General features: G+C 49.4%; 1 protein-coding gene, 2 long non-coding RNA genes and 2 other non-coding genes across 6 annotated transcripts in view; 3 read left to right on the top strand and 2 right to left on the bottom strand.

The window, feature by feature from the left end:
- Positions 1-312: 312 nt before the first annotated feature.
- Positions 313-54,600, bottom strand: LOC115658819 (sodium/nucleoside cotransporter 1-like). Its single transcript, XM_030578271.1, has 18 exons — positions 54,444-54,600; positions 53,704-53,789; positions 53,544-53,629; positions 47,155-47,246; positions 46,433-46,582; positions 40,712-40,887; positions 39,388-39,501; positions 38,279-38,356; positions 37,792-37,872; positions 37,159-37,239; positions 36,512-36,637; positions 34,541-34,671; positions 25,460-25,628; positions 22,051-22,248; positions 21,241-21,322; positions 5,730-5,828; positions 1,959-2,073; positions 313-689 (listed from the first exon to the last, which is right to left on the bottom strand). Exons 1-18 carry the CDS (start codon positions 54,598-54,600, stop codon positions 563-565), a joined length of 2,148 nt encoding a protein of 715 aa, XP_030434131.1. The 3' UTR covers positions 313-562.
- Positions 54,601-63,274: 8,674 nt separating this feature from the next.
- On the bottom strand, positions 63,275-75,508 carry LOC115658954. The gene is made up of 3 exons (XR_004002411.1): positions 75,499-75,508; positions 63,503-63,508; positions 63,275-63,358 (listed from the first exon to the last, which is right to left on the bottom strand). It is a non-coding gene; the product is annotated as an uncharacterized LOC115658954 (long non-coding RNA).
- Positions 75,509-101,593: 26,085 nt separating this feature from the next.
- TRNAH-GUG lies at positions 101,594-101,665 on the top strand. The gene has a single exon. It is a non-coding gene; the product is annotated as a tRNA-His (tRNA).
- A 15,597-nt stretch (positions 101,666-117,262) lies between these two features.
- The window catches only part of LOC115659143, an 8,323-nt gene continuing 3,689 nt past the window's right edge, over positions 117,263-121,896 (top strand). Inside the window, exons 1-2 of one of the 2 annotated variants that reach the window (XR_004002454.1) lie at positions 117,263-117,437; positions 119,684-119,834. This is a non-coding gene — a long non-coding RNA (uncharacterized LOC115659143). The other variant, XR_004002453.1, reaches the window with a different exon arrangement.
- TRNAH-GUG lies at positions 117,421-117,492 on the top strand. The gene has a single exon. It is a non-coding gene; the product is annotated as a tRNA-His (tRNA).

Raw genomic sequence — 121,896 nt, 5'->3', positions numbered from 1 at the left:
CATAAATTAAGCCTCCTTGAATGTGTGGGACAAGGCCCCTAGCCCAGCAGCTGGGCAGGAAGGGAGCCTGCAGGGCATTAACCACCATGGCAGTCACCGGAACCACAAAGACACAGCAAGTCCCACAGGGTCTGGTCAGATAAGGCCTGGATTGTCAACAGGGCCCAGCCTGGGGAGCCACCCAGGAACCTGCTGGTGCTCCCTGGTTCTGGGGCCAGCCCCAGAGCGGTTGCTGTAAGCCGCACAGCCCCAGGAGACTGGCAGAGGAAATCCCCAGCTGGAGCCATCTGGCTGTTTTCTGTCCTGTGTCGTCTGGGAAGTTCATGGGGCTAGAGGGAGGTAGAGAGTCGAGCCAAAAATACAGCATCTCCCAGTTTCTGGGCAGTGCAGCAAAAGGGAGTAGAGGAGGAAAGGCCAATGGGGCTGTGCCCGTTGTGCTCTGGAGAGGGTTAGCCATGGACCAGCAGTGTCTGGCAAATGCCCTGCTCTCACACAGGCTGTAACTGGGCTTTGGGAGCTGGCACCGAGGACGAGTGCTGGTTTGGGTGGCTGCCCATCTCCTCTAGGGCAGCCCAGCGCAGACTGTGTTGTTGTAGTGCCCGCAGCACTGTGTCAGAGAGGCCATGCTGAACTCGAGTCCCACCCAGCTGCCAGTGAAGGACAAGGTCTTATTGTTGCTGAGCACAGTGCTGGAAGGGAGAGTGCAGTCAGGGTCAGTTGCACCAGACAAACATTTTGCCATGGAATCAATCCCTGGGAACGCCATGGCCTGACACCGCCCGCAGGACAGCACTCCCTCCCCACTCCCACCAATCCACCCACTTCCACAGGGTCTCCTCTCCCCAAGGCCCTGCCTCTCTGGCTGGGATGGCTTGGCTCCCCTTAATGCCCACCCCACCTCAGTGCTGCCCAGCCAAGAGAGTTTATCATTAGCCCAATGATAGTGGGGGGTTTCCTTACAGCCCCAGCTCCTGGAATCAGGTGATTACGAGAAATTCTGGGATTTCACTGGGAAAAAGGCAGTGTCTAGCTCTCCCAGTTGTGATCACCAATGGCTCTGCCAGCAGAAGGCAAACACAGACCCAATTGTATTAGTTGAAAACTCTCATGATAGTTTGGGGCCTGAATCATGATTTCTGAATGGCTGGGGTTGATGACACTGTCTTCTAGTCTGAACCTCTCCCACATCCATCCAGCTGTACCCCTCCACTGCTCATATGCCCAATGAACACCACAGCCTCTTGCACCCAACCCTTACCTGTCTCACCACTTCCCCGGGCTGTGAACCCCTCTTTGCCCTATGCAGCCTCTCCACAGCTCAGCACTCCCCTTTGCTGAGAGCCCTCTCCCCCTCAGACACCCACTACAAGAGTCAGGCCCCACCCCTGCATTCCCTGCAACAGGCCTCGCTGCTGCTGCATTTTTTGTCTATGGCTAGGTGACATTTTTTGCACATTTTTTTCATTCAAAGCCACCAGCCTTTTTTCAAAACCAAAAAGTTTCAGGAGGAACCGTCACTGCGCTGCCTGCAAAATGGTCAGTGATCACTGTGATGCCAATGCCTGGAATTGGTTTCAAAAATCTCCTCTTTGTCCCACCTGGGCTCTTGGGTCAGGCTACAGCGTGAAGGGCCTTCTGAGAACTAGTTCAATACGTGCCACCGCAGCCCCTCAAGCTGGGCCCATTCTGAGCCCTGCCATCCGGAGCCGCTGGCCCTCGTTTGGGACACTGACGGCAACCCTGCGTTTTTCCCTGCGCCCTTTAGGTGAGGGTCACGCCCCCAGTGGCAACAGGGGGTACTGCACCATGCCACACTGCAGTGGTGTGGGTGGGTCTAAGCCCCATTAGCTCCCAAAGGACCAGCTCCCCCCCCCCCCCCCCAGATGCAAACCCAGGCCAGGCAACAGCTCCACCCAGCCAGTGCGGCCAGTCCACACAAACAAAGACAAAAATCTCACTTAGCAAACAGCTGCCGGCAGCACATGTAGATGTCGTAGCTGGTGATGTTAAAGGTTGCCGTGCTCAGGAACGAAGAGCAGTTGGCCACTTCCCCTCGGGGCACATACAGGATGCCTGGGGGCAGGGAGAAGGAGTTTGTTAGCCGAGGTGTTACTGGTCTCAGACATGGCCAGCATTTGTTAGCAGTGCCTTGTGTTCACACCAGCGACACAGTGGCCTGGAGTGGGAAGCAGCACAACACCTTCTGAGGGAGCCTCTCCAAGCCTGCAGGACCTGCAGCAGTTGGGACCCTGCCTGGCTTTGAGCCAATCCCAGCCGTACGTGGCTCGCTTGGCCTCCTTGCATTTCTGATCTCCTGGGTGTGCTCTGCCTAAGCAGACGGTGCCTCGGCGATGTGGCCCTTGGGGGAGGCAGAGAAAAGCCCCTGGGCCTGTCTTTGAAATGGTTCCAAGGTTCATCCCGGGAGGCTGCACAAGCCGACAACAGCAGCTCTGCAAGCAGGTGTTATGGGGCCAGCCAGGCTCTGGGCCCCACCCCAAATGTGCCAGGTTTCCAGGAGATCCTGCCAGACAGCAGGCAGATGGGAGAGCCGGGGTCTGTGGGCCAGTGCTGTCAGCCAGAGCACAGCCAGCACCAGCATGACATTTGCCCAGAACCAGCCGCAGAGGAGCAAAGGTGGCATAAAGCTGTGTTCGGCCCAAGCCCTCCTGGAGGTTCAGCACCATCCCAGGGAGCTGGAAAGCAGGGAATGTACCTCCCACAACCACAGGGCTCCAGTGGGGAGTGAGTCTTTGCGGGGGGAGGTGCGCTTTGGGACTGTGTGGGGAAGTGGGCTGGGGTGCACCACATGCACAGGGCAAGGTGCAAGCACACACGGAGCCAGGAGTATGGGGGGTGGCAGATGTGGGCTATTCCCCCTGGCTGCGGCTGTGGAGTGGGGCACTCCAGTGGGCCCCAGGCCAGACTATTTTTCCCCCAGCACAACCCCTCTCTGTGCAAGGAGCACTCAAGGGCCCAGCACCCCTATGGAGCATCCAGCTCAGCCTGAGTCTCCCCCAGGCCTCTGCATACCCATTCAGTGAGCATGCTTGGCAATCAGTATAGTCCCGCCCACACAGTGACATCGGCCCTCCCCTTACACCTGGGCAGTCACAATGCCACCTATGGGCCCGCTGGCCACGGTGACCAGATGTCCTGATAAAATCGGACCTGTCCTGATATTTAACCCTGCGTCCCGATCAATGTATGATCGGGATGCCATTTGTCCCAATATTTAGGTAAGGAGGCAAGCAGGAAGAAGGCGCCGACTCTGTAAAATTGCAGCCAAGCTCCCCTCTCTCGGAGGGGCCCTGAGGCCGAATTGCCACTGAAGAATGAAGCGGCCGTGGTAGAGCAGTGCTTTTTTTATTTTATTTTTTTTCCGCCACTTGCGGCGCTTGTACTCACCGGAAGGCAATTCAGCGGCGGGTCCTTCACTCGCTCCGAGTCTTCCGCTGCACTGAAGGGCCCACCGCCGAAGTGCCACAGAAAACTCGGAGCAGCTCACGAGGCCCCTGCAGGGCTGGGGCCTGGGGCAAATTGCCCCACTTTCCCCCCTCTGGGCGGCCCTGAGCAGAGCAGCAACATGTCTAGCTCCAGCTGCGTGGCGTGGCTGCCAGACATGCTGCTCTGAGCAGCATGGTAAGGAGGCTGGGGCTGGGGGGTTAGATAAGGGCCGGGGGTCCCGATGGGTGGACAGGGAGCAGAGGCAGTTGGATGGGGCGGAGGTTCTGGGGTGGTCAGAGGCTGGGGAACAGGTGGAGTTGGATAAGCATGGGAGTCCTGGGGGGGGCCTGTCAGGGGACGAGGGTGTGGATAGGGGTGAGAAGGCGGGAACTGGGGATTTGGATAAGTGTGGGAGTCCCAGCGGGCCTGTCAGGGGGCGGGGGTGTGGATAGGGGTCGGGGCAATCAGAGGACAAGGAGCAGGGGGAAGTTGGATAGGGGGTGGGGTCCCAGAGGAGCGGTTAGGGATGGGGGTCCCAGGAGGGGGCGGTCAGAGGACAAGAAGCGGGGGAAGTTGGATGGGTTGGGGGTTCTGAGGGGGGCAGTCAGGAGGCAGAAAGTGGGAGGGGTCAGATAGCGGGTGGGGCCAGGCTGTTTGGGGAGGCACAGCCTTCCCCACCCAGCCATCCATACAGTTTTGCAGCCCCAGTGTGGCCCTCGGGCCAAAAAGTTGGCCGAGCTGAGCCAAGCAGCTGGGCTGCCTGCCCTTGCTGCTCCTGTGCAGGGCACAGATGTCCCAGAACAACCAGGACTCTCCAACTGGCCCTTTGCACAGGCCTCTGCCAGGACCTTGGCAAGATGTCACCCAAGGGCTGTGCCCTGAGCTGCATCTCCCACTGCTGTGTGGGGAGGGGATGCTGCGGGTCATATATCCCACTGGAGGGGTGAGGAGGGCTGGCCAGAGGCAGGGGGGCCAGCAGCAGGCTTCATTTCGCCTCCTGCCCCACACTGCTTGGGTCTGGGCAGAATGCATGCTGCAGAGAGAGCTCAAAGCCTCTACCAGAAGGGCTTAATCCTCCAGCCCCCCCGCCATGAAGCACCGTTCCCCAGGTCCTCAGGGGCAAGGGCCAGACAGAAAGCAGCCCAGAGCAGGGCCTGACTCTGAGCACAGCCGTGGATCTGGAAAGGGAGGAGAGGACAGACACTGAATCTGCCTGTGCAGAGCCACGCCCAGCCAGCTGCACCCCTCAGCAAGCCAGCAGCCAGCACAGATCCCACCAGGGAGCACTTCGTGGTCAAGCTAGGTCGCTGGTCGGCACTGGGGCAGCTGCACCTGGGGCTGACCCCGCTGTTGCTTTGCCTAGCACAGACAAGGTTTGATCTGAGGTCAGAGGCCAATGGCAGTGGGTTAACACTTGGGCCTTTCTGCTCTGTTGACAGGGGGGACCAATCCTGGCTCAGGTAGGGTTGCCAACTTTCTAATTTCTAAAAACCAGACTCTCCCTGCCCCACCTCTTCCCCCTGAGGCTCTGCCCCTGCCCCGTCTTTTCGCCCAAAGGTCCTGCCCCTAGGGTGACCAGATGTCCCGATTTTATAGGGACAGTCCCGATTTTGGGGGATTTTTCTTATATAGGCTCCTATTACCCCGCACCCTCTGTCCTGATTTTTAACACTTGCCCTCTGGTCACCCTGCCTGCCCCTGCTCTGCCTCTTCCCCAGGTCGCGCCCCCAGCCCCGCCTCTTCCCTCAAGGCCTGTCGCCCACTCATTCCTCTTTCCCCCACCCGTTACTTGAACTTCTCACCCCTCCCTCCCTCCTCGTTGCTCAATCCTCCTCATTCCACAGCTGGGCTCCCTCTGCTTCAGGGCCTGCCCCTGAGGTGCAGGTAGGAGGCAGCCCAGCAGAGCAGGGGCTGGCACGGGTTGATGACCTAGACAGAGCCTCCCCCCCGACCTGTGGCAACCTGACTTTTGGTATCTGCTCAGTACATCTGACTGGACACTGCCAGGTCGCCTTTTCGACTGGAATTTCCGGTTGAAAAACCAGACACCCGATAACCCCACGCTTAGGTCACAAGTGAAAATGAGTTTGATGGGTTTCAGCCTAGTCCTTGTTGAAGATTCCCAGGGAGGCTGCATGTTGAGAGAGAGAGACATCAGCCAGTGGAGAGCGCATACCACTGTGAGCCTAACAGCCATCTCTCTCCCTCCCTCCCTTCATTCCCACCACCCTTCAGGGGCCCATCCCAGCAGGCGCCCGGGACAGTGAAACTAGCTGGGGCCGTACCTGCGACACAAGCGTTGAGCATGGAGACACAGGCCCCGGTGAGCAGCGCTCGCAGCACGATGCTAGCAAACTCACTCTTCCGCTGGGGAACCATGGACGCTGCAGGGAGCAGAGGACAGAATGTGGTGAGAAAGGCCCTGTGCTCAAGAAGGCAAAGGCTCATCTGCCTGTTGTGCCCTGGATGGGCTTGTGCAGGTGGCAGGCAGCCACCAAGGGACTTCTAGCCCCTGCCCAGCACTAGCCTGGGATGACCCCTCAGCCTGGTGCCAGGCATGCCCTTCGATCTCCCATGTAACCCAGGATGCCCAACTGGTGGGGCTAGTTCTTCTTCGAGTGATTGCTCATATCCATTCCAGTTAGGTGTACGCGCCGCGCGTGCACATTCGTCGGAAAACTTTTACCCTAGCAACTCAGTGGGCCGGCAGGTCGCCCCCTAGAGTGGCGCCACCATGGCGCTCCATATATACTCCTGCCGGCCCACCCGCTCCTCAGTTCCTTCTTACCGCCCGTGTCGGTCGTTGGAACAGTGGAGCGCGGCTTAGCTGACCTCCACTTCCCTAGCTACTCGTTTTCTCGTATATAATTATGCAGTTATAACACTTTTATATATATATTTGTATGGTATACGTGTTTTCCTTGCTAACATGGTTAGTTTAGTTAGCGGGGTTCAGGAAGTAGCCCCTTCCATGAGCCCAGTGCCGGAGCCATGCATGGCTCACCGGGTTTTCAAAAGGGGCCCGGCTTGCCAGAAGCCGCGGCCGGAGAGAGATCTACATGACTCCTGTTTGAAGTGCCTCAGGGAATCACGCTTGACAGATAAGTGCCCCATTTGCAAGGCTTTTAAGCCGAGAACAAAAAGGTGCGGGACTTTCACTTGCCCCTCCACCTTGGGCGCGGAGCGATGTTCAAGCGGCGGGCAGAAGCGCCTCCTCGGCACCGGACCCCGCCGGTACCACCAAGGCCTTCCGGCACCGACCGTCGCCGGCACCGATGTCGACTCGGCACCGTTCCCTTCTTCCGAGGTCGAGAGAGTCTACGATTCCTGCTGGTGCCTGGCGGCTCCCCGGCACGCGCCGTGGTTGAGCCCCCTGCTCCCGCTACTTCCGTGCCACCTGCATCGCAGCCAGAGAGCTCGCCTCAGTTGCGTTATCCGGCCTGCAGAGGCACCGATGACTTCGGCTCCGTCGATTCCAGTCCCCCAGGACCAGGGAATCCGGTGCCTGGCAGCTCCCCGGCTCGCGCCGTGGTAGAGCTTACTGCTCCTGCTGCTTCTGTGCCAGCTGCACCACAGCTAGACAGCTCGTCTAAGATGGCTCGCCCGGCACCGACGACGTCGGCACCGTCGATCCCGGTCCCACGAGGGCCGTAGAATCCGGTGCCTGACGGCTCCCCGGCACGCGCCGTGGTTGAGCGTATTGCTCCTGCTGCTTCCGTGCCAGCGGCACCGCAGCCAGAGAGCTCGTCTAGTCGGATCGCCCGGTGCTGACACCTACTACGGCACCGATGACGTCGTCACCGTCGATCCCGGTCCCATAAGGGCCGTAGAATCCGGTGCCTGACGGCTCCCCGGCACGCGCCGTGGTTGAGCGTATTGCTCCTGCTGCTTCCGTGCCAGCGGCACCGCAGCCAGAGGGCTCGTCTACGTCGGATCGCCCGGCACCGACACCTGCTGCGGCACCGATGGCGTCGGCACCGTCGATCCCGGTCCCACACGGGCCGTAGAATCCGGTGCCTGACGGCTCCCCGGCACGCGCCGTGGTTGAGCGTATTGCTCCGGCTGCTTCCGTGCCAACGGCACCGCAGCCAGAGGGCTCGTCTACGTCGGATCGCCCGGCACCGACACCTGCTGCGGCACCGATGGCGTCGGCACCGTCGATCCCGGTCCCACACGGGCCGTAGAATCCGGTGCCTGACGGCTCCCCGGCACGCGCCGTGGTTGAGCGTATTTCTCCGGCTGCTTCCGTGCCAACGGCACCGCAGCCAGAGAGCTCGTCTACGTCGGATCGCCCGGCACCGACACCTGCTGCGGCACCGATGACGTCGGCACCGTCGATCCCGGTCCCGCAAGGGCCGTAGTATCCGGTGCCTGACGGCTCCCCGGCACGCGCCGTGGTCGAGCTAATTCTCCGGCTGCTTCCGTGCCCACGGCACCGCGGCCAGAGGGCTAGTCTAAGTCGGATCGCCCGGCACCGACACCTGCTGCGGCACCGATGACGTCGGCACCGTCGATCCCGGTCCCGCAAGGGCCGTAGAATCCGGTGCCCGACGGCTCCCCGGCACGCGCCGTGGTTGAGCGTATTACTCCCGCTGCTTCAGTGCTGACGGCACCCCAGCCAGACGGCTTATCTAACTCGGTTCTCCCGGCACCGGCACCTACCGAAGCTCTGATGACCTCGGTACCATGGATCCCGGCCCCACGAGGGCCGTCGAATCCGGTGCCTGACAGCTCCCCAGTACGCACTGTGGTTGAGCCTGCTGTTCCCTGCGCGCCGGAGATGTTACCAACGGCGAGGGCTCTCAGTGCCATGACGGAGTCAGTGCTGCCTGACCCGGGCACCGCCGGTACGGGTAATACAGTCTCTTCAAGGGACTGTCCCCTGTCAGTACAGCAGAGCGGCACCGTCTATGATCACGGTCCCGCAGACGCTCCAAGTCCTGTCGGCACGCCGGACACCACTGGCAGTCCCGGTACTGTTTTCCTCGGTACTGGTCACACTCACTGCACCGGTCGGTATCCCGTTCACTGACCCGCTATCGGCACCGTTCCGACATCTGGCACCGGGGCAGGTACCTTGCCTCCTGTAGCTCTTCTCCGAGCCTCGAGATCTCGGTCGACCTCCCGACACTGTTCTGGTTGCGGGTCTGGATCTCGTTCCAGGTACCGATACGCCTCCCGATGCCGGTCCCCGGTGCCGAGTTGGGCAAGGTCCGAGTGAGTCAGAGACTCGGCCCGTGCCCTCTTTTAGTACCTCCATGGCCGTCCGGACACGCATCCGTGTCACCCCATATGCGCGGATTTTATGCTCAGGACCACGATCCTGATATCATGGCCAGCGGGCGCCAGCCCCGAAGCAGAAAGAGCCTTGGCGAATGCAAGGTGTACTCTGCAGGGGCCCTGCACCTCTGGGTAGCAAAGCAACAAGCCTTGCTTAGCTGCGATAATTATAGCACCTGGGTGGAGGAGTTTCTCCCTCGAACCTCCCACCTAGAGTTCGCTGCCGTCTTGGAGGACGGGGGAAAGAATTTACCCTTTGTTGGTAAAGGCATCTTCGCGGCAGAGACAGCCCCAGACTGCGAAGCCTGCTGGACAATAGGGTCCTAATGCGTCTCAGCATGTATACGCCTGCGACCAAACGCAGGCCTTTATGGCCCCAGCCGCCATACTCTGTGCCTAGCCAGAGGCAGAACTCTGGAAAACGGCAAGGCCAAGGTGGTCGCAGACAAACGTCAGGCCCCCTAAAAAGCCAAAGTCAAGGTCCCTCGCAATTACCACTGAGACCAAAGACGGACCTTCCAAGGTTCGCCGGAGGGCGGTGTACCAGTCGCAGGACGGGATCCTGATCCCGCTTTCTCCTGGCATGGCCCCAGTTACTTTTAGATCGCTGGGTCCTGCGCACGATGGAGCATAGGTACCACCTTAAAATTGCTCCAGCCCTGTTCCCCTTCAGCGGACGAAAGGGGCTAGGGGTTTTACTCCCGTTATGCCCTAGTCCCCCACTCGACCACAGGTCAGACCTCCCTGGTCCTGCATGGACTCAACCGGTTTGGGATAAGGTTGAAGTTCTGCATGGTATCCCTGGGAACCATTATTCCATCCTTGCCTCCGGGGGGCTACTATGCCGCCCTGGATAGGAAGGACGCGTACTTTTGCAATGCCATCTTCCCTCCGCATGGGAGATGCCTCCGCTTTATAGCCAGCGGTGAATACTCCCGGTTTACGGCCATAGTCGCCGCCTACCGTAGCTATGTCGGATATGCGTTTTTCCGTATTGGGACGATTCGCTTATCCGAGGAGACTCTGACACACAAACCACTCAGCCCGTGGGCATCGTCACGGTCTTATTCACAGATCAAGGCCTGATGATTACTAATAGAGCAATCCGCTCTGGTTCCCACGCAGAGGTTGGGCTTCCTAGGGGCTATCTTGGTCTCCTACCTAGCCGGAGCCTGCTTATCGCAACTGCGGTTTTAGGCGATGGCATCAATCATCTGAGGTCTGAAGGCTTTCCCAACGACCTCAGCTCGTTCTTGTCTCAGTCTCCTGGGTCCATGGTTGCCCGCAAGTTTGTAACCAAACGCGCCAAGCTCCGCCTCCGTCCTCTCCAAGTCCGGCCCACCTCGGCGTACCGCTTGGACAGGGAGCCAATGGTCATGGTAGTCACCGTTCCCTCGAACGCCTTAGGCTCCCTAGAGTGGTGGCTAACTCCCTCCTTGGTGTGGACAGGATGCGGTTTCATCCGCCCCAGCCCTCACTGCCCCTGACGGCGGACGCATCATCTCTCTGCTCGAGTGCTCATGGTCACCTCCGAGCTTAAGGCCTTCGGTCTTCTAGGGAGCTGGCATTCCTCATTAATGCCCCAAAAATGAGAGTAGTCCGCCTGGCATGCCAGGGGTTCCATCGGCAGCTGCGAGGCCGTTGTATCTCGGTGTTTACAGCCAACACAATGGCCAGGTGCTTCATAAGCATTCAGGGGGGACATAGTCCTCCCCCCTTTTTTGTCAGGAGGCCATCCATTTCCGGGTCTTTTGCATGGCCCACTCGATGGAGCTGGCGACGTCCTTTCTCCCAGGCGTTCGGAACGTCTTATCTCTTTGACTCAGCAGGTCTTTCCTGTCTTACGAGTCATCACTCTGCCCCATGTGAGGCGTCCCGCTTTCCGGAAGTGGAAATGGTTCCTCACACAGACCTGTTCGCTCACCGCGAGTGCAGGAAATGCCAGGTGTTCTGCTCCTTCCAAGGTCTCTCCTCGGAATCGATCTTGGACGCATTCCTGATGCCGTGGAACGGCCAACTGCATTATGCCTTCCCGCTGTTCCCACTGGTTCGTTACGTCCTGCTCAAATTCCGCAGGGGCGGAGCGTGCATCATCATGATCACTCCAGAGTGGTCCAGGCAGCACTGACATACCACGTTGCTCGGCCTGTCAGCCCAGACCTCATCACTCAGGGCAATGACAGGCTTCGTCACTTGGACCTGCAGCCTCTTCGCCTCACGTACCTGAGTCGGGGTGACAGGCAGCCTTCCGCCTGGTCAACGTACCGAGCCAGGTGGAAGCGTTTCCTTTACAGCTGCAGTACGCTCGATCTTGCTCCTGCTGAGGTCTCGATCCCCTCTATTTGGCCTGCCTCTGGCCTTCAGCGGCAGGATCTGGCGGTATCATCGCTGAGGATACTCTCAGCAGCCATCCCTACCTTCCAGCAGGCTAAGATGGACGTTCAGTGTCCCACTATGGGTTCGAGGTCCCTCAAGGGCTTGGAGCGCTTGCACCCTCGGGTGCGCCGCCCAGCCCCGCCCTGGGGCCTCAACCTAGTCTTGGCCAGACGGGTCTCTGATATCAGAGCTCTTACGAAGGTTCCACAAAGACAAGGTGCAGTTATGACCGCACCCGGCTTTCCTCCCTAAGGTGTTTTGGCCTTTCATGTTACCCACAGCTCAACACAATGGGCATAACCGTTGCACTCCTTGGACATCTGTGGAGTGCTCGCATTATGTTGTGCTGACAGAATCATTTCCTAAGGTGCCCCAGCTCTGCCCCGGTAGCGGGCCAAAGGGAGGGCTTGCTTGTTTTCCTCTCAGAGGATCTCATCTTGGGTGATGGCGGACATCCCCACTTGTTATGATTTGGCTCATATTTCCCCAAGCCACATCACCGTGCATTCTACCAGGGCTCAGGCTTCATCTGCCGCCTTGCTGGCTCCTGTTTCTACCCACGAGACCTGTCGCGAAGCTCCATTGGTCCTCGGTCCTTACCTTTGCTTCGCAGTATGCCCTGGTTCAGCAGTCAAGAGAGGCTGTAGCCTCTGGCTCGGCAGTTTTATTCTGCCACATTTCACTCCGACCCCACCGCCTTTGTGAGGCTTGGGATTCACCTAACTGGAATGGATATGAGCAATCACTCGAAGAAGAAAAGACGGTTACTCACCTTTGTAACTGTTGTTCTTCGAGATGTGTTGCTCATATCCATTCCGCACCCGCCCTCCTTCCCCACTGTCGGAGTTGCCGGCAAGAAGGAACTGAGGAGCGGGTGGGCCGGCAGGAGTATATATGGAGCGCCATGGTGGCGCCACTCTAGGGGGCGACCTGCCGGCCCACTGAGTTGCTAGGGTAAAAGTTTTCCGACGAATGTGCACGCGCGGCGCGTACACCTAACTGGAATGGATATGAGCAACACATCTCGAAGAACAACAGTTACAAAGGTGAGTAACCGTCTTTTCTACAGTGTTATGGTGTCTCCAAAATCTACTATAACATGATGGAAGCAGAAAGTCCCTGCAAAAAATGTTTCCTTGTGCCATGGAAAGTAGTTCCTGCATGGGAGAAATCTAGACGTATACGTGGGACAGTATGGCTGTGGCAAGGGGTGGGCACTGCCCCCCAGCCTCTGCCCTCCATGCAGGAGAAACGTCAATATTGATGCAAAAATGGGTAGAATTAAATTATTATTACTAGGGTTGTCAATTAATCACAGTTAACTCATGCGATTAACTCAAAAAAATTAATCACGATTAAAAAAATTAATCACGATTAATCACACTTATAGCTATAGAATACCACTTGACATTTACTCAATATTTTTGATTTTTTTCTGCATTTTCAATATTGATTTCAATTACAATACAAAGTGCACAGTGCTCACTTTATTTTTTTTTATTACAAATATATGCATGGTAAAAATGATAAACGAAATAGTATTTTTTCAATTCACCTCATGCAAGTACTGAAGTGCAATCTCTATTGTGAAAGTGTAACTTACAAATGCAGATTTTCTTTTTGGTTACATAACTGCACTCTAAAACAGAACAATGTAAAACTTTAGAGCCTACAAGTCCACTCAGTCCTACTTCTTATTCTGCCAATTGTTAAGACAAACAAGTTTGTTTACATTGATGGGAGATACTGCTGCCTGCTTCTTATTTACAATGTCACCTGAAAGTGAGAACAAGCATTCACATGGCACTTTTGTAGCTGGCATGGCAAGGTATTTACTTGCCAGATATGCTAAATGTTCGTATGTCCATTTATGCTTCGGCCACCATTCCAGAGAACATGCTTCCATGGTGTTGATGCTCGTTAAAATAATAATGCATCAATTAAACTTGTGACTGAACTCCTTGGGCGGAGAACTGTATGTCTCCTGCTCTGTTTTACCTGCATTCTGCATATATTTCATGTTATAGCAGTCTCGGATGATGACCCAGCACATGTTCGTTTTAAGAATACTTTCACAGCAGATTTGACAAAATGCCAAGAAGGTACCGATGTGAGATTTCTAAAAATAGCTACAACACTCGACCCAAGGTTTAAGAATCTGAAGTGCCGTCCAAAATCTGAGAGGGATGAGGGGTGGAGCATGTTTTTGGAAGTCTTAAAAGAGCAATACTCTGATGCAAAAACTACAGAACCCAAACCACCAAAAAAGAAAATCAATCTTCTGCTGATGGCATCTGACTCAGATGATGAAAATGAACATGCGTCAGTTCACACTGCTTTGGATCCTTATCAAGCAGAACCCATCATCAGCATAGAAGCATGGCCTCTGGAATGGTGGTTGAAGCATGAAGGGACATATGAATCTTTAGCAAATCTGGCATGTAAATATCTTGCAATGCCAGCTAAAATAGTGTCTTGCAAACACCTGTTCTCACTTTCAGGTAACGTAAAAAAGAAGCAGGCAGCATTATCTCTTGCAAATTGTAACCAACCTTGTTTGTCTGAGTGATTGGCTGACCAAGAAGTAGGACTGAGTGGACTTGTAGGCACTAAAGTTTTACATTGTTTTATTTTTGAATACAGGGGGTTTTTTTGTACATAATTCTACATTTTTAAGTTCATCTTTCATGATAAAGGGATTGCACTACAGTACTTGTATGAGGTGAATTGAAAAACAGTTTTTTTTGTTTTTTACAGTGCAAATATTTGTAATAAAAATAACTATAAAGTAAGCACTATACACTTTGTATTCTGTGTTGTAATTTAAATTAATATATTTGAAAATGTAGTAAACATCCAAAAATATTTAAAATAAATGGTATTCTATTGTTAACAGTGCAATTAATTTTTTAATCGCACGATTAATTGCGATAAATTTTTTTAATCGCTTGACAGCCCGAATTATTTCACTACATGCTTATATTGTTAGTTAGTTGTGTTGTGAGATGTTCAAACCAATCAAAGTAATTCCAGGAGGCTCCTGCTTTCTGCCCCTCAGAGACAAGCCAAGTGTCAAGGGAGAGAGCATCATGTTTATGAGCCTTGGACTGCAGCTTGATATTCGATGTGATTTGCTCTTGGCCTGCGATCTGCAGGATGGGGCTGTGGGTCTATTGGTGACTGATGCGTTCTTTGGAGCATTCCACAGGCCTCTCTGAATGCAAACTGTAAAAATATAATTTATTCTGAAACAACAGATTTTGCAGCTATTTAGGTCCTGACATCAAAGAGGTGTTGAGACCGAAAAAGGGATGTCATGTGTAGGCATGTCTTGTCAGAACCATAAACCAGGAGTAAAGTGGGTTTCTTTTATAAACACTCTAAAATCTTAATTCTTCAAATGTGAAGGAGAACTGTAGCGTTTCAAGTGTGCACAATACCTACGCCAACTGGAAGGGCTCACCTGTGGGCATAGGCGCCAACTCTGTGGGTGCTCTGGGGCTGGAGCACCCACAAGGAAAAGTGGTGGGTGCTGAGCACACACAAGCAAACCCCTATCACTCCCCTCTTCCTCCCGGCACCTCCTGCCTGCCAGCAGACTCCACCAATCAGCGCTTCCCCCTTTCTCCCTGCACCTCCTGCCCGCTGCAATCATCTGTTTTGCAGCATGCGGGAGGCTCAGGGGGAGGAGTGAGGACGCTGCACGCTCAGGGGAGGGGGCGGAATGGGGTGGGAAGAGCCGTGGCGGAGCAGGGGCAGGAAGAGGCAGGGGGGGCTTAGGAGAAGGGGTGGGGTGTGGACGGGAAGAGGCAGAGCAGGGGTGGAGCCTTGGGGTGGAGCGGTGGTGGGGCCTGGGCAGAGCCAGGGGCCGATCCCTCCCCAGCACATTGGAAAGTCGACGCCTAGGCCTGTGGCCATAGGTAATCCACCTCCATGAAAGGCAGTAGCTAGGTTGATGGAAGAATTCTTCTGTTGATGTAGCACTGTCTACAGAGGGACTTAGATCGGCTTCACAACACCACTCAGGGGTGTGGATTTTCCAGTGTAGACCTCAATTTCTAGTGTAGACCAGGCCTTAAGGTTACGTGAGACTTTTCTGCCACAAAAGAACAAAGGCAACTAAACTTGTGTTGTATATTCATTAAACAGACACATATTCAGGAGCTGACAGAATCACCAAAAGCAACCCATGAGGTGCTGAACCAGTGCAAGGACAGCAGAGAATATTGAAAGCCAATCCGGCTCTAAGGTGTGTCTGGTCATTCCTGTAAACTTATGAGAGAAAAAGGGAACCAAACTCTCTGCTCTCACCTCCAAACACACACTCAGAACAGCAAAAAAACTGCAGCTGAAATAAGACAGATAAGAACTGGGACGATTCAAGAAGGCACCAGCCTGATGACAACCAAAACTTCAACATGATGAGATGGAAGTAGCCAAAAGTCTTGCCAAGGGGTTAGAGTTAAACTGTCCGGTAATGATTTTATTGGGATATGGAAATGCTGCAGTAACTTACAAAGTTCACAGTTTCTCCTGTTAATCACCAAATAGTAAGATCACGCAATCCTGGAGAGGAGAGAGGCCATGTCTACACCACAAACTTATACTGACTCATGCTACATTGGCATGCAGCAGCTGCAGTCAGTACATCACTTGTGCACGTGTATACTTGGCTGCTTGTGTCCATGATGCGCATACTCACCAGGAGTGCTTGCATCGATGCAGAGTGCAGTGCACCATGGATAGGCATCCCAATGTGCACCTCACCACTGTCCAGCATACTGTCTTTTGGGAAGATTTGGCAGTGCACGACGGAGCCAAAACGAGTTTCACAGGGGTGACTGGGAGCATGGGGTCAACTGACCAGTTTGCAACTGTTTCCATCCCATAATTTCTGCGCCTTTTTTCAAAATCCTACAAACCCTCATGGCCCTCCTCGCTGTCTGCCACCTGTGACAGAAGCCTGGAGCCTATATACATCTGCATTGTTGTCGTGAGCGTTGTAAGCACAGGACGAATGATTCTGGAGTATTTGCAGAGCTGCAAGAAGAACCGAATGAGTGGGGAATGTGATGATTCCTTGGAGGACAGATTGCTGTGCGACATAGCGAGAACCAATTCAAGGTCTTTGGCAGTGGTCACGGAGCAGCTTCAGATAGTGAAGCACCAGTTCTGGGCCCAAGAAACAAGCACTGGCTGGTGGGTGCAGGTTTGGGGTGATGAGCAGTGACTGCAGAACTTCTGGATGCGCAAGGCCACATTCCTGAATCTGTGTGCTGAGTTCGCCCCAGCCCTCCAGCGCAGGGACACCAAACAGAACTGCACTGACAGTGAAAAAGCAAGCAGCAATCGCACTGTGGAAATCTGCACCATCAGATTGCTACCAGTCAGTCAGAAATCAATTTGGAGTCGTGAAAACCACTGCAGGGGCCGTTGTGATGCAAGTGTGCAGGGCCATTAATCGCCGCCTGCTGCACAGGACTCTGACTCTGGACAACGTTCAGGACATAGTGGATGGATTTGCAGCAATGGGGTTCCCGAACTGCAGGGGCACCATAGATGGCATGCATATCCCTACTTTAGCACCAAAGCACCTTGCCACAGAGTACATCAACAGAAAGGTCTACTCTTCTATGGTTATGCAAACGCTGGTGGATCACCAGGGACGCTTCACCAACTTCAGTGTGAACTGGTCAGGGAAGGTGCATGACACTAGCATCCATAAGAACACAGGACTGTTTGGAAAGCTGCAAGCCAGGACTTTCTTTCCTGACTGACGGATTACCATTGGCAATGTTGAAATGCGAATAGCGATCCTACCCCTTGCTCCCCTGCCTCATGAAGTCATACACTGGCCACCTGACAGCACCATGGAACGATTCAACTACTGGCTCAGCAGGTGCAGAATGACAGTGGAATATGCTTTTGGTCATTTGAAGGGTTGCTGGCATTGTTTACTCACGAGACTGGACCTTAATGAGAAAAATATCCCAATTGTTATAGCTGCCTGCTGTGTCTTGCATAATATCTGTGAAGCAAAGTGGGGAACGTTTTGGCTGGGGGCGGAGGCGGAGCAGCTCTCTGCTGAATTTGAACAGCCAGATTCAAAGGCTATTACAAGAGCTCAGCGCAGAGCTATATACCGCTCAGGGAGGCTTTGAAAGACCATTTTAACAGTGAGCCAGAGTAGTGCTGTGGTGTTGTAATGTGCTCTACCTGGCCCTGCTCTTTTGTGGCCTGGTAGGAATCATTGCTGTACATGTAGGAATATAACATTGTCAACGCACTAATTTTGTTTCTGAATGAGTTGTATGACACTGTGCAATAACAAGTAATGGGGCTCTTTCAGAACTTCTGAGCAGTCAGCAGCATATGTTGTGAACTAATAGAGATGAATTATGTTCGAACTAATATAATTTTACTCTGTAACAAAATCAATGCAAAAACAAAACTACATTCAATTTTAAAACAAATCTCATTGAAAGCTTAATAAATTAATTAAGAGAGTAGAACTTATGAAGGGGAAAGAACATTCATGTCCATTTCAGCTACACCTGCGCCTACCGTGGCTTTCACAGGTCAGCGTATGAGAAGCTATGACTTTCTTTAATGTGCCTGGGTTGGAATGGGAGGGATAGTGCAGTGACCCCTGGTGCTACGTGGAATGTTGAGAGGGGTATAGGGAGGTCTCAATATCGAGTTCTCAGTGAGCTGCAGAAGGAGGCAACCAATGGGATGGTTGAATCTGCAGGTCCACCAGAGTGTTCAGCTTCTGTGTTTTTTGCCTGAGAAGCCCCATTATGTCTTGGTGCATCTCCCTCTTCTTTTCTGGCTGGGACTCCTGGGCTTCTTTCCTCTCCACTTTCTCCTTCTCCAGGCTGTCCACAATGTTCCTTCTCCAGGTCCTGTGCTCATGGTCCGATGCAGCACTGGCTTACAGGATCTTCTGTAATGTATCATCCCGAGTCATCTTCTTTCTCCTCCTTATCTGGGCTATGGGTGTGGAGGAGGTGACCCTGAAGGCCTCAAGGGCAGCAGCTGCAGATACAACACACACAGGTACCATTGTCAGCATATTCACTACAAAAAGCAAAACTTAAGATGCAGACCTCACTCCCCTTGGTCCCTGAAAGTTGTGAGCACTACATTCTTACTTCGGCTTGGGATGGCTTGTGCATGGCACCTGTCGCAGCACCAGCCACACAGTGAGTGTGGCCTGCTGGGGGTTGGGGACATGAGGAGCGAATTGCTCAGACACATGATTCTAGTAGTGCAGGGCAACTGCACTGAATACTGACACCGTGTTCCACAGGCGGGGGTGATTTTAGCTGATATCTCACTCCTGAGAGTGACAAAGGCATAAAGCTCACAGCTGCTGCTGGCATCCCGAAGCCATCCAGCCTCATATGCTGCTAGCCTGCATACTGCAAAGGTAGCTGCTGAAGTTATTGCTGAGTGGCATGGCAAAGTGTCCTACCACGGAGGAAGAAATAAGGCAGTCCTCCCCTAGAAACCTTTGGCAGAGGATTGCAGAGGACCTCCATGGAAATGTCATTGAGATTTCAGAAGGATTCAAGGGACATCCCTGTGTACATAAACAAACAGCTCCACATGGCTCCCCTGCCTAACTCTAGAGAGGACTGAAAAGCAGTTAGCTACTAACAAAAAGTCAAAAGATGGTGTCCTGCTATATTGGGAGGCATCCCTTTAATTGAAAATGTATCTACACGGGGTGCTTACCTGAGGTTCCTTCTCCTGCATTGGACTTGCCCATGCTCAACTGGTGGGACTGGCTGGACTGTAGTGGAGTCAAATCAGGTCCTGGCTTGCTGTGCAGTTGGATCTCCCAGCTGCCTGTCCCCCATTTTCCTTGTCCACCACCTCCTGTCACAGCAGGGGCCTGGAATTCAGGCTCCTCAGAGGTATCCATGGTGCTGTTGTGGGTGGTGGGGTGTCCGCCAATGCTGGCATGCAGCTCTTTGTAAAAGCAGCAAGTCTGCAGCTCAGCACTGGATTGATTGATGGTCTGCCTGGCCTTCTGGTATGCTTCCTGCAGCTCCTTGGCTTTCATGCAGCACTTCTGCTGGTCCCTGTCCTACCCCTTCTCCTGTATCCCCTGCCAATCTGCTCATAGACGTTGTCATAAATATAAAGGGAAGGGTAACAACCTTTATGTATGCAGTAACATCAAATCCCTCCTAGCCAGAGGTACAGAATCACTTACCTGTAAGGAGTCAATCAGTTCAATTAACCTAGTTGCCCCCCATCCCTTCTTTAGTGGCACAACTCCTGCTCGTCTCTCTCTGTGTCAATGCAATACTCATATGCACTGTTACAGCTATGTAACTATTGTAAACATGAAACTAACAAAGGTTAGGAAATCAATATACTGTAGTTGGAGCAAGCTTAATGTTAGGAATACATTTTCAGCACCAATAGGTTGTTCTGGAATTCCTTTTATAGATTTACTTGGTGATTGGTCCTGCTTTGAGCAGGGGGTTGGACTAGATGACCTCCTGAGGTCCCTTCCAATCCTGATATTCTATGATTCTATGAACAATGAGGAAAGAAGATACTTTCAAACCTTGGGGGGAGGGTTTGTTTGTGCTCTTTGTTTTGTTCCCTTCTGGGACAAAGAGTGAGACCAAGTAGGTAACCCAGTTCCTACTGAAATGATACATCTAAAATTACAGAAATTGTAAGGAATAGCAAGGAAATGCGTTAGATTATCTTTTGGTTTAGCTTGTGAATTTTTCCTTTGCTAAGAAGGAGGTTTACTTCTGTTTTGTAACTTTGAAATTGAGTCTAGAGGGGAATCCTCTGTGTTTTAAATCTTTTTATTAACCTGTAAAATTACCTTCCATCCTGATTTTACCAAGGTACTTCTTTTACTTTTTTCTTTATAATAAAGTTCTTTTTTTGAGAACCTGATTGGTTTTTAGTGTCCTAAAAACCCAAGGGTCTGGTCTGTGCTCACCTTGTTAACCTGTTGGTTGGGATATTATTCTCAAGCCTCCCCAGGAAAGGGGGTGAAAGGGTTTGGGGGGATATTTTGGGGGGGAATATGGCTCCAAGTGGCCCCTCCCTAAATGTTTGTTTAAATCACTTGATGGTGGCAGCAATAACATCCAAGGACAAAGAAAGGAATTTGTGCCTTGGGGAAGTTTTTAACCTAAGCTGGTGGAATATAAATTAGGGGGTCTTTCATGTGGGTCCCCACATCTGTACTCCAGAGTTCAGAGTGGGAGGGAAACTTGACAGATGTCAATCATTTCTGCAGCTGGTTCAGAGCTGTGTCTGCACAGCCTCCTCTTCCCACAGACCCAGGAGACCCAATATCTCCTGTTTACTCCAGGCTGGAGCATGTCTGGAGCATGCAGCCGGCACTATCATGATCATTTATGTTCTGTTTTGCACTGTTTAATGTTTTCTTTTCCTTTCTTAAGTAATAGAATGACCCTGGTTAATAAATGGGATGTTTATGCTTTGTTTTAACTGTGGTATCACCTAGAGTATGTAAAAGAGCCCCCGGGACTAGGTTTTAGTTGTCAGAGCCCTGGACTGGCCGTGAGAACAGTGGGAAAGGGCTGGCCTCCCATTTCTTTTTTCTCAGTTAGATGGTTTTAGTGATTTTAGGATACAATTACTTGGTGCTCAACAATCTAAACCTCACCCTTTCCATCCCTACCCCCACTGGGCTGAGGTGCAGAGCTCCTCCAGCAGGACAGAAAGGCACTGTGTGGCCTGTCCAGTATAAACACAAAGGGGAGGAGTGGGGCCTGGGTGCAGGGTGTCAGGAGATCTTGGTAAATTCCAGTTCTGCAGCTGGGTGACCTTAGGTAAGTCACTGCCCCTCGCGACATCTCTTTCTCCTCCCACCAGTCTGTCTTGTTCATGCAGATTGTGAGCTCTTTGAGGCAGGAACATGCTGGGTCTATGCCACACCAGAATGACAGGGCCCCCCAATCTCAGTCGGGGTCTGTGCAGTGCCTGGCACAATGGGGCCCTGATTCTTGGTACGGAGCAGTGAAGCATGTGGCACAATGGGGCCCGATCTCAGTCAGGGATCTTCCCCCAGGAATACCACTGCAGCCTTCACCCCTGCTCTCAATTCCCTGTCCCATCGTGCGCCAAACTCACTCAGTCCTCCCAGCATGATCCCAATGGAGCTGAGATTGGCGAATCCACAGAGGGCAAAGGTCGTAATGGTTTCAGCTCGCATCTAAACAACACAACAGCAGGTGAGAGGCACCGTGGAGATGTGTCCCCAGGGGAGCTACTCCCAGTGACCCCCTCCCCCCACTCCCCACACTGACCCTGCTGGCCTCAGCTTGTGTGAAACAGTCAACAGCCCCTCGCGGGGCAATAGCATAGAGAAGCCAAGGCCCCAGAGCTGACCCTGAGCAAACCCATGGTGCCGAATGGCCCTTCCCTCTCCTTTGGGCATGGATGAACAGCACAGTGTGTGGCAGCACTCACCCTGGGCCAGGGGCTTGCTCTCTTTGGCCATTCAGGCCCTGACCTGTCTGCCAAGGCAAGTGCAGCTCAGCGAGTCCAGAGGCAGCTTTTGTGCTGTCTGTGTGGCCCCTGGACCTGCCAAGCCAGATGTGGGGACTTGTATTGGGAGCAATCAGAGACACCTGTCCCTGCTTGCTGGCAGCTGGCCCTCCCAAGGAGCCTGCAGCCCTCGCTGGGAAGCCCTGGCTCTCTTTCTGCCTCAAGCCTGATGCAGGGCCAGGCTTGCCCTGTCTGGGCAAGGAAGTCTGAGATGCTTGGCAGATTATTTCTGAGCCGTGCTCTGAGCCCCCCATCCCCTCCTCCCTACAGGCTACCCCAATATTTCCCTCTGCCCAGACAGAGTCCCCCAGCTCAGCTTGCTGCCCTTCACGCCTGGTGCGGCCATGCGAGCTGCTTGGCCCATTCCCCAGCATGGCAGCTCATGGCTCTCACCGAAATCCACTGCTTGCGACCCCCACTCCATTCCTCCAGCCCCGACAGCCGGTTCTTCTTGTACGTCGACAGCTGCTCATATGCCACAAACTCGTTCAGGAAGATTTTGATGCCTAACAGCTCGGCCACCAGAGGTGAGTCTGCCCAGTCTGCCCCCATGAGGAAGGCCACAGGCATCAGGATGTAGGAGCAGATTATCTGGGACAGAGCCCCCCAGAGATGGTTAACACACATGTGTTTGAGCTAGAACCCGCCCCTAGCTGCTCCATTGCATACCACCCTCCTGCCCAGGGTCAGCCTGCGCTGGGCTTCTGGTGGTGCTGTGCTGCAGCAGACCCCTAATGGGAGCAGAAGAAAGAGCCAAACAGGGGTGATGCTATCTTAGGCAACTCATGGCTTAGGGGGCAACAGCCTCTCTGTGCTCACCTGGCAGGACTAGGCTTGCCAGGTGTCTGGTTTTCAACTGGAACACCTGGTCAAAAAGGGACTTTGGTGGCTCCGGTCAGCACAGCTGACCAGGCTGTTAAAAGTAGGTTGGTGGCATAGGCAGGCTCTGTGCCCGGCTCCTGGGAAGCAGCCACATGTCTCTCCTGCTCCTAGGCAGAGGCACGACCGGGAGGGCTCCACACGCTGCCCCTGCCCTGAACGCTGCCAGGAACCACAGCCAATGGGAGCTGTGGGGATGGCACCTGTGGGCACACAGAGCCCCCTGGCTGCGCCTTCACCTAGGAGCCAAAGAACCAAAGAGAAATGTGACCACTTCCCAGGAGCTGCCTGAGAAAAACGCCATCTGGAGCCCACACCCCCTCCTGTGACCCAACCCCTCTACCCCAGCCCTGAGCCCCCTCCGGCACCCAAATTCCCCCGCCCCCGTAGCCTGCACTCCGTATCCCAACCCCCTGCCCCAGCCAGGACCCCCCTCCCAAACCCTGAACCCCTAATTTCAGGCCCCACCCCAGAGCCCATACCCCTAGCCCAGAGCCTGTACCCCTCTCACACTCCAACCCCCTGCATCAGCCCAGATCACTCTCCCACAAATTCAACCCCTCAGCCCCGCCCCCCAGCCTGGAGTCCCATCCTGCACCCCAAACTCCGCATTCCTGGCCCCACCCCAGCGCCCGCACCCCCAGCCACAGCCCTCATCCCTTCCCACAATCCCAACCCCCTGCTCCAGCTTGGTGAAAGTGAGCAAAGGTGAGGCCTTTGACAAGGGGTGGAGCAAGTGCAGAGCCTCAGGGAAGGGGCATGGCAGGGCAAGGGTGTTCGGTTTTCTGCAATTAGAAAGTTGGCAACCCTAGGCAGGACTGGGGAAGGCTCAGGTTCCTAACCCCATCTTTTCTCTGCACCCCGCTCTGCCTCTCGGCCAGAGCCCCCCCAATAGCTGACCAAGTGCCCACTGGGAGAACACAGCTGTCACAAATTTGGCACCTTTTCTGCTGGGCCTAGAGCTGTCCTGAGGCCTGTTTTGAAATGGGCAGGGTGGATAAGGTGGTGAGCACTCTCAGGCTTCCTGGCACTAGCAGGACTCAGACTGAGCCAGGAGAGTTGGGAGGCAGGCTCATCCCATGTCCAGTGGCTGCATGTGGCATAAGACAAGCTCCAGCACACTGGATGGGAGTTGTCTGGCTGTGTGGAGATCACAGTGCAGTGAGATCTGGCACTGCCAGGAGGCTGGATTGGGGCATGTATCTGAGGGGAGTGGGTCATTCTCAGGGGTATGCAGGTTTTCAGAGGACAGAGCCTCTGAGATGGACTTTGGAGGGAGAAGGGAGATACTGGACACAATGCAAAGTCCCCTCCCCGGCAGATGCTCTCAGCCAGGAGCTTAGAATGGGGCAGCAGGAGGAGCTTGGGAGATGGGCCCAGATGTGGCCTTGGGGGAGCCAGGCTGGAGAGAAGAGGTGGAGTCCTTAGTATGGAAGTGGAGGCGAGCCAGGGCAGGCTGAATGGGGAGCAACATGTCTGGGGGGCAGGACTGTTGCTGTCAGGAGGTTTGAGGAGGCAGGCAGAGCAGAAGACCTGAGATCTGTCCAGGTGGAGGTGGTGACAGCTGTGAGAGTGGGGCCATGGTGGAGATCCCAGCACAGGCCTGACCAGTGAGGGCAAAGTCTGGGTGGCAGGGCTGGGCGGCTTCCTAGCTGGCTTCACGCGGCTCCCCAGAAGCAGTGACATGTCCCTGTGGCGCCAAGGTGCAGGGGCAGCCAGGCAGGCTCCACGTACTGCTCCGGCCCCGTGTGGGGCCCCTCAGCTCCCATTGGCCATGAACAGCAGCCAATGGAAGATGCAGGGGTGGTGTCTGTGGGTAGAGGCTGCACACAGAGCCACCCTTCTGCCCCTATGCCTAGGAGCCGAAGGACATGTCACTGCTTCCGGGGAGCCCTCTTATATAAGCACCACCTGGAGCCCCTTCCCCTCAGCCCCCCACCCCAGTCTGCAGCCCATCCTGCACCCAAACTCTCTCCCATGCCTGCACCCCCTCCCAATGCCCTGCCCAAACCCTGAGCCTCCTCCCACACCCAAACTCCCTCCCAGAGCCCACACCCCTCCCACACCCCAACCCCCTGCCCCAGTCTGGAGCCCCTCTCACACCCAAACTCCCTCCCTGAGCCTGTACCCCGGACTCCCTCACACACCCAAAATCCCTCCTGGAGCCTGCATCCCCACACACATGCCTGCCCCATGCCAGAACCCTCTCCTGCACCCTGAACCCTTATTTCTGGCCCCACCCCACAACCAGCGCCCCCAGCCCAGAGCCCATACTTGCTTCCATACCCCAACCGCAATGCCTCAGCCTAGAGGCCCCTCCCACATGCCAAACCCCTCAGCTCCACCACCTCCCATTCTGGAGCCCCCTCCTGCAGCCCAAACCCCTAATCATCATTCCCACTCCAAAGCCTGCACCCCAGTCCCCTGCCCCAGTCTGGAGCCTCCTCCTGCACCCTGAACCCCTCATTTCTGGCCCCATCCCAGAGCCCAAACCCCTCCTGGACCCCAACTCTCTGCCCTAGCCCAGTAAAAATGAGCGAGTGAGTGAGGGTGGGGGAGAGCAAGTGACAGGAGGGGGGTGGGGATGGAGTGAGTGGGGGTGAGACCTCAGAGGAGGAGTAAGGCCTCAGAGAAGGGGAGGGGCTAGGGCGTTCAGTTTTGTGCAATTAGAAAGTTGGCAACTCTAGGTAGGAGGGGAGGATGAGCAGCTTCTTGCTCTGCTTTGAGCTGGGGGGCGGGGCGCATGCAGAATGCAGACTGGGTGTTTTCAAGGGGAAGTGAAGGCTGTGGGAGAAAGGGGCACAGTGGCTGTGGTGCAGGGGAAGCACTGTAGTGGGCAAGGGAGAGGACAGAACCAGGAGCACAGAATAGGGCGAGTCCATGTGGGTGTGGGGCTGCCCCCAGGTGCCCGGCATGACAGTACCTGGAACGAAAGCTCCTTGATGTTCACCATCTCCCCGAACCAGGACAGGGCAACATTGATGAACTTCAGCACAGCCAGGAAGGCAATCAGGTTGGCTGCAATGTTAGCGACCAGCCCCACGGAGGCAGCGGCACCATTGCTGGCAGCTTCCAGGATATTCTGCTCAGCCCTGGTGGTACAAGGAGAGTGGTCAGCGTGAGGGACCCCTGTGGTGCCAGCTGGCAAAGAGCTCAATCTTCTTTAAAAGCAGCTCATGTCAGACCTGACAAACTCACTATTCCTAATAATACACCATTATCATGGGACTAATCCATAAAAAGCAGCATGTGAGGTCACTTCTCGGCACTCAGAATCACTATGAGATCTGTGTACAGGTAATAGAGAAGGACAAATGTAACTATACTGAAAATTACATCCCTATGGTCTTGCAGTGAAAGAGAGTCACCAAGAACTCTCATTTCTTGTGATGGCCTCTCCCTGGCTAGCTGATTACGTCAGATGTGTCTCAGCTTTGCACCATTGAAACAACCCAGGCAAGTCAATGGAAAACCATCAAACTACAAACATCGCAACCACATGGCAGTGACCAGGAATGGCAGGGAAGCAAGGGGCTGGGCCTGTCTGGGAACAGAGACAAAGGACTGAGTCAGTGTATTACAGGGTGAGGAAAGACTTTGCATCCATTCACTGAGACGGTACCTTGATTAGCGGGATGCTTCCTGTATTGAGCCCTGCCTCCTTGGGGCCAGCAAGTGCTGTACAAGACCGAACTCTGGGATGGGAACCTAGGAAAGGGAGCTCTTCGCAAGTGTAGGCCCGAGTCACAGTTATGATTTTGTTCTTTGTAACCACTAGTTTCTATCACTCACACTTATTTCTATTTGAATCTCTATTCTCTCTCAGTTACATTTCCTTTTGTTTTACTATAATTGTCCTCAAGTGCTGTGTGTGGTACAGGACTGGTAGGCTGACTAGGGGATACTGCTCCTTTGGGACCAGAGGGTCTGGAATTTCTGTGAGTATCCTGTGATCAGGGACTGGACACCACAGGGGGACACTTTGAAAGGAGGTGGGGGCTGGGATGCATCGATTGTTGACCTGCAGGGCAAAGGCAGGGCTGGTTTAGTCCAGAGGAGAGTGTTTGAGTCAGAACCCAGTGTTCATGGTATAGTGCAGGCTGAAGGGGCAGATGAGGTGGCTGTGACATTGCACCCCTTAAGGCTTTATGGAAATATGCTTATGAATGTATATATGACATAACTGGAATATGTTTTTTGCTACATATGCCATGTAACTTACCTCGGTAAAGGTAATGATCTACTGAATCTATTCGTCCTATTTGTATGCATGTGCCATTTTTGTGTTCGAAGTTATGAATATTGGCTGTGTACTTGCTTGATTTCTAAGTAGTCTTAGTAAAGCATTTGGTCAGCTTCTTGAGAAAGGAATGTGCAAGTTAACTGCCCAATCAAGAAGCACTTGATGGACAATGGATCTTGGAAGGCTCCAATCCACATAAGAAGTCTACTTGAAGACGTTCAAGGTAGCATGTGAACCATGGCTGCTCCCTGTAAGTTCTGAGTCATGCATGGACATATGACTTGCCCATGTGACTCCAAAACTCCATCTTGTAGCTGGGATTCTACACAGAGGGAGGGAGGGGTGTTCACCCACAAGAGAAAGTCTATTTAAACCCCTGGGACACCCCTCCATTTTGTCTTCAGCTGGCTAAAGAGAGAACCTCTCCACCCCCAAAGAAATTGGAACAAAGGACAGTAACTACAGGGGATGTTAGTAATTGCTGGACCCAGACTAGAAGGTGTCATAAACAGATAGTTAAGGGTTAATGTCTCTTTTACCTGTAAAGGGTTACAAGCAGTGAACCTGGACCACCTGACCAGAGGACCAATCAAAAGACAAAATACTTTCAAATCTCAGTGGAGGGAAGTCTTTGTTTGGCGTTGTTTGTTTGTCGGTTGTTCTCTCTGGGTTCTGAGAGGGTAACCAGACGTACCTACAGGTTCTCTAATTTTCTATTCAAATAGTAAGTAACAGTAGAAGGCGGTTTAGTCTTTCTGATTGTTTTTTTATTTGCAAAGGTGTATTTTGCTGGAATGATTTTAATGTGTATTTGTGCTGGGGGGAAGGCTCCTCTCTAGTGTCTATAAGCTGAAAGACCCTGTAATATTTACCATCTAAATTACAGAGACAACTTTTACTTTTTTTCTTTCTTTTTATTAAAAGTTTTTCTTTTTAAGACCTGATTTTTTCCCCTTGTTGAGGCTCAAGGGAATTGAGTCTGTACTCACCAGGGAATTGGTGGGAGACAGGGAGAAAGAAGGGAGGGGGGAAAGGTGGAATCTGTTTTAGATTCACGGAGCTTGAATCTGTCTATCTCTCCAGGATAGCCAAGGGAGGGAAAGCCTGGGAGGAGGAGAAAAAACCTGATTTCTCTGTGTTGTGATTCAAGAAGTTTGAATCATGGTGATCTCCTAGTGTATCCAGGGTGGGAAAGATCTGGGAGGAAGAAAGGAGGGGGAGGGGAAATAGTTTATTCCCCTTTGTTGTGAGACTCAAGGAATTTGGGTCTTGGGGTCCCCAGGGAAGGTTTTTGGGGGACCAGAGTGCCCCAAAACACTATATTTTTGGGTGGTGGCAGCCTATCAGATCTAAGCTGGTAATTAAGCTTAGAGGAATTCATGCTGGTACCCCATCTTTTGGACTCTAAGGTTCAGATTGGGGAATTACATCATGACATGGTGTGCAGCGTTGGGATCAGAATCCAAAAGCCAGTGAGTTAAAAGCAAAAGCCAGTAAGATTATTATTTTTCTTTTTTCTCTGCTAGCTGCTTATAAGCAGAGAGAAGGGGTTTTTTGAAACTACAGCCAGAACATTTTTTTTTCTTTTCTCCTTTCTGGTTGTGCACAGAGACTGCCTGAAGGCACAGACATTAAGTTTAACAAGAGTCTTTTGTTAAACAAAAGGACTCCAGCTGTGAGTCAGCTACACCAACAAAACACATTTGCAAATGAAAGGGTTATTTCTTTTTTTCTAACTTAATGGGAAAAACTAGTTAGGCAGTGTTAAAAAGTCTGTTGCCAAGCAACCCTAAAAAGGCAACAAAGAAGCAGCATTTCAGGCAGTAAACACCAGAGGGCAGGAACCATGACTACCAAGGACACACTGAAACAGGAACGGGCAAAACTGGAGGCAGAGGCACAAATCAAAGACGCAGAACACAAGCAAGACATGGAAAAGAAACTACAAGAACTACAAATAAAACAAAAAGAGATGGAATTAAAAGAAAAAAAATGAAGCTAAAAAAAAGAGAAAGAAAGGCAGCCCACAGAAGACAGATAGAACTCCAGAGGGAGGCCCACCAGCAAAGGTGGTGGCTGAAATGCCTAAGGAAAACATGAACAATTAAAAACTTTTTCAAACCAAGGCCAGACTCAGAATGGGGATAATACCTGAGCATGCCCATCGGCGGTTCAGAGCCCTAAGATGGAAACCAGATGTATCATTCCCCCGACACGCCTACCACATTGGAAAAAATTATGAGGCCTGGATATCTGGAACCAAGGTTAACAATATGGATGAGCTGCACCTCCTAATACAAATGGAGCAGTTCTTAGAGGGTGTCCCTGAGGAAATAAAAAGGTACATCCTAGATGAAAAACCCAAAACTGTAACCGAGGCGGGGGAGATTGAAGCCAAATGGGTGGAAGTGACAAAAAAAAAAAAGCTACTGTCAAGGGGAGTGAATACCACAGGGGGCACACCGACAATAAACCCTACAACCGAGGACAACCCAAGACCCCACCTACAACCCAAGGAAAGCCGCAGATGCCCTATTCTCCCATCTCACCAGTCTCCAGTAACCCACCTCGGCCCAGTGACCAGTCAACTAGGCGATGCTTTAAGTGTAATGAACTGGGACATATAAAGGCCAACTGCCCCAAGAACCCCAACCGATTGCAGTTCATTACACCACCATCACACCAATGATCCCCAGGTCCAGATACCTCTCAAATACCCTTGGAGCGAAGGGAAATTTTAAAAGTGGGCAGAAAAAAGGTTATCACGTGGAGAGACACGGGGGCACAAGTGTCAGCTATCCACCAATCCTTGGTGGGCCCCAAATTCATCAACCCAAAGGCCCAAGTGACAATTTACCCATTCATGTCACAAGCTGTAGACTTGCCTACAGCTGAACTGCCTGTCCAGTACAAAGGCTGGTCAGGAATGTGGACTTTTGCAGTCTATGACAATTATTCCATCCCCATGCTACTGGGGGAAGATTTGGCCAACCAGGTAAAGCGGGCCAAGAGGGTGGGAATGGTTACACGTAGCCAAACCAGGCAAGCTTCCAGACCTATCCCTGTTCCTGAGCCGTCCACAGGGGTCCCGTCTGTGTTACCCGAGACCCAGACAGAGATAGTGGACCCGGATCCCCTACCAACGACTGAAACAGCCACAGTGCCTCCACTCCCAAACCAGGAACTTGAAAAGCAACCAGCACCAGAACTATTGCCAGCACTAATGCCAGCACTTGCAAACCCATCTTCGACCCCAATGCCAGAGGGCGCCAGCGAGCCTAAACTGGCAGAAGCTGCAAACAACCATACCCAAGAGGCTCAGCCAGAGCCTGAAATACCACCTGGTGCACCAGCGGAGAGCGGTTCACCAGCAACGAAAACAACCCCATCACATACATCTCTTCCAGAGGGACCAAGCCCAAGTCCACAGTCTAAGGAAGAACTGGTGTCTCCAGCCTCAAGGGAACAGTTCCAGACTGAGCAGGAAGCAGATAACAGCCTTCAAAAAGCTTGGGCGGCGGCACGGAGCACCCCACTGCCTCTCAGCTCTTCTAATCAATTCCAGTTTGTTGTAGAACAAGGATTTTTATATAAGGAAACTCTTTCTGGTGAACACCAGGAAAACTGGCACCCACAAAAACAGTTGGTGGTTCCAACTAAGTACTGGGGGAAGCTCTTAAGCTTAGCCCATGATCATCCCAGTGGCCATGCTGGGGTGAACAGAACCAAAAACAGGTTGGGGAAGTCCTTCCACTGGGAGGGGATGGGCAAGAACGTTGCCAAATATGTCCAGTCTTGTGAGGTGTGCCAAACAGTGGAAAAACCCCAAGACCAGGTCAAGGCCCCTCTCCAGCCACTCCCCATAATTAAAGTCCCATTTCAGCAAGTAACTGTGGATATTCTGGGTCCTTTCCCGAAAAAGATTCCCAGAGGAAAGTAGTACATACTGACTTTCGTGGACTTTGCTACTCGGTGGCCAGAAGCAGTGGCTCTAAGCAACAGCAGGGCTAACACTGTGTGCCAGGCCCTAACAAACATTTTTGCCAGGGTAGGTTGGCCCTCCGACATCCTTACAAATTCAGGATCTAATTTCCTGGCAGGAACCATGAAAGAACTGTGGGAAACTCATGGGGTGAATCACTTGGTTGCCACCCCTTACCACCATCAAACCAATGGCCTGGTCAAAAGGTTTAATGGAACTTTGGGGGCCATGATACGTAAATTTGTCAATAAACACTCCAATGACTGGGACCTAGTGTTGCAGCAGTGCTTTTTGCCTACAGGGCTGTGCCACATCCCAGTTTAGAGTTTTCACCATTTGAACTTGTGTATGGCCACGAGGTTAAGGGGCCATTACAGTTGGTGAAGCAGCAATGGGAGGGGTTTACGCCTTCTCCAGGAACTAACATTCTGGACTTTGTAAGCAACCTACAAAGCACTCTCCTACACTCTTTAGCCCTTGCTAGAGAAAACCTAAAGAATGCTCAAAAAGAACAAAAGGCCTGGTATGATAGACATACCAGAGAGCGTTCCTTCAAGGTAGGAGACCAGGTTATGGTCTTAAAGGTGCAACAGGCCCATAAAATGGAAGCATCATGGGAAGGGCCATTCACAGTCCAAGAGTGCCTGGGAGCTGTTAACTACCTCATAGCATTTCCCAATTCCTCCCTAAAGCCCAGAGTTTACAATGTTAATTCTCTCAAGCCCTTTTATTCCAGAGACTTACAGGTTTGCCAGTTTACAGCCCAGGGAGGAGATGACGCTGAGTGGCCTAAAGGTGTCTACTACAAAGAAAACAGTAACGGTGGCGTGGAAGAGGTGAACCTCTCCACAACCCTGAAATGTCTGCAGCGACAACAAATCAAGGAGCTGTGCACTAGCTTCGCCCCATTGTTCTCAGCCACCCCTGGACTGACTGAACGGGCATACCACTCCATTAACACAGGTAATGCTCACCCAATTAGAACCCCACCCTACCGGGTGTCTCCTCATGCCCAAGCTGCTATAGAACAGGAGATCCAAAACATGCTACAGTTGAATATAATCCGCTCATCTACCAGTGCATGGGCTTCTCCAGTGATTCTGGTACCCAAACCAGATGGGGAAATACACTTTTGCGTGGACTACTGTAAGCTAAATGCAGTAACTCGTCCAGACAACTATCCAATGCCATGCACCAATAAGCTATTGGAAAAGTTGGGACGTGCCCAGTTCATCTCTACAATAAACTTAACCAAGAGGTACTGGCAAGTACCGCTAAATAAACCTGCCAAGGAAAGATCAGCATTCATCACTCATGCGGGGGTGTATGAATTTAATGTGCTTCCTTTCGGGCTGCAAAATGCACCCGCCACCTTCCAAAGGCTGGTAGATGGTCTACTAGCAAAATTTAAAAAATATGCAGTTGCCTACCTCAATGATGTGGCCATTTTTTCTGACTCCTGGCCTGAACACCTAAAACACCTGAAAAAGGTCTTTGAGCGCATCAGGCAGGCAAAACTAACTGTTAAGGCCCAAAAGTGTCAAATAGGCCAAAACAAAATGACATACCTGGAACACCAGGTGGGTCAAGAAACCATAAGCCCCCTACAGGCCAAGGTGGATGCTATCCAAAAGTGGTCTGCCCCAAAGTAAAAAAAACAGGTCCAATCCTTCTTAGGCTTGGCCAGGTATTACAGGCGATTTGTACCACACTACAGCCAAATCGCTGCCCCACTGACCGACCTGACCAAAAAGACCCAGCCGAATGCAGTTAAGTGAACTGATGAGTGTCTGAAGGCCTTTACCCAGCTTAAGGTGGCACTCATGTCTGACCCTGTGCTCAGGGCCCTGAACTTCGACAAACCATTCCTAGTAACCACAAATGCATCTGAGCATGGTGTAGGAGCAGTTCTCATGCAGAAAGGACCAGATCACAACTTCCATCCTGTCGTGTTTCTCAGCAAAAAACTGTCTAAGAGGAAAAGCCACTGGTCAATCAGTAAAAAGAAATGCTACGCCATTGTGTACGCCCTGGAAAAGCTATGCCCATACGTTTGGGGACGGCGGTTCCAACTACAAACCGACCATGCTGCGGTAAAGTGGCTTAATTCCCTTGAGCCTCAACAAGGGGAAAAAATTAATCAGGTCTTAAAAAGAAAAACTTTTAATAAAAAGAAAAAGTAAAAGTTGTCTCTGTAATTTAGATGGTAAATATTACAGGGTCTTTCAGCTTATAGACACTAGAGAGGAGCCTTCCCCCCAGCACAAATACACATTAAAATCATTCCAGCAAAATACACCTTTGCAAATAAAAAAAACAATCAGAAAGACTAAACAGCCTTCTACTGTTACTTACTATTTGAATAGAAAATTAGAAAGCCAGTAGGTATGTCTGGTTACCCTCTCAGAACCCAGAGAGAACAACTGACAAACAAACAATGCCAAACAAAGACTTCCCTCCACTGAGATTTGAAAGTATTTTGTCTTTTGATTGGTCCTCTGGTCAGGTGGTCCAGGTTCACTGCTTGTAACCCTTTACAGGTAAAAGAGACATTAGCCCTTAACTATCTGTTTATGACTGAAGGAGATTAGTCTGTAAAAGGAAGCTTATTGGAATTCCTCTGAGGGTGAGGAACCTGTATTCAGTTTTCTTACTGTATTAGACATAGACTTGCATGTTCTATTTTATTTTACTTTACTTGGTAATTCACTTTGTTCTGTCTGCTACTACTTGGAGCCACTTAAATCCTACTTTCTGTATTTAATAAAATCACTTTTTACTTATTAATTAACCCAGAGTATGTATTAATACCTTGGGGGGGGGCAAACAGCTGTGCATCTCTCTCTGTCAGTGTTATAGAGGATGAACAATTTATGAGTTTACCCTGTATATGCTTTATACAGGGTAAAATTTATTTATTTGGGGTTTGGACTCCATTGGGAGTTGGGCATCTGAGTGTTAAAGACAGGAACACTTCTTAAGCTGTTTTCAATTAAGCCTACAGCTGTTAGGGGACATGGTTCAGACCTGGGTCTGGGTTTGCAGCAGGCTAAGGGGTCGGGCTCAAATCAGGCAGGGCACTGAAGTCCCAAGCTGCCAGAGCAAGAAAGCAGGGGCAGAAGTAATCTTGGCACATCAGTTGGCAGCCCCAAAGGGGTTTCTGTGATCCAGCCCGTCACAGTGATTATCTGGTGCGTTGGGAGGGAGCATTTGCAGGCACGCATGCTGCAGGGCTTGAGGCAGAGCTAAGCAGAGCATGGGAGTGGCATGTCTGCAGGGTGGGGAGAGCCAGGCTGGCTGGGTTGGTCAAGGTTAGTCATGCCAGGGTAGGACAGTTTCTGGGCATGGCGGTGCGGGGCAAGACAAGGTAGGGCATGGCCGGATTCAGGATATGGCAGGCAGTGCAGGGTGGGGCAGGAAATATGGGGCAGGGTAGGAAGCACAGGGAAGGGTTGGGCAGAGCAGGTCAAGGCAGTGCAGGGAAGGGCAGGGCAGGGAAGGGAGGGAAGGGGTGGGACAGGGCAGGAAAAGGCGGGCTAGGTAAGGCAGGGCCAGGCAGAGCAGGGAAGGACAGCATGGGGTGGGGAAGGGCAGGGAAGGGCTGGGGGCAAGGTCAGGCTGGGAGGGGCAGGGCCAGGCAGTGTAGTGTGGGGCTGTGACACTTCTCAGGGCACCCAGGGTTGTGAGTCACCTTGTTGCAACCTGCCCCTACAGCAAGGGAGTCTTGCCTGTGCCAGCTGCGTGTTAGCTCCCCCTGACCCAAGCACCACACCACTCACCCTCTAGCGAGCTTCACGCCTTCCTTGCTCTTGAATTTGGACTCTTCCACTTCTGGGTAGACCAGCTTGGCCATGGCGAGAGCACAGGGCGCAGCCATCACAGAGGCAGCGATCAGCGAGGAGGGGTCGATCTGTAGCACACACGATGGGGACATTCCCAGTGGTCAGCCCTCTGTCCCATCCCAGGGCTGAGCTCACACTGAGAGGAACCAAAGAAATCCATGGAATGCCCCTGTGGGATGGGCTTGCTGGCTCTCATGGCAGGGCAGGCAGGGCTGTGGATGGGTGCCGTTCGGGTGCATCCTGGGGAACTTTACATCTGGCTGAGGGCAGGTCTGTCTCCTACCTGCCCCCTCAGCCCCTTTGCCTCCCCATGGCAATCCTTGTGCCAGTCCCCCTACGTGCTAAGACCCCTGCACAGACCTTATGGCAGGGGTGGGCAAACTACAGCCCGGGGACCTCATCCAGCCCACCAGACATTTTAATCCAGCCCTCAAGCTGCTGGGGAGTGGGGTCCAGGGCTTGCCACGGTCCGGCACTGCAGCTGGGGAGTGGGGTTGAGGGTTTGCCCCCCTCAGCGCGGCTCCCAGAAGCAGCGCGGAGTGGGGCAATTTCCTAAGCATAGGTGCATCAAATGGACTCCGCTCGCTGCCCCTACCCCAAGCGTCGCCCCCACAGCTTTCATTGTCCGGGAACCGCGGTGAATGGGAGCAGCAAGGAGCAGCACCTGCGGACAGGGCAGCGGGCAGATCTGCCTGGCTGCGCCTCCACGTAGGAGCCAGAGGGATGACACGCCGCTGCTTCTGGGAGCTGCTTGAGGTAAATGCCTCCTGGAGCCTGCATCCCTGACCCATTCCTACATCTCAACCCCTTCTCCAGCCCTGAAACCCTCCTACCCTCTGAACCTCTCGGTCCCAGCCAGGAGCAACCTCTTGCACCCCCAACCCCTCATCTCCAGCCCCATCCCAGAGCCCACACCCCCAACCCCTCATCTCCAGCCCCATCCCAGAGCCCACACCCCCAGCTGGAGCCCTCACTGCGCCCCACACACCCCAATCTCCTGCCCTAGCCCAGAGCCCCCTCCTGCACCAGGAACTCATTTCTGGCCCCACCCTAGACCCTGCACCTCCAGACCAAGCCCTCACCCTCTCCCGCACCCCAACCCCCAATTTCGTGAATAATCATGGCCCGCCATACAATTTCCATACCCAGATATGGCCCTCGGGCCAAAAAGTTTGCCCACCCCTGCCCCATGGCATATATGCTGCAAGAAGCCTAGGTACAGATATTGTGTTGCCACCTTTCTAATTGCTGGTAACCGGACCCCCAAGGCCTCATCCCTGTCCCACCTCTTCCCCCAAGGCCTCGCCCCGGACTTTTGGTTCAGGTGCCATTTACCAGGCACCTGGCCACCCTAAATGGTGTCCAGACACAGAAGCCAAAAGCCAGCCTGTCTGGCTAAAGCCCAGCCGGGATATCGCTTCCTGCACTGAGGCAAGGGAGTCTGGGAGTCTGGCAATTGATCTTTGATATCAGCAGATAAGTAGGCCCAGTGTTCTGTGATGGGATGTTGGATGGGATGGGATCTGAGTTACTGCAGAGAATTCTTTCCTGAGTGCTGGCTGGTGAGTCTTGCCCACATGCTCAGGGTTTAGCTGATTGCCATATTTGGGGTCGGGAAGGAATTTTCCTCCGGGGCAGATTGGCAGAGGCCCTGGGGGTTTTTCGACTTCCTCTGCAGCATGGGGCACGGGTCACTTGCTGGTGGATTCTCTACAGCTTGAGGTCTTCAAACCACAATTTGAAGACTTCAATAACTCAAACATAGGTTAGGGGGTTGTTATAGAAGTGGAGGGGTAAGGTTCTGTGGCCTGCTTTGTGCAGGAGGTCAGACTAGATGTTCACGTTGGTCCCTTCTGTCTTTAAAGTCTATGAATCTATGAGTCTATGGGTGCTGACTGCTGCGCTCACCCCAAATGACATGTAGGCTCCCATCACACTGCCGGCAATGGTGGCGAAGCCCCCGGTCATCACTGTATGGACTTCTGAGAGTGTCATGTCTGCCAGGTAGGGGAGGACCAGCAGCGGGGCCTCTGTCTGCACCAGAGTAAAAGACAATGAGGGTCCAGCCGATTCACAGAACAAGAGATGCCTCCCTGGCCAGCTGTGCCCTGGGCAGAGGGGGGTCACCCCACAGCATTACCCCTCGGGCTCATGTCTCCCCAGGGATCTGGGGGAAGTTTGAGCACATCCTCTGGAGCAGTGAGCAGGCTAGATTGGTCCATAGCACACACGGCAGCATGGCTTCCCAGGAGCCTGCCCTCTGACAAGGGAAATAGGACCAGGGGCCTGGTCTCCATCATGGGGCTGAGACATGCACCTCCAAAGGGACTAGGAGGGACCCAGAGGCTGTGGAGAGGACCCTGACATCTCTACATTTCCTGGCTGTGAGGGCTCAGGAGAAACACCACACGGCAGCTGCTCCCTGCTGCAGGGCATGGCTCTGTATGGAGAGCAGGGGACACTCTGCCCCTTGTGTGGGGTGTGAGGTGCTTGGTGATCATGTCCTGGTGCTGCCCAGCCTGAGGGATGCTAGGTTGCCTCCCAGAAGCTCTTACCTGTCCTACAAAGATGTTTCCTGCCACACTGAGAGTCTCGGTGGGCGTAGTACCCATGGTGATTTGCAGCAGCCAGGAGATCTGCAGGGAAGCAGGCAGGGCTTAGTATCAGGACAAATCCAGAACATTTCTCAAAGGCTTTGACCCCAGAGGTCAGACCTTGCCTGGGTGTGGGCCCAGATCCAAGACATATGGCTGAGGCAGAGATCCAGGGATGAGTGCTCTGGTACCAGGGATTTTCACAGCCCCACGGGAGCTCCTGAGATCTCGGGACAGCCCTTCTGGGGCTGAGTCCTATGTTAATATAAAGCTTCCAGCCATGTGTTCCCCTTTCTTAAGGATTCCTGCTGCCCCAACCTGCCAGTGCCAGGAGCTTCTGGGACTTGTGTGGGTGCCATACTGCGAGCTGGGGCTCCCAGCAAGCTGGCTAACCCGAGTACCCTGGCAGGGGCTCCATCTGCCAAAGTCTAGGTTATTTCAAGGCGGGACAGGGGGACAGACGGGGTAGTGACATGAACACTGGGGCACAAAGACTTGTACAGCACCAGGCAACATGCAGGAGGAGCAGGTCCTGCCATCAATCCCCCCTTGTACCAGAGCTACAATCCCCCGAGACACCGGGCTTGGCCTTACCTTCAGGATGAGCCACTGCATGAGGCCAACGTAGTAGAGAATGGACATCACACAGCTGAAGAACACGACAATCGGTAAAGCCTGCAGGCAGAACAGCAGTGCACAGGGTCAGCACAGGGGCCGAGCAGGGCTTGCTGGGAGCCTGTGGCAGAGAACAGGCTGAAGCCCCACATCTCGCCCCAGTGCCTGCAGCTGGGCATGACGTGGCGCAGAGTCAGAGAGCACAGAATAGTCCACAGGATGGCCCATGAGAACTGGGGTTCCAGCAGTGCCAGGGCTGCATGGCAGGTAGAAGGAAGATGTCACAGTATCAGCTCTCGCTGCAGGCACAGAATAACAGAATGAGAGCCAGGGCTGCTCAACACCTCATGTTCCCCCTTCCCGGGCTGTGCCAGTGGCCTCCCCTCATAGGCCTGGCAGGATGACCCAGGCCAAAGGAAAGCTAGCTCCTAACACCCACTATCCTCCCTGTGACCCACGTGCTGACCTGAAAGGCAAAGGCCTCCGTGATCAGTCTGTCCCCAAAGATGAAGCTGGAGCCAGCAGTGGTGTAACTCAGAAAGATCTGTGTGGGGAGATGGTACATGTTGGGGAACAGTGCTACGGAGAATATGCCACAAGGCCTCTTCAGTCATGACCGTCATGGGAAAAAAACCCAAGCCCCCTCCCTCACACAGCTCTCTAGCCCTGCCTGGGGATCACAGCAACAATCCTTCCTGCCCCAGTGTGCACTGCATGGCATGGGGAAGCCTCTAGAGCCCCTGCCGTGGACAGAGTGGAGGAGGGGGAACTGGAGGAGATCCAGGAATGTAAGGGAGGTGTTAGCGGCCTGACAAATGATCTGGAGGCAAGGGCTGCAGCAGCCACCAGGGACTTCATGGCAGCATCGGGGTCTCTGTGGCAAGGAGTCAGGCCCAGATAAGGGAACGAGGTGGTAGGCTGCCTCCTGGTTGCCAGGACACTGAGGGCCACTGGAGTTGAGGAGCCACCACTTACTGACAAGTTTATGGGAACCAACAACATGAGAGAAGGGCCAGAGCCTGTGGGGCCAGAGGACAGAGGGAGCCATTTTCAGCTAACACCGAACAAGGAACTTTACTAGTCCTAGCCCTAGAACTGTTCAGCCTCCCTCTGCTTCTCTGCACTGCTCCTGCCCAATGCCAGGCCCACTCCTTGCCCAGCTTCCTGCTACAGATAAGGAACAGCTTGTCACACCAGGTCCCCGTGATGGCCTGGCCTGCAGGCTATTGGCCAACACCAGCTTAAGCTTCAATCTCCTGAGCAATAAAGAATAGTTAGAACCTAGCCCCATGCCCGCCCACCTGGCCCCACCTCCACGCCACTCCTCCAGCCCCACCCCCATTCTCCACCCCAACCCCAGCCCTACCTTGATCTTCCACCCCACCACCCTCTCAGCCCCACCTCCATATGCAACTTCACCCCAGCCTCACCTCCAACCCCAACCATACCCACCCCATTCCCACCTCCAAACCCATCTCCACTGACTCCAAATACGCCCATCCCACCTCACCTCCGTGCCCTCTCCCCGCTCCACCTCAAACATCCCCTACCGTCTGGCAGCAGCGCACTCAGTACCTGGATCTGATTGCCAAGCCATTGGAATGCTTCAAATCCAGGATCCGTTCTGATTATAAAGAGCCCAAGAACGAACTCCAGGCCAAGGCCCCAGAAGACAGCTCTCCAGGGCACCTGGGACCAAGACCAAAGCAGTGCTCTATGTATTGAGTCCCATCGTCTTCCCACTCCAGCTTCTAGACTCTGTTAGTCATATAAGACTCTAAGCCCCACTGTCGTTTCATGGGAGGAGCCAACAGGCACTCAGCTGCCATGGTGATGGGTGTCATAGAAACACCCAGACAGACAGCAGGTAGGACCAGGTGAGGGATCTGAGCACTGACCCCACCGTGCTGGGCTGAGGGAGCCTCTTGCAAGATGCACTTCCCCCCTTCTCTGAAGGGATCCCTCCAGTTCAGAGTGAGCCTCCACCTCTGCTTGGCTGACCAGGCCCCTGCCAGTGAGAGGCAAGGTTTTCTGAATATCCCATGGGCTCCAGTGCACTCTGAAAAAGCGGGATAAGGAGGTGGAATGGGAGGAAACCAAGGAGAAAACAGAGAGAGAGCAGAGGAAGGGGCCAGGGAGACAGACAATGAGATGGTGCCAATGGGGGAATGGGTGCCAGGTGAACAATCCCTCCATGTAAGGACACATCACCCTTTGCACACATGCCAGGCTCACTCTCAGATGCGCTTTGCTGTCAATGGCCTTGCATCACTGTGACCCAGAGTACAGCCTGACCCACTGAACAAGAAATGGGTGGGGGGAGGGGCAGAATTACAAAGGTATTTAGGCACCTAATGTTTCAGCTAGGCACCCAGTGGGATTTTCAAGATTACCCACGCAGGTGAGGTTAAAAGACAATGGGAGTTGGGTGCTGAACTCACTTGGGTGCTTTGTAAACCCCACTAGGTGCCTATCTGCATCTAGAGGTGCCTGAACCTCCTTGTAACTCTGGCCCTAGGTCAATATTTCTGTCCCCACTGCAGGTGGAGGTCAATGGGGAACTTATTGCCCAAGCTCAGAGGCGTTGGTGGCCTATGCTCTGTTCTCTGGCCATGCTGCCTTTCTGATCTCTGCCAGTGAGCTCTGCTGGCTGCATGCCCTCCCTGTTTTCCGCTGGTGCCCCAGAGGCTTCTTCTATGGGGCACCAGGAGATAACAAATGCAAACAGTACAAGGGTGTGCATGCTCCCAGAGACAGCTTCTGCCTTCAGCCCCGAGGACAAGCCAGAGCTGAGCTGGTCAGGGAGACCTTCCCTTGGAGAAACAGCATCTGCAGCATTGGACCACGCCAGTCCTTCCTGCATGGAAGTGCAGCACCCAAAGGAAACACATCCACTTACTGCAGCATGGTGCTTGGAGCAGGCAAAGAGGAACAGAACAAACACGCAGAGGCCAGCAAATGAAATCAGCTGCTCTGGCCTTTTGGAGGTGTCCAGAACCAGCCACGTGACCAGACCAACCAGAACGGCCAGCCAGAACATCCTGCAAGGGAAGAACCAGACAGCAAGTTGGCCAGCTGACTTGGCTGCAGGAACTCCTGGGAGCATGAGGATCAGCTCTCTTCCTCCAGTGAGATGACACGAGCTCACTGCCAGCAATATGCCGCTGACACTCTACTTGTCCCTCACCACACACAATCACATCCTGTCCCCAAGCTGGCCCAGTGGCAGTGGCTGGTTGAAGTTAGCCCCAAGGAGGAGGGAGGTCATGCTGAATGGCTGAGGAATATTCCTACAGGAGCCTGCCATCTCCTCTCGTTGGAGACAAGCCCCCCAGTTGGTCAGTCTGCAGTGTAGAAGACTCCTGGGTTTCTCGCTATCACCGAGCTCTCACAGCAGAATCAGTAGGTGACACTTTCTACCATTTATGGCTGGTAAGGAGACTCCTTCCCAACCTGGCAGATGATGACTTGGCCTCAGCAATATAAGATCCTGCTCAGGTCAGCGTCAAGTCATGCTAGAATACTGTCCTGGCACTTTCCTAAGATTTGGAACAGCATTGTGATACTTCTGCTGGACCCAGTCCAAGTGGGTCCTTTCCCTCCATCGCTGTGGAGCATCCTCCAAGATGTCAGGTGTGGGTGCCAGGCCCAGGTAGAGGCTGCTCAGTGGTGGGTTAGCACAGAGGGAGCCAGGATGCTGCACCAGGACCAGGCGTTCACTGTAGTACTGGACAACTTCGGGAGCTGGGTAGTGGGGACACCTGAACCCCTCACAGGGAGCAGGAGTCACGCAAAGGTAGGGGGGATGCGGGGATGGGATGTTCTCTGTGGGGAGTCACCCTGCTCCTTTGGGCTTCTCCCAGCACCCTGCATTGTCCTTATTTCCACCTCTGCCCAGCTCCCCCACTACAATCCAGCTTCTGTTCCCTACCGGGGCCTCCCACTGACTTGCGTTCCAGCACTTGTGTTTTTAGGACTCCAACACTGGCTCAGGTACCTATTGTCTGGTTAGCCTGACATAGACCTTACGCAAAATCATGGATAGGTTGATATGGGATGAACTCAGTAAAAAAGTTAATGGTGGCAGTATAATTAAGTCATAGATTCACAGATTCCAAGGGCAGAAGGGACCAGAGCTCATCGAGTCTGACCTCTGGTACAGCAGAGCCCAGAGAACTTCCCCAAAATAATCCCTAGAGCAGATCTCTTAGAAAAACATCCAGTCTTGAGTTAAAACATGTTAGTGATGGGGAATCCACCATGACCCTTGGTAAGTTGTTCCAATGGTTAATTAATCTCATTATTAAAAATTTACAACTTATTTTCAGTCTGAATTTGTCCAGCTTCAACTTCCAGCCATTGGATGGTGTTAGACCTTTGTCTGCTAGATTGAAGAGCCCATTATTAAATATTATTCCCATGTAGGTACTTATAGACTGTGATCGAGTCACCCCTTAACCTTCTCTTTGATAAACTGAATAGATTGAGCTCCTTGTGGCTCTCGCTATAGGGCAGGTTTTCTAATCCTTTAACAAGTGTTATGACTCTTCTCTGAACTCTCTCAAATTTATCAACATCCTTCTTGAGTTGTGGAACTAGTATTCCAGCAGTTGTCATATCAGTGCCAAAGACAAAAGTAAAATAATCTCTCTACTCCTACTCAAGATTCCCTTGTTTATGCATCCAGGGATGATATTAGCCCTTTTGGCCACAGCGTCGCACCGGGAGCTCATGTTCAGCTGATTAACCACCACACCTCCCAGATCTTTTTCAGAGTCACTGCTTCCCAGGCTAGAGTCTCCCGTACTATAAGTATGGCCTGCATTCTTTATTCCTAGATGTATTCATTCATATTTAGCTACATTAAAAAACACATTGTTTGCTTGTGCCCAGTTTACCAAGCAATCCAGATCGCTCTTGTATTAGTGACCTGTCCTCTTTGTTATTTACCACTCCCTCAGTTTATGTATCATCTGCCAACTTTATCAGTGATGATTTTATGTTTACTTCCAAGACATTCTCTGTTTACATTTACATTGAGACCTAACAGTTAGCCATCTTTTAATCCATTTAATGAGTGCCATTTGAATTTCATCTCTCTAGGTTTTTTAATCAAAATGTCATGTGGTACCAAGTCAAATGCCTTAAAAAAGTCTGTTGTATCAACACTATTACCTTTGTCAACCAAAATTGTAATCTCAGCAAATAAATAAATAAATAAATAAATAAATAAATAAAATCAAGTTAGTTTAACAGGATCTATTTTCCATAAGCCAATGCTGATTGGCATTAATTTCCATTACCCTCCTTTAATTCTTCATTAATCAAGTCTCGTTTCAGCTACTCCATTATCTTGCCCAGGATCAACATCAGGCTGACAGGGCTATAATTATGGGAATCATCCTGTTTATCCTGTTAAAATATTGGCACAGAATTAGCTTTCTTCCAGTCTTCTTGCACTTCCCCGATATTCCAAGACTTACTGAAAATCAACACTAGTGGTCCAACAAGTGCGTCAGCCAGCTCTTCTCAAACTCTTGGATACAAGTTATCTGGACCTGCTTATTTAAAAATGTCCAACTTTAGTAGTGCTGTTTAACATCCTCCTCAAATAGTAGTGGACTGGAAAAAGTGTTATCATCATCATCCTCATATGTTAGACCTATCTCATCTGTTTTTTCCCAAATACAGAATAGAAATATCTAGTTAACACTTCTGCCTTTTCTGCATTATTATCGATAATGATACATTTCTATGTAGTAATGGATCAATGCCATTGTGAGGATTCTTTTTGTTCCTGATATACTTTAAAAACTCATTATCCTTAATTCTGCTGACCATAGATTTCATCTTGTGTCCCTTTGATTCCCTTATCAATTTCCTACATTTCCTAGCTTCTGATTTATATTTATTATCATCAACTTTCCCTTTCTTTCTTTCTTTCTTTCTATCTATCTAGCTATATTATTTTTTAGCTGCCTTCATTACCCTTCTAAACTACATCCATTTTTTAACCAGTATGGCCTTCTTCAGTGATGGCATTGTGGGGTTTTTGGATCTCTAGTAAGGTGTTCTTAAACAATTCCCAATAAGCATTTACCTTTTTCTGGTTAAATTTAAATTTCTCCCAACTGATTTGGCTCATAATTGTTTCATCAGCATTGTGAAATTGGCCCCTTTAAAGCACCAGGTATATATAGTACTCATTTGGACTTTATTCTGCTTGCACATTATAAATGTGATCAAGTCATGATCACTTGTCTAAAGTACCATTAATTTTCAGTCCTGTGATCAGTTCCTCTTTACCTGTCAAGACAAGATTGAATAAAGAATTCCCCCGTGTTGGCTGCAACACTTTTTGAGTTAGGAAACTGGCATCTATAATGTTTAAAAATTCCAAAGGTGTTTTAGTACTGGTAGCATGAGACCTCCAGCATATTTCACTCAGACTGAAGTCTCCATGATCACATGGCTTTTCTTCCTACACATTGAAGATAGGTCCATAAAGAGCTAGTCATTCTATTCCCTAGTCATTTGGTGGTCTGTAGCAGACACCAACTAATATCCCATCTTGTGTTTTATCTATTAGGATATTCATCCATATATATTCAAAATAAATTTCTTCTGAGTTATCAGTGACTTGGAAACAAGTAATGCCATTTTTGACATAGAAGGCCACTTACTCTCCCTTTTGGCCCACCCCATAATCATTGCTTTTCACATTCCAACCATGGGAATCATCCCACTAGGTTTGACCAATACCAACAAAATAAAATTTATGATCATAAATGAGCAATTCCAGCTCCTCTTGTTAGTTACCCAGGCTCCTAGCATTGGTATTTGGGTAATCTAATAATGTCTTCTCTTCATGTTCTTTGATCCTTGACTAATTTTGCTCTCAACATCTTGATTCTGTGCTAAGTAACTTCTCTACCCTCTATTTTAATACCAGTTAACATGTCTTTATGGATAATAGATCTGGTCAAACAAACTAGCAAAGAATCCTGTGGCACCTTATAGACTAACAGACGTTTTGGAGCATGAGCTTTCGTGGATACCCACGAAAGCTCATGCTCCAAAACGTCTGTTAGTCTACAAGGTGCCACAGGATTCTTTGCTGCTTTTACAGATCCAGACTAACACGGCTACCCCTCTGATACTCAAACAAACTAGTCATTTTTTGATGAGATCACAAATTTAGCTCATAAAGGTAAGTGGGCTGACATAATAGACTAGGGTGACCAGATGTCCCGATTTTATTGGGACAGTCCCAATATTTGGGGCTTTTTCTTATATAGGCTCCTATTACCCCCCACCCCCATCCCGATTTTTCACACATGCTATCTGGTCAGCCTATAATAGACTTAGATTTCTGTAAGACATTTGACCAAGTCCTGTATGAAATACTGAATAAAAAAGCCTAGCACATATTAAATGGATTAAAAAACTGGTTAAAGAGTAGATCTCAAAATGTAACTGTAGTAAAAAGGAAATTGTTATCCAGTGAGAGTATTTTTATTGTTTTTAGCGTAGTGCTACTCAATATTTTATCAATGATTTGGAAGAAAATATAAAATCATTGCCGGTGAAATCTGCAGATGACACAAGAATTGGTGGAGTGGCAAATAATGATGGGGACAGGTCAGTTCTCCTGAGTGACCTGGATCACATGGTAAGGTGAACTTATTTGCACAGTCAGCGTTGTAACACAACCAAATGCAAAGTCGTACATATTAGCTCAAAGAACTTATAACACCTTTAAAGTCCTGGAAAGCAGGGACTCAGAAAAGGATGTAGGGGCACAGAGGAAACCAACTGAACATGAGCTCCCAGTGCAATACTGTGGCTAAGAGAGTTAATGTGATTCTTAGATGGACAAACAAGGTAATGTCAAATGGGATGTGGTATGACATCTGTATACAGCATGGAGGAGGCCATTGCTGGACACTGGGTCCTGTTCTGGTGTCCACACTTCAAAAAGGATATTGAAAAATTTGAAAGACTTTTAAAAAGAACCAAAGGAATGATCTGAGGTCTGGAAAATCAGCCTTACAGTGAGAGACTAAAGAAACAATCTATTTAGTTCATCGAAAAGAAGGTTAAGAGGTGACTTGATCACAGTCTGTAAGTGTCTACATGGGGACAAGTAGCCTGACCACAACCAATGAGACCACTAGGGTGAGTCAGGGCCACTTGTGTGAGCGTGTTTCACAGCAAGGCAGGAAAGTCCAGAAATTAGCCATACTGCCCCAGGCACAGGGACCAAGGTGGGATGTTTGCTCTTTGAATGGCTGTCTGATCCCTCCCCAAAGAGGCCTCTAGGGCCATGTCTGTGTGGGAGTGTGTGCCAGCATGTGTCTGCTGGCTTCAGCACAGCCCCCAGCCCTGGAGTCCAGCGCAAGCCCAGTTAGTGCGTGCTCACAGAGAACCTCTGTGTGTGCACACCAGCCCAGCTGTCCCATGCCCATTGGAGGAGGAAGGGGTGTGCACTGACATGATGGAGACCCAATGCACCTGGAGAAACATGCAGCCCAGCAGAAAGCTGCTTTTGGTGGATAACGTGTCTATTGCCAGACTCACCATTTTAGCCATGGCCAGGACTTCAGGCAACATTTCCGACAGGGGCTCAGAAGCTTCATCAGCTTTGCTCCACAGTGTTTCTGAATGAGCCCCCAGCCCACAAAGAAGATGACCAGACCAGTAATAACGACCAAGGCAATGGCTCGCTGGAAGTCCAGCCAACAGGCCGCAATGAAATAGGCCAAGTATGCTGAGGAGAAGCAGGGCAGAGGCAGTGAGCCGCTTCAGGGGCCTGTGGGCAGACTCAGCTCTCACAAACCCTCCCTTGCCTCCAGCTATTCCTCCCTCATCCCTCACTACACAACCCCTACCACTGCAGAGCAATCTCACTGCAGTCAAGCGAGCTGGCTCATGAGCGTGTAGTGACCAACCATTCCTGGGGGCTGGAGGGACTGACAGGAAGGCAGAAGTAGAGGTCTCTGCATGTTCACTAGGCAGGGTAGGGGGGGACAGGGTCATGCTATTCCAGGACTAGAGATGCCTAAATCCCCATAAGGAGAAGGTCTGACTGGGATCAACAGGGCGAGAATGACACAGGCCCACTGCCGCAGGAAAGATGGGAGATGGACTGGGCTGAGGTGCAACCTTCGTGACAAGGGGTGGACCCCTCCTTGCTTGGGACATGGAAATCCAGACTAGCCAAGGCCTGGACAACATGCTGAGGGGGTGAGTTCACTTGGCTGAGGAGGGGTTCTTGGTTCTAGAGTCTCTGATTCCCAGGGAGGATCACCCACATGTTGTGAGAGGGCCTGACAGTCTCACCTGCACACAGGAGGCCCAGGAAGACCTTCCGGAGCACCTTGGCATGAGCCTTACACACTCTTCTGGCCCACGACCCGGGCTGTGCTGCACGTCTGGGGAGATGCAAACAGAGACACCGACGCACAAGCAAAGCTCCTTGCCAAGCAAAGCTCCCCTGCTGCAAGAGCCACTTGTGCCCAGCAGGAACTGCAGGATCTGGTGCCACCTATTCACACCCATTTATCCTAACTAGCCTCCCAGCTTTCCTGGGATTTTGGGAAAGATGCCTCCCCACTACTGCCCTGCAGTCCAGGGAACGTGCCCGACTCCTTGGGGTTTCTGGGGCTGGAACACCCACAGGAAAAAAAAATAGTGGGTTTTCAGATCCCACCAGCCACCCCCTGATCAGGAGGCCCCACCAATCAGCTGTTCGGTGGCATGTGAGAGGGGCTAGAGAGGAGACAGTAAGAGCCGGAGCGAGGGTGGGGCCTTGGGGGAAGGCATGGAGTACAGACGGGGCCTTGTGGTGGAGCACCCCCCCCGCCCCGGAAAAATGAAAGTCAGCGCCTGTGATGCCCTTCACTGCAAGCTCAGCAGAGCTCTTCCGCTGACTGAGGTTAATACAGCTCTTCACATCCCTTATGGCAAGCCAAGCCCTTGTACCGTGGGTGGGGGACAGCTATCATCCATCTGTGTTACTGATAAGATAACTGGGAGCCTGTACAAGGCCACTGCAGGCAGAGCTCCCTAAAAGAACAAAGTCCCAGCAGCTTTGCCATACAGCCCCTTGGAAGGAACACGCCAAATCAGCTGCTTCTGTGACAGGCATCAACCTGTTGCTGATAGACCACATTTAGAGATCCATGAGTGCTGCTGCCCCCAGAACAAAGAGAGATGGCTTTTTAGCTCACATGGTAGAGGCTCATGCTTTTATATCGAGAGACCCCCAATTCCAACCCCACAGATGACCTAGACATGGATGCTGTGCTATCTGTTATCCTGGACCACAATCTACTCCTAGAGCCAGGAAGAGAAGCCAGTATTCTTGATGCAGCTGTAATGTTTCAAGCATAGACAAGCCCTTAGTGTGAGGTGATGGCTGGAGTGATGCTATGTTGCAAAGCAGTGTGTGCAGAAGACCATGGGGATGTCTACACTGCAATAGAAGCCCAGGGTTAGTGCGACTTGAGTCAGTGGACTCTGAGTTTGAGAACCCGAGGCTTGAGCATCTACATTGATTGCCAACCCTCGGTTAAGAATTTTTTAACCTAGGCCCGACCTGGGGATCCAGCATCCACACTGCAGTATGCAGCCCCAAGTCCACCCAACCGTATTCCAGACTTCCTAGCACCCTTCTGAAATGTGGCCACCCTAGTCCTTTGTTCGTGGTACAGCATGGGAAAACTTAATGGTCCACACCGCACATACAGGAAGTTTTAACAGCCTTCCAGCAAATCCCACCAAGTTGTCATTTTGGTCCGCGTGCTCCCTGCAAGCAGAGCCAGCAACATGGAGGAGTTGGCACTTTAAAAACTTCTCTTGTGTGGCCTTTCATTCACGCTCCAGGGCACAGGTAGAGCTTCTGTGAGCTGCTGCTGGGCAGTTCAGTGGTGTTTTCTGTCTGATAGAGCTAGTGACAGACCAGGAGGAGGAGGAGGACACAGACATGGCGGACTCAAACTGACTGATGCTGCTCATGACACTTGGTACAGCCTATGGTCCCTACATAGACCAGAAAAGAGCCACAAGCACAGACTGGTGGTCCCACTGCGTGACCACATCATCACGCAGACCTGGGATGACCAGCAATGGGTCTAGAACTTTTGCATAAAGAAAGCTACATTTCTGGAGCATTGGGAGTATCTTGTCTCAACTCTCACATGCAAAGACACATGCCAGTCCAGAAGCAGGTTGCTGTACCCACATGGAAGCAGACTACCTCAAGTGGCTACAAGTCCATTGCCAAACAGCTTGGTGCTGAAAAGTTGACTGTGGATAAAGTGGTGGCAGAGGTTTCCTAGGCAGTCAGGTGTGTGGTTTATCCCAAGGTGATGGGCATGAAAGATATTCCTGAGGGAAGCTCTGGCTTTGAGAGAATGGGGATTCCAAATTGTGCCAGAACATTGATGGAACCCACATGCCCATAGTTTGCCCTCCTCTAGGAGCACATGAGAACCTAAACGGCAAAGGGTGCTACTCCATAGTTATTCAGGCCCTCATGGACTATGGAGGCCAATTTAAGAACATCAGTGTTGGCTGCACTGCAAATGTTGGATGCTAGGGTTTTCCGCTGACCAGGAGTCTACATTCATAGACCGGCTGGGACACTATTCCCACCACATGATGTTGTCATAAATGGAGTTACTGTCCCCATTGTTATTTGGAGAGCCCACGCGCATCCACTTTTTGCCTTGACTTATGAAACTATACCCTTATCTCCAAGGCCCTGACCAAATAAAGTTGAATTACACCCTCAGCAGGTGTAGAGCGGTGGATGAATGTGTGTTTGGCTGATTGAAATCCCACTGGTGATGTTTACAGACCTGTTTGGATGCCAGTGTCCTCAATGCTGCCTGCATTAGTCTGGCTTGCTGTGCTCTTCATAACCTTTGTGAAGTCATTTCCCCCTGAATGGACCTATGACAGTAAGTGCAGCTGAACCAGCACACTCAGCCAGAGAGGGCACCTACCACAGCTGCAGCTGGGTGCACCCAGGCAACAGAAATCAGGGATGGACTTGCATGGCCCAGTGGAAGAGGCAGGACAGTATCTTTACGAATGTGCTTGAAGGGTGGGGGTCATTGATTGCTTCTGGGCAGGATTGTTATGCATTTTTGACTGGAATGACTGCATATAAAATGGAGCCGGGAGGAGAAACAGTATGGATTGATGTAAATAACTGATGTATGGATTGATGCAAATAGCTGTATTGAGACATGGATTTTGCATAAAGCCTCTTAGCTGTCCCTGACCACGTGTTCACCGTTATTATTTGATATACACGTTATCTGATGTATTGCAGTGATGGCTGTAACATTTCTTTATAAAAAAAAAACCCTTTACTTTTACACATCTATTGGAAAAGTACAATATGAAACCATTGCCTGCCAGGCCAGCTGCCATTAGCTCCCCAAAACATCAGCAACACCAAAAGCTTTAGAAGTAACCAAGACCAAAGTGCATCAACAAATGCAATCAGTTGAACTATGTACGAGACACACCTCCCACACTATTGCATGTCCCCTGCCTTCCCTCCCCCATTCTTCTTTCCCTTCCTTCCATGTTTGCTGGGCGCTTGGCACTGAGATGGGAGTGGAGGCGTACACAGAGAAGGGATTCAGCGCTGAGGACTGCATGGGACACACTAGCCATGTCCGACCTCTCATACGATCTGATTGTATGAGCCACCCAGCCGTGGAGTTGTCCAAGCTGTTCCTGTTCCAGGAGCTGCGAATCAAGTGCTTGTTCCTGTGCTACTACTCTGTCCCCAGCTATGCAGCCAGCTCGAGATTTTCTGCTCACCTCTCCACATGTCTTTTCTCTGGTCGCAAGCCCCTTTCCCCTTGGTACTCGACCTGCTTGTTGGCCTGTCCAGAACTTCAACCATAAGTTCTTCACAGAAATGCTTCCTCTTGGAACAGTGCATGAAGGTATGTTGGTCCAGGCTTCTGCAGTATGGGCAAGCTGTGGAGATACTGCAGTTTGTAGAGGTCGAGGGGCCTGGAATAGGACAAGACACAGAGGATTACTGTCTCCAATAGCTTGCTGCAGGAGAACAAAAATTCATTTTGGAATTTCAAGGACAGAAAACGTTACTTTTTGAAACTGAACTGCAATATATTGACAGAAGGCTGCTTCAGCCCACAGAAGCTCCCTAGACACAGCCGAGTTAATCACAGTGCAAGAAGTGCTTGGGAATGAGCGACAGGGGATGGATCACTTGATGATGACCTATTCTATTCATTCCCTCTGGGTCACCTGGCACTGGCCACTGTCGAAAGACAGGATACTGGGCTAGATGGACCTTTGGTCTGACCCAGTAGGGCCATTCTTACGTTCTTATAATCTTATGCTGAGAGCATGGTAAGTTACAAATCACAACATTTTAAAAGAATATTTTTTTAATGGAATTTGGGAGGAGGTTGGTGGCCAGGCTGTTGGTGGGAAACCAGGTGTGCATGCCTCTGAAGCATTCAAATGTATGGTGAATGAACAGCACATCTATGAGTGGAGTGGGCTGGTGAGCTACCAAGGTAGCCCTGAAAAATACACTCTTCCCCGCAATGTGACTACAGACGTGGAGTTCCAGCCACATGTAAAGTTTGCAGCTATGAGCCCCTAGGATTGGATAAGAAGTCATGAGTGAATCAACATGGTGCTGTATTAGCATATGCATGGTTTAGCTCCTCCCCAAGGCTTCTGATGCAGCCTGGTAGGATGGCGTGCAAACACCTGGAATAGAGCTCCACAGCCATCCCCCTGGGAAATTTCTGAACTGACTTCAAATGCTTAGTCATATTTGGGATTAATGATTTCCTCACCCATGAAATACATGGACTACATTTAACAGAAATGGACTACATGTGAAAACAGACATTTAGATCACTTCCCCCTCCCTCCAACCATACAATTCAGTCTTTTTTTCAGGCAGCTCATTACACCATGGTGTTGGTACCGAGTGGTGTACATATGGGAAAGATAATATACAGTTCTTATTTTAACAAACTAGAAAATACTAGCAAAAATGTGCACCTCCCCAGGAGAGAGTCACTTTGACATGCCTGTTATACTGCTGGCAGTTGCTGGTCTCCATTTGGAATTCCTTGGTGGGGGTAGAGGGCAGGAACAATGCGCTACTAGTAGCTGCATGCTGCTACCCAGGGCTTATAATCTTTTGGCACTGGTTCATGGAGCAGAAATCCCTCCCGTTCCCATAATAATAAACAGAAAAATGAACCCAGAAACTTACCAGACTCTGGGGCAGTTATCCCTCTTCTGTTTCTGCTGCCAGCTCCATGGTGGGCTATTCCCCAGGGAGCATCAAAAAGCGCCTCTGAGTATGACCCCAGTATGTGCTGCAGCTGCTCCAGTGGCAAAGCCTCCTCTAGGACCAGTTTCATCAGCAGAGTCGCTTCATTTGCCTCATTCAACGATTCCTCTTGCTGGCTTCTGAGGCCATGGGGCCTCCTCCCAGATGACCAGGTTGTCGAGCACCATTGGTGGCTCAGTGCTCAGAACAGTCCCCATCATACTCAAATTCATCATAAGAAGGGCATGATGCCGGCGAGTTGCCAGAGACTCATAGATTCTAGGACTGGAAGGGACCTCGAGAGGTCATCGAGTCCAGTCTTCTGCCCTCACGACAGGACCAAATACTGTCTAGACCATCCCAGATAGACATTTATCTAACCTACTTTTAAATATCTCTAGAGATGGAGATTCCACAACCTCCCTAGGCAATCTATTCCAGTGTTTAACTACCATGACGGTTAGGAACTTTTTCCTAATGTCCAAGCTAAACCTCCCTTGCTGCAGTTTAAGCCCATTGCTTCTTGTTCTATCTTTACAGGCTAAGGTGAACAAGTTTTCTCCCTCCTCTTGATGACACCCTTTTAGATACCTGAAAACTGCTATCATGTCCCCTCTCAGTCTTCTCTTTTCCAAACTAAACAAACAGCTGTAGTCCTGTACTCATGAGCCCCTTCATCTGTTTCCAACACTGGTCGCTGGTCGGTAAATTTCCAGCACTACCAGCTTCTTTGCTATTTGCTACTATATGTGGGCATTCTAGAACTCTTACTAAAATCAGTTGCTTTGCAGGCCTAGCACTAGAGACTAACCAAGATCTGGCTCTGGCTGTCTCCTGCGACCGTGTTGCAGTGCACTCACTTTTTGGTATCCGTTGCAAACACAGACTGCTCTGTGCTCTCCTAAGGTGTGTTTGCAGTTTGTCAGTCAGAATAAAACAAAAGGGTTAACCACAAAGCTGCTGCACTAGAACAAGGGGAGGTGCTTCCATTTCCGTGGAGTCAATTAATGATTCTTGGGAGAGAGAGGACAAAGGAAGTCAGCCCATAGCATTGTGGGATACTTTTGGCGGACTCAAAGAAGCGAAGTCCAAGGAGTGTTGCATCTACACTGCAAAACGACAGGCCTTGAACCCTGCGCCCCATCTTGACTCTGGCTCAGACCTTCCATCTTCATGGGGTCATAGGACCATGGCCCTGAGGCCAAGAGATTTGTGTGTAGATAGAAGAGGGGTTAGGGTCTGAGCCTGGGCTTACCTTGCAGTGTAGACATACCCAAAGTGGTTGTGTGCTAATCTCTGGTTTACTGTTGCGTTTGTAGTGTGTGTTTTTTGGTTAATGGGAGCTGTTGGGGAAAAGTGACACTTCCTGGGGTTACTATACCTCCAGAAGGTGGAGCGTTCAGCTCTCTCCTGTCTATTGTTCTCAGGAGGCGGATTCTGTGCTCCCTCAGGGAGTTCCTCTTCTTCCTGTCAAACATCCTGTTAGTCAGTGTTCTCAAAGCAGGTCCAAAGGCCAGTGCAGAAGAGAAGGGAAGATTTACCATGGAGTCGAAAGCCGTGTTCTCCAAGCCCTTCTCCAGGTCACCGAGTGAAATTCTGACATCCTCCATATCTAGATGTGCTCCCACTACAACACAAACTCAGGAATTAGCTAGATGGCCCCGCAACAATGCATCTTGTGAAGGAATGATGCCATGAGCACCATCTGGTTCCCAAGCTGGGAGGCAATAGCCATTTGCTTCCCGAGAATGGGGAAACCCTGAGCTGCTTCCTTGTTTTGGACCCAAGGGACAGAAGCCCAGAGCTCATAGATTTAAGATCAGAAAGGACCATTTTGATCATCTAGTGTGACCTCCTGTATAGCACAGGCCAGAAAACTTCCTGAAATTATTCCTAGATCAATCTTTTAGAAAAACATCCCATCTTGAGTTAAAAATTGTCAGTGATGGAGAATCCACCATGACTCTTGGTAAGTTGTTCCAATGGTTAATGACTCTCACTGTTAAAAATGTATGCCTTATTTCAGTCTGAATTTGTCTAGCTTCAGCTTCCAGCCATTGGCACATTTAGACCTTTGTGTGCTGGATTGAAGAGCTGATTATTAAACATTTGTTCCCCATGTAGGTACTTATGGACTGTGATTAACTCACCCCTTAACCCAGAGGTTGGCAACCTGCGGCACGCGCGGCAAAGGCAGCACGCAAGCTGATTTTTACTGCTGCCAGCTGGTGTCCTGTCCCCCATCCCCGCTGAGCCCACTGCCAGCCTGAGTGAACGGAACCCCTGGCCAGCAGTGACTGAGCGGGGCTGGCAGCTGGGACCCCGGCTGGTAGGAGCCGGTGGATGGAATCCTGGACTGGCAGCGGGCTGAGCTGCTCAGCCTGCTGCCGGTCTGTGGTTCCAGCCACCGGCCCCTGGCCAGCTGGGGTCTCAGCCATCAACCCCGCTCAGCCTGCTGCCGGCCTGGGATACCAGCTGCCAAACCCGCTCACCTCACTGCTGGTCTGAGGTCCCAGCCGCCCAGTCCTCTGCCCGCCGGGGTCCAGGCCTCCGTCCCTGCTCAGCCCTTCTGCCAGCCTAGGGTACTGGAAGCCAGCCCAGGGCTCTGCTCCGGGCCTGGTCCCAGAACTCTGCAGCCCTTATAAAAAATTACACTACAATTAGCTTAAAAACTTGAAAACTTAAAAACTCTGTTTGTACCTTACAGTTTGTATCTTGCATGCACCCCAGATTAAGAACCACTGCACTAAACTGATAAGATCTGCTTTTTAATTTAATTTTAAATGAAGCTTCTTAAACTTTTTAAAAACTTTGTTTACTTTACATACAACAATAGTTTAGTTATATATTATGGTCTTATAGAAAGATCTTCTAAAAACGTTAAAATGTATCACTGGCACACGAAACCTTAAATCAGAGTGAATAAATGAAGACTAGGCACACCACTTCTGAAAGAAGGGGCGGCTCTATGTTTTTTGCCATGCCGAGCACGGCAGTCAGGCAGCCTTCAGCAGCGGTTCTGCAGGAGGTCCACCCCGGTCACGTGGATTCAGCGGCGGTTCTGCGGGAGGTCCGCCAGTCCCGTGCCTTTAATGTACTTGCTGCTGAATTACCGCCAAAACCATGGGACTGGCGGACCTTCCTCAGAAACACCACTGAAGGATACCTGACTGCTGCCGCAGGCACGCACTTGCTGAGCTGGTGCCTGGAGCTGCCCGTCTGAAAGGCTGCCAACCCATGCCTTAACCTTTTCTTTGTTAAGCTAAATAGATTGACCTCTTTGAGTCTATCACTAGAAGGCAGGTTTTCCAATCCTTTAATCATTCTTGTGGCTCTTTTCTGAACCCCTCTCCATTTTATCCACCTCCTCCTGGAATTGTGGGCACCAAACCTGGACACAGGATCCTAGCACAAGTAGCACCAGTACCAAATACAGAAGTAAAATAATCTACTACTTGACATTCTCCTGTTTATGCACCCTAAGATCCCATTGGCTCTTTTGGCAACATCATCACACTAAGAGCTCATGTTCAGCTGATTATCCACCATGACCCCCAAATCTGTTTCAGGGTCTCTGCTTCCCAGGGTAGAGTCCCCATCCTGCAAGTATGGCCTATATTCTGTGTCCCTAGATGTGTTCATTTATATTTAGGCATCTGGTTCCTGAGCTGGGAAAGTGTGACCCTCGTCCCCCTTTATTCACACCCTACACACTACTGTAATGATAACTGTAAAAAATACACCTTGTGAGCTATCATTTGAAAACTATTAACACACTGGTGAATAACATCATTGTAAACTATGTGTAACAACATTTAGCCACAACAAATCTTGCATCATGGCGGGGACCAGACTAGATGATCCTTGTAGTTCCTTCTAACCTTATGGTTCTATATGTGAAGTTATACATTCTCTCTGTGTGATGTAACCTTCCTTAGAGGTTTTTCCTTCCTTAGAGGTGTTTAAGATCAGACTTGACAAAGCCCTGGCTGGGATGATTTAGTTGGGGATTAGTCCTGCTTTGAGCAGGGGGTTGGACTAGATGACCTCCTGAAGTCCCTTCCAACCCTGATATTTTATGAGTCTATGATATCTAAAGCCAGATAGCCCAGCCTAGGTAAAGGGTATAAACAGGTTTATCCTAGACAAAGAAAATGTGGGTTTACCCTAATGTACATTTTAACATTAAGCAAAGCTTACATCAAGCTAAACCAGTGGGGATATTCTGAGTTTGAAGTTGAGAGACAGAGAATTAATATGGCGCCTGCACCCCAGAAAGACAGAGGAGACTGAATCCCCAGGAGGCCTTCCTGACTTTTAGGACAAAGACAATTCCTTTGGGGATATAAGGGACAGAGAGAGGCTCCATCTTTAGCCTACAGCTGCGGAGACAAAGGAACCAAGCACTTTGTGATCCGTGTATTGGGTCCTGGCCAGAGGGTCTGGTCAGCCATGCTAGACAAAGACCGATGGTGAGAAAATTACCTAGAGCAAAATCTGTAGCTTGTTAAGTTAGGTCTTAGTCATCAGAAAGCGTATTTTTACTTGTGTTTTTTTGTAACCCGTTCTACCTTCAGTCCCTCCTGCATGGTATCAATTAACCTATATCCTTCTGTTAATAAACGGGCTCTATTTTGACTATAAACCAACTCCGTGCTGTGTTTGAACTGAAATGATTGTTCACTCCAGTTAAAGAAGACTAGGGAGGGGCTGCTGTGTTCTAGGCAAGCTGTTGGGGTCAGAGCACTGAGCGAGGGCTGCACAGCACATAGACACTCAGGGAACTACATGCTTGTCTGCTGGCTGTTGGTGTTCAGGCTGTAAGCCACAGCGGCAGAGCATTTACAGTACCCAGGGTTACAGGGCAGGGGGTGACACAAGCTCACACTGGTCTGGGTTGAATCCCAAAGTGTTACAGAGGGGAAGCTGGGAGCTCTTTCCTGGTTCTGTATCAGCCTCCAGGAGATGCCAGGAGCAGCTTTGTGATTCTAGGCCTGAGAGAGGATTTGTCCTGAATTTCTGTCCTGTCCAGAGAAGCAGTGAGTTTGTTCCTGAACCAATAAGATGAATGAAGAGCTTCAATGAGCTCAGGGGTGCAAGGCTGGCTCATTTGCTCTCCTCCTCTTCTTTGCCCAAGAGCTTCTCTTTCCTCTCTACCCCTGACAAGGGAGGATCCCTGAGCAGCCTTCTTGTTTCCAACTGGAGTGGGGGAAAGCCCCACATTTCTGCCTGCCCCAGAACTTCCTCACAAGGGGCCAGGAGGCAAACAGACAGTCACTGTTTATAAGGTACGTTCAACCCATTTCCTGAGCTCATTTCCTGGGCCCTACCCCTCGATAGAAATGATATTCAACTGGTTGAGAGTAAAAATAAGTGCTGGGCTAATCCTCAAAACAAGCATTGCAAACCTTGGAAATTCAGAGCCAGGGTTACACTTAGAAGAAACCAAAGCATGTCAAAGTGTGGAAATGCACAACTAAGGCTCCCAAACATCCATAACTCTGCCCTGCAGTGACTCCATGCTGTAACAATGCCGTTATGACTGGTGCAGAACAGAATTTGTGGTCCTCGATTAGATTAAATTTGAACAGCTCCTTTCCCTGGAAAATGAGTCACTTCCTAGGGCTCTGACATTGGTGTTGTTAGCCAAGGGCTCAACGGTGGGCTCAACGGTGACCAGGGCCCACACAATAGGCTGGGGCAGGTGCCTCCCCCTCCACAGCACTCACACAGTGCAGTCAACCTCAAAAGCTCAGATATCATTAGTCAGTCCCAGCAATCCTAGAGCTGGCCCCCAAACAGTGAGATTTTTCTACAAGGTTATAACATGGGCTTGGTCTGCTTTAGAATACTGACCTCCTCCTGTGCCCGCCCCCAGCCCAGTGCATGTGGGGCAGCTGCAGCGCACCAACAGCCCCAACATACAGATAGAGGGATCTGACCCCACTGCATGGGCTCTGGCTCAGCCTCCAGCTTCCCCAGCCCAGCCTTGTAAACAATGCATGCTGTGTCGAACCCAGCCCTGCCCCCTGCCATCCATTGTCACCCCATCCCTGCCCCTCCCTACTCACCCATCCATTGTCACCCCAGCCCCATCCTGCCCCTCCATGCCCCACACCACCTCTCCCCTCAGCCATCTGTTGTCATTCCATCCTTACCTCTCCTTACTCACCCATCCATTGTCACCCCAGCCCCATCCTGTGCCTCAATGCCCCACACCTGCCCCTTCCCTCCAGCCATCCAGTGTCACCCCATCCCTGCCTCTCCCTACTCACCCATCCATTATCACCCCAGTCCCATCCTGCCCCTCCATGCCCCACATCCGCCCCTCCCCACCAGCCATCCATTGTCACCACATCCCTGTCCCTTCCCACCCAGCCATCCAATCACCCCAGACCTGTCCTTCCCCTGCAGGTCCCACACTCTCCCCTCTCCTCCAACCATCCAGTGTCACCCCATCCCTACCCTTTCCCACCTAGCCATCCAATCACCCTAGACCTGTCCCACCACTCCATGTCCCACACCCACTCCTCTCCCCAGCCGTCCATTGCCACCCCATCCCTGCCCCACCCTGCCCAGCCCCACACCTGGTCCCTCCCCACACAGCCATCCATTGTGCCTCCCTGAATCTCCCAGGGATCTTCACACCCCAACACAGGATCCAGGGAGGGGGCACTTGCAGCAAGGTCTTCTTCTCCCACCTGGCAGACCACAGGGATAGCTCTTCCTCCATCCTGGGTGCTGCAGCCAGGAAAAGGAGAGGGCAGCAGCATGAAGCAGATAGACCCATGGCTTACAGGAGGGAGGGGAGAGCGGGGATCAGACTGACTCATGACTCACAGAAGGAGAGGGGGGAGCAGGGAGCAGACTGGCCCATGGCTCACTGGAGGGAGTGGGAGCAGGGAGCAGACTGGCCCATGGCTCACTGGAGCAGAGGAGGAGCAAGGAGCAGACTGGCCCATGGCTCACTGGAGGGAGCGGGAGCAGGGAGCAGATTGGCCCATGGCTCACTGGAGCAGAGGAGGAGCAAGGAGCAGACTGGCCCATGGCTCACTGGAGGGAGGGGGAGCAGGGAGCAGATTGGCCCATGGCTCACTGGAGGGGAGGGGGAGCAAGGAGCAGACTGACTAGTGCATACGCTATCTCCCTGCCATGTCAGCTGAACGTTGATCCCCAGCAAGATAATGGAGTGGCTGGTACGGGACTCAGTTAATAATGACGTAAAGAAGGTAACGTAGTTATTTCAAATCAACATGGGTTTATGGAAGATAGAGCCTGTCAAACTAACCTGATATCTTTTTTTCACGAGATTACAGGTTTGGTTGCTAAGGATAATAGTATGGATGTAATAGACTTCTGCCAGGCATTTGACTGCATGGTATTTTGATAAAAAAACTAGACAATATAAAATTAACATGGCACACATAAAATGGAAAAAACTGGCTAACTGATAGTCTCAAAAATGTAATTTAAATGGGGAAACGTCATTGAGCATGTGTGTTTCCAGTGAGGCCCTGCAGGGATCAGTTTCTGGCCCTACACTATGTAACATTTTTATCAATGACTTGAAAGAAAACAAAATTATCACAAATTGGGGGAGTGGTAAATAATGAAGAGGCAGGTCAACGATACAGAACAATCTGGATCACTAAGTAAATTGGGCACAAGCAAACAATAAATGTTTTAATACAGTTACATGTAAGTGTATACACCCGGGAACAAAGAATACAGGCACAGGGCCGGCTTTAAGCCGACTCCCCCAATTCCCCGGAACTGGGCCCTGCGTCTAAGTGGGTCCCACGCCTAAGAGGGTCCCGTGCTGTAGGCATCTTTTTATTTATTTATTTACTCCCCTGGCAGGGGCGGGGGTCTGCTCGGGGACTTTGGCAGCATTTCAGCAGCGGGGGAGTCCGTTCTGGGGCTTTGGCGGCATTTTGGCAATGGAGGGTCCTTCAGTGCCATGGAAGACCCAGAGTGGACCCCGTGCCGCCAAAGTGCCGCCGAAGCCCCGGACCGCCACCGGGTATTCAAATCTGGCCCTGCCGTTCATGAAGCTGGCCCTGTACAGGCAACACTTACAGGCAGTGGCGTATTATCACCTAGGCCAACAAGGCCTAGGCCTAGGGTGGCAAATTTGCAGGGGCAGCAGATTTGCTCACCCCCCCCAACTCCGCCCCTTTCCCAAATCCCTGGCCCGCCTCCTCCCCCAGGCGCACCACACTTCTCTCCTTCCACCTACCTCAAGGGAGGGAGAAGCAAGTAGCGGCGCACTCGGAGGAGGCGGAGTAGAGGTGAGCTGGGGCTCGCGGGTGCAGGGAGTAACCGGGGGGGCTGGGAACCGCTCCCCGCCCCAGCTCATCTCCACTCCACTGCCACCATCCCCCAAGCACCACAACTCCCCTTCTCCCTCCTCTGTCCCAGGCTTGCCGTGGGGGAGCGGAGGTGAGCTGGCGCCGGGTGGAGGGGGGGCAATTTTTTGAGGGCCTAGGGGCGGCAAATCTGTTAATCTGCCACTACTTACAGGATGAGGGACTCTATGAGGAAGCAGTGACTGAAAAAGATTTGGGCTTGTGGTGGATAATCAGCTGAACAGTATGACGTTGTGGCCAAAAGAGTTAATATGCTCCTAGGATGCATAAACAGGGGAACCTCCAGTAGGAGTAGAGAGTTTATTTTCTCTCTCTTTTTGGCACTCAGATGTCCAGTGCTGGAATCCTGTGTCCAGTTCTGGGGCCCTCAGTTCAAGAAGGATGTTGATAAAATGGAGAGAGTTCAGAGAAGAGCCACAAGAATGATTAATGGATTAGAAACCCTCTTCTATAGTTATAGAATAAAAGAGAACAATCTATTTAATTTAACAAAGAGAAAGTTAAGGAGTGACTAGATTACAGGCTATAAGTACCTAAATGGGGAACAAATATTTCCTGATGGGCTCTTCAGTCTAGAAATAAAAGATCTAAAACCATCCAGTGGCTTGAAGTTGAAGATAGACCAATTCAGACTGCAAATAAGATATACATTTTTAACAGTGAGGGTAATTAACCACTGGATCAGCTTACGAAGTGTCATTGTGCATTCTCCATCACTGGAAATTTTTAAATCAACACTGGACTTTTTCTAAAAGCTCTGCTCTAGGGATTATTTTGAGGAAGTTCTTTGGCTGCGTTACACAGGAGATCCGTGGTCCCCAAACTGTGTGTGCACCCTGCTAGGGCGTCATGGAGGAATGTTTGAGGGGGTTCACAGTGGGGGCAAGGCCAGCCCCCACAGGGGGAAGGGAGGGAGTGCCACACTTCCAACTTTGCTCCACGCCCAGACCAGCTCCAACCCTCAACCCTGTTCAGCCCCAAGTCGTGCTCTGCCTTCAGACCAGATCCACCTCCAGCTCCACTCTACCCCCTGCTCTGCCCCCAGCTCAGCTCTGCCCTCATTCCCTCCCTGCCCTCAGCCCAGCTCTGCCTCTAGCCCCAACTCCTCTCCCATCCCTGGTTCCTCCACCAACTCTGCTGCTGAGGAAGCCTTGACTGTGCAGTATTGGAGGAGAAGCGCAGACAGATTCTGTCACTGGGGGGTGGGGGTGTGACTGGAAAAGTTTGCACACCACTGGACCAGATGATTACAATGGTCCCTTGTGGCCTTGGAATCTATGAAATGGCAAAAGCTAGCAACCCTGCCGACAAATGCACATGTGCACTCACTTACGCTTTGCCCATGGATTCGTGAATGGCTGGTGACTCTGTCCACTGGGCTGCCCAGAGCCCTGCCAGACACAATGTGTGCAGTCCCTGACAGGCTGCTAAGTGCTTTTATCCCCACTGCATAGAACAGCATGACAAAGGGACTGTCCCAGGGTCATCCAGGGGAAAAACAGGAATAGAGCCAGATCCCTGAACCCAGCTCTTTGCCTTCTCCTGCACGCCATCCCAATGCCACCATGCACAGAAGATGCAGCCTCGCCTACCCCACTATGCAATGACACCTTCTGAATTTGAGTGAATGAGCTTCCAAAGCAGAGGTGTCAATATAGAATGAGACACCAGATAATTCAGAAAATGTGGGTTCTTACTGAGGTTTATCAGTGCTGTTTGTCCTGAAAAACCTCAAGTTCATCCAAAATTCCTTTCAAATGTCAGCAAACCCAGAGAATGGCACATTCTGTACTGTCAACCTAACCCAGAAGAGTCCACTAAATTCAAACTAAGCACTGTCCTCAAAACACCACCAACCCAGAGCCTCCACATCTTCTGTCCCCTGCCCTGGTGCTGACCTTTCCTATAGTCCCTTCAGCCTGGCCATCTGCTCTAATCCTCACCCTTCCATTCTCTCCCATTTTCCTCCCCGTCCCTCTAGCAGAGGTGGAGCCCTGCCCCATGACAGTAAGCCCTGGTGGCCCCGTTCACCATTGGCTCCAGCCCCATGCAGACCCCATTAGCAAGTGACTCACCACAGACACCTGGTCCTTCTTGTGAGGGTTGAATACCGATTCCCTGGCTCTCTTGTGCTCACAGAAATCTTCCCATTTCTTTGTGCCACAGGCTGGCAAGGGAGCAGGTTATCAATTAACAGAAAAGTCCAAGGAATTGGACTCCGTCTTCCCAGGTCATTAGGTACCATACATGTCTGCGCCTCCCTGCACACTCCTCTTAATTACTTCGGCTAACAGTAAACACGAGAAGCTAAAGCTCAGACCCAAGAATCTTAGTGGGTAGCCCTGTCCCTTCCACCTTGCCCTGTGAAAGACTATTGTTAGTAAATAGTAACCCTCTTAGTCCCCTTTTCCTTTTTGTATGTTAAATTCATTCACATAGTAATAATTCTCCAAAAAATCTTCATGGAGCTGAGCTGTATCTAATTATCCTCAGCATCTTCAGGTCCGTGGGAATCCAGGTGTCCAGGGAAAAGACACCCTCAAACTACTAAAAAGGTCTACAGAAGTATGTAATAAACAAAACTAGGTGATTGATAAGGGATAATTGTTATCAGATGTTTTCCGTAATGGATGAAAATAATGACCCATTTCTAACTCATTAAAAACCATCAGTTTCTACAGTGTTTGAAACCAAATTAGTGATTCCTTTTTACTCATTAATCAGGCAAACTGAACACCATAAAAGAAATTCCATCAGTAATGTCAAAAACAGAACACATGGTAAAATTAATCATGGGAAACAATTTTCCCTCCAAAAAGGAGTTTCTCTGTGTCACACCCTATAAAAAAGACAAAAGGCATGAAAATTAGGTTGGGGAGTAAAAACTGGAAAAGACACAGAGGCCAGCTCTTTACCTGACACCAAAGGTGGTAATGTATCTATTCCTTCTGTATTCTGTATAGTGCTGTACTGATCTCTGATTGACAATATTTGATTAAATAATTCTACTGGAGCCTATTTGCCAGACTTGAATCATTATTAAATTCAAACATGCAACACAGCCCTGACCTGCTGATTCAGCGCTGTCTATCTGTCCCTGTGGGATGCTTTCTTAGAACCAGGAGCCACAATTTTACCCCTCTGCCTCAGCCAGAGACAGTTCTGCTGGAGCTTAAACAGCCTGTCAACTCCCTGCCACACCAGTCTGTCCACCTCCCCACTACACTTCTAGAGACTCTGCCAGTCTTAACTTTGCCTTGCAGGTTACAGTCGGTGCATCCCAGTTCCTGACCCCCTGGAAGACCATTCCTCTGCAGCATCCAGCCTCCTCACTGGATGCACACAGAAATACCAAGTCCATTGTCTCCCAAGAGACAGTGCAGACACCAGCCTATCAGTTCAGCTGAAGACCCACACATTACTTCAATACACAGCAAAACCAAAAATAAGTTTATTAATCAAGAACAGAGCTGGAAGTTATTCTAAGCAAGGATAATAGAAATAGGAAGTGGTCACAAATAAAACAAAAATAAAACCTGATTTCCAGTGTCTAAAACTTAGCAAATCACAATCCTGATCTCAGGCAATTTCTCACCTGCAGTTAGTTGTCAGTGTCCCTAACCAACATGGCTGAGGGATCCACCTTTCACAGATTCTAGGAGCTCTGGTCCCTTTGTCCCTTAAGTGATGAGTAACTAAAAGGGATTCTCGCTCTTGTTTCTTATAGTCCAGTAATATAATGAAAAAATATATTTTGAAGTGCATCCCCAAATAAGGTTTTTCTCCCCTGCTGTTTGTGCTTCAGGAAGCTGATGCCATGTTGTTTGTTCATCCTCCTGATACCTTGTTCTTCTGTTGACCTGAAATGCAAATGAAGCATCCTTTGTGCTGGTTTAACAATGTTTGATGCAAACCGGTTTCCAGGGCAGACAGGTACGTCAACATTCCTTCGTCTAGGGCAAACTTGTTAATCAATTCCACCTCCAACGAATATTTTAGGAACATATTCCCAGAAAGGGGCGTGCCACTGCAGAAAAAACTGGGGGCCTGCGGGCAGATTCCATCCAGCCCCTGAAAGAGCATGGAGGATACCATTTTAAAATGATGTCCTCTGAACAGCATGACCCCACACGCACCATATGGAGGAAGCCATTTTGTGGAATGTCAGGCATGCAAATGTGTAATTGAATACACAAGGCAGGGGATAATTACACACAATTAATTTGAAACTGGACATTTTCTAAAATAAGAAATCATTTTAAATAGTTAAGGTACTTAAAAATAAAATGTCCCCTCTACAGTTTCTGCTTCATTAATACTCCTGACTCTTTCTGTTTTGAAGTGTATCCTTGAAAATTGTCTTTTTTATATGCTTCTCTTTCATATGTTCTTCTGTTCTGTCCTTCTGCCATATACTCTCTCACCAGCCACTGTTTTGCAAAACAATATTGTTTGGTAAGAGCTTCAGGCAGAGATTAAAGTGTACGTATGGGTTGCTCTATAAAGCTCAGTTTGGAATAATGAATGTCTCAATAATGGCAAAACGAAAGTGTGGAAAAGCAAAGAGAATATTCAGTATGGTGAGGCAGGAGACGGTGGTAATCACTGTTACCTGTGTTTTCATCACCAGTGCTGTCCTACAGCTGAGACCAAGCTAAAGAGAACTCCCATTACAAGTGTAGAATTGAATATACCAGGCATTCACGTGTACAATTAGATGGTCCCTGGTAGAACAGAGCAAGGTCTAATTTGTATGGTAAGTCGTGTCAAAGAACAAGAGCTGGTGTTTCATAGGTATTAACAAGTCAGATGATGATTCCTGAACTGGGACAATTATGTAGATACCTTAGAATTAGTCAGTGAGTTTGATCTTTTATTTGGAAGCATTTGGAAACCACTATCTTTTTATTCTGGCACACAGAATAGAATTCAGAATGACCTCACTGAAGCAGTAAGTACTGTGACAAAGGTCCTCCTCTACCTTGGTGGGTCCTGCACTTATTGGCAGATTTGCTCACCTCAGTGATCTTCCCCACAGTCTGGATCAACTCCTCCTGTGTCTGATCAGGAGTTGGGAGGTTTAGGGGAAAACCCAGGCCTGCCCTCTACTCCGGGTTCCAGCCCAGGGCCCTGTGGATTGCAGCTGTCTGTAGTACCTCCTGTAATAGCTGCATGACAGCTACAACTCCCTGGGCTACTTCCCCATGGCCTCCTCCAAACACCTTCTTTATCCTCACCACAGGACCTTCCTCGTGGTGTCTAATAATGCTTGTACTCCTTACTCCTCCAGCAGCACACCCTCTCACTCTCAGCTCCTCACACACACTTCCTCTCCTCTGGCTCCTCCTCACCTGACTGGAGTGAGCTCCTTTTTAAACCCAGGTGCCCTGATTAGCCTGCCTTGATTGGCTGCAAGTGATCTAATCAGCCTGTCTGCCTTAATTGGTTCTAGCAGGTTCCTGATTACTCTAGTGCAGCCCCTGCTTTGGTCACTCAGGGAACAGAAAACTACTCATTCAGTCACCAGTATATTTGCCCTCTACAGACTCCTGTACCCCACTGGCCTGGGTCTGTCACAGTACTTTCCAGCTTAATGCCATTACCAAAGAAATTGAGGAAGCATTGTTTGTTGCTATTTTACTTGACAAAACCTCAGATATTCAATTAGTCTCAGCTTTCAACTGTACTGCATTACATGACCAAGAATGGTGCTGGCACAGAATGCTTCACTGGTTTTACTGATGTTAGTAACAAACAAACTGCAGCTGACCTTTACCCAGAATGCTGAAACATTGTGCCAGAAGTTCAAATTCGGTGACAAGTTCGTAGCTCAGACATACAATTGTGCAGCAGTAATAGCAGGCAACATGAGTGGGCTTCAGAAATGTGTTAGTGAAAAGTTCCCCCTTGCACTTTTTGTTTATTGCTATGCTTGTGTTTTAAATCTTGTCATCAGTTTTGCAGCACAGTTAAATGACTTCTCGTACCACAAGGGGGGAATTTTCATTCGAGGCTTGTACAAACTGTGAAGCAGAGCAGAGAAGCTCTGATCAAACTCTTCAAAAGTGTGATACAAAACTCAGCAGATTAAGGTGCTCGGTCTTTCTCCTCTGCCAAGGGTTTTCTGACCATGCTTGATGTGTTTCAGTTTGTGCTTCTCTTTTGCCTCTACAGTGACATATTTGAAGTGACAGAAGCATTGTTTGATGTTCTTCAAACCAAGATGTATAATATTGGGTTTTTTATTCAGCAGATTGGTGAGACATTATAGCAAACTCACCAAACGTGACAAACATTTGATGAGTTTTGGAAAGAGGTGGTAGAGGTAGGTGCACATGAACCTCAGAAAAAAAGAGCAAGAGAAGGTCAAGCAATATTAAAATGTCTCCTTTTTGAGGTTATTGACACTATCAGCTGTCAGTAAAGTTTGAAAGTGGAGAGAAACTTGAATTTGTCCAGTTGCTGAATCCAAAAAGATTCAAGGACTTCTAGATGCATTGTCTAGATGCTCTCAAATCTCTGGAAGCATATTGTCCAAATATTTTTGACATTAATTGGTTGTGTTCTGAACTGTGTGCTGTGTACAACTCAGAACAGCTGCAAGGGAAGGTGCATTTGCCTTGTATAGAACTATTCACGTTAGATTTATATTCTTGAGGGTCTAAGGTCAACAAGTCAGCTGGTTCAATTCTGACTATTCCCCCTGCTCCAGCCATGGTGGAAAAGTCTTTTTCAACTGTAAAGTGCATTAAGACATTCACACACACCAGCATGGCCAATGCCTGTCCAACTTGGCTTTAGTGACCAGCAAAAAGGAACCGCTAAGGTATCTCTTCAGCTTCCAAGATTTTGACAACTTGGTCACCAGGGAGTTTCTTAAAAATGGATTTTCAGTTTCAGTAGAAAAGTGAGGTAACCATGTATGTGTGCAGTCTCAGCTTTCATTATATTTGACTACAAGTATTTGCCAAAATGAATGTATTTGGTTTATTAATTGCAATGGGTACATTTAGAAAAAAAATCTTTTCATCTATCTATAAAGGTCACCACATGCCAATGTTTCCGGCGCACTGTGATAGGGCTTTACACACCATCCGTAAGTGCATCATGCAATGATATTAATGATCAGTTTGTCGCCAGCTTGGATTTGACACTTCACATGATGGGCTTTACAGATAAATACTGTAACAGCAATGTGTTAGGTGTAGTGATTGTGTCAGGCCTGCTAGAGGCTGCTGATACATGGCAATGACCCCTTTGTCAATGGGCATTAAGGGGGTTTTAGGATCACATCATGTCATCCCGATCACTCTAGTGCCTGAGTTCAAGTTTCCACAAATCTAAATTTCCTTTCCTACCCCTCATTTAGCTGGGGCGAGGCGATTTTACATTCATTTACTATTTTTTCTTCTTTCCCCTGTTTTCCCCACATCCTTCTCTCCTACTCATCCATCCCCACTCCCTTTTGCTTTCACCTCTTTCTCCCTGGCCACCACCTCTCTTTTGTCATGGCTGTAGGGCTGTGCTTAGTCAAAGAAGTGGGAAGAACTAGGTTTGAGGTGTCTCCTTAGATGTCTGGAGCCAGTGCCTGATGAGTGCTGGGGCTGGTCTACACCCAGCTTTTGTATCGCATTAACTTTATTGGTTTGAAACCAATATAGCTATATTGGTACAACCTCTAGTCTGGATGCAGTTATGCTGCTATAGAGGGGCTTATATTAGTATAGCTTATGCCTGATTATTAAGGCACTTTTATACAAGTACAACTGTGTCCACACTGGGCTTGCACTGATTAAACTACTTCGATTTTTAAAAACCCAGACCCCTAGCTGAAGTAGTTAAATCAGTACAAAACTTGTGTGGATGGCTGGCACTGGTGATTCAGGCTGAGACTTTAATTCTGAGCTGGTGTTCTATGAGGAACCTTTGAAATGAGGACTGTGAACCTAAACGTGAGAGGGAGAGTGGAATGGGAGGGGCCTTTTCTGAGAGCTGAATGAGATTCAGTAAACTAGAGCCCAGGAAAGGGGGAATATTGTTTAAAAGAGCTTGGCGGTGAGTGGATGATTTATCATAGAATTGTAGGACTAGAACGGACCTCGAGAAGTCATCTAGTCCAGCCCCCTGCACTGCTGGCAGGACTAAGTATTATCTAGACCATCCCTGACAGGTATTTGTCAGTCCTGCTAATACATCCCAGAATGATGTTTGCTTTTTTTGCAACAGTGTTACACTGTTCAGTCCCATTTAGCATCTATCTGCAGGAACCTGAAGGTGAACCGAGGCAGGGGACTGCAGTGGCATGCTACACCACAGGGGGATGTGCTTGGAGGCTGCATAGTGGCTCACGAATAGCAACAAACAAAGCTGATAGCGAGAGCCTGCACTGCTGCACATGCACCAGTTCAAGGGAATGTGCTTGTGAAACATCATGCCCATGCAATGTGGCACTGATCTGATAAAAGCGCCTTGTGCTCTGGGTAGGCTTGGCTTTCCAGATAGAATGAAATCTCGGAGGTGGGCAATAAAGGTATTTTCTTGGTAGCTCCTAGAATGTAGGGGATTGGCCTATGAAAATCAGTTTCATAGCAGTAACTCCAAACAAGGCCAAAACAGGATGTGTGTGTGTAGCAGTGATAGCAGAAACAACAGATCTAACCTTTAATCCCTGTGACATTACCAGGAAAAAAGAAATGGATTTTTTCTAACGTGCCTCCAGACTGTTTTCCATACTGTAGCGCCAAGCTGCCTCTGCAGACAGCCAGGAGACCTTGGAGTGCAAAGATACCATCGAGGTTATATTGGGTAATAGTTTCCGTGGCAATATGAAACCTGGGCCTCAAATGCTAGTTCTACAGTTTTTTTTTATAACAGTCATTTAAAATGATTAAATGTTCTTTACCAAAGGGAGGAGTTAGCGATAGGGAGGCCCAGCACTTTCCCATTTGGCTAAGGCGCAGTTCTGCAGAAAAGGACCTGGGGTTTACAGTGGACAAGAAGCTGGATATGAGTCAGCAGTGTGTCCTGGTTGCCGAGAAGGCTTACGGCATATTGGGCTGCATTAGTAGGAGCATTGCCAGCAGATCAAGGGATGTGATTATTCTCCTCTATTCAGCACTGATGAGGTCACATATGGAGTACTGCGTCCAGTTTTGGTCCCCCCAGTACAGAAGAGATGTGGACAAATTGTTGAGGTCAGCGGAGGGCAATGAAAATGATTAGAGGGCTGCGGCACATGATTTATGAGGCAAGGCTGAGGGAACTGGGCTTATTTAATCGGCAGAAAAGAAGCAAGAGGGGGGATTTGATAGCAGCTTTCAACTACCTGAAGGGGGGTTCCAAAGAGGATGGAACTAGGCTGTTCTCATGTGTGGAAGATGACAGAACAAGGAGCAATGGTCTCAAGGAGCAATGGTGGGGGAGGTCTAGGTTGGATATTAGGAAAAACTATTTCACTAGGAGTGTGGTGAAGCACTGGAATGGGTACCTAGGGAGGTGTTGGTGGAATCTGCATTCTTAGAGGTTTTTAAGGCCTGGTTTGACAAAGCCCTGGCTGCGATGATTTAGTTTGCTTTGATCGGGGGTTGGACTAGATGACCTCCTGTGGTCTCTTCCAATCCTAATCTTCTATAATTCTACATGGTGCTAATTACAGGCATAGTTGTAAAGTAATTCATTCTATTGACTCATGATTCCTTATGTTTACTGAGAATCAGTTAGTGTTTGCAAGAGATTCTTCTGGCCCCAGGCTCCCTTTTGATGTGAGTTTGTTCAAAGGAGCTAGTGGTGAACTGCCTCAGTCTCAGAACAGAAACCCAGCTGGAGAGAAAGTTCCCTCCTTCATATAGTTCCCTCTGGCCAGGTGCTATGTGATAATTCTGCATGGGTGAGGGATAATGTAGAAAGTGGTGGAAGGATGGCCAGACAGCAGGGGGAGCAGATGTTCCCTCTTCAGTCTGTTGCAAGTGAAACTGAGGCAGGGAAAGTGATGCCATGGCGGGCCACGAGAAGGTGCTGTGGAGACAGAATACTTCTTAGAACAGTTAGTCGTGAAACCCACAAGGGGAGAGGCAATTCTTGATTTAGTCCTAAGTGGAACACGGGGTCTGGTCCAAGAGATGCATATAGCTGAATGCTTGGTAATAGTGACCATAATATAATTAAATTTAACATTCTTGTAGCGAGGAAAATACCAATGATGTCTGTCACAGTAGCATTTAACTTCAGAAAGAGGTACTATACAAAAATGAGGAAGTTAGTTAAATGGAAATTAAAAGGAACAGGCACAAGAGTAAAATGCCTGCAAACTGTATGGAAACTTTTAAAAAACACTATAATACAGGCTCAAATTAGATGTAAGCAGAGTCAGGATGAGCTCTGTCCTGACATCTGGTGGTGAATTATGGTGAGTGTGGAAAAGAATTTCAGGGGCTGATCGTGTTTGCATAGGCACACCCACCCCGCCTAGCATAGCCTACGGCAGCCTAAAATGGTTACTTTGACAGCTATGGGGTCCTCAATTTCTCTGTTATTGGGGCAGGAGGAATAAAGTGGTGTTACCTTGATTATGTGAATGAGGGATTATGAACCTGTTTTATGAAAGAGGACCTCACCATCAACTAAGTAGCACCCGCTAGACGAGGGACACAGGTTCCAAAACCCAGTGAATTGAGAGATGTTGGGGACTGGGGTGTACCTGATGATATGGGCCCCTTTTGAAGGCCTGGAACACCAATTGCCCCTCCTTCTCATAGACTTTAGGGTCAGAAGGGACCAATATGATCATCTAGTCTGACCTACTGCACAAAGCAGCCACAAAACCCTACCTATCCATTTCTATAACAAACCCCTAACCTATGTCTGAGTTACTGAAGTCTTCAAATTGTGGTTTGAAGACTTCAAGCTGCAGAGAATCCACCAGCAAGTGACCCATGCCCCACGCTGCAGAGGAAGGCGAAAAACCTCCAGGGCTTCTGCCAATCTGCACCGGAGGAAAATTCCTTCCTGACCCCAAATATGGCAATCAGCTAAACCCTGATCATGTGGGCAAGACTCACCAGCCAGCACTCAGGAAAGAATTCTCTGCAGTAACTCAGATCCCATTCCATCTAACATCCCATCACAGACCACTGGGCATACTTATCTGCTGATAATCAAAGATCAATTGCCAAAATTAAGCTATCCCATCATACCACCCCTTCCATAAACTTATCAAGCTTAGTTTTAAAGCCAGATATATCTTTTGCCCCCACTACTCCCCTTGGAAGGCTGTTCCAGAACTTCACTCCTCTAATGGTTAGAAACCTTCGTCTAATTTCAAGTCTAAACTTCCTAGTGTCCAGTTTATACCCATTAGTTCTTGTGTCTACATTGGTACTAAGCTTAAATAATTCCTCTCCCTCCCTAATATTAATCCCTCTGATATATTTATAAAGAGCAAGCATATCCCCCCTCAGCCTTCTTTTGGCTAGGCTAAACAAGCCAACCTCTTTGAGTCTCCTTTCATAAGGCAGGTTTTCCGTTCCTCAGATCATCCTAGTAGCCTGTCTCTGAACCTGTTCCAGTTTGAATTCATCTTTCTTAAACATAGGAGACCAGAACTGCACATAGTATTCCAGATGAGGTCTCACCAGTGCCTTATATAACGGTACTAACACCTCCTTATCTTTGCTGGAAATACCTCGCCTGATGCATCCTAAAACTGCATTAGCTTTTTTAACAGCCATATCACATTGGCGGCTCATAGTCATCCTGTGATCAACCAATACTCCAAGGTCCTTCTCCTCCTCTGTTGCTTCCAACTGATGTGTTCCCAATGTATATCTAAAATTCATATTATTAATCCCTAAGTGCATGACCTTGCACTTTTCACTATTAAATTTCATCCTATTACTATTACTCCAGTTTACAAGGTCATCCAGATCTTCCTGTATGATATCCCGGTCCTTCTCTGTGTTAGCAATACCCCCCAGCTTTGTGTCATCCGCAAACTTTATTAGCACATTCCTGCTTTTTGTGCCAAGGTCAGTAATAAAAAGGTTAAATAAGATTGGTCCCAAAACTGATCCTTGAGGAACTCCACTAGTAACCTCCTTCCAGCTTGACAGTTCACCCTTCAGTATGACCCGTTGGAGTCTCCCTTTTAAGCAGTTCCTTATCCACCTTTCAATTTTCATATTGATCCCCATCTTTTCCAATTTAACTAATAATTCCCCATGTGGAACCGTGTCAAATGCCTTACTGAAATCGAGGTAAATTAGATCTACTGCGTATCAGAGGGTAGCCGTGTTAGTCTGGATCTGTAAAAGCAGCAAAGAATCCTGTGGCACCTTATAGACTAACAGACGTTTTGGAGCATGAGCTTTCGTGGGTGAATACCCACTTCCTCAGATGCATCTGAGGAAGTGGGTATTCACCCACGAAAGCTCATGCTCCAAAACGTCTGTTAGTCTATAAGGTGCCACAGGATTCTTTGCTGCTTTTATAGATCTACTGCATTTCCTTTGTCTAAATAATCTGTCACCTTCTCAAAGAAGGAGATCAGGTTGGTTTGGCAGATCTACCTTTAGTAAAACCATGTTGTAACTTGTCCCAATTACCATTGACCTCAATGTCCTTAACTACTTTCTCCTTCAAAATTTTTTCCAAGACCTTACATACTACAGATGTCAAACTAACAGGCCTATAGTTACTCAGATCACTTTTTTTCCCTTTCTTAAAGATTGGAACTATGTTAGCAATTCTCCAGTCGTACGGTACAACCCCCGAGTTTACCGATTCATTAAAAATTCTTGCTAATGGGCTTGCAATTTCATGCGCCAAGAATTTAATATTCTTGGATGAAGATTATCTGGGCCCTCCAATTTTGTCCCATTAAGCTGCTCAAGTTTGGTTTCTACCTCAGATGTGGTAATATCCACCTCCATATCCTCATTCCTGTTTGTCATCCTTCCATTATCCCTAAGCTCCTCATTAGCCTTATTAAAGACTGAGGCAAAGTACTTGTTTAGATATTTGGCCATGCCTAGGTTATCCTTAACCTCCATTCCATCCTCAGTGTTTAGCGGTCCCACTTCTTCTTTCTTTGTTTTCTTCTTATTTATATGGCTATAGAACCTTTTACTATTGGTTTTAATTCTCTTTGCAAGGTCCAACTCTACATGGCTTTTAGCCTTTCTCACTTTATCCCTACATGTTCTGACCTCACTAAGGTAGCTTTCCTTGCTAATCCCACCCTTCCTCCGCTCCTTGTAGGCTTTCTGCTTTTTCTTAATCACCTCTCTGAGATGCTTGCTCATCCAGCTTGGTATACAACTCCTGCCTATGTTTTTTTTCCCCTTTCTTGGGATGCAGGCTTCTGATAGTTTCTGCAGCTGCAACTTAAAATAATTCCAGGCCTCCTCCGCATTTAGATCCACCAGTTCTTCAGTCCAATCCACTTCCCTAACTAATTTCCTTAATTCTGTAAAGTTAACCCTTGAGAAGTCAAAAACCCTAGTCCCAGATCTATTTTTGTTTATCCTTCCATCTAGTTTGAACTGAATTAACTCATGATCACTCGAACCAAGGTTGTCCCCTTCTCTCCCCACTGTTGAAGAACAGAGCTAATTTTGATTCCATTAGGAATCCATCTAGAGGCTGCTGAGATGAATTTACTTTGGGGCTCCCCTACTACAAGCTGAAATCACTAAAAGAGCTAAACTTACTGAGCTGAGTGCTGTGTTACCTAGTGGGGAGCCTGAAGTTCTATTGCTAAGCAGCTAGCAGAGTGGAGCTGTTTGCAGCACAGTTGGAGCAGTCCACGGAACAGTGAGCGAGCGAGAGAGCGGAGCAGTTTGAGGGGACAGCTGGAGTGGCTCACGGGTCAGCTGGTGGAGCGGCGAAGCTGGCGGCGCAGCTGGTGGAGTGGAGATGATCGTGGTGAAGGCTGCAGCAGAACTCCACGGAGAAGTGGGGCAGTCGGCCCTGACCCACGTAAGGTGTCCTTTAACACGCTGTGTGCCCCCCCCACCCCATTTCCACCCAGGCTGGGGAGGGGTAAAACTCTGCAGATAAACTTTTGAACTCTGGGGAAGCACTGACCAAGGACAGAGACTTTTGGGTTGTTGGACTTTGGGGTGATTGGACTTAAGACCCTGAGGGGAAAAGGACATTGCCAAACTTACTTGGTGGGTCTTTTGCTCATGGTTTATGTTATGAATCCTGTTTGTGGCGTTTCCCCAATAAGATGCCACATTGTTTCCCTCCTTTATTAAAAGGATTTTGCTACATTCAGACTCTGTGCTTGGGAGAGGGGAAGTATTGCCTCCTAAAGGCACCTGGGAGGTGGCATGTAATTGTCTCAGATCACTGGGTGGGGGCTCAAGCCGGTTTTGCAATGCGTTATTGAAACGGAACCCCTGGATACTGAACCCGGTCCTTGTTGCTGCCAACTCAAAGGGGCAGAAGGGTTACATAAATGTATACATCGAATTAAAAAAATAGTAAGAGGATAATAAAAATGCCACCATGGCTAAACAGAGTAAAAGAGACTTTTAGAGACATCCTTTAAAAATTGGAAGTCAAATCCTACTGAAGAAAACAAAAAGGAACAAACTCTGGCAAGTCAAGTGTAAAAGTATAATTAGGCAGGCCAAAAAAGAATTTGAAGAGCAACTAGCAAAAGACTCAAAAACCAACAGCTAAAAAATATTTAAGTATATCAGAAGCAGGAAGTTGGTCAAACCATTAGTGGGGCCACTGGACCATCGAGGTGCTAAGAGAGAACTCAAGGAAGACCAGGCCATTGTGAAGAAACTAAATGAATTCTTTGCATCAGCCTTCACTGCAGAGGATGTGAGGGAGATTCCCACACCTGAGTCTTTCTTTTGAGGTAACAAATCTGAGGAACTGTCCCAGATTGAGGTGTCAATAGAGGAGGATTTGGAACAAACTGATAAATTAAACAGTAAAATAAGTCACCAGGACCAGGTGGTATTCACCAGTAGCATAGCTAGCGGGGTGCAGGGGAAGCAGCCACTTCCCCTCAGCACATTTTTCAAAAACAGCACCTGATTGGGGTGTCTGGGAGCTGCCGGAGCTCTGGGTCCTTGCACAGTGCAGTGCAGCTCAGCTCAGTGGCGGGAAGGGAGAAGCTGCTGTGGCAGCAGCTCAAGACATTCCGGCACTAGTCAGAGTGCCGGCGGCTTCGCGGCACGGAGGGGCTGTAGCAGGGCACCCAGCTCGGAGCGCGGGAGAAGAAAGTGAGGGACAGGAGGAGGCACTGCCGCTGCCCGGGCACAGGTGCTGCTGCTGCTCCAGCTCTCCGGGCGGTGGGGTGCAAAGTGACCCCTGAGCAGCGCTGCCCACAGGGGGATGTACCAGCTGCTTTGTGGGTGCAGTGACCAGCAGCAGTTAAGGCTGCAACGACCACTGTGGTGGGTGGGCGAGGGACTGCGGGGCTCCAACCTCCTCCCCCTCTCCCCAGCAGCACTAACATGCATACATGGGTGGGGGTGTGCAAGCGGCGAGTCTCCCTCCCAGCTCCTCTCCACAGGCGCAGCCAGAGTTGCGCATTGCAGGACTCCAGTGCAGCCGCTCGCGCCTGGCCAGGAGGGCTGTGGGAAGCCTGGCCACAAACAGGGGATTAGCTGCAGCTGCCTCCCTCTCCTCCCCGTTCCCACTCTCCTGCCTGCGCTGGATGGCTGGAGTGCAGGCACCTCAAGATAAAGATGCACTTCGGTGTTGTTTGCCGCCCTTGTAAATGGGTGGCATGCGGGGTGCTGCATTCTGCCCCTGGCAAGTGGGCAGAGCTTGGTCTCTGTTCCCCGCGGGGAGCCGGCTCCTAGGTCACACCGGACCCAGCGGGAACCAGAAGGAGCTGAGCACCCTGGCGCTGTGGGGAGGAGGAGGTAGTTCATCAGAGACACCTGGGCAGCCAGGTAAGTGCAGACCCAATTAGCGGGGTGTCTGTGAGAGGGGGCGCAGCATGGCTGCAGCGTGGCCAAAGGAGCCAAGGGGGAGAGGGGATGTGGCATGGCTGGAGGAGCCGGGGAGGGGCGTGGAGCGGCTGGAGGAGGAGCCAGGGGGGCGTGGCCAGAGAGGGAGCCAAGGGGGCACCTTTTTTATGTTTGCTCCCCCTGCACTTAGAACCTGGCTGCGCCACTGGTATTCACTCAAGAGTTCTGAAAGAAGTCAAATATGAAATTGTAGAACTACAAAGGCCTTGGCTATACTCACACTTTACAGCGCTGCAACTGGGGTGTGAAAAAACACCCCCCTGAGCGCTGCAAGATACAGCGCTGTAAAGCGTCAGTGTAATCAGGGCAGCAGCGCTGGGAGTGCGGCTCCCAGCGCTGCACACTACACCCATAAGGGATGTGGTTTACATGCAGCACTGGGAGAGCTCTCTCCCAGTGCTGCCGCTCTGACTACACTCACACTTCAAAGCGCTGCCGCGGCAGCGCTCCTGCAGTGCTGCGCTGCCGCGGCAGCGCTTTGAAATTCCAAATGTAGCCATACCCTAAGTGTGGTATGCAACCTATCACTTAAATCAGCTTCTGTACCAGATGACCAGAGGATAGCTAATGTGATGCCAATTTTTAAAAAGGGCTCCAGAGGCGATCCCTGCAATTACAGGCCAGTAAGCCTAACTTCAGTGTTAGGCAAATTGATTGAAACTATAGTAAAGAATTAGAGTGAAATGCTAATACAGAATTATCAGACACATAGATGAACGTGATTTGTTAAACCCTCAAGCTTTTGTGTAAGGTGGAAACCCTTTATCTTCCAGTGGAAAAACACTGGCATTCCAAAAGGGGAGGAGGGGTATCCAATACCAGGTGACTCAGACCCATGTCTCTGCATGGCTGTGGCAGCCATTGCTTATAGGCTGTCTCAAGCATGCACAGGAAGAATAAGCTCTTTTACAGTCCATTGTTTTTGCTAATGGGCCATTAGCCCTATCTGGCTTTCTCACGGTTGTACATGAAGGGCTAGTTGGAGTGACACCCAAAGCAGCCCATTTGAAATATTCCTAACTTCAGATCCAGAAATGATACAGGCATACAAATTGAATAATCACATTCAATAAATCATAACCTTTCCAATGATACCTTACAAGACCCACCTTGCACAAAGTACATCTCAGTTATGCCAGATCCATATCATAAGCATATTTCCATACAGAATATGGAATGTAACATCACAACATCATTACCTATTTAAAGTTCTTGGTTATAGAGAACCCCAGGACCTCGAATGGACAGGGATCAATCTGTTAACTAACTGAGCCCAGCAGGGGAACCAATGCAGGGCTGGTACAGTTCATTGAATCCAAACCAGAGAGTAGGTTAAGTTTCTCCTTTAGCACCTCTCTGTGATTTGTGGGAAGACAACTCGGTTCTCATGGAGCACTTCCTATTGGGAGACAGACGGGGGAGGTCTCATGTAGCCAGTAGTAAATCATCTTTGGAGATTTAAAAAAATTATAGATGCTTTTCTAACACAAAGTTTTGGACCCAACTGAGGTGACTATTGTGAGCTTCATTGTGGTGGAGAAAGATTAACAGATCACTTGTTATATATTAGCTCTGTGTTCTTGGGGAATCAGGATGCAGTGTCCAGCCTGTCTGACTTATGAAAGACCTCCCCCCCCCCACCTCCAGCCTCTGCTTGAACCAAAGTCAATCAGAAGAAAGACATGAAAAGCAATGAAAAGGCAGTGGAAGGCCACCTAAACCCCTCCAGACAAGGATGACAGGATTAAGGAAACTCCCCTAGCCTCATTTGCATTGAAGATGGGACAGGGAGGCATCTCCATTAGCAAACAAAATGGAGAACAGAGATTCCAAGGCAAGAACCACACTGAACTCTGGGACCAGAAAAGCAGGGAAGCACTGCATGATGGGGGATCTCTGTTCCAGATGTTAATGAACCCACGCCTGCATAGACACCGACTCCATGGGTGCTCCGGGGCTGGAGCACCCGTGGGGAAAAATTAGTGGGTGCTCTGCACTCACTGGCAGCCAAGCACCCTGCCCCACCTCACCTCACCTCTGCCTCCGCCTCCTCCCCGAGTGCACCGCATCCCCGCTCCTCCACCTACCTCCTAGTGTTTGCCGCCACCAAATAGCTGTAGCAAGCTCCGGGAGGGAGGAGGGAGCAGTGGGAACATGGCACACTCAGGGGAAGAGGCAGGGAACCCCAACCCTCTCTTCCTGTCTCTAGGTATAGCCTTCTAACCCTGACTTGTGGGATCAGTTATAGTTTTCTAAACCTGACTTTTATAATCAAATTTAAGTTAGATTTACTATTATAACTGTTTTGTTTGCTTGGCTCCCTTTATATGATTATTACCTGATGTGATAAAGTTCCTCCTCCTCCTTGGTGGGTCCTGTGCTTATTGGCAGATTTTGCTAGCCTCAGAGATCTTCCTGTGTTGGATCAGGAGTTGGGAAGTTTTGGGGGAACCCAGACCTGTCCTCTACCCTGGGTTCCAGGCCAGGGCCCTGTGGACTGCAGCTGTCTAAAATGCCTCCTGGAACAGCTACACGACAGCTACAATTCCCTGAGCTACTTCCCCATGACCTCCTCCCATCACCTTCTGTATCCTCACCACAGAACCTTTCTCCTGATGTCTGCTAACTCCTCAGTCCTCCAGCAGTACATCCTCTCACTCCCAGCTCCTTACACACACACACACCACTAACTGGAGTGAGAGCTTTTTTATACCAGGTGTCCTGATTAGCCTTAATTAATTCTAGTAACTTCCCAATTGGCTACAGGTGTCCTAATTAGCCTGCCTGCCTTAATTAGTTCTAGAAAGTTCCTGAGGGTTCTGGAATAGTCCCTGTTGTTATCTTACCCAGGGAAAAGGGGCCTGCTTAACCTGGAGCTAATGTATCTATCTTCGACCACTCTCTTGTAGCCATCTGGCCTGACCCTGTCACGCTGGCAATAAATAACTTTTCCATCTCGCAGGGCTAAGAGCAAATACTTTATAGAGTTTCTGAAGATTTCCAAAATATGTTTTTATCTCTACACTGGTTTCCATAGCGTGGGTGCCACAGAGGTTCAGCGTGTGAGCACTGCATGGAGAAAAATAGGCTTCTAAAATTCTTGTCTTTACTCCTTGAAATTTTCCTGACATGTCAGAGGCATTGTATATTCCTGCCCTCTGCACCAAGATAGTTCTAAGTCACATTCTTTTAAAAACCTCTTTATCCGTTCTGCTATATATGCACCAGTCTTCTTTTCAAAATCTACTAGTTTAACAAATCTTTCATGCACATCCCAATTTCTGTTTTTTTGCATCACATATCTGATAAAAAAAACTAACTGCTCTGTGTGAAACATCAGGTGTTGTACCATCAACAACAATACTGAAATATCGGGCTTTTCTTACCTCTTCAAGAATAGAGTTTAAAACTTTCTCCCCACAGTTTCATGAACTCATTCTGACTACGTCATGACAGGTAGTGAGCCTGTCCAGACTCTGCATTGAGTTACCATCTCCAGATGTTTTCACCTCAGTATTGTACCTGCCCACAAGCTTCAGTGTTGACAAGAAAAGCCCACAGTCGTCATAATCAACAGTAGAATGGCTACCACAAAATGGCAGATTATTCTTTGCTAGGAAAGGAATTATGTCAACAACAGCAGTTAATATTTTACTCCATTTTTCCTCCTCCTGTTTAACACCATGCTGTAATGCTGCATCAATGCGTCTTTTATCACTGAGTGTCTGAAATAATTCCTTCCCCTTAATGTAATTGCTCAAATGTAAAGCGTTTTCTGCATGACTCTTCATTTTCTCGTAAATCTTTTTCCAATTATCAATTCCACCTTTGAGAAATTTTGAATGATGTAATTGGTCAGTTTGAGTTTCACTTCTGTAGAGACTGCAGGGAAAATAAAAAATTGCTGCAGCATCTTTACTCCACACCATCCAGTCTCTTTCAATACGTTCGCTATTACTCACATGTTTAGAAAAAACTGTTATCGGCAATTTCCTGCCAAAAGAATCACAAGGGAAGTTTTCGGGCTTATGTGGTGGACCCTTCAATAAAATAAGATCTCTTTTCTTTCTATCCTTTTCTTCTACTTCCAAGAGGCTGGGTAATTACTGCACAACTCTTCTTTGTCATTCCCATCTACAGCAGCAGGACTAGTCGACTGTACCAGTTTCTCTCAGTTATAACAGTGTTACTGCTGTGTTCTCCATTGTCTATTCAAAGAGGCTGGATTTCCTTCTCTTCCTCCGCAACAATCATAACACTGTTTTCTGAATGTGGTAATACTTTGGATTCCTCACACGCTGCCTTTTCTTTTTCTCTTACAACACCACTTTCACTTCCCACCTCTGAAGAGCCTTGAATGTCAGCATCGCTCAACTCAGTCAACTGACTTGACTTGGATTGTGCCTGAAGAAATTTGTGAAGAGTTATTTTTCCCTTTTCTTTTTGCATCTGTCCAGCTTTCTTCTGCTTTCTCTTCTCAAATCCTGAAAGATATGTACGTTTCATTTTTATAACCCCTACGATCATTGACTATGTGATGATACCTGCAAACAAATTAATTCCCTTGGTATCTTTCATTTTGTTAGGTAGTGTGACGCTGTACCCCATAATGCTTCATGGGAATATGACATAACTGGAATATGATCTACTGAATCTATCTATGCTACATATCTATATAAAGGTTATGATCTAATGAATCTATTGATCCTATCTGCATGCACGTATCATTTTTGTATTTGAAGTTAGAAATATTGGCTGTGTACTGGCTTGATTTCTAAATAACCTTAGTAGAGCATTTGGTCAGTTCCTGGAGAAAGGAATGTTGAAGTTAAGTAACTAATCAAGAGACACTTAGAGGACAATGAATCTTGGAATGCTCTAATCCACATAAGAAGTCTACTTGAGGACGTTCAAGGTAGCATGTAAACAATGGATGCTACTTGTAAAAACTGTGAGGGTATGTCTACATCTACAATTTTGCAGCGCTGGTTGTTACAGCTGTATTAGTACAGCTGTATAGGGCCAGCGCTGCAGAGTGGCCACACTTACAGCAACCAGCGCTGCAAGTGGTGTTAGATGTGGCCACACTGCAGCGCTGTTGGGCGGCTTCAAGGGGGGTTTGGGGAACGGGAGAGCAAACCGCAGGGAAGGAGACCTGCTTGCACGGGGGTTCGGGGAACGCGAGAGCAAACCGCAGGGAAGGAAACCTGCTTGCACGGGGGTTCGGGGAACAAGAGAGCAAACCAGGGAAGGAGACCTGCTTCCCCGCGGTTTGCTCTCGCGTTCCCCGAACCCCCCTGCAAACCGCAGGGAAGGAGACCTGCTTGCACGGGGGTTCGGGGAACGCGAGAGCAAACCGGGGAAGGAGACCTGCTTCCCCGCGGTTTGCTCTTGCGTTCCCCGAACCCCCCTGCAAACCGCAAGGAAGGAGACCTGCTTGCACGGGGGTTCGGGGAACGCGAGAGCAAACCGGGGAAGGAGACCTGCTTCCCCGCGGTTTGCTCTCGCGTTCCCCGAACCCCCCTGCAAACCGCAGGGAAGGAGACCTGCTTGCTCGGGGGTTCGGGGAACGCGAGAGCAAACCGGGAAAGGAGACCTGCTTGATTACCAGAGAGGCTTCCTCAGGTATGCTGGGATACCTGCTTATTCCACGGAGGTCAAGAAAAGCGCTGGTAAGTGTCTACACTTGATTACCAGCGCTGGATCACCAGCGCTGGATCCTCTACACCCAAGACAAAACGGGAGTACGGCCAGCGCTGCAAACAGGGAGTTGCAGCGCTGGTGATGCCCTGCAGATGTGTACACCTCCTAAGTTGCAGCGCTGTAACCCCCTCACCAGCGCTGCAACTTTGTGATGTAGACAAGCCCTGAGTCATGCATGGACATGTGACTTGCCCAGGTAACTCCTAAACTCCATCCTGGAGCTGGACTGTGCATAGGAGTGAGGAGGGGATCTCCACCCACAAGAAAAAGTCTATTTAAACCCCTGGGAGACCCCTCCATGGTGGTCTTCAGCTGGCTAAAGAGAGAGCCTCCCTATCCCCCAGGATACTTGAAAGAAACTGGAACAAAGGACAGTATGCAAGAGGTGTGGGTGATTGCTGGACCCAATCTAAAAGGAGATTAGTCTGTAAAAGGGAGCATTCTGGAACTGGTGAGGATCTTATCAACATTCAGTTTGATTAGACATAGATTTGCGCATTTGATTTTATTTTGCTTGGTGACTTACTTTGTTCTGACTTACATGCATCTGAGGAAGTGGGTATTCACCTACGAAAGCTCATGCTCCAAAACTTCTGTTAGTCTATAAGGTGCCACAGGAATCTTTGCTGCTTTGTTCTGTCTGTTACTACTTGGAACCACTTAAATCCTACTTTCTATATTTAATAAAATCACTTTTTACTTGTTAACTCAGAGTATGTATTAATACCTGGGGGAGCAAACAACTGTGCATCTCTCTCTGTCAGTGTTATAGAGGGTGAACAATTTATGAATTTACCCTGTATAAGCTTTATACAGGGTAAAATAGATTTATTTGGGTTTAGATCCCATTGGGAGTTGGGCATCTGAGTGTTAAAGACAGAAACACTTCTGTTAGCTGCCTTCAGGTAAACCTGCAGCTTTGGGGCAAGAAATTCAGACCCCAGGTCTTTGCTGGAGCAGACGGGAGCATCTGGCTCAGCAAGACATGGTGCTAGAGTCCTGAGCTGGCAGGGAAAGCAGAGGTAGAACTAGTCTGGGCACATCAGGTGACAGCTCCCAGGGGGTTTCTGTGATCCAAACTGTCAGAGGTATTTAATTGAAAAATTCCTTATGTACCCTGTGTGTTGCAGAGCAATTTGAACTGTGATTCCCGGCCCCTTATCCAACCGTCCCCCGGCCTCAGCCCCTTATCATGCCACTTACCCCCACTTCTCCCCTGTCCTGGAGCCTCAGCACACCGCATCCAGGAGCGGCCCTGAACAGCGCTACAGCGGCATGGTTCCAGCAGGACCTGAGCTCCTGCCGCTCGGCCTGCCAGAGCTTGCAGCACTGCCCCCTTACCACGCGGCTCTGAGCAGGAACAGCTTAGGTCCCACTGGACCCACACTGCTGCAGTGCTGTCCAGGGCCACTCCTGGACGCGGCGCACCGAGGTGCTGGGGGATGGGGGAAGGCGGAGGTGGGGGTGGGGGGAGCCTCAGACATTCTCACGGAGGCCCCTGCCGGCCCTGCGGCCTGTGGTAAATTTCTCCACTTCCCCTCCATCCCCCCGCCCCCACGTGGCTCGGGTCTCCTCATCTCAAAAAAGATATACTGGCATTAGGAAAGGTTCAGAGAAGGGCAACTAAAATGATTAGGGTTTTGGAACAGGTCATATATGAGGAGAGATTAAAGAGGCTAGGATTTTCAGCTTGGAAAAGAGGAGACTAAAGGGGTATATGATAGAGGTATATAAAATCATGAGTGGTGTGGAGAAAGTGAATAAGGAAAAGTTATTTACTTGTTCCCGTAATATAAGAACTAGGGGTCACCAAATGAAATTAATGGGCAGCAGGTTTAAAACAAATAAAAGGAAGTTCTTATTCACACAGCACACAGTCAACCTGTGGAACTCCTTGCCTGAGGAAGTTGTGAAGGCTAGGACTATAACAGTTTAAAAGAGAACTAGATAAATTCATGGAGGTTAAGTCCATTAATGGCTATTAGCTAGGATGGGTAAGGAATGGTGTCCCTAGCCTCTGTTTGTCAGAGGGTGGAGATGGATGGCAGGAGAAAGATCACTTGATCTTACCTTTTAGGTTCACTCCCTCTGGGACATCTGGCATTGGCCATTGTTGGTAGACAGGATACTGGGCTGGATGGACCTTTGGTCTGACCCATTATGGCCATTCTTATAGAATCATAGAATATCAGGGTTGGAAGGGACCTCAGGAGGTCATCTAGTCCAACCCCCTGCTCAAAGCAGGAGCAATCCTCAGATTTTAACCCCAGTTCCCTAAATTTCCCCCTCAAGGATTGAACTCGCAACCCTGGGTTTAGCAAGCCAATGCTCAAACCACTGAGCGATCCCTCCCCCTAACCTGGCCTGCCCTGTGTCAGAGAACCTCATCCTACCCCCACCCCATGTACCGAGGAGACCCCCTAGTCTCCTCTATCAGACAGCAACCCCCCGGGCCCATGCCCACCCCCTCGTACCAAAGAGCCCCCTTGCCCCATGCATGCCCCGCACAGAGAGACCTGGCCACCACACATCAACCACAACAGGTCCCCGAACCGGAGACTCCCCACACTCCCAGCTCCCCGCAGCGGAACCCCCCCGCACGCGCCCGGCCCCCCACAGCGGAACCCCTCCCCCGTACCGGAGACCACCCCCCCCACGCGCCCGGGCCCCCACAGCAGATCCTTCTCGTACAGGAGACCCCCCCGCAGCGGAACACCCCCGCCCCGTACCGGAGACCCCCCCCACGTGCCCGGCTCCCCGCAGCGGAATCTCCCCCCCGTACCGGAGACCACCCCCCCACGCGCCTGGCCCACGCAGCGGAACTCCTCCCCCGTACCGGAGACCACCCCCCCACGCGCCTGGCCCCCGCAGCGGAATCCCCCCCCCGTACCGGAGACCCCCCCTCCCGCAGCGGATCCTCCCGTACCGGAGCTCCCTCCCACGCGCCCGGCCCCCCTCAGCAGACCCCCCCCCGTACTGGAGACCGGCCCCCGCAGGGGAACCCCCCCGTACCGGAGAGCCCCCCCGCGGCAGCCGTGGCGGGCTGGCGGAAGGCTGGCGCCAAGCTCCAGGTGAGGAAGGCCGAGAGGCCCATGAGGGCGCCTGCCGCCCCGTAGGCCAGACGGAGCCCGAGCGCCCGGCTCACCACCATGAGAGAGCCCGGCCTGTGTTCTCCTGCTCCAACAAAGTGTTTCTGTTCTCCTAGATAGTCAGCCAGTGAGGCCAGCTCGTAGAATGTAGAAGAGCCATTTGGCGATGTGTTGGAGGATTCACCATGTAGGTGGCAGTAACTGCAGTGCTTGGAGTCTCCATGGGCCAAGCCTCCACTCCTTACAATCCAGGCTAACCTCCTGCTACTCTCAGTGGGTCTGTGGCTTTAGCTGCTGGGCCTGCGTGCCCAGACAGAGAACTCAGGTATTTCCATCAGGCTCCCCAATGAAAATGCAGCCATCCAAAGAAGTGAAGAATGGAAGTGAAAGAGCAAAGCTGGACCATCCGCTGAGCTGCTGCAATCAAATGAGCACAGCTGGGGAGAGAGGAGGGAGAACTCGGAGGTGGCTGGTGGCAGTAGGGAGGAAAAGCTGTTTGGGAGCCAGGAGAGTAGAAATATATAGTTAATGATGAATACTGTGGGCTTTGTCTTGTGTGGTGAAGGGTTTAAAAGAGGTCTCTTTACTATCACACTTAACTTTAAAATAGCAGTGTATGATTAAAGGGCAGGTCTATAAAGGTAAGAAGTCACTCAAAGAGCTTAAAGTCTCAGATTCTGTCGCTATTGCCCGCTTCTACCAGCTGATCTCAACCCAACAAATCCTTTCGTGATAGCAGTAGTGAGCTCTTGCCCTCTATTTCTGGACTCGCTGACAGAAAAAAGGACACAATACATGTGGCCCAGGAAATAGAGAGGCATGGGAGTTACTTGCAGAGTTGCCTGTTAGTGCGGCTCTTGTGGGGGAGCCCGGCAGGGTACTGTGGAAAAGACAGGACACTGGGCTATATGGACCACTGGTCTTACCCAGTATGACCATTGTTATGTTATGACCTTGCCACAGTGCCAATTACTACTACAACAACGCTTTAAGTCAATTTTGTGGCTCTTTTCTGCACCATCCCTAATTTTTCAACATCCTTTTTAAAATCCCGGCACTGGAACTGGATGCAGTATTCCAGTATCAGTCTCAACAACGCTGTATACAGAGGTAAAATCACCACCCCACAGTGTTTTCCCCAGGAATTGAAATGGGGGGGCGGGTTTTGAATTTATGGAGAGGGGGACAGGGCTAATGAGGGGTGAGACCGTGAGGGTGAAGGTGGGCTGTATGGCACGATAGTAAAAGCTGAAAAATGCTTCATGACCATTTTATTAGATTTAACTCATGTTTTAAAATCATCACACAAATTAAAGTTGGCTACTCAAGCCTTCTATGAAACGCGACATCTACATCCTTATTCGTTTCTTGTTATAATTTTGTACAACTGTTAAAGAACTTCTTAAATGCAATGTGTTCATCTTTGTTGGCTTCTCGTGTGTCTGGTACTTCCATTCCTTCCATTGAAATGCTCATTAGTTCATTCACATGATCAGGCACAAGGCGACTCCTTTGAGAACACAAAATTCTATTCAATGATGAAAAAGAACACTCCACTGTAGCGGTTGTGCCTAGGAGTAGCAAGAGATGAATTCCTACTTCTTTCATCCCGGGAAACATAGCACAGAGATCAGGTCGAGCCACTAGTGATGATAAAAAAGAAGTTGAAGTCAAATCTTCATTCATTCATCGTACGATATTCCACTCTGTGTTCAAATTCTCTATTCTGTCCTGAGTACATGGCAGCCTCGTTGCTGGTAGTGCCTCACTCTGCTCAGCTGTCCGTGTTTTATAGGACAGGGATCTGTAAAAGCTATGTGGAGATTGAGTAGAATCTAGAAGTCGCTGTTGTAGTTTTTAAGAATCAAGTCTGTACTTTTTCATTTGTCTTAACAAACACTTCTTGTCCTCTTTACTTAAGGATTCAATATAAATGCCTTCATTAATCAACATCTGGACTGAAGTCTTTGCTCCTTTCAGTACTTTTTCAGTGGATAGCTCGATGATTGATCCAAATGTAGTTTCTATTGCTGGACAAAGATCTACTACGGTTGTAGCCAATGCCTGGATGGCATTGTTTAATGACTCAAGTGGTTTCAACAGTAGACTTGCAAGAGAGAGAATGGCAATAGTCTTCTCTGAACATAGTAGCAAAAGTAATCCACCAGCCTCACTACTTAAATCCATCCCATCTTGGTAGATACTTTCCAAAGCCAGTAATAATGGCTGGAGTAATTTTAAGACAACAGGCACACATCGCTCATGAGAAAGCCAGAGGGTTTTCCCAGGCTGGACTAATTTGAACTTCAGTCCCACTGTATCTTCTATATTTTCCAAGATATTTAGTCTTTTTGGACTCTTGCTGAAAAAAGAATATAATGAAGACATTAAATGTATAGCTTTTTAAATGTCTTTTGAAGAGTCTGCTGCTCATAGTAGCACTAGTTAGAGTAGATGGCCTTTGCAGTGTGTATAGGAGAGATTAAGGTTTCAATTTTCTCTAAGCAAAGCCTGTACTCCACCATGTCTTCCAGAGGAGTTTGCAGCTCCATCAAATGCACAAGTGGCCACCTGTTTGGGGTCCAGTTGACAAGCATTTAACTCTTCTAAGATGTGGCTTGTCACAGATGCAGCTGATGTGTCTTCTATAATTTGAACATCTAGAAACGCATCTACTGGCCTATCACTGACATCAAGATACTGTACACAATGGCTTAATACTTGATGCCCATTTGCATCAGTGCATTCATCAGCCATGTATGCAAATTTTTTGAATGTGGTGAGAGAGTTCTTCACTTTTTCAACTGTTGAATCTTTCACTGTTGCATCAAATGCTTCTAGCCAGTCAACTGAGTTTCTTGAGAAAGCATTTGCTGGTCTTATTTGGAACTTGTTTGGAACTAGTGCTCAACCTCAGGATGAAGAAGTGACAATGCACTTGACATTGGCCTCCAGTTTGTAGAGGGTTGTATCTCTTGCTTAAACAGAAAGTATGATGCCACAGCCATGTTTGTTTGCATGAACTGTGTTGTGTCTCCAGCATTCTTAACAGACTCATTAACACTCACCAGTGTTGTCCTTGGTTAGTGGAGACTCAGAGTTCAGAGGTGCTTTCATATGAGTTCACCTCCCAGGTGAAGGGCAAGAAGGCACCTTGCTCGTTCCTCCATCAGCTGCTCACTGTTCACTCTGGCCATTGTTGTTCACTGTGCCACCGTTCACTCCATCACTCTGTTGCCAATGGCCCTGTACCGTCACGTTCTGCTGCCACCTGCCACTGTGACCTCTGCTAGTTGGTCTCTCGAGGTTCCATGCAGCTCTCAGTGATCTCAGCTGAGCTCTCAGTGGGGGAACCTCGCTGCTAGTGCAGACTGGGCCATCTCTTCCACAGAAACACTGTCCCACAGCAGGTTTAACCACTTAGACCTGAATATCAGTGATTTCAGCTGTAGTGGTCACTTAGCAAAACAAAAGACTATCTATGGAGCCTAATCAGCTCTGTCTTTACACAGTGGAGAGGGGCAGGTACAAATAGTACTTGTGACTCAGGCAGACCACCAAGCAAAACACCTGTCCCCACCCTCCCTCTTGATGCCCTCAATCAGCACAGGCTAATGTACAGTTTTACTGCCCTTTACTCATACAATAACAACATTTCATTACCCCAGCGGTCAAGTGATTTGTAACCCAACCCCAGTCAAAATCTATCACTTGGGCAACACAGCTCTATTTGCTGGATACCTAGGTAGATTGGGTGTGAATGCAAATACAATCTGGTCATGATGCCTTTCCCTCCAGCCCCCAGCTCATCACTAGCTGTCAGGAAGAACTCATTTAGACTTTGCTTACAAATCATAATTTGAAATTCTTAGGTTGGTCAACATCACCGTAATGAATGTAAGTCATCTTGTATTGACATATTTGTGGATGCGTCTACACTCAAATTTGTCTCCAGCCGATGTTTAACCTACTGAGGTTGAAGGAGGATGAGTGTTGTCGTGTTGTGACCTGTGTCGATCCTAACAATCCTCCAGCAGCTGTCCCACAATGCTCCTGTCCCTGCAACAATGACTGCTCTGGTCAAAATTTTACTGTCCAGGGGTCACAGAGATTGGAAGCCACCTACCCCTTTAATACTCCCCACGTGGTTTTGAAATGCCTTTTGCTGAAGGCCAACCTCAGTGAGCACACCCAGCAGCTCTCCCTTGTTGTGTGCATCTACCCAATCAACCATGCTGGATGCACTCCTTCCTAGAGTAGGCAGGAGATACTGGATCTCCTGAGCCTGCAGGGAAGAAGCTGTGAAGCACAGCTATGGACAAGTGTAAAGGAGCAGAGAGATGACTGCAAGGCAGAGCAGGGGTTAAAGAAAACCTATGGGTTCAGCTAGCCCCACCCAATAATACCTGCAGCCAATGCCAGGCCTAGAAGGGGGAGAAAAGAAGGGAGCCTGGCTCAGTCAGGGGCTGACTGGTGAAGAGGCAGGAGCTCTCTGTGTGTCTGCCTGAAGGCACAGACGCAACCTGCCTGCCAACGCAGCCACTGGAAGCAAGTAAGTCTTCCCCGGCAAGGGGAATCTACCTCCAAGCCCCAACTGTGAAGAAAATGGACTAGCAAGGCCATGCCTCAAACTGAAGGACTTACACAGGGAGCAGCTCAAATAACAGGTCCTGAGGGGCCCCCCCCCACCATGACTGCGAGCAAGATCCATCTCCCCTGTCTAGGGGTGTGAGTGGCCAAGGACTCTGAGCCAGGACCTGACGGAAAGTAGGGCAGGCCCCCCTTCCAGCCCTTAATCAATGATCTAGCCGCTAAGCTGCCCAGCCACTGAAGGCCCAGTCATAGCGTTCCTTCTCAGATCTGAACCTTAGAGTTCAGAAAATGAGATACTAGCACCTGAATCCTCTAAGCTTAATTACCAGCTTAGATCTGATAGCACTGCCACCACCCAAAAATATAGTGTTTTAGGGCACTCTGATGTCCCCAACCTTCCTTGGGGACCCCAAGAACCCAGATCCCTTGGGTTCTTAAAACAAGGAGAAATAAACCATTCCCCCCACCTTTCCCCCTCTCAGAATTTCCCTCCCTGGGCTATCCTGAGAGATACTGATCCAACCTCTAAATCACCATACAGAGAAGCATCTCCCTTCCCTTCCACAAAGAGGTAAACAGATTCAAGGAAAACAGAGAGGGATTCTATCTCTCCCCCTCCCGTCTCCCCCACCCATCCTGGTGAGTTATCCCAATCCCCTGGAATAAAACAAGGGAGACAAGAAAAAAAATCAATCAGGTTCTCTAAAAAGAAACCTTTTAATAAAAGAAAGGAAAAAGTAAAGAATTATCTCTGTAACTTCAAGATGTAAATATTACAGGGTCCTATAGCTTACAGACACCAGAAAGAGACTTTCCTCCCAGTACCAATACAAATCAAAATATTCCCAGCAACTACACATATAAAAGTTAACCAGCCAGATCCACAATTGCAAATAGAGTAAAACAATCAAAAAGCCTAAACCGCCTGTTTTTACTTACTATTTGGAAAGAAACTTAGAGAGCCTGTAGTAATGTCTGGTCTCTCTCAGACCCTCCGAGAGAAGAACACACAACGGACAAAGAACACACACAAAAGCTTCCCTCCACCCCAATTTAAAAGTATCTTGTCTTCTGATTGGTCTTCTGGTCAGGTATCCAGTTCCCTGCTTGTAACCCTTTACAGGTACAAGAGACATTAACGCTTAACAATCTGTTTATGACAGGCCCTTTCTCAACAAGCTCTAGAAACATGGACATCTACGAGCAGATTGTCTCTTGACCCTGTATCAGATGTAGGCCTAGTCTACACTTCACAGGTCAATGCAAGGCAGCTTCTGTTGATCTAGTTGTGCTTGTGTCTACTCGTAAATTTGGCTCCGGTCAACATAAGTGCCGCATTACACTGACTAAACACTACCTCCCCGAGCAGCTGTACTTGGGTTGACTCAGTGTGTGTGTAGACACTGTGTTACTTATATGGACCTTAACTGTCTCCAGCAGCTGTCCCACAATGCCCCATGCTGACGGCTCTGGTCACCATTGTGACCACAGGGCTCACGGAGACCAGAAGCACCCCACTCCCCTTTACAGCCCTGCAAATTTTTGAAATTCCTTTTCCTGATTGCCTGGCTTGGCAAGCACTCCTAGCAGCAGGGCCATCCTTACCCACACGCAAAGTACGCAGCTGCCCCAGCCCCCACTCCACCCCCTGCCCTGGACACTGCAGCAGGGGTCAGGGTCAGGCCTGCCCTGCACTCACGGTGGCGGTAAATGGAGCCACCCGGCCCCAGCCCGTTCTGCTCTGCCAGCTCTGAGCCGTGCCACCCGTGAGTGCTGTGGGGTGGTTCCCCCCCTACACCCAAGGCTGGGAGCCAGGGGAGCAGAGCGGAGCCGGCTGAGGCTGGGTCACTCCACTTCCCGCCACCATGTGAGTGTGGGATCGGGCCTGCCCTGCACTCACCAGGCGGAAGTGGAGCGACCCAGCCTCAACCCCCTTCGCTCCGCCGGCTCATGCTGGGGGGCAGTTTCCCTCCTGCCCCTGAGGCCTGCTCCTGCCCCACCGCAGAGCTCTGGGGATGGCCCCCCCATGGGGGGGCTGCGTAGGGCACCAAAATGGCTAGGGATGGCCCTGCCTAGCAGTTCTCTATTGTCAAGTGCAACTGTCCAACTGACCATGCTGTTACTCGCACAAAAATTTCTGTCACTTGCACATTAGGGCACCCAATTTTACCCTAAATTTGTTGCCAGCACACTCTAGGACATCCCACCTCTACCTAGTTCCTAGGGCTCAAGGCATAACTCGGTTGATTTAGGTACTCCCACCCTTTCCCGGTTCCTAGTGCTCCAGGCGAAAGGCACCTAATTTTACCCATCCCTGGGCTCCGGGCCCTACTCCTCCAGGCTCCAGGTAAACACCCATTCCCTGTGGACTCAGAGCAAACACCATTCACTGTGGACTCAGGGCTTAATCTTTTGTGAGTTAACAGGGTCTTTTACTAGTGAAAGAGCCTTACACAGTAATATCCTACTTAACCTCTATTTATTAACAATTACCAAAAAAAATAAAATAATGCACACACTATGCATACAATGCTCACCACTCCCACACCCACTAAGACAAATGAACTTTTCCATGCTGGCCAGTCAGGAGCAGGTCATCTGAGGACTCCAGTTTCTGCACGGTGTGATTGGCAGGGTGTTGAGGTCTGGCAGCTCTGATCCTGGGGCTGTGTCCTGGAGTTGGTTCCCAAGAACTTCCTTTTGGGCCCCAGTTTATATAGTGAAACTTGAGGCCTGCTTAACCAATCACTTTACTAACCAATCCTAACATATTGTAATAAAATTGTCTAACCAATCATGCCCCACTATCTTCATTAATTTACACCTAGCAACATTTATTACGTAAGACAGAAACAATCAAAGAACCAGACAGAGCACACAGACAAACAATAGGGAAGTAGGGACCATAAAGACAAAACAATAAAGAAATGAGAATTTCACAACCACAACTAGTGATAAGTGCGTCTGATGAAGTGGGTATTCACCCACGAAAGCTTATGTTCCAATACTTCTGTTAGTCTATATGGTGCCGCAAGACTCTTTGTCGCTTTTTAGTGACAAGTGGTTTCTTGCCAGACAGAATGCTGTCAAACTAAGTTTTCTTTAACCATCTAAAAATGTGTTTCTTTATCTGGTGATAGTGGGTGCTATTAGGACAGGCTCTCCTTCTTAATAGCCCGATGCTACATTGTTTTAATGTAATTTAGATGGAAAGTGAGGCTCTCTCTTTCTGCTTCTTGGCTAATGGCTGCTGCTCTCCTAATATGGCTGCAGACAAAGGCCTTACCATGTGGCTATAGGAAAAGGCCTTACCTTATCCTTACAGTGCTGGCTACATATTCCAGATGCACTTCAGTCTGGAGTAGACAGGAGGTGTTGGATCTCCTGGGCCTGTGAGGAAAAGAGGCTGTGCAGCCACAAAAATAGTGACATCTATGAGCAGATTGCTTGGGGTGGCCAAGGGGAAGAGGAGGCACATCTGGGTCTTTGGCGGCAATTCAGTGGCAGGTCCCTCAGTCCCTCTTGGAAGGAAGGACCTGCCGCCAAAGAAGAAAGCAGCACGGTGGAGCTCCCGCCGAAGTGTCACTGATTGCGATCACGGCTTTTTTTTCCCCTCGCCACTTGGGGCAGCAAAAACCCTGGAGCTGGCCCTGGCAGCAGTGCTGTGTGAAAGCCAAGGAGCTGCAACAGGCACACCAGAAGGCCAGGGAGGCTGACAATTGATCTGTTGCCAAGCTGCTTTTACAAAGAGCTGCATGCCCTCCTGGATGGAAACCCAGTCACCACCACCCCCCACCCCCAATACCACAAATATCTCCAAGGAGCCCAAGTCCCAGGCCCATGCCATGAACAGTGAGGAGAACGTGGTGGATGAGGAAGAGGTGGAGGAGGAGTACGGGGGACAGGCAACCAGGGGATCCAGCTGCACAGCAAACCAGGACCTGTTTTTGACTCCTCCACACTCCAGCCAGTCCAACACGGGCAAGCACAGAGAGGCAGGCGCGGGGGCTATGTGGAGCCGTTTGTTTAGGTATACAGGAATGTCCCTTTAATCCTCCTGAGATCTTGGTGAAACTTTCATGGAGGTCCTCTACAATCCTCTCCTGAAGGATTCTAGGAATGGCAGCCTTATTTCTTCCTCTGCAGTAGGACATTTTTCCATGCTGCTCAGTGATAACTTCATCAGGCACCATTGCAGTACAAAGGTTAGCAGCAAACAGGTCTGGGTAGCTTTGGCACATCAGCAGCAGCTGGGCTCACTCTGCCTCTGTTACCCTCAGGAGTGAGATTATCAGCTAAAATCACCCCTGCCTGTAGAAAACAGTGCCAGTATTCAGTGCAATTGCTCTGCACTACTAGAATCATGCGTCTGAGCAATTCCCTCTTCATTTTCCCAACCCCTGGCTGGCCATACTCACTGTGGCTGGTGCTGTGCCAGGTGCATGCACAAGCCGAAGTAAGAATGTAGTGCTTACAACTTCTGGGGACCAAGGGGAGTGAGGTCTGCATCTTAAGTTTTGCTCTTTGTAGTAAATACGCTGACAAGGGTACCTCTGTGTGTTGTATCTGCAGCTGCTGCCCTTGCGGCTTTCCACACCCATAGAACACCGGAGCCAGATAACAAGAAGGAAGAGGATGCACACTGACATGTTCCAGGAGAGCCTGCAAGCCAGTGCTGTATTGGATTGCGAGTACAGGGTCTGAATGATGAACACTGCAGAAGGAAAGAGAGGAGAGGAGAGAGGCCCAGTAGTCCCAGCCAGAAAAGGAGAGGGAGATGCACCAAGACATCATGAGGCTTCTCAGGCAGCAAACACAGATGCTACAGACTCTGGTGGACCTGCAGGTTCAACCATCCCATGGTCACCTCCCTCTGCAGCTCATTCAGAACTCGATATTGAGACCTCCCTATACCTCCCTCAGCATTCCATGTGGCATCAGGATTCGCTGCACTATCCCTACCACTGCATCCTGGGGACATTAAAAACAATTACAGCTTCACATACACTGACTCGTGAAAGCTGCGGTTGGTGTGTGTAGCTGACGTGGACATGAATGTTCTTTCCCCTTCATAAGTTCTGGGCAAAGACTAGGGACCCAACAGTTATTATATTGTAAAATCTCATGATTTTTTATGCCTGACTCAGATACTTGAACATTTCAGCCTGTCAGTACTGAAATTTCATTTTAACTGTAATTGTTAGGATATTAAGCGCTTTCTGTGCTTGTCAATCTGTATTTCCTCCCAATTTGATGTGTGCTTTGAAAAACGGTTTGTAATGAACTTGCCATTGTGTTGATTTCAACGTCTCCACCAGAGTCATATTTGCTTGTTGCATGTGAGAAAGTGACAAATGAGAGGTCATTGGAGTAAAACGTGAAAATAACTTGTCCAGCTCCTTCCTGACAGACCTTTTTCTGAAAAATATGGCAAAGAAATTCAGGAACACTAACCAAAGTATAAAAAATCTGCAGATGGATGAGGTGGGAGGAGGAGAATAAGAAATAGGAAGATCATGAATGATCGCCTATTATAGTTAAAAGGAGTAATTTTCAGAAAGTTGTGAGCAACTGAAAATTTGGCATTAAAATAAAAATCCTGATCTAACCTTATGTCTGGTAGGAAACACTGAAGCTAGTTACATCATAGCTAATACTCAGGGGGGAAACATTCTGTACAGGCAGAGTGTAGCATTCAGTGGATGCATAAGCATAATGCAATCTTCTACATGTATTTCCATTTTTACAATTCAATGACACAAAAAGGCCACAGGGAGGCAGCAAAGAGTGATGAATGAGAAAGCAAAGGCAGTAGGCAATTCTTCCTGTGAGCTATTCCCATTTTGAATAAAATGCAAATAGGAATCAGCACCACAGTGTGGCTGGAATGGCTACAGGCCAGAGTGGTACCAAAAATGCATGACTGGCAGAGGTGACATGTAAGGATGGCATGGGAGGGTCAACTGTCCTGCAGATTGGCTGGCTTGGTGGGGGGCTCTGTCAAGATTGTTTTGAATTCTAATCCTGTCCTCCGAAGTGCTTGCAAACCCTCCCACCTTAGTGTCATCGGCAAATTTTGTAAATATACGCTCCACTCCATTACCCAAGTCATTAATGAAAATATTGACTAGTACCAGACCCAGGACTAACCCCAGGGGATTCCCCTAGATACTCTCTCCCAGTTGGACAGTGAATCATTGATAACTGCTCCAAGTACAATCTTTCAACCAGTTGTGCACCCACCTTATAGTAATTTCATCTAGACTTCATTTCCCAAGTTTGCTTATGAGATTGTCATGTGGGACCATGTCAAAAGCCATACTAAAATCAAGATATATAATGTCTACAGCTTTCTATTACCCACTAGGCCAATAACGCTGTCAGAGAATCAAATCAGGTTGGTTTGGCATGGTTTCTTCTTGATAAATCCATGCTGGCTATTCCTTATAATCCTATTATCCTCTAGGTGTTTATAAATTAATAATCTGTTGCAGTATCTTTCCAGAAGTTAGGCAGACTGGTTTACAATTTCCCAGATGTTCTTTGTATATGTCTACACTACAATTAGACATCCGCAGCTGGCCCTTGCCAGCTGACTCAGGTTCAGGCCAAGGGGCCGTTTAACTGTTGTGTAGGTGTCAGAGGTGAAAGTAAGCCAGTCTGGTCCGGTCCGGTCCGGCGTACCAGCAAGAGCCAGGACGCCGTGTCTGACTGCACCAGCTTCCGCGGCGAGGATTTAAAGGGCTCTGGACTCCCCGCCGCAGCAGGCAGCCCAGAGCCCTTCGAATTCCACCTGCGGCTCTGGCGGCCACGCTGGGGCCAGATTTAAAGGGCTCTGGGCTGCCGTGGCTGCGGTCAGCCCAGAACCCTTTAAATCCCACCCACAGCTCCGGCGGCTGGAGTTGCGGTGGGGATTTAAAGGGTCCAGAGCTCTGCAGCAGCTGGAGCCCCGGGCTCTTTAGTTTGCCCCGGGGCTCCCAGCCACCTCTGCAGCTGGGAGACCCCGGTTGATTTAAAGCCCCTGGGACTTCCAGCCACAGTCGGTGCCCCAAGGATTTTAAATCTTGAGAGCCACACCCCCTCAGGACTCCAGCAGTACCAGTAAATCCTGTTACTTTCACCCCTGGTAGGTGTGTGGGCTTGGGCCGCAGCTCAGGCTCTGGGACTCTCCCAAGTTGCAGAGTCCTAGTGCCGGGGCTCCACCTGGAGCCCGAGTATCTACACTACAATTAAACAGACCCTTATCCTAAATCCCCCCCGAGTCCAAATCAGCTGGCATGGACCAGCTAGAGGTTTTTAATTGCAGTGCAGACATACCCTTAGTTCCCCATTTTAAAGACAGGTACTATGTTTGCCCTTCTCAAGTCCTTTGGGACCTCGCCTGTCCTCCACAAGTTCTCAAAGATAATCACTGATGGTTCAGAGATTGCTTTCTTTATCCTGGATGACTCATCTCTATCCCAATTTCGAGATTTTCACATGATGACTTTGGTAGGACTCCTTGATAAAGGAAGAGGCCAGAGACAGAAAGGACCCGGGGGTTCATGCCTTTATTGACTTCTCAGTGCAGGGACCATCTGTGTTATGTACAATGCTTAACACAATGGGTTTCCAAACTTAACTGAGTGCCTAGCTACTATTGCAATCCAAACAGTAAATACCAAAAAGTATTCTGCAACATACAGCTGAGCATAGGTTTTTCCTAATTCATATGTATTGGTTTGGGTGCTTTTTTAAAACTTAAAGCCAAGGAATTACATACTTAGATGAGCAGCCATACTACTGCCAAAAATGTGTCTATTTACCCAAATAAATGAACTTTCTGCTGTAGTGTTTCTTAAACACTTCAACGATAGATGATAAAAAGGTACTTAGAAAGAACAGATACTGCCTTAACTGACTCAGTCAGTCATATACAGGCTGACCTCATCTCTCTCCACTAAGAACCCAGGCCTGGTTTAGAGTTGAAATGCTATACAATTACATAATATCTTGATTGATGTTTATGCCTAGTTCCTAATCTGGATTCTAATACTGAAAAGAAACTGGAAGACATGTACTCACGTGCACTCATACATGAGGAAATATGCACCAAATGCCATTCTCTCTCACAGATACAGCCACTCACAATCCACTCTCTTCCTTGTCTGTTTATCAGATATAATCCTGCCTCACTGCCTATCGCCAGGGCTGATGAGAGAGAGGGAAAGGCGGGACAATTGTACTGTGGCCCTGAGCTCAAGAGGCCCCCAAAACAGCTGTAACATCTGTGTAAATAAAGTGAAATGTGAGGCGGTATGACCTCAGCTAATGTGATATACACTGTACAATGAATTCCATGATTTCCATAGGGGTGCACTAGCAGGATCAAGCCGTCTAATGGTAAAACACCAATTCCTTCTTTCTCTCTGCCATCCCTTCACTTTTCTCTCTGTTTACCTCTCCCCATTATCCAGTGATCCCAGCTGGTAAGAATATCCCAGGGCTATCAAGACACCTGTCCTAGGCTCATCTCCAGTTGGTGCCCAGAAGAAATGCCCCCTCTCCATGGCCCAGTACGGCCCAGCTCAGTGTACTGAGGCAATTCTGTGCCTGCTCTGCAGCATCGTTTGGTTCACATTGTCACAGCCCTTTGCAGATGGACAGCAGAAGCCTGTGCTCCCAGCCATGGAGGCAGAGTGAGGCCAAGTGGGGAGGAAGGGGGCAAGTGGCTGTGCCCAGCCCTATCCCATGGGGTGCATAAATTGAGGGGGGGGTGGTGTAACCTGCTCCAGGCAAAGGGGTAGCATAATCCAATTCCCCCAGCTAAGGGCAGAGGCTGTTGGGATGGGTCAGTTGGGAAAGTATATTTCTTCCCATGAAAATTCAGATTCCCTTGTGGTCTCTCCAGGGCAGGTGACTTGACCTGGACCTGGCTCTCCCAGTTCTAATGCTATCAGGACAAATGTTGAGAATGAGGCTAGGACAGACGACAGGACATCCAGGACAGCACAGAAAGGTTTAATGGGCAGTACCATATGCTGAGTGCTTACGCTTCTTGTTGAGTTGCTCCCAGGAGGCAGTCCAGGAATCCCTCTAAGGGATAGTTTATGCACTGTGGACCCAAGGAGGGAATGTGGCCGAGAGAACTCAATGTGGGCTTTGTGGAGTTCTGTTGCTTTCCATGCTGAGCTCACTCCTGAGTTTGCCTTTCCCAACTAAACTGGGCTCCTTATGGATTAAGGAGTAGCTGCCCTTTCACAATACCAGCAGTACAGCTCGTATCTACAATCTCTACTCTGCAGAGAAGACCCTTACAGCTGGGGTCATAGCAGTAAAGCAGCATTCCCCACATTGCAGAGGTTAAGTTCATTTTACCATAGTTCTGTATTTGCTGGTTCCAGTCTAGGAAGAGCAGGAGCCCTGCATTAGCCAAGTGTTTGGGCCACGATTACAAGGTCTTGGTGTCACAATCATTCACCCATTTTATGCATTTGAGAGGTCAGACAAGCTGAACTCAGGCAGAGCTGAGATCAGTACCTGTCTCTTGCCACTGTGCCACTCTCCCTTTGGAAGTGAAATGAGCCAGATTAGCCCTAGTGTAATGCACGGAAACCCAGTACAGATCTCCATCTCTTTAGAGGACGTCCGTTGCTCTCCCCATACTAACAAGAATTTCCTTTAGCTCTACTGGGAGAGGCTCATACTATTAGATCTAGAGAGCCCAGATCCAGTCCCTGCAGATGACTGAAACAGGTGGTGCTACACTTGGCCAGATTGTCTCTAACCACTAGACCAGGGGTGGCCAAACTACAGCCCACAGGCCAGATCCAGCCCACAAGCCGTTTAATCCGGCCCTCAAGCTCCTACTGGAGAGTGGGATCTGTGGCTTGTCCTGCTGCGGCGCTCCAGACAGGAAGCAGGGTTAGGGGCCACTCCTGTGGCTCCTGGAAGCAGACGCATGCCTGCCCCTGGCACTTAAATGTAGGGGTAGCCAAGGGTCTCCGCGCTGCACACTACCCGCACCCCAAGTGCCACCCCTGCAGCTCCCATTAGCTGGGAACCACAGCCAATGGGAGCTGCAGCAGTGGTGCCTGCAGATGGGACAGTGCACAAAGCCACCTGGCTATGTCTTCATATAGGAGCCAGAGAAGGGACATGCCGCTGCTTCTGGGAGCCACTTGAGGTAAGTGTGACCTGAGCCTGCACCCAAGCCTCTCCCCACACCCCAGCCCCCTGCCCTGATCCCCCTCCTGCCCTCCAAATGCCTTGATCCTAGCTGAGAATACCCTCCTGCACCCCAACTCTCTCATCTCCAGCCCATACCCCCAGCCAGAACCCTCACACCCCAAACCCCTGCCCTGATCCTCCTCCCACCCTCCAAACCCCTCAATCTCAGCCCAGAGCACGCTTCTGTACCCCAAACCCTTCATCCCCAGCCCCACCCAAGCCCACACCCCCAACCATAGCCTCACCCCTTCCCACACCCCAACCCTCTGCCCCAGCCCTGATCCCCGTCCCATCCTCCAAACCCCTTGATCCCAGCCCAGAGCACCTTCCTGCACCCCAAACCCCTTATCCCCAGCCCCACCCAGAGCCCTCCCCCCTTTCCACGGTGAGCATTCATGGCCCACCATACAATTCCTATTTGCAAATGTGGCCCTTGGGCCAAAAAGTTTGCCCACCCCTGCACTAGCCCCTACACTGCCCAGAGCCAGGAGCCGAACCCAGCAATCTTCACGCCAAGGTTGTGAAACCGTCAGCCTGCTCCTCAGGGGCGAGCACTGCCCTGCAGCTGCCTGTTGCCGAGCCCCAGCTGGCTGCTGACCCCTGCGCGGGAAGGAGTCCCGGTCCCTCTGGGGCGGCTGCAGGCACCGTCTGCCCCGGGGAAGCCCGTGCGGAGACGGGCAGCCGGGCCCAGCTTTGCTTTACAGGGGCGGGCTCCGCTGCCTTGGCTCAGCGAGCGCCGGGCCCAGCAGCAGGCAGCGCGGCCCCGCCCCCGGCTGGCTCCGCAGGAGGCTGGCAGCACGCGAGCGGGGACCTGCCCCAAGCCCGGCCGGGGGCTGCGGAGGGAACGGGAATGTCTGCCCCGCGGGCGGCCCCCTCGGCCTTGGGCGCTGCTCCGGGCGGGGCGGCTGGGCCCCCGCGGCGCTGACGGGCAGGCCGGGCCCGCAGGCCGGCCGGGGCGCGCGAGGGGCGGAGCCTGCCCCTCATTCAAGACCCTCGCCCCGCCCCGGGGCTCGGATCCCCGGCGCGCGACCGAGGGGCTCCCAGGTCCCCGCGCGAGGGAGGCGGTGCCAGGCGGGACAGCGAAGGCCGCGGCCGAGCAAAGAGGCCCCACCTGGGCGCGCCCCCAGCGCAGGGGCGGGAAGAGCTGCCGGCCCCACCGCCCAGCCTAGCCCCGCCCTTACCATTGAGCGATGGCTGCCCGCGCGCCCCTGACTAGAGCGAACACGCGCCAACTGTTCGCGCCTAACGACACTTCCGGCTCACCCCTCCTCTCTCTCCCCAATCCGTTGGCTTGGCGCTATGTGGAGCTCTGCGCCACCTAGTGCTCGCCCCTTTCCCATTGGGGGCCGCATGCGCAGTAGCTGTTCTGAAGACTGGTCTTAGAAAGGGCAGGCACTCGCGTGGTGACGTCATAAGCACCGCTCTGAAGAAGGCGGGCGCCAGCAGCTTTCTGGACAGCCCCAGTAGCTCGCCGTGATCGTATAGTGGTTAGTACTCTGCGTTGTGGCCGCAGCAACCTCGGTTCGAATCCGAGTCACGGCATCGCTTCAATGGCGGTAGCACGGCATGGGGGCTTTGTGACATTTTTGCTGGAGGAGCGCAGGCAGCACCCGCTTCTTATGGGTCACAGCCAGCCTGGCACAAGGTTGAGGGGCACCCTGGCACTGGGGAAGGAGCAACGCAGGCACGGCTAGCTGGTTGGGGGGCGCCTGGTCACAGCCAGCACATTATGAGGGGCAGGGCGCTAAGGCACAGCCAGGCTGTTACCAGGGCAGGGGGAACCCAGGCACAGCCAGCCTTTTTCCTCAGGGTTCAGGTTTTACAGATGTGGCGGCTGCAGAGAGTGAGAACCGAAGACTAATTAGGAGGAGCTGGTCACTCTTTTAGGTGACTGGCTGGTACCCAGCCATCTCCTTAAAGGCTTTGGACCCACATTGCTTATCAAAAGAAATGTAACATAACTTTTATTAAAACACTTAAAAACAAAACCAAGAAAACATTTTGTGACCCCCAGACACCCCTGGGTGCCAATTGGCAGAGAGCACTGTGGGTGCACAGAGATTAACAGTGATCCCCTGGATCAGATATCTGCATAACAGTTCACAGAAGGGGGGCATGTGAGGTCACTACCGAGAGCCAGGCACCCACAGGTCATCATACTGCGAAGTGTCTGTGCCAATAATATTTCAGGAGTTATGCATATCCTCTTATTCTATTTAATGTTAATCATATTTCAGTGGGTTCGGCTCTGTCGGCTACAGTCTCAAGTTCAACTAGATTTAGAGTTCATAGGAACACACGAGAGCATAGGCAAATAACACAATTAGAAGAGCATCTATCTTTTAGCAATGTTATTAAAGTTACCAACAAAGCTATAAATGTCATAGCATATACAATTCCTATAGATACGTATAATGAACTGGTTATACCTACTCACATCCTCCTAGATAGTGTTAGAGTCTGTTGGCCCTCCCATGAATTGATCATCAATGTGGGAGCGGTTCCTGCTGGAGTTTCCCATAGGAAGTTCTATTTTCCTGCTCTGGGCACCCCTTTTTATATTCAAGTATAAGAGGGATAGCTGTGTTAGTCTATACCCACAAAAACAATGAGGAGTCTGGTAGCACCTTAAAGACTAACAGATTTATCTGGGCATAAGCTTTCATGGGTAAAAAAACACTTCTTCAGATGCATGGACTGAAAATTACAGATATAAACAAAAATATACTTTACCCTGAAAGCTTATGCCCAAATAAATCTGTTAGTCTTTAAGGTGCCACTGGACTCCTTTTTATACTGTGAGTCTGTCTATACTGTGAGGCTGGCTGTGCTTGGGTTCCCCCTTCACCGGTAACCTGTACATGAAAGTGTCAACCCTCTCTTTCCTAGGTTTGTGTCCCCTGGAAACACAAAGGATCCCAAATTCTATAGGCTGGGTAGGTTTTGTCAACATTGACATAACACCTACCACCTTTGTCTGTGGTTAAGGCATGTGTTAGAGACAATATTTGTTCTTACAGCATTTTATGATTTAACTTTAATCTTCCCAGCTATATTTTCGCCATATTACCGATTGGTATCTCTTTCCCATTATCTTTTGAGTTATCTCTCGGTCACTGACTTGCACCATCATTTCTTGTCTCCAAGGCCTAAAATAGCTTAGCTAGAGTCTTGCAGGCCTTGACCTACAGGTTTTTGCGTTTCAGCGTGTCTTATTCATGTCTACTACATAGTTCCTCTGAATATTGATCTTATATTTTTATAATCCTGCAAATCAACTCTAACATACAGAGAATATATGTAATATAACATACTGATTAATCATAACATCACATGATAAATGGATACTAAACTAAAATCATTGGCTACATATGTGTCTATACAGGAAATGGTGTTCTTAAGGTCTGGAAGTTAAGGCAGGTCACCAGCAGGTGATGTACCTCAGATGTGTCCTTGTCAGGAGGTAACAGACCCTTATCTCTCTGACTGGCCATGTGTGGATTGTCTGCCTCTCAATGGAAACCTGTTTGCATACTGTGTCAGATACCAGTCAAAAGACAGAGAAACCTACAAGAAAGAAAATCTACAGGAAAAAATCAGCAGGAGGAAATGTCCTGTTTATGAATAAAGACAAAGGATGGAACGCATGGTATCCTGCACTAAGGAGATAAGCTAACAGCATGTCTGTCTTATGAAAGGAAGGTCCCAGCCAGCCTGGTGGTCAAATGCTGCATGGACTTTGGGTGAGCATTGCATAGCTTGTTAATTAAGTCAAAGTTCTTCTGGAATGCATGTTATGATTCTACTTTATATGTAATCATTTCTTTCCAATACTTTTACTTGCTATTACTTAAATCTTTGTTAAAATAAATTTTTCCTTACTTTCACTATAAACCTATTCAAGTGCTATGTGAAGCAGGGTGGTGAGCTGAAGTGAAACTGGTAAGCTGGATCAGTGACTCTGTGAATACTGTTTCAGAGTAGCAGCCATGTTAGTCTGTATCCGCAAAAAGAACAAGAGTACTTGTGGCACCTTAGAGACTAACAAATTTATTTCAGCATGAGCTTTCGTGAGCTACAGCTCACTTCTTCAGATGCACAGAATGGAACACACAGACAGGAGATATTTATACATACAGAGAACATTAAAAGATGGAAGTATGCATGCCAACAGGAAGAGTCTAATCAATTGAGATGAGCTATCGTCAGCAGGGGAAAAAAAACTTTTGAAGTCTTCAAAAGTTTTTTTCCCCTGCTGACGATAGCTCATCTCAATTGATTAGACTCTTCCTGTTGGCATGCATACTTCCATCTTTTAATGTTCTCTGTATGTATAAATATCTCCTGTCTGTGTGTTCCATTCTGTGCATCTGAAGAAGTGAGCTGTAGCTCACGAAAGCTCATGCTGAAATAAATTTGTTAGTCTCTAAGGTGCCACAAGTACTCTTGTTCTTTTTGTGAATACTGTGAGTGTTCAGTGGACCAAAAGATGGACACTCCAGGGAGATGCTTGAGGGCCTTGAGGATAGAGGGGTGCCTATCGCTAACTTCTAGAGAGAAAGAGTGAGGCCTAGAAGAGAGTGTTGCCCATGGCCAGAAGAGCTGGGGGGCTGACCGCCTGGCAGGCACTGGCTAGACTGCCTCATGCTAAAGCCAGGTGGTAGCAAGGTGCCACATAATGGGGTACTCCTGGAAGTGTTACACATATCACCAAAGCTCTGCTGCTGTTAATTCAAACTAAGAATATACATATCAAATCAAAGTCACACTATCATCATGTTAGTTAAATCATCAAATTAATATTACAAATAATTGATCCTTATCACTTCTAAGAAAGAATCTAAGGTGGCTATCCATTTGGCTATAAATCCCAACTAAAGAATCTTACCAGTCAGGCAGATCTTTAATGTGGTGCTGGTCAAATAGTTTAATACTGAAACCAAATTATCTAATGTCTAAACCACAACTTCAGAGCCAGTTAGAGCTTCCTTTTTTAGATTTCAGTTCTAGGTTGGTGGTGTGAAGACGTGTCACACCGGCCCTGAGAGAGTTGAATTTGGCCAGCTGGGACCAGTCAGTCAATTAAGCTGCAAACAGAGGAGACAGGTTGTGCAGAGCAGTAATTCCCAGCCAGGAGTCTGGGCCTGCTGGGGGGCTGCAAGTAGGTTTTGGGGGTCCACCAAGCAGGGCTGGCATTAGTCTTGCTAGGGCCCAGGGCAGAAAGACAAAGCTACAATGAATGAGGCTGAAGCCCAGGACCCCGAGCCCTGTCACCAGAGACTAAAGCAACTTAGCTTCGCGAGGCCCCCTCTGGCATGGGGGCCCTGGGCAACTGCCCAGCTTGCTACTTCCTAGCACCGGCCCTGGCTTTTATATGCAGAAGAACAGTTGTTGTGGCACAAATGGGCTGTGGAGTTTCTATAACATGTTGGGGGGCCTCAGAAAGAAAAAGGTTGAGATCCCCTGGCATAGAGGTTGCTAGTTAGGAGGCCTGTAGTTTCTCTCCCTGAGGTCAGGGAGAAGGAAGGGGGATAGGAACCCCTGAGAAAGGGTTTACCTAGTAAGCCTAAGAGAAGGGTCTGACTAGGAAGAATGGAGAATAAAACATGGAGAAGCACCATAGGAAGTAGTCCACAGGGGCAAGAGCAGTAAGGTTGGTGTAGCTGCAGACCTTAGCTCAGGGATGGGTAAACTACGGCTCATGGGCCATATCCGGTCCATCAGGGCCTTGGATCCAGCCCACGGGATTGCCACCCCCGGGCACTGCGGGCCCCATGCTGCTCCCAGAAGCAGCCTGCACCACATACCTGCAGTCCCTTGGGGAGCAGGGTCAGAAGGCTCCCTCTGCGCGCTACCCTCACCTGTGGGTACCTCCCCCGAAGCTCCCATTGCCCTGGCCCCGCTGTGTGCCGTGTCCACCCCAGACCTGCTCCAGGTAAGCGGTGCCGGGCCGGACCCACTCCCCAACTCCTCCTGCACCCTGCACCCCAACTCCCTGCCCTGAGCCCCCTCCTGTACTCTGCACCCCCTCCTGCATCCCAACATCCTTCCCTGAGCCCCCTCATTCATCCCGCACCCCTCCTCTGCCCCAACTCTTTACCCTGAACCCCTTCCTGCACACCACACCCCCTCCCACACCCCACATTCCCTCTGCATCCCAACCCCCTGCCCCAGCCCTACATTCATGGCCCTGCATGCAATTTCCCCACCCAGATGTGGCCCTCAGACCCACCCCACCTTAGCTGCTTACTACAGATATAGGCACCAACTCCATGGGTGCCTGGGGCTGGAGCACCCACAGGGGAAAATTGGTGGGTGCTCTGCACCCAAAGGCAGCCAAGGTTCCCCCCCCTGCCAGCTCACCTCCTCCCATGAGCATGCCGAGTACCTACTTCTCCCCCTAGTTCCCAGCACCAGGGCCGGTGCAAAGATGTTTCGCACCCTAGGCGAAACTTCCACCTTGTGCCCCCGCCCAGCAGCTCCCCTCTTCTGCCCTGAGGCGCCCCCCCCCCAGTGGCAGCTCCCCACCCTCCACCCTGAGGTACCCCCCCGCCCCAGCTCCCCCCCCTTACTTGCTGCAGGCGGCCCTCCCTGCGCCCCCCTGCCCCAGCTCCCTCTGCCTAAATGCAGATGGCGACCGGGGCGGCTGTAGATCTGCCCACCGCGGTCGCTGCCGAAGAAAATGGCACCCCCCAAATCCTAGCACCCTAGGTGACCGCCTAAGTTGCCTAAATGGTTGCACCGGCTCTGCCCAGTGCTTCCCACCGCAAAACAGCTGTTTCGCAGTGGCAAGTGCTGGGAGGGAGGGGAAACGCAGCATGCTTGGGGAAGAGGTGGGGCCAGGGCGGATTTTTGGGAAAAGAGACCAATAGGGGCTGGAAGGGGGTGGAGTTGGGGCAGGGACTTCGGGAAGGGGTTAGAATGAGGGTGGTGGGGGGGCGAGCACCCACATTGCTGGGAAAAGTTGGTACCTATGACTATAGGGCCCTGGACTGGAACCCAGAGTAGAGGACAGGCCTGGTTTCCCAACAGCCATTGCAGAGAGGTATTGCTTTGGGGCAGTGAATAGGAAGAGAGCCTGAGTCTCTATGGGAATGACATAGGGTGAAGGGCATGAGACTGCCTGATGCTACTTGAGGAGAGAGACTTCGAAAGACTCCCCAGGAAGGGGAATCACAGCGTGACCTGGATGGAGGGCCGAGTCATGAAGCAGCCATACAGCGAAAGCAGAAGAAGAGCCAAGGGCGCCAATAAGGTAGGGTGTGGGGGCTGCTACCCCCACCCTGAATTTCTTACAGGAGGTGTGCTCCCAGGTGAAGCTCTTAACTGCACATGTGAGTTCTGCAGAGAGGTGCTTCTCCCAGTTTCTGTCCCTGGGGCAGGGAGTCAGTGTTCTGTTTACAAAAAGAGGCAGGGTGATTAAGATAAGAAAAGGCTGGTAATTAAATTAAGAGTCTGGAAGTCCTTAGATGAATCTGTAAAACAGGAATCCCTCTGCAGGGGGGCAGGGTTGAAGAGAGAATGCAGAAGAAATACAGCTAAGCCCTCTGGGCCAAGGTTACATTCAGAAAAGAGGAAGCTGTGAGGGGCATAAGTGAAAAGAAGGGGCTAAAATCCAGGGAAGGACTAGCAGTGGTATAGAGAAGTGCCCGTTCTACCTGGGGTACTTATGTGGCCCCATCACTATAGTATCTGAGCACCTCACTTCACAGCGCCTCGGTGAGATAGAGCAGTGCTGTTATCCCCATTGTACAGGTGGGGCACTGAGGCACAGAGAGACTAACAACCAGATTTTCAAAGGTATTTAGGCACCTAGTAGGATTTTCAAAAGTGCCTAGAAGGTTAGTTGCTTTGTAAACCCCACTAGATGCCTAGCTGCATCTTTGGGTGCCTAAAAACCTTTGAAACTCTGTCCCTAAGGCATTCCAGGGGGGTGGAGGACAGAGGGGGAAAGAGAGTAGAACTCAGGTCTCTCAAGGCTAGATCCCTATCCCCTGGACCAGCATTTCTCTCTGCTGCAAAGAAGAGGCCTCTGATGAATGGGAGCAAAACTAAGAAGGCCAGTTCTCTGAGACCCCAGCAATGATCCCGGGTGATTGGGAAGGATGTCCTGGTTGACAGTATAAAAAGCAGCACAGAGGTCAGGAAGCATGAAGAAAGAAAAAGAATGAGAGTCAGATGAGAGGAAAGCACTTCACCACCAATGGGTGGCAGATTCTGCCCCAGGCTGACTTGTACAGCATGTCTGCTGTGCAATTTTAGATTGTAAATGAAAACCATTTTGTTTTGTCATTTTTTGTTCAGAGTTTGAGAAAAGAAAAGAACGAGAAATGTCATATGAGTGTCAGATGTGATTATATATCGAATTCTTAGGGTTTCAGCTGTATTCAGGCCAATTCCAGAACAAAGAACAGAAATTGCATCCACAGAGTCCATAAAGTTAACAATTATTGTCATGATTTGTATTATTCACTGGGCACGATCTGTGTGCTCAGCACTGTTCAGAATATGCCAGAAAATGGAGTCTCTGAGCCAATGCATATAAGATGTGTAACTCTGGCTCAGATGGGTCAGATATTGAAGTATGGGGTGTATAGTTATTGATCACAGTTGTTATCACATGTTCACTGTGATGTTTATATCTATGAGTGGAGGCATTGATGGCAATAGACGTTTTATTTGATTAAGGACTAGAAGATTTGACCCTCCAACTTTCTTTCAAGAGGAAGAGCTGTCCAGACCACCTGTACCTGTTTATTTTCCTTTCCTGCCTTCAATGGCTCTGATATACCTCAGAAGTCTCAAATTTCCCCCCAACTTTAAAACGTGGAATTTTCTTGGTGTTTGATTTAAAATATTCTCATGTGAAAACTGCAACTCAATCACTGTAGTGTTGTGTTTAAGACCCTTCTCGAAATTAACTAGCCTTTAAACAGAAGTGAAAGCAGTGTTGCCAACTCTTTTGATTTTTGTCATGAGTCTCATAATTATTGTTTTTCTTAAAGCCCCAGCTCCTGGAGTCAAGTGATATGTGATGATTTCAGCCTTCATTCTTAAAGAAAAATGAAGTTTCTAGCTCTTGTGGCTGTGGAGAAAGCTTCAAAATGTGATCCCAATGCATCTTAAAGGCTCAAAAAGCAAAATGTAAATTAAAAAAACCACCACATCTATTATTTTTACATAATATCATTATTTTAAAGCCAATCTCATGATTTTTGGTGAGCCTGATTCTTGATTTTTGAACATTTGGGGTTGGCAATTCTACGAAAGTGTCAGTTTCATTGCTGTTTAAAGTCATTTTCTAGTCTATTATTTGTAATGAGGTAACACGCCTAGTGCTCCAGGTAGTGCAGTATAAACTCCCGGAACCTTACCCTAATAGAATGTTTCCATAAGTTAATGATCTATTCCAAGCTTGATGAACTGCAAAAAAGTGATAGAAAGTAATCTAGATTTTTCTACAATTGTTCCAATTGTTGTATTCAAGAGTTAGTAACAAATTAAGAATATACATTAAAATTTTAAACCTAACCAGTGCCCCTTAAGTGACTTGACACAAGATGTCAGAACATGTTAGCATTAGAGCTGAGTAGGTTTAATATTTATTTAATTTTCTTTCTTTGTGTAGGAATTAGAAATTATTATCTGACAGGAGCACTGTATCTAAGTTATTATCTGCAAAAAAACAAGAGTTTTCAGGTGCTCAAGTAGCCTCTGGAATCTGGTTAAATTTGCCCCTTGCCCCCAAAAAATCTGAAATGGCACCCCTGAGGAGAGCTGCAATGGTGGAAGAGAAGAAAGGAGATGCTGAACGTGGTGGAGCGAATCACCAGAAGGGGGAATCACTAAGCAGTGAGTTGAGCACCCTGTAACTTTACTGGACAATATTTAGGGCTGTGGGGAACTTTTCTTTTTGGCACCTTCCCCATCTAAATGTTATAGGTGATCCCAGACACATGGCATGCACACAGTCATTTTTACTTTCACTTCACAAAACTAAAGAATATGAAAAGGGTGGGTAGTCTCGCAGCTAATAAATGTAGAAAAAGGGAAAAAAAGGTACTTCAGATAACGGGGCTCATGAACTCTTCAGTTCTCATAGTCTCTTTTGGAGTAGGGGGTGGAGCTGCAGGCAAGGAGCCAGATGTCAATATTCTGCTGGTGCAGCGTTTCTTATTAGCAGGCCTCCTTCAGGTGCCAAGAGACTGATCAATGGCTGGAATGGCCTGGTTGTTGATGTCATGACTTTCTTTCCCCAAGGAAACCCTGGGGGTTCTGGAACATCAGTCTGGCCTCGGATGGCTTGTTGATCCACTAGGCAGGGAGGCGTCTTGGCCTTCCTTTGTACTTGCAGTTTATGAATTTCACCAGCTTTGCCTTCTAGAACCTCCCTCTAAGGTCTTTGGAGAAATCAGATGTGAGGCCAACCTTGGAAATATGTGACTTGGTCCAATCATGTTCAGGTCATCCATGGTGATGGTCAACTTGGAAAAATCCCATTTAAATTAAGTTTTCTAAAATATTTGGTGTTTTGCACACCACAGGTCTGTGAACCCAGGGGGCGCCACCTCAGACCCCCCCCCCCCAAAATAAAAAATCCATGACAGCACTTTTGAGGAAGGTGACATGGTCTTATTGGGTCTTAAGGTGACAGTTTACTGAAAGCTCTGTATAAAAATCCTGTAAAAAATAGCTAATTAGAAAAACCCTAGCAACAAAACCTGTCACTCAACATTCATTCATCCATCAGAAAAAAAAATTACTTTAAAGTTTAATCAGTTTAATCATTTCCAGATTCTTCTCTGCTCATCTAAACACAGACACATATTCTTTCAAGATCTGGGCTATTGATCAAACAATGTATCTTTTGGAATCTGCATCTTGATAGAGAAAAGTTACTTTGAAGCTTATCAATTTGAAACTCATTTAAAATATACTCTTTTAATTTGATATAATCTCTGTGTTCCCATAAAAGCTGTTCTCCTCACAGAAGCACCAAAGCTGTTGGAGAAGGTACAAGATCACTGCAGCCTCCTGCTGCAGCCCCCTAAGATGCCCAGCATTGGGGCTCAGGTGGCACGTAGCCAATAGTTTCAAGTTTCTGTAATGTACACAGCTTGTCATTTGGTGCAAACACAGCAATGCTACATCCTGCAGTTCTGTCCCTGGCTCTTATGTTCGTTCCTTTTATAAATTCAGTATGAAACACACTGAAGCTGATAAGGTTATAGGTTAAGCTCTCTTTTACAAGTTAGGACATGCTAATTAGCACATGCAATCTTAACTCTGTCCCCCCATTACAAATTATAACAGTCTGGTTGTATGTTATCACACTGGCTTTCATCTATAATATAACCTCACACATTTTTTTCCCTTCAGTCTTCGGAGCCTATGAAATACCACTTTCTTAAATTCATATCTGCACATCCCATGGAATACTGAGACGTCCTCTATTCAATGGCAGTAGTCACTGGGCGTATGTGCACATTGCCAGTAGCACACTGAGTGGGACACTAAGCTCTGATAGTTCAAGTTGCAGCTAAATTTCTGTTTTAAAACTGAATTTTTTACCTTCTCTAAAATTCCATGCAAAGGCAGGTTGTGTGCAAATTGGAATGTCTGCAAAGGGGCCGGACAAGACTTTATAAGGACATTTTGAAGTCAGTTGAACAAAGTGTTCCCAAGATAAGGCACCTTCAAATTAGCTGTTTTCAAAAGTCTAACCCACGACACAGACCTCTACACCTTGAGCTAAAGGGGTACTTCCTTTAACTAACAGAAGAGTCTCTTATGAGTGTGATGCTGGCAAACCAGGTGTCATCTTATGCCAAGGTCCCTAGGCCTTACTTGAATACTGACAAACACATAGCAGGAATTCATGTAGTTCACCTATGTGCTAGTATTGTTAACATAGGTATTAGAATTGTAAAATGTGCTTAGTGTTTAGACTTTATTGAATGCTTGCACATTGTCCCATGCATTAATCTCACTTATAATGTCTGTATCCCATTGTCAGAGTCTGGGGTGCAATTGTGTCACCACCTACCCTGGAACCTTGAGTGCTTCACAAATGCTTTGCTGTTGTAGCTCCCAACCTGGGATGCTCACAAGCAGCCTCTGGTCACTCCCTGAGTGTGAGCTAGACAGCCCTGGTTCAGCAGCTCTGACCCCAGCAGCCTATCTACAACCCCACTTTGGCTTCCACCAACCTGGGTTACTACTTATAGGGCAACCCCAACACACTCTTAGCCCTGAATTTTCCCAAAACTCCGTTCTCTGCAGTGTCCAGCCAAATCCTGGGCAGTTCAGAGAAATGATGAGATTCATGTGTTCCTTTATAGATACACAAACACATCCAGATGATTAACTTAACTAGGGATAAGTACCCCCTTCCTTTTAAAATGAATGGTAAAAATGAAATACATTTGTTAACATACACAGGATTAAGTGAGTTCAAGTATAAGGAATGAAGAGAGAAAGAGTTACATGTAAAACAAAACAAAATACATTTCTATAGGTCTGAAACTTAATTTAGCAAGATACAGACTTTGTTCGAGATGGTTTCTTGCTCCAGTCATTCTTCCCAGCCATGACTGACTTTCCCTCGGTTAGGATCTTCCACAAAAGTACAAAGTGCTGGCTTCCTGTGTCTTCTTAGGTGAAAGATCTTTGCCTAAGCAAGTTTCTCGCTTGCATTCTGTTCCAGAGACTTCAACTCCTCTTGGTTGAAGGACCCATCTTTCTCAGCTTGCAGGGGCTCTGTTCTCCTATCTATCTAGTGCTGGATGCCAAAGATGGTTTCAGTGCTTGCCTGTATCTTCTAAAGTTCAATGAGCTTGTTTCAAGAAGCAGGATGATCTCATGCTGCTCTTACCTTCCTGCAGGCCTCCCATCCCCCTGTCTGATTTCTATGTAAATTGGGCTTCCATTGTTTCTGATTCCACCAGGTTTAATTTACATGGGAGACAGGTGGATGGCTGTGTCATTCCCTCCTGTCTGGGCAGACTGTACAGCCTAATATCGGTGAGTATCCATGATTCCTTATATAGTGTTAACACAGACATTTCAGTGATATTAATTACCAGTGCATCATTAGCTTTCAGAAGACCTCACTCTGTACACTTTTATAAGACAGTAATATTGTGCATAATCAGTTGTTTGAGTTACTTATCACTTGAGATTCAGCCCTGCGCCCCGACCCCGTCTTTATAAACCAGTAAATTGTGAAGTGGATTCTTCTGAAAAGTAAATCCCAGACCAAAATTCTCTCTCCTGCTGGGTCTAGCTGCCATTCTGTCCTCTCCCTTGCTTGTCAGTGTGAGCTTTGCTTCCACCCTTGTTTATGGATCTGTTTATTGCTTTTAGGTAAATTGAGGGTAAACACACATTCCTTTGTTTAAGATAGACTTGTTTAACAACTTCCCCACGTACCTTGTTCACCCACACTTTAGTTATAATTCTAGTGTACAGTCATGACTCTTAATACCTGTTGTGTACAACATCACACAAGAATAATAAGGATCAGTGAGTTATTAATTTTTAAAGGATACATCATAAGGCATATTTTGTACAAAGATTATTACAATGGTGTGTAGGGTGTGAATACAGGGGTGCTTACTGTCACAAACCTGTTATCAGGTAGGATTTGAGTGTTTGCTAATCTCCAACAGGAGGTGTTATCTCCTGCCCAGCAAAGAATCAAAGAGGAGATGTGCAAGTTCCCGCCATCAACTGCACTGGAAGGTCAGAGAAGGGGGGAAAGGGAATATCATTAACAAGGAGAAACTTTATCTCTATGCTGCTTGGACTCTCGAGAACATGGTTTTCTAGGCATAAGCAAGAGATCCCCAGTATTTTAGCCTGGGTTAACCCTGTGAGACACATAAAGCTTGCTTATTATAGAAGTTTCTATTAACTTTTGAAACTTAAGATTGTAACTCATTTGTGTGTGTATGTTTACCTGCGTTAACTTTTAAATAACTCTGTTTTCTTTTCCTATATAATGCATCTTTATATAGTTGATTATAGGATTGGCTACAAGCATTATCTCTGGTGTGAGATGTAAAGTGCAGTTGACCTGGGGTAAGTAACTGGTCCTTGGGACTGGGAGTGACCGGAATATTGTTGTGAATTATGGTGTAAGGGACCATCTATCACAAAGGCAAGCTTACCTGGGTGGCAAGATAGATTGGAGTACCCAAGGGAACTGTTTTGGTCATTAATGTGTGTGCGGTTTGGACATTGTGAGGAGGAGTGCCAGCAAAAATCCACGAAGAAATAAAAATCTTCATATTCTTTGCAGGGTGGGCATTAAATAAGGCAGGGGCCACATGTTGAATGAGGGAGATAAAAATAAAAATCGCACAGCTACCTTGCACTCTGAGCCCAATCCAACCTGGGCAATGAATGAGGTAGAGGTCCTGTGGAAAAAATTAGATATGATCACATAATTACAGATTGCATCATGTTGTTAGTGCTGCGGAGTGTTGCTGATGCAGCCGAGTTGTGAATGCTGCTAGTGCTGCTATTCTTGGAGCTCCGGCATTAGCTGCGCTAGCAGAGAATGAATCATGTTTGTTCAGAAGGCCTCGAAGTTATTCATAAACAAAGACCACAAGCTCAGTCTGGTGGCAGAGGTGCTTAGCCAAGTTCATTGTCAGCAATGCACAGTACTAGCACCCTGTCCAAAGGGTCACAGGGACACTGACACATGTATGCCAGTGACAAGGTAAAGGCTCGGTCAGAATAACAGGATGCTGTTCCCTTGGCCAATACAAAGATGTCCCAATACTTCTCCTTTTGTGCACTGATACAAACAAGTTACATATTATACTGCAGATACTGTTAGTTATCACTAAAGCTGCAAATCTGTCATGGAGGTCACAGAAGTCACAGATTCCGGGACTTTCTGGGACTGCTACAGCTGCAGCTGCCTGTGCAGCTGACCCCATGGCCACCCAAGCAGCTGGGGCCAGCTGCACCAGCCGCTGCTAGGGTGGCCCAGGGGTCAGTAGCTCGGGCAGCTGCTGGAGCTGCCCTGGGGCCAGCCGCACTGGCCACTGCTGGAGTGGCCCCAGGCAACTGGCCCAGGGGCCGCTTGAGCAGCTGCTGGTACTGCTGGCCCTGAGGCTGCCAGAGCAGCAGCGGTCCCTGGGACCGCCCCAGAGGCCGTCGGAGCAGCAGTCCCTGAGGGCCTTGGAGAAGCAGGCAGTGGGGGGTAGGCAGACCCCGCTGCAAGAGCAGGGGACAGTGGTTGGCCTGCAAGCGCCTCCCTTCCCCACCCCCCAGAGCAGCGGCACCCCAGGAGCTGTGAAGTTTTAGTCAAGGTATTTATAGTGAAAGCCATGGACAGGTCATGGGTGTGAATTTTTGTTTATTGCCCATGACTTGTCCATGATTTTACTAAAAATACCTGTGACTAAATCTTAGCCTTAGTTATCACCTTTATATCTCATACCTGCTAGTTTGAACAAAACATCCTCATCCATTACCCTGTCATCCCTTCCTTCTGAGGGGTCGGTGTGTTTCTGTACAATCTTTTGGGAATTTGTTTACGTAGGTACTTGGGAATGCTGGGTGCTCTTGTACCATCTTTCCCAGTCAGGAATGTGCTTGCTTGGTTAGCCAGTACCTGGTGTGTTACTGCTCTGCCAAGCTTAACAGCTGCTTCATACTCTTAGTTACAGCTAGGGCTCCAGCAAGGCCTACCTATCATACTGTTTAAATTCAGCGTGCAGCAGTTCCCTTACTTTTGGTATTTAATAATGTTCTTCTAATATAGTTTTTACATAGAATTTCCTTGGTTTTGTTTTTAAGAAAAATGAATAAACAGAAAAATTATATTGTGTGCAATATATATATTTGTCAGGCAGTAGTAGAATGCTGGGAATCTGGGCTCCCAGACTCAATTCCTGGCTCTAGGAAGAGAATGTTCTCAGGAGTGGTTGGTACATGGAACTTCTGCTCCTGAGTGGTATGTTGTGCATTTACATAGGGCGCTTTCCCCTGTGGGCTTGTAGTGCTCTATGCAGGAAGGAAGGAGTAGCCCAGTTTCAGACAGTCTAGCCAAGCACATGGATGTGGCATATATTCATTGAAAAAGGCAGTGTGGCTAAACAGACAAGACTTGGTTTCAATTTTCAGCTCTGCCAGGAGTGATCTCATGCAAGCTGTTTGATTCTCAGTTACCTCATCTGCGGTGGGGATGGGGTGAGGGGAGGATCCATATCCCCTTGGAGCTTAGGTGGAGGATGCCTTCCCTAATAGTAAGGGCTTAAAGAGCACAAAGATGAAGGGACTTGACAGAAATGGGCTTTTTGTTCTTCCTGGTGATAGAGAACAGCAGGGAAGGGCTGGAGGTGAGTGCATGTGTGTGCAGATGTGAGTGTGTGCAAGTGTATGTGATGTATGTGTGTGGATGTCATTGTGCCCATGAGTGTGTGAGGTGCATGTGTGTAAGCACTGTACGTATGAATGTGAGTGTGCTTACATGAGAGTGCATGGTGAGTGTGCCTACATGAGAGTGCATGGTGTGTGGATGTGATTGTGCCCATGTGTGATGCCAGGGGAGGATATGAGTGAGCCCACGTGTGAGTGCACAAAGTAGCGAAGGGAGGTCTGTGAGTGCACCTGTATGTGTGCGGATAGGAATGTGTGCAGATGTGAGTGCACGGTGTGTGGGGATGTGACTGCAGTGTGTGTGATTGTGAGTGTGTCTGTGTGTGACTATGCCCAGGAGTGAGCGTGCAGTGTGTGTGTGTGTGTGTGTGTGTGTAGGGAGGATGCAGATGTGACTGTGTAGCGTGTGCCTGCCCGGGGCGGTGTGTCACTGTGCCGTATGCGGATGTGTGCGACTGTTCCGCCACCAGCGGTGCGGGTCCTGTGTAGACTAAAGACAGCCCTCCGTCCGGTCCGGTCCATTCCCCGGGCGGCGGAGCAGCAGGTGGGACCCGGGAACACACGCACCCGCCTAGCCGGTAACGGGGGACGCCCGCGCATGCCCACAACTCTCAGCAGCAAAAGCGCCCGAGTACCCCAGGCGCGCGCGGAGGGAGGGTTTCCTCTCTGCTGCTCCGCCCACCGATATTTCGTACATGCGCAGTCTCTGCAGGGAGCTCCGTGCGGGATAGAACACGACCCTGCCCCCTTGGAAGCCGCATGCGCAATAGCTACTCCAGAGATGGTTCTTAGAACGGGCAGGGAACGGAGTTAATGGCTCACTCTCTCCGTGGTGACGTCATCAGCACCGCTCTGAAGAAGGCGGGCGCCAGCTGCTATCTGCACAGCCCCAGTAGCTCGCCGTGATCGTATAGTGGTTAGTACTCTGCGTTGTGGCCGCAGCAACCTCGGTTCGAATCCGAGTCACGGCATCGCTTCAATGGCGGTAGCACGGCATGGGGGCCCTGTGAGCTTTTTACTGGGAGGCTGGAGTCCAAGCAGCCGCCGCTTCATATGGGCAGCAGCCTGGCACAGCCAGCCTGTTTCAGCGTTTGGAGGATACAGGGCACGGCCAGCCTGTTACAAGGTATGGGACAGTGTCCCTGACCCAACAGTCCCCAGGCCACAGAAGAGGGTGTAGCTGGACAGTCCACACCATTCCCTGCCTGCCCCTTGCCATGGTCGTGGCTTGGTCCCTGTGCAGCTGTCCAGTTTCCTGGGCTCAGGACCATCCCAAATGTTCTGGGTTTTGTACCTCAGAGGAGGGCGCCACTCCACTTCCAGCCCTCTCCTCGAGGAGGACTGAGTGAGGACCCGGTGCTCTGCTAAACCAGGGCCTGAGCGAGGGCTATACTGCTCTGTACAGAAACCTGGCCGTGGCACATCTGGGCTGCTGTGCAGCTGGGAAGGGGAGCCCCTCCCAGACACCTGGGGAGAGGACTGCAGGAGCTGTTCCTAGCTGCCGGTACTATATGCCTGTTCTTGTGGCACCGACAGAGCAGCATCTGGTGCTGCACTGAACTGTCCTGCAGGCTCCACATTCCACTCCTTTCTGCCCATGACTGAGGTCACCAGGCACTGCCCAACTCTCTGCCGGTTTCTCCACTGATTCAACACTGTTCTGCTAGGAAGATATTTCAGCTTCGTATGTGGGGGGAGCCCAGGGCTGGGATAGTGGGGGAGCTGCAGGTTGGGACTGAGGGACAGCAGCAGAGCTGTGCTGGTGAGGGAGCCCATGGCTGGAGACTGCAGGTGGGGATTGAGGGGCACTGGCAGAGCTGTGTGTGGGAAGCCCAAGACAAATGCAAATACCTGCAGCCTGGCATGTAGGTGCTTGTGCCCATGGTGCCTTGGTGCAGATGTGTAATGCCTGCTCGGGGGAGGGGGTGCATGTGCTACCCGAGTTTGGCATCCAGGAAACCTGTGATGCCAGGCTGCAGCCATGCATGTTGCCTGAGTTCCTGGACTTGTCTATGTTTTGAGTGGCCCCTGGCCCCGTGCACAGTGGACTCTGTCCCTGTGCTGCTACAAATTGGTTTCAGCAGGGGGAGTTCCTGTGTAGGGAGCTTGGTGGAGGGGTGTTCTGAATCAGAGCAATAAGGAGAGGCAGAGGCAACCTAGAGGCCAAATTATGTTTGATCTCAATCAGTTGGGGTAAAATAGAAATCAATGGGGTGGGGAATAATCACACATAAATCAGGATTGGTTGTTTTAGCAGGAACTGCTAATTAGGGTCACACTGTAAACTCCTGTAAACTATTACTGCTGTGTATTGTATATGAAGTAATATCTTAATTAAAACTCACTTTGTAGGTAACAATTGACATTTATGAAATTACAGGCTTTAACATTAGATAATACAATGCACTGAAACAGAGATACTTTGCCTTTTCAGTTTCTCAGTTTTCAGCCTCTGTATGCCCAGAGTTTGGAGGAAAAGTAGTTTCGTTAATGGAGCAATCCTCTTGTGCAATCTTTGTTGGCTGTTTCAAGTTCCAGCTTAAACAAAGACATGGATTCCTTGATGCGATGCATTGGTTTCTTGACTGAACAATTAGCCCCAGCTCTTTTCTGCTTTACAAGCCGTTTGCTGTCTGACAATTTCTCTAGTCCTTCACTTCACCTTGTGCACCTTAAGATGCTGCCAGATGGTTTGTGTTAGAGGCCTTACTATTTCTTACTTTCACTACTGCTCACGTCCCCCTTATTTCTTAAATCTGTGTCTCTTTAATTAGAGTGTATTTCCTTCACATTTCATTCTTGCATTACTCTTCTTGCAGTTTTCTAATGATGTTTTTCTACTAAATTTCTTTGCTTACTTGGAGACTCTTTATTTATTTGTCCTCTAGTTTAACTGTACTGTTCTTGAACTTCCCCTCTTTTCTCCTTGTGCTGCTCTCTTTCCAGGCACTGACCCTTTTGCATAGGTGCTGGAACTAGGGGTGCTGGGGGTGCTGCCGTATCCCCTGGCTTGAACTGGTTTCCATTATATACAGGGTTTACAATTTGGTTCAGTGGCTCTCAGCGACCCCCAACAAATTGTTCCAGCACCCCTGCCCTTTTGTGGCTATTCCTACTATCTGTTTTTCCTGGCCCTTCTGAACTGGACTTTCTCCCTTTCAGCTCCGTGCCTGGTGACTTCCCGACACTGGAAGAGGTGGCAATGTCATCTACATTCTTCCTCTCTCTGGCCTGGTCTGCTCAGGACTTCTCTCAGGATCAGGATGGTGAAGTTCCAGGGTCCCAGGAGATGGCAGGCCTGGCAGTCATGATGGTGACGTTCATTCCAGTAGCCAGTTTTTTCTCCCAGAGTCTCTTTCTTTAAGGACCCCAAAGAGGGTGATGCACGGAATAGCCCATCTCTTATTATTGTGTCCACCAGTTAGGCCTAGTTTTCACCACACTAATTTTGTTTAACTGGTTTCTGATTCCACACTTTTCTTGTCCACCAGGCATGACCTTAACATAGTCCTTGAGTTACATCAGGAGGCCTTTTTGCTTGGATTAAATCAGTCTGTCTGTCTCCCTTTCGTACCTTTCCCCACTAACATTTGCTGGTTTTGGTTGTTGTGACATCTTATGAACTTACACTAACTTTTGACAATTGAACCCGCAATGAGTGCACTGTTGTGATAACTGGACCTATCTGCACCAACCGCTGGGCATCCGGCCATCGTAAAAACTGAGCCAGCATGCATATTTTCCTCCTGGATGGCGATTTAAGAACCACTCTGGTTAATCCTGATGTGTCTAGCCCTGGGGAGGATCAGGGTCCCAGCATGGGGCCTGGGACAAACCCCCAGCAAGGCACTCAGGGGGAGAGATAGTTCAGTGGTCTGAGCATTAGCCTGCTAAACCCAGAGTTAAAAGTTCAATCTTTGAGGGGGCCGTTTAGGGAACTGGGGTAAAAATCTGTCTGGGGATTGGTCCTGCTTTGAGCAAGGAGTTGGACTAGGTGACCTTCTGAAGTCCCTTCCAACTCTAATCTTCTATGACTCCCTGTCCATCCCTTCTCTCTATGTCAGGGGTAGATAACCTATAGCATGTGTGCCAAAGGCAGCACACAAGCTGATTTTCAGGGGCACTCACACTGCCTGGGTCCTGGCCACCAGTCTAGGGGGGCTCTGCATTTTAATTTAATTTTAAATGAAGCTTCTTAAATATTTTTAAAACCTTATTTATTTTACATACAACAATAGCTTAGTTATATATTATAAACTTATAGAAAGAGACCTTCTAAAAACATTAAAATGTATGATTGGCACGCAAAAGCTTAAATTGAAGTGAATAAATGAAGATTCGGCACACCACTTCTGAAAGGTTGCCAACCCCTGCTCTATGTTATACCCAGCCTTCTGAGTACAGGACTCCTCCACCTGGTCTCTCTCATGCCCATGCCCTGCTCACATCCACTTCCCCTCACTAGTTCCCCCAGCTCCATTCTTCGGGTGCAGATGGTACTATCCCTGTTCCACACAGACAAGCTGAGAAATGCCACGGAATGGCATATCAGACTGTGCTTTGCTCGGCCAGTGCGCACCGGGCACAGGTGTGGGGCACTTACATCTAGTTAGGATAGGATTCTTGACATCATTTCAGAGCAGCTGCATCCCTAGTAGGTATTGCCAGCCTAATGCATCCAGCACATGCAGTGCTCTGCTCAGTGGTGGGCCAGTTGCTTTGATTGCCTTATTACTTCTCATCCTGTCACTGATTTCACTATGACTGGAAATCAGTCACTCAGGAACCTTTCTTCTCTTCCCCCTCACCCCACTCTTGCCTGACTGGGACTCAGTCGTGAGACGGCTTGTGTGGGGAGTCCCCTGGACTAGCTTATAAGCAGCTGTGCAAACAAAACTCCTTCTGGCTGGAGCATCCTCCTGGTTCATCTCAGGTCAGAAGATCCATATTTCAGGTGGGATTTGCAGAAGGTCTCATTGCTGGCCTGACTCTACAACAGACACAGAGTTAGCCAGTGCCAAGTGCTTTGAATTTATCCCTTGTTTAGTTGTGGGATTGAGCAAAGTGACAGAGCCAGTTTTATGGCTCGGGCCATAGGAGGGTGAGGTGGGGTGTAGGGTGACCAGATGTCCCAATTTTATAGGGACAGTCCCAATATTTGGGCCTTTTTCTTATATAGGTGCCTATTACCCCCCACCTCTGTTCCAATTTTTCACACTTGCTATCTGGCCAACCTACAGGGGTGGCACTCAGGGACATGGCCCCTTACTGGAACTTAGCAGAGGTTTTTGGTTGGCCCTCTCCCAGTGCCAAAAGGAAGGGGAAGGGTTGATGAGAAATCAGGACCTTGAGACTGACAGTCCCCAGGGCCAATG

The sequence above is a fragment of the Gopherus evgoodei genome, chromosome 10, assembly GCF_007399415.2.
Source record: "Gopherus evgoodei ecotype Sinaloan lineage chromosome 10, rGopEvg1_v1.p, whole genome shotgun sequence".
NCBI lineage: Eukaryota > Metazoa > Chordata > Testudines > Testudinidae > Gopherus > Gopherus evgoodei.
Note: the sequence above shows the minus strand (reverse complement) of the source record. Positions and strands in the feature narration are given on the sequence as shown.

Excerpts from the sequence above, each read along its gene's own strand:
- LOC115658819 (XM_030578271.1), bottom strand. The coding sequence starts at position 54,600 with ATGGCTGAGACCCCAGCTGGCCAGGGGCCGGTGGCTGGAACCACAGAC. Across the intron at positions 46,583-47,154 it reads CCTGGGCCTCCTGTGTGCAG|CATACTTGGCCTATTTCATT; the intron begins GTGAGACTGTCA and ends GCTTCTCCTCAG. Across the intron at positions 690-1,958 it reads TGCCGGCAGCTGTTTGCTAA|CACTGTGCTCAGCAACAATA; the intron begins GTGAGATTTTTG and ends TCTCCCTTCCAG.